Genomic DNA, 144,179 nt, shown 5'->3' on the forward strand with positions numbered 1-144,179 from the left:
CAAGACTGTGCAGAACCAATCTCTTAGTTGAAATAATATAATTCAATCTATTTTAATCTAAGTAGAACTGCCTGCTAACTGTCACCTGTCATTTGTAAAGCTGTCACCTGTCATTTTCTAGTTGCAAGCTGCACTTGTCTTTTTGAACTTTAAAATTTCAAATCTGAAAAACGACCTCCACAAAATCACTCATATCTCCACGACCGTTTGTCTTAGAGACTTGCAGTAACTTTCATCTGGAAGCTGAGATCCTAGGCTTTCCTATGACCCCAAAACGATAGTGATAGTCCTTGTAGTTCCTCTGTAATCGCGCCCGGCGCACTCGCGAATTTTACCGCGATTTGCAAATTTCTCCACATGTAAAAATCTGCTGCTGCTTGCCTTCCGTTGCAAAAATTCGTTTGCAACCTGACAACCATTATAGAGCATTGCTAAAGTGATCCTGAACTTATTCAAAGCATATACCACTCACCCTAAACCTCTAGAGGGAATTAAAAGCATTTTAGCATATTTTTCACTTCATTGCCAGCACATATAAAAGCATTTTGGGCCTGTGTCTCCAACTTCTGTAGTCTAAGCTTGCTGGGGTGAACGGGATTACATTTGATTGCATTTCTGAGAACTGTGTGCCTCCTTCCATTTCCTTGCATTGCATAAAGGGGGGAGGGGATTGCCAGAGAAAAGTGATTACATTGTTTTGTTGAAATCATATTGAGTATTTTCTGTATTGCATTTTCATTCAACCTTACATCCATCTGAACTTATATAAAGCATTCTCCACCACCTTCTTCTTCTGTTCCTATTCACAAGTGTGCTAGTGCCAGATTCTCCGTTGTTAATCTTTATCATATCAGATTAAGTGTGATATCCAATTATTAATTTATTATCAAAGTGTGATATATCTATACATTGTTTAATTTTTTCAAATAAATCTTTTAAATTTGCAAAACAAACCTACTTCTTGGCTCAGTGGGGTCAGGGGGATTCTAAGAGAGGGGTGTTATATAGGGGTAGTCATCCAGAACGCATGAACTGGACATAAAGATATATCAATAAGGGTTTCCATTCAGTATCCCAGACTAGGCATTGACTTAGCTGTAGTGTTGAATTGAATCCTCTTACAGTGCAGTGCTCAGAAGCCAAGGGTGACGTGTTTGCATCTTTAGAGTCTCAGTGGGATTCTGGCTGCTTCATTTTATAATCTCTGTTATCAAGTTAGAGGTTGTTGGTATAGTCAAGTATAGAGAGTGAGAGTACAAGTGTAATCACTGCAATGGTGCTGTGCAGGGAGATCCAGAATGGCATTATGCAGTGTAGGTATATATAGTTGATTTTACCCGTGGTTTGAGTGTGTGAATACTGTCCATTACGTTGGGGGAATTTGATTTTAGAGTTGGTTGTGGGCAGGTTTCATCCTTTCAGTTTTGGTAGGATGATGCTTGCGTCTGTTTGTCACCTTGCCGGTGTCGTCATGTGTGAAGCAAGTGGCAATGTCCAATTTCTTGATGTGTATAGAGTGTGTTTGCACATAATATGTGTATCATCTGTATAGTGGGAAGAATGACCTGCCTGAGTTGTTGATGAGGTCCAGGAGCATAATCATTGTTAATGCTGAAGAGCAGTGGTTCAAGCCTGGATCCATTTGCTATTCTACAGATCACAAAGTAATGGCATGACTTCAACTGGGCCATGTGAGTGGTTTCAGTACTATCTGTAAGGAATTAATTAATCCAGCATAGGGCGGATGCCTCTAATGCAATGACCCTGAGTTTTTGGGGTTTTTTTGCAGGATTTTGTGGTGCTGTTATATCCAGGAGGGTGAGTGCAAAGGTGCATTTGCATCAACATTGCTTTTTTTTTTTTTTTAAATCTTACTCCAGACCAAGGACAGTGTTGATTGCTTTACTGTCATGGACAGAATCAATGCTAGGATTTTTGTAAAAGATTATTTGTTTCAGTTGAGTTCCTGTTGTATGAATATTTTCAGCATGTTTGCTGTAAGTGGCATGTTGGGGATGTGCTGGTATCTTTCTGGATATTTGGGCTCAGCTGTCAGATTTTAGAGTATATCCGTAACAAAGGCTGTCTGGAACGCTTGTGTGATGATGCAAAGCCATTGGAATGTAGGGCGTAATCTAGATTGTTGAATTACAGCTTGTAGACATGGAGGAGACATTGATCTTCAGGAGGGCCTTCTGGTTTGTTGGTGTTGACAGTGGACATGAATTCTTTCTTTGAGAAATTACAATGCTGTTTTTGTTGTCTGTTTGGTGCAACATCCAACATTGGGTTTAATGTTGCTTGGCCTGTCTTGTTCAAGTGCTCTTGGGTCTGTTGAACGTTCTTGCTGTAGTGAAATGGGATGTAGTTGCAGAGATGTTGGGAATGGTTTGTAGATGTTTTGCAGTCTCAAGGCTTTTTGAATTCCTTGATATTCTTGAGCAGTTCCATCTGGAAATGTTGTGTAGACAAAATGTGGCGAGATTTAATTGCATTTATCATTTCTGCTCTGTAGAGTAGAAGTATGGAATTTGTTCCTTGCTGAGTGGATTTCTTACCAGGTTTGCATAAGCCTCAAATAAAGTGTAAAAAGCTGATCAGGAAGGGCCTAAGAAAGGATGCAATCATTATCACTCCATTCGGTACACTGCTTTGATTGGCATCCGATGGTCCACTATTTCTTTAGGTGCCTTGGAATATTCCCACCTCCTTGGGATCTTGGAATTCTGGGCATGCTGGAAAAAATAACTATGCTGTGTTGGGAAGTCTCAGTACTTCCAGTGGCTTTAAAATGTAATAGAATTTCCTACCAACTGTTTACAGGAAAGTATTGGCCTCATTATGACTTGATGGTAACGGTAGAATGCAGTATTCGAAAAATCACTTGATTATGTGTTTGGATCATAAGGGGTTCAACAAAGGATTTCCATGTGGGCATTGCTGCCAGAAATGGACATGTACGGTCGGAATCGTTTCATACTTGAAGGACCTTGGTTTGGCAATGTATCACTCAAAGATTCATTCACAGGGTGAGTATTACATGTATTTAATTATCACACTTAGATGGCATGTCAGACTAAGCACTGCCCTTTGCACATCAATTCAATCCAGGGGATAGACATGGTTGTTTGTACCGCTAAGCCATTGTTGCCTTCTCGGACAGCGCACCTTTGTAATTTAGCAGAAGGCACATCCCCACTCCCACTCACATACAACACAAACACTATTGCACAACACAACTGCCATATGAATGAAGCTACGGTTCACGACAGCATATTAAACTGTAGCTACTCACAAAATTCTTCATCCACTTAAACACATCCCCTCAGGCTTAGTTCATAGTATACCTTCTTTCCACCCACTCACATGCCATTCAGACATGGGTGACTAGCAGGGTCTTGGCCAACCGTTATAACTTTAATGGACGAAATGCACACACACATAATAGCACCTCAAAGTTGTTCCCATATTTCTGGACTTTGGTCCCTCTGAGGGCATTCAACGAACAGTGCGTTGGGACTATAATTATGGTGAAAGGTGGTATAAAAATGAAAAAATGAATGGATTAATGAATGGCGTAAATAGACTCTATTTAACCTATGCAATATTTTCTATGGCCACCAAGTCACCAAGGGGTATGAATCACAATGTAGACTACATGTGTTACCTGTGAGGGAAGGGGATGTGAAGGGGGACAATGTTATGGTAGACTTTGAGCAGGCAAATCTGCAGGACATTGGTTTATTTACATTTCCAAATATGTATTTTTGTGCACCTCGGATTCCCAATGATATGGGGTATTATGGTAATGTTTTGATGCTCTGGATGATCTAATTATGGTGACATTCACTCCTAAGGATTGGGATTGACTAGGATTTCTGTTTTTGCTGTATTGAGGTTATGTGAGTTATGAAATGGGTTCTTGTGTTTCTTCAGTGTTCTATCAATTATTATTTTAATGCTGTGAACACTTACAAGTATGCACTCTCAATACTTTAGTCACTCCAAAATGACTGCTCTGTTAGCCATTCCAAAATGGCCACCTCACGTGAACCCGAAGTGCCTCATGGCACTCTCTCTGCTTTTAAATATGGCTGCAGGGCACCAGACCAGTGTGCCGGTCTGATGCTCTGCTGTCCGAGTGAAATGTTTCTGACAGGACTACATGGATAATTCTGGGTGAAATTTGTGTGTTTTACACTTTGGGGAGTTCTTACAGAAATCTTCATTTACAGATTCATGTATATAACTGAAGTCTGGGGAAGATAAGTTTCTTTGCAAACGGGCTACACTTGCTAGATTACTTCTGAGTGGGTGTTTCTTACCATTGTGATAGAATCCACCAGTTCAAAGGTTGGTGTTGTAAGCATTATTATTTTTAACATAATATTTACTTATAAGAACTGATGAATGTTGAGACTTTACACCATACTTTGAATATTGGCCTGTGTCGCATCCAAAGAGGATTGTGAATATTACCTTGAGCCACACCTAGAGAGGACTGTGATTATTAGCCTATGCCACATTAAGACAGAACTGCGAAAATTAGCCTATGCCACACTAAGACAGAACTGTGAATTTTGGCCTGTGCCACACTAAGATAGCACTGTGAATATTAGCCTATGCCGCACTAAGACAGAGCTGTGAATTTTAAACCTGTGCCACACTAATATAGAACTATGAATATTAGCCTGTGCCACACTAAGATAGAACTGTGAATATTAACCTGTGCCACACTAAGAACTGTGAATATTAGCATGTGCCACACTAAGACAGAACTTTGCGTTTTTAGCCTGTGCCACACTAAGATAGAAATGTGAATATTAGCCTATGCCACATTAAGACAGAACTGTGAATATTAGCCTGTGCTACACTAAGATAGAAATGTGACTATTAGCCTGTGCCACACTAAGGTAGAACTGTGAATATTAGCCTGTGCCACACTAAGATAGAACTGTGAATATTAGCCTCTGTCACACCCAGAGAGGATTGCGAATATTACCCCGACTCACACCTAGAGAGGACTGTGATTACTAGTCTGTGCCACGCTAAAATAGAGCTGTGAATATTAGCCTGTGTTGCATCCACAGAGTATTGTGAATATTACCTTGCATCACATCTGTGATTATTAGCCTGTGCCACACTAAGCTAGAACTGTGTTTATTAGCCTGTGCCACATTAAGATAGAACTGTGAATATTAGCCTCTGTCACACCCAGAGAGGATTGCGAATATAACCAAGAGTCACACCTAGAGAGGACTGTGATTACTAGCTTGTGCCACACTAAGATAGAGCTGTGAATATTAGCCTGCGTTGCTTCAAAAATGAATTGTGACTATTAGTTTGAGTCACATCTAGAGAGGACTGTGAATATTACCTTGAGTCACACCGAGAGAGGACACACAAAATTAGTGTGCGTCTCTTCAGACAGTAATGCTAACAACCAACCCTACTAAAACCTCACCCCTCTGTATACACCTCTCAAACTCAACTAAACACAACCACACCTCTAAAACCACAGTGAGCCACATGCACTTCACTACACTGCAACAATAAACAAACCGCACATAGTCTTACACAACAACACATGACGGACACCGACTGGATACCACATCAAAAAGCTCAGCGAACAGTGTTATTCAAACTGAAGCTGCTAACAGCACATCACAGTTCCCTTGCTCTTTCTCCAAACTTTATCCTATTAATGTATCCCAACCGACCCCCATTTTTACAGATCTGCCAGAATGCCAGGGGACCACTCCAGTGGTGATAGTGCGCGGTATAAATATCCTTTAACATTAACATACTCACACAATTACATTTTTGACTTGGAGATGTTAATCAATGTTAAGAAGTAGCAGATTGACAGCCTTGAAAAAGGAATCTGTGATTCCGAAACACTTCGGCATATTGGAATGTTTTACTAGTGATACTTATCAAAATGGACATTCCATGTTAACACTGTGAGATAAATATCTAGATGAATGTTTGATTTTTTCATCTGACCATGTGTTCATTTTTACACATGTAATGTGATTTAGACCCTGTGGATCAAGAGAGAAATTTAGGATTGTATTTAATAGCACTTGTGAACAAATTCATGTGCTTGATTGTAATAAACACACTTGTTGTAAGATATACTTACAGTATATATTTTAAAATGTTGGTATATAATTTCAATTTAACTACATAGGGTTGTCGGACCCAGAGGAGTGCATTCAGGGTCACCAGTCAGCAACGACTGGGATTTGTTTTGTTTAGTTGATGCCGGAGCCCCAACATTACCCCCGACATTACGTTGAAGAGGCGCCTGATGTTAAGAGCCATTGAGCGTGCAGGGACAAACCCACTCTGGTCTTCATGGATCAGATGGGGCATGATAGGAAGAAACCTAATTGCTATGACCTTGGCAAATATCTTAGTATCAATATTCAGAAGCGACAGGGGTATGTAGTAAACACATTCATCGCTGGGTTTACCGGGCTTAAGAAGGACAGTTATCGTAGCCTCATGTAGAGATGGAGGGAGAATGGTTTCCTGCAATGATTCAGCCCAGACTTCCAGCAGCCTAGGCGCTAGGAGTGCAACATGTTCCTGGTAGAACTCTGATGTGAGTCCATCCAGTCCAGGGGCCTTACCTTTCGGGAGATCGGTGATGGCCCTAACAATCTCATCAAGCTCGAACAGGGTTTCGAGCTATTCCCTCATGGATCGGGAGATGAGAAAAGGGGAGGCATTTAAAATATCACATATTTTAACTATTATCACTGTATTCACAATTAGGTCCTGAGTTTCCTTGTACAGGCCAAATACTATGCACATTTTACAAAATCTTTGATTTTCAGCTTGCAGAATGATATTCCTTAAAAAAATGAAAATGTACGCAGAAATACAACAAGGGCTGCGTGCCAAGAAGGACACTGCGCGAGCCTGTATGCAGGATAAAAAATGCACGCACGCGTATCCATGGAATATACTGAGCAAAGTACCGTATTTGCAAGTCGCTCCCGGAACTCCCCGACACGCCCACATGTGAAGCATAAACAGCCAGAACAGCTACATTTGCGCGCTCCTGCAGGCGTGAATGAACGCACCCTTCAAATAGTGCATGGGGTCCCCCTCAAGCAGGCCTTCATCTTGCGGACCCAGCGCAGGGTCCCCCGTAACTGTTGCCGGCACCTCGACAACATGCGTATGAAAAATCGTAATTCGGTCTTAACGCAGAAAATATGCGTGCAAACCTCCGTAAACTGTTCCCAAATCCTCACTACACTGCTTATGCCACCCCTAAGTTAGATTGGAACTCCGGTTGCATACACGCACCCCTAAATCTGACATGTAAACCCCCCTCCATGCTGCAAAACCTTTGCGCAAGTGTACTTACGCCTGCCTTCCGTTGGCGTACTGATCGAGGGATTTGCATGGCCATTCCTATGCCAAGAGGCTGCACCGGTGTTTCCATGAATACATGTCATTTGATGCAAATTTGGGCGTCTGAGGGACTGCCTGTGGGCCGTCCCTCGTAACTCCCAGTTGTTTGCATGTTCTTCCCCATTTTCTGAGTTCCGCCCCCTTCCCAGCCCTCACTGCAAGCCATGCCCACACTCTTCACAGTGTCTCCTGCAAGGTGCTCGATGGCTCGCACCGATGTCCCAAAGAGCGTCCTTATCAGTCGGTTCCATTAATTGATGAATGCAGATTTGCATGCGGTTTGGCGCCCAAGCCCCCTATTTCCCATGCAAATAATTCCATGAATTGGGCCCTCAGCGTGGCATTTACAGTTTCTTTCCCAGCTACCCTACTAAATAGGAGTCAAGGGAATTCAGAAGGATACTTCACTACTTTATGTTTGTTAGGCATGTCACTAACTTTGTTAATGCCTTGTACAGGGACATGACATAATCATTACTTATCATGAACTATATCATGAACTATATTGTAAATCATAACTTCAAACTCAATAGTGCTCATGCACACACCATCGGAAGAATGCAGAGCTGCCTTCCGAAGGATAAAATGCGACAACTCACACCACTAATGTGTGCATGATCTTCCCTTTCCCTATCGGCCTTTCCATGGTATTTCAAAATGAATAAATAGAAAAAGCTGTACTAGAAGGTCATATATTTCCTTACCAATGAAGATGTTGTACCTAATATGTACCTGAAAAAATACGTTTGGTAATTATGGGGGCATGTGTCATAAAGAGCCAGAACTCCTACTCGATAAAAATCAATAGACAAAACTTACAGATATCACTGGAGGAATAACGTTTCCCTCTTAGTGAGTTTACCTTGCATGTTTCATCATCTGTTAACAAAACATAAAACCTAAGCACAATGCACAAGTCTATTGACTATCAATGTATTGTTTTCACTAAATAAATATGCATTGTTTCAAATAGTTACATAATAATTTGATATTTGTATAGAGTTTTGATCCAAAGCGGACTTCATAGCCCACATTTACATACATTATTATTACCCAATCGAAACTGATACTCACTTTATCGACTTCAGAAGGATAAAAGGCTGAGTTGACTTTGCCAGGATTTGAATCTGCAAACTGCAGATCGAACAGAGATCACATCAAGGAGTGCTTAACCCGCAGAGCCATTTTACCGGTATTGTCCAATAGAATATACATATGTATACAAAAGCCATAGCTTGTAAATGACAGGAACCCCATAAAATGATAGATACAAAATATGAAATCAAATTTAAATATACTTCATTGGTGAAATAATTAAATAGTTTTAAACAGCAATACACTCAGGTTTTTCCAAATTGTCGTCAACAGTATCCACACTAAACTCTGCATATTTCGGATTGTAGAGGACACAATTACAACTATTTTCTTCTATATAAATAAAACATACCAATTTGTTGATTTATAAATGTATGTGTATGTGCAATCAAAGGTTTGAATAATGTGAACTAATAACCGCAAGCATTTGGGAAGTGTCTTGTCAAGTGCTGTTGGCTGCTGTACCTGCTGTGGGCCCTGCCGCCTTGGACTAATGCTAATCCACAACGAAGATATTGCTGGTTCCTCAGCCTTGCCTACATCTGTAGCACGAAGCCCTGCCGTCTTATACACTGAACTATTATTTTAGTGGTTGAGCGCACGCATTTGGAAAGTGCGTTGCAAGTGCTGTTGGCTGCTTTACCTGCTGTGGACCCTACCGGCTTGGACTAATCCTTATGCACAACGAAGATATGACTTGTTCCTTTTGCTTGCCTACACCTGTAACACGAAGCTCCGCCCCCTTATATTCAGAACAACTAATTTTAGTGGCCGTGCACGTGCACTTGCACGTGCGCATTTGGGAAGTGCCTTGGCAAGTGCTGTTGGCTGCTGTGGACCTTACCGCCTTGACACATCCTTATCCACAATGAATGCCGGTTTAAGGCAGCAAAAGACTTGTTCACCAATTCCTGCCTTTCTTATTTGTGTAGAACATACATTTATTTAGCTGTTTCTTTATAATTGCAGATATTGCTGGTTCCTTGGGTTTGCCTACACCTGAAGCACAAAGCCCCGCCCCCTTATACCTAGAACTACTATTTTAGTGGCTGTGCGCGCGCATTTGCGTGCGTGCAGTTGGGATGTGCCCTGGCAAGTGCTGTTGGTTGGTCGCTGCTAGCGGCAGCTTACAGCCTACAGCATACCTCAGCACCGTTTTTGTCATTTCTTGAGCCACTCTTGCCTAGTGTGCTCGGGCTGAGACGTTTGTGCTTCTGCCGTCATTTTAGGTAAGACGGGCTGTAGGCTATTTCCTCGCTGCTCCTATACTGTCTTGTGTGGGAGTGTGTATGAACTGTTTGAAGTAGCAGAGTACTTTGTGACCTATAAAAAATCTTTAGGTTACTTTGAATTTCTCCCATGCGCCCCTTTTGTCCAAGAAGGAGAAAACAAATTACCCTCCTTCTCTTTGTTTTTGTAAAAGATTGGTAGCTTTTATTTGAACATTTTGTTGTGCTCTTTAAGGTGCCCTTGAATTTGCCTCAGTGGTTTTCCTAAAGGTTTTGGTTTTGAGATGGTTTTGTGCGACATAAATGTTTAGATCAAAAAGTTGATCTGATCTTTGCTTGACGTTCCTGTGAACTCAATTCCCATTGTGTTCTGATTTGCTGTTAGTCTAAACTCTTCTAGTCCTTTTTCTTCCCCTTTCCAAATGATCAGAATGTCATCTATATATCACACCCATAGTACCACATTTGATTCATAAGTTTCATGTGTGTAGATGTACTTGTCTCCAAACATTACCATCGTCAAGTTTGCAAGTGCTGGGGCATATTTAATCCCCATCGCTACTCCTCTGGTTTGCTTGAAGAACTGACCATTAAATATAAAGACATTGTTTTGTACAGTCAGTAATAGCATTTCTTTAAGCATGCTAACTGATTGGTACTTGGGTGCTGTTTCCTTCCAAAATGTGTAGTCCATTGTTTCTATGGCGGTGTCATGCCTAATTGATGTATACAGCGATCGTACATCCCAAGTGGCCAATAGATACCCCTCCCTTAATGGCCAACCCAATGAATCCTTAATGAAATGAATATATGAATTTCATATGAAATTATTTACACAATCAATAACAAAATTGGGTTCATCTTTGAAAATGTAATTTATTATTTTGAAAATGTTGAATGATTAGCCCTGATTTGAAAAAGACGATGTATTTGTCGAAACACATGTTATCACAAAGGGCACTGTAAAGAGCACAACAAAATGTTCAAATAAAAGATACCAATCTTTTTGTTTTCTCCTTCTTGGACAAAAGGGGCGCATTAGAGAAATTCAAAGTAACCAAAAGATTTTTTGTGTTGAAGTCAAAACGGAGTAGAGGAGCCAGAACTCCGTTGTTACAATCCCATGCAACCATGAAAGGTTAACTAACAGCTATATAAAAGGGCGCTGAGGTCCATCTGTAGGGAAACCCAAACAAGAAAGGCTCCTCAGTAAGATTTTACTCTGTGACCTAGTACGCTCCCTCTACTTCCATTGTGTAAGATATCTCACTTGTATAGAAATCTCCAGATTCAATCATTTTTCTGCTCTTATTAGCACCCTTTGTCTTCCGTGACACGTATTGTAGCACCCGACTCTATGTCTTTGCAGGAAGAGCCAGATGATGGCTGTTAGGCTGTGCTGTGTGACCTGGATGTTCTGGGTGCTATTATGCATGCTTCGGAGGTGACAAAACCATTGCAGCGTTGTTGGCGTATCTCCCCTCCGAAAATGATAACTAGAGCAAAAACGCTCCTCAGGGCTAGAAAAATGACTTCATATTTCCCAAAGGTAAATGCATTGGATAGGATTTATGAAGAAAATGCTGCTCATGAGATTTTTGCAGACCTTAATCGCTTTTTAGGCTGTTTGGGCTCAAGTTAATAGAACATGTCTTTTCTGGTTCTGTCCAATCCCTACCTGATGTAGAGGAGGTGTCAGTTTTTCTTCGAAATGGCTGTTTCGATTCTTGCAACACCTAACTAGGCTAGTATTGTTGATACCCAGCCTGCCTATGTTAGTTCTACCGTCATTGAAGCAGCTATTACGAAAAATGTATTGGAAATAGGGCACACGTTGGTGCCACTAGCCAACGTGATCATCTCCACTATGATCCAAAATACTGCCCAGGATGAGCATGTGTGCCCCCTCGATACTAATACCGAATTAGACATCCCTACCGAAGTCCCTGAGGTACAATATTTGGGTGACCTCATGGATATAACATCGACTCCTTGTCCCTCCAGCATCGACCCTCAAATCTTCTTTGATACTAGCACTACCCATAATAATTCTGCAGATATGTTACTTGTTGGTCACCTGAGTCCCGATGACTTGTCAAAAATATGTATTGATTTTCCGTGTGTCGAATGAGCAAACCCTACCCATGTATTGACCGACCACGACTTGAACGATGTTAGTGTAACAAGCATGTCCTCAAATGACATGTTCATGGCCTTTGAATGTTTACTGACGACTCTTATAAAAAAATATGAGAAAATGGAGAATAAACTCGACATCCAATCCTTACTTCTCCGTAAGAGCATTAACGTGCTCGGAAAAGCATAAGAGACCACAGCTGTAATACTGTGATATCTGGATATTTTTCTAGTACAAAAACACAAACTAATGAGCAGAATGTCGATAATAGCACTTGCATTACGGCTACCAAGTTCTGGGGCAGCCATATCAACAAAACATGAAATGGCCAAACGGAAAGCCGAGACTGTATCACAGGCTTTCATGTATGCTAAAAGAGCTAAAACACGTAAGAACGCATGTATCACAGCTGCAAATAATATGCCTGGAATTACTTCCCACTCTGTCGACCCTATGAGCTTTAAAAACCTCAGATCCTCTGAAGAGGTGATCCTAGTTTCATCTGTCTCAAACGACAGCCCCAAGTTGTTACCACTCCTGTGCGAGTAGTCCTCCTGCCATCCACCATTGATAATACCCTTCCACAAGGCTCCTCTGTAACCTGTATAAAAGATACCCTTTCTATGGTCCATGCTGTACAGGCCCCACTGTTTATCCCTTCTTCTGGGCAACCTGGACAATGTAATCTAACTGATCTCTGGGAAATTTACTCCCAGCAGTTGTCATCGGCCATAACTGTTTCTAATTCTACATTATACACACATATGAAAGCCTTACAACTTTAGGCTGTGCCTATAGAGGAATATCTTACCCCACTCAACAGATCAGCAGTTCTTAGTGTTTTCCTTGCTGTTGCTGCACTCCGAGTGATCCAGTCAGATGACATTAAAATAGTTGATCAGATTGAAGACATTGCCACTAGCATCTCTAATATATGGTTCAAATATATGGTTCAAATATATATTCTTAAGTATGAGGCTGAGCTTTATAGACTTGGATACATCTGCAACATAGTGTATATACCGCCAGCCAACTTAGGCCATGTAAATTTGATTCCACCTCTCTGAATAGTAAAAAAGGTACTTCACGCTTTAACACCTGTAATGAGTGTGGGGAATCCGGCGGTGCCTCCATCTGGGAGTTCTATTTCCAGCTCGGTCAGTGTAGCTGTGAGCAAACTATTGACCACACCGGGAAATTGCCTTGACCCGTCTGACGGTATTACGAACACCAGGCAGCTGGACTGTAGTGAAAGCTATTGGCAATGGCTGCCTGTCGTTTTAAAAATCCCATTTTGCATAAACTCTCGTTGACAGTAACATCCTGTGTTCTTGGAACATGCGTGGTTTCTCTCACCTTTTTGGAGTAGACGGCTAACGGACCGCTATGGACCTGTTTTCTCTAATTGTCCTGCAGGAAGCGTGGCTTATTGATATCACTCATGGATGGCTGTACTACCTTGCAGAAATTAGCCACAAAAGATCCACTTGGCCGCCCGAAGGGTGGCCTGTTGATTTTGGTTAGACACCCATGGCATATATCTGAGATGACTGTCTTCACATCCACGGTTCAAGTCATAAACATCTCTTATGCCCAGAAGACTTTCATTCTGATTAACATCTACAATCCACCCAATAGTATTGCCACAAATAGTAACGCACTGTGAAACTTATTCTAGATGCAAGTTCGTATAATCTCCCTGTATGGATAATGGGAGATTTGAATGCAGGCATTAACCTTAGTGATACTGATTTAAACGTGAGACTTGAATCCTCACCTGTGAGGCAGACTGCACTTATGTAAGGGCATGGTCCACTCTTTTGAAATCCTATGGGTTTGTCTGCCTAAGCAGATTTTGTGCAGGTGACGCCCAGAGAGCATATACTCGAGTTAGTGGAAAGAGTGCCTCCACCATTGAAAATGTCTTTGTAAACCACAGTGGTTTGTCACTGGTGGGGGACAAGACAATTTTAGCCTGTGAAGAGAGTGATCACCTTCCTTTGTGTATCCTCGTTAGGCCTCTTCAGATGATTGTTTCACCTAGTAAATATGATCTAAAAGGTGATATATTTGTCAATAACGGTGGCAATTGTATCCATTGGAACCGTCACAATTTGGAAAAAGGAAAAGAGGTATCTGATAGCCTCTGACCTAACTTTGTTAAGCAATGTTTGGTGCCATCTACTATCTCATCGATAACCATTAAAGAATAATTCTCGTCACTGATTATCTGTGTAAAAGATTTAATTAAGAAACAAAGACAGTATAAAAGTATGTACGAGCATTAACATTACCCATCATAAACAAAAGACAAATTAAAATCATATCGTATCATACATAACAAAACCAACTGAATACATTGAACCAAGGGGTTATCTGTAAGGGTCCAAATGTTACACTATTTTGGTATTACTGTGCAATTATTGTATAACCGTTACTTTTGTTATTACGAAGTCTATTTCTTAGCAATACATGTATACAGTGGGCCTCATTTCGAGTGTGGCGGTAAGGGATAGCAGGCACCAGTAGGAGACCGGTGCCAGTAATCCCTTACAGCTCTACTACGTGGTCCCTTAGCGGGTCCCTTCCTTAACGCCTGGTCTGACCAGGTGTTATGGACGGGACCCGTTAAGGGACTTCAGAGCTAATAACGGTACCGCAAATTGCGGTACCGTTATTAGCTACTTCCCCATTCCCATTGAGCCCTATGGGGGCTCAAATGGGAATGGGGAATGGTTTTTTTCAATGGGGACTTACCGGTCCCGGAAAGGTCGGACTACACCGGTAAGTCCCCATTGAACGAGACCGGTGCCGGTACCGTTATTGGAGGCAGTCATGGCGCAAATAGCCCCATGACTACCTCCAATCTCAGAATGAGGCCCAGTGTCTTCGTCGACTCGAGTTTCGGCTTTAACCAAGGGTCCTCATAATGATTTGCCGAGGAGCATCATCAGGGCGAAGTGGATGGAAAGTGGAGGGAATGGCTAATTTATGCTGTGGTAAAAAATCACAAAGTTAAAATTGTTAGTCGACAGACAGCTGCACAACGGGCTGATGTGCAGCCATGGATTGCAGAAGGGATTTGGAAAGGGGAAGCAAGGAGCAAAAAGTCACCTCGAGACCAAGATTGCTATATGGGCAATTGAAGTGATCCTGCTTGTCTGCCCTTGCAGCACCCTGATTTAAGAGATCCAACCCGGAGAGAGAGAAACTGGAGGGTAGCACCACAAACCAATGGGATATGAGCTGTGAAGGAAGCAATGGCCCTGAAGGATTTGGGGTGAGTAGCTGTCTAATTACTCACTCTAAATGTTAGTGCAGATCACCCAAGGAGGGGGGTGAAAGATTAAGGGAAAGAGACAACCATGCGCAAGTGATTACAACTGGAGAGCCTGTAAGGCAATTCATTCACCTGAAACAGCTGCTGTAGAGAACAAGATCACTGCTGACAATCCTACACAGTTAGCACTGTATTTAAAGAAAGGGCACAATAGTGTGTATAGTTAAACACTGAAAAATCACGAACAGCGAGGCACTTGTATTCAATATATACCTTTTTGTGGGCTGTTTGTTGGGCAGATTGTGTAAGCCACTGTGTGGTCCAAAATGCATAATTAGTTTAAACCCGTGGGGCAAAACATAAGGAAAAAGGGGTGGCTTGCACGTAGTTAATCCCTTACCTGTTGTCATTGCTGCAGCGTGTCTGTACAACATTGCTGTGCATGGCGGGATCTCCCGTGGGGCTGTACATAGGTTGCTCTCTGCAGCTTTAAATGAATGAAAGTCTGCAGCGTTGCTGTAAGAGAAAGCACACAACTTCTTAGACTGATTGAACTCCACCCGAGAGAGTTCATAGATCATTAGAAGCCATGAGGGAAAACATCAGGAAAAAGATTGGAGCGCAGGTGGCTGGTCCCTTACCTGTTGTCATTACTGCTGCTCCTCTATTTATAATGTTGCTCTGTTTGTCAATATTTCCCATTGGGCTGTTCAGAGGTTGCTCTCCACAGCATCGTACTCGCAGTCAATGGTACATGAATAGTATTATAATGTATGTATCATGGGCACAAAAAGAGGGCTTTTTTGTGAATGATGCTTAATAAATGTGTCATGGATATTGTTAAGCGACTTCAATTCAGCAATCCCACTAAGTCAGTGCCTCGTCTGGGACGCCCAAGGCAAGCCCTTTTTTATATATTTTTATGACAAGTTATACTTTGGATGATAAACCCTTATATAACGCCCCTCTCTTAGAATCCCCCTGCCCCACTGAGCCAAGAAGTAGGTTTGTTTTGCAAATTAAAAAGGGTTATTTGAAAAATTAAACAATAGATATATATCACACTTTTATAATAAATTAATATTTGATATCACACTTAGACATATGACAGGGAGTGATCAACAATGGATGATGTTATACTAGCACACTGGTTTAATTACTTAGGAGTAGTGTAGAGGATAAGGTAGCTGAGAATGCTTTATATGGTACATGGAAATGCAAGGTGGAAAAGAAGCAACACAGGAATAAACTTGATATGAATTCAGCAAAACATAATATAATCACTTTTCCCCTTTTGGCCATTCACCCGCCCTCTATGCAATGTAAGGAGGTGGAAGTAACACACACAGTCTTCAGGAATACAATCACAGTACAATACGAATTCAGTTCCCCCCTAGCAAGCTTAGAGAAACAGGGATGATTTTTAAACACAGGCAAAGTACTTTAAAGGTGGTATGCAAAGAAGGGAAAAATACGCTAAAAATGATTTTAATTCCCTCTAGAGGTTCAGGGTGAGGGAGAGATACTTTAAATCAGTTCAGGCCAGCCCTATCAATGATTCAGGGATGGTTACCAGGTTGAAAACGGAATTCCGTAATGGAAGCAAAAGACAAATATTTTTACACGTGGCTGAAATTAAACAAAATGGCAAATTGCGGCAATTTAGACGCGTGCGTCGAGAGCAATTACAAAGGAACTATAAGTAGTAGCAAGTCGGTTTAGAGCTTGTTGGAAAGCTTAGAATCTCAGCTTTAAAATAAAACTGTTCAAGAGATACGGACAATTTTGTGAAGGTAGATTCTCAAAATAAAAGTAAAGCTCAGAATGGCAGATGACAATTTTGCAGCTATGAATCAACAGGAGGGACACGATTTCTATGATGCAGTTCTCAATAGGTTAAAATAGTTTGAATTAGATTATTATCAACTAAGAGATTGGTTTTGCACAGTTCTGGCTGAGTATTCACACTATATTTTGGACAGGAATGCGACTTCGTCACGGATCGGGTCAGGATTGGCTGCAGTTCTCTCACCACTGGGTACTGGTTCTCTGGTTCTGCTCACAGCGATCTGGGTCAGCTCTCAGCACTGAACAATGATCTGGTCTCTCTGGATCTCTGGTCTCTCTGGATCTCTGGTCTCTGAAGATTGATGGATTTGAAGTCTGGAGTCTCCCGGCAAAGCGTCCCACAAGAAAGTGGAAAGTGAATGTCCCTACCTGGGTTCCAGTGCCTCTTTTTATGTCTTTTGAAAATGGGTGTGGATGCTAACTTTCTGTGCCCAACCCACTCACGATTTGATAGGTCAAGGATTTCTCTTTGACCTGATTTGAGAAGGGAGCAGTGAGTCATCCTATGTCATCAGGTGTCATCTTTATGGCATACAGAAAGAACACTCCCCTTTGCTTTTACCTTAGAATATCATTTTCATAACTAAACACATTTCCCAGATACACAAGTGGTTGACATTACATGTGCAGATTGCAGATGACTTGAGGTATATTCTTGTTCAACTCTGATCTTCCTAAGAGCTTGCATTCAAAAATGACAACTTATTTTCATTTTTAGTTGGTTTACCAATATCGGACGTTTACCAAAAATGGCACAAATGTACACCACCTTTCTACACATATTCCAGTAAATTTCCATGTGTCTAGTTTAAACCCAGTGTCTGCAACACGAATAAATTGTGGGGTTCGGTCCCAGAGCATCGTACGGAATTGAGTTTAGACTCAAATTGTAGGTACATTCTCCATTTTAAGGATCTCCAAATTCTGGTTACAATTAGTTATCAGTGTTTTTATAAAACATATATTTGTCTTCAATTCAATTCACAAAAAGTGTCTGGCCCGCCCCTAGGAACTGGGTGAGTCAGGGATCACATGTCTCTTCTTCCAGGCAGAGCTCTGTTTACAGTCCACACCCAAATCAGCATACTCCATTCAATTGAAAGAGTCTATTGTGTTGACTGAGGTCAGCAGACCAGGGGGCCACTCTGCATTTGGTTAGCATGACCATGTGATCTCCTGGGCTGTTGCTGGTAAGTGCTGGTGTGAATGCTTCCCATGGACAGAGGCCCGTTGAACTGTTTTAATTGAATCAGACTGCCTCCTGGGAACAAACCTTTGAAGTCCCAGCTAGCTCAGGATGCTGTTTAGCTTCTGCAACACAGGTCCCCAGTCAGAGTTTAGACCACTAGCGCCGGTTTGTGGAAAATGCCAGTACTGCACCTATTTTTGGGATCTGCCTTGAATTAATACATTTCCAAAAGAAATGATTTTACTTGATAGTATATGATCCTTGCTTGACATGTCATTGATGTGGATCTGTAGTAGAGTAAAGTAAAACACTCAACCATAGTTGGATTTTTGTTTGGTGGTTCCGGGCCCATGATCTTAGCAATTTTTGACATTAATAAAAACGGGTTTTGAACAGAACAATCTTTCTTTGCACTGGTGGGTGGCAGGTCAGGGGACCATTTTGCTGTGCGCAAAACTGCACAGTTCTCCAGGATTCTGGCGCAAATGTGGGCTTTTCCGCCCTCTTGGATTTCCTAAGCCCACAGCACCAATTGTTGCAGCATAATAGTCCAAACGTGGGTCAGGACACCCAACAAGCCCCCCCGCCCGACTGCGCTTTGATTTCGAGTCGAGGGGGAGTCGGGTGCAAAGAATGTTTTGATCCACGCGCTGGTATGTCCGCATCATCTTCTTCCAATCCCGCAGATGGCACAGTTCAGCATCTTTTCCTCCATCCGGTTATATCGATCGGTTCTCCTCGCCTTTCCTGATGGGAATATTGGGAGGTGCCCCGGGCCCCTCGGATCTTTGCTCCCGGTCCCCGGGTCGTTCTCCTTGGTCAGTCTCCATGGTTTCATCTCTCCTAGGATGATAAAGCAAAGCGGCAATACACATTCCTAGACATTTTTCCACGTTTTATACATCCGGATACATTTTGCAGTCTTATTTTAAAAAACAAGATATAACAGGAAACATTTTCATACCAGAATCATGATATTTTAGAGACTATATGCGGGATATTTAGGGTTGGAACTGAATTACTCTGGAGCGCCCCCCTCTGGGATTCCAGAGGATTCCTCCAGTTGCTGCAGAGTGTGCATGGGATGGCAACACTTTAGCTGATTTATATGTACCCACTTGTCTTCCCCTTCCGCCAGACTACCTTTGGGGATGCAGATCTTATAAGCTACTAGGGAGATCTTGTCTATAATTTGAAATGGTCCCATCTATGTAGGCAAAAATGTTCGCTGTTTGGCAAGGTTTTTTTGGAAATTGTATAGATAGACCCGGTCTCCCACATTATATTCCTTCCTGGTGGTTTTCAAATCGTAATGGGTCTTCATGCTATCAGGTGATCTTTCTAGATTCCGCTGAGCATAAGCAAAAGCATGTTGGAGGTGTTTCCTCAAATTCTCCACATACTCATGAGTTGTGGAGGCATTGATCAACGTCTGCTCTTGGGTCCTGTAGAGCAAATGCTAGGGAAGCACCATCTTGCGTCCAGTCATCAACTCAAATGGTGACATTTTGGTTGCAGATGAAGGGGTAGATCTGATGGCCATTAGGACCAGAGGTAATCGGATATCCCAACTTGGCCCAGAATCTGCCACAAACTTTTTTAATATGCTCACAATGGTCCGGTTGTAGCATTCTACTGCCCCAGAAGAAGCTGGCCGATAAGCAATATGTAACTTCCTTTTGGCCCCCAGTATCTCCTACATCTTTGTCATGACCTCGCTGGTGAAATGGCTACCTCTGCTTGACTCAATCCTTTGAGGTAGACCAAAACGGGAAAAGATGTGGTTAATCATCAGGGCAGCTGCTGTTTCTGCCTTGCAGTTTGGGGCCGGGAGACATTCCACCCACTTGGTAAACAAGCATGTGACCGTCAACATGTACTTCTTTCCTCTAGACGAGCGAATCACAGGGCCTACGAAGTCGATTTGCAAATCTGACCATGGCAGTGTCATCCCCCTCTTTTGGAGAGGTGCACGGTGTGTGAGGGATGATGGCTGAAATTGTGCACACACAAGACACCCCTTCAAGTATTGGTCGAGGTCCTGCCCCATGTGTGGCCAGTATGCAACCTCTCTTAAGATCTCCAGTGTTGTGTGAAACCCCCTATGACCGGCTGTGGCCGCATCATGGGTGTGACTTAACATCAGGCTTCGGAATGAGGTAGGAACCACCCACTGATTATGGCCAGCTTGGGATTTCCTTACCAACAAACCGTCTTGGATTCAGAACATCTTTGGACATTTCCTCAACACTCTAAGGTCCTCCTTCCCAATGTAATCGGTATCCGTCAGGGGAAAGTTCTCAGGGTCCTCAATGTGTTGGTAAAACTTACTAATTATCGGATCGCCCTTCTGAGCCGTAATTAAATCAGCATCAGCAGTCTCCTTACTCCATTGTGCAGTTGAAAGATCATTGTGAGCATTTGTCTGGGGCCTAGTGATAGCAGTGACCTGGATTTCCCCCAACAGGGACTCTATTTCTATTAGATCCCCTTGGATGGCCCCGGTTTTGGCCAGCTGATCAGCTAAGTAATTTCCAGTTTTGTCTGGTCCCTCTACTTTGGAATGACCCTTGATCTTTTTCCAGTAGATGGTCATCCCATTCGATGTGACCAGATCATCAATGTTTTGGATCAACTTCCCATGTTTCAAGGGTTTGTTGTTAGCACATAGCATGCCTCTGGTTTTCCAATTGACCAGGTGCTCCACAAACCTGTTCCGTACATAATCCGAATCTGTGATTATGACCAGTTCGTGAAGTCGATGTTGGACAGCAGTGAGGATGGCTTGATGCACAGCCATCAACTCTGCTACTTGACTACTTCGGGGACCAATTTTGTACCCAACGGAGGGTTCTGGGGACTCATTCACCCATGCATTCCCTACGCCGGCCACCAGTTCTTTTTCCCTGTTGTTGTGAACATGGTAAGAGCATCCATCCACTTAGACAGTGGGCATTCCCTCACACTTGTCCTCTTCAAAGACTTTGTGTGGGGAATTAAGGTATGCCTCCATGTTGTCCTTGATTTTTATACTTTCGTCCTCGAGACAGTTTTCTCTGGCACAATCAAGCAAGTCAGCCAGACCTCGTGCGAGGGGACACTTCTTGTTTTGGCCATATCTGACCTCCACAGGAAAGCGTTGCATAGACAGAATCCAGGAAGTAATTCGGGAATTACTCACATTTCCGGCCCGGATTCTGTCACTTTGGAGATTTTGCAGAGGCTGGTGTGGAGTCTCCACTATGATGTGTTCCCCCTGGATGAACAGGCGGTAATTCCTCAATGCCCACACCGTTGCCAGGAGTGCCTTTTCACAATCGTTGAATTTTTCCTCCACAGAGAATAAAGTTTTGCTCGCATAGGAGATTATTTTATTGACATTGTCATGCTTTTGGTATAATACTGCCGTCAAGCACGTATTAGCGAACCCTGTCTCCAGGAAGAACTCCTTGTTTCTGACAGGGTAAGCTAGGCAAGGTGCTTGTGAGAGGCTTCTTTTGAGTTGTCTTACTGCCTCGGATTGTTCTGGACCCCATTCCCACTTGACCCCCCCCTTCAAAAGATGAATCAGGGGTTTCTGATCTTTGCGTAGCCCTCAATGAACTTTCTGCTGTAATTATTCAGTCCAAGGAGGCTCCTTAGTTCCCGCAGAGTTGTGGGATCCTTTAGTTTCTGGAGTGCTTCCACTTTCTTTTCCTGGGGACAGAGACCCTGAGGAGTAATCTCATGCCCCAAGAAATTAACACGTGTTCTATACCACTGTGCTTTTTGGAAAGAAGGTTTTGCTCCGGCGGCCCTCAACTGGGTCAGGACATAACGGATCTCCGCTATGTGTTCCTCAACAGTTGAGCTTTTAATGAGGACATCATCTACATAAGCCAGGTTACCCCTCGCACCCAGGACGGGCATGGCCTTGTGTAAGAAAATGTTGAATTAATTGCCGGAGTTGAGGTATCTGAAGGGAGTCCGGGTCCATGTGTACTGCTGGCCCCTAAAGGTAAAAGCCAGTTTGTATTGGTCCTCCCTACTGACAGGCACAGTCCAGTATCCATTGGTCGGTTCTATTGCAACGAATACCTGTGACCCCTGAATCTGGGCCAGCCCTTGGTCAATGTAGGGCAGAGGCCATCGGGAAGTATGGACCCGTTTGTTGAGCTCCCTAACGTCGGCGCAGAGTCTCTACTGGCCGTTTGGCTTCAATATTCCCAGCACCGGATTATTGAAGGTGCTGTGTACTGGATGGATTATTCCCCGGGACTCAAGGTTCTTAATTATTTCAGTAAGGGACTCCATTGATGCGAGAGGCAAGCGATATTGCTTCATAAACACTGGAGTCATGCCAGGGTCCGTGGGAATTGTTGTGTGGATGACGGTGCGACCACAGTCATATGAGTCTACCGCAAAGAGATCTTGGAAATCCAAGAAAACTTGTTTCAACTTTTGCTTCTGTTCCAAAGTCACACAGGCATCAGCTAAATTGACTCTCTCTTCCACCATCTGCCTGAAGCCTGGAAAGACTTCTGGTTTTTCTATCTTAGCGGCCTCCTCCAGCTGGGTGGAGAAGTCCCTGGTCAGAGTGCTGATTTGGACCGGAGGATTCAGGTGGGAAAGGCAGCCCTCATGGACATGGAAAATCACCTCATCCCCTTTGAAGTCACAAGTCACATCTTCCGTACCATAAGGGCAAGAAGTGTACATCAGGAAGTTCCCCCCATGACGTGTAAAGATCCTTTCTGGTGTTGTATTGTCATCACTGTCACTGTCAAAACAGTCCTTGGGGATTGGTCCTAACAGTTCATTTCCTAAATCAATGGAGAAATGTCGGTCATCAACCGCCATTCCAATAATGGTGCCTGCGGTTACAGTAATACTCTTTAAGTCGCTGTTATCCGCCTCTATTGGAATGGTGTAATGCTCTATGTTGACTAATGGTGTTGGGTTTACCCCAAACCCTTGCTGTTGGAGAGAAGGATTTAGATGTATGTAAGCATCAGGGTTTTTCAATTTTTGTCCTCTTTTAACTTTCACTTCCAGGGAGAATTGTCAGGTCCTTTATGGGATGGTGACTTCCTCTTTAATCTGAATTTCAACTGCATAAGGTAGCAATTGAGCTGACCTAAATGCTTTTTCTGGATCATCAAAGCCCATGGGATTGTCCACTAATTGGGACCAAGCTTTGAAGTTTATTAGGTCCAAACTAATGGCAAAGCGTTTGAGAATTTCACTGCCTAAGTAAAAGGCAGCAGTGACGTCTCGCAGGACCCAACAATTATGGACTATGCTCTTGTTGCCAATGGAGATTTTGAGCATACACCTGCTTGGCAGGAGATGTTTGGAATTAGCTGCTTCCAGGTCCATTTCCCATTTGTCTATCAGTTTGAATGCGGGAATGGCTGGATCTTTTGCGAGTTGGCGGAACATGGCTTCGCTGATGAAGCTCTTACCATTGTTCACACACACTCGAGCGAGAACAGAGTCCTTCCCATCATTTAACTGAACAGGGATGAACAACTGCTCTCCAATTTGCTGAATATCAGCCAGGCTCTGAGCTGATTTCACATCTTTCTGGACTATCGGAGTGGGAATGTGTGATTGTGGATTGCTAAAGAATTTCAGAGTATTTCCTTCCAGTGTGGAATACCACCTTAAACTGGAAGGAAGGTTGATTTTCACACATAGAGAGGACCCTCCATCACCAGTCTGTTGTCCTACTGCTATTACTGTCACGTCTGGAATTTGGTTGTTCTGGAAGTGAAATTCTACTTGGTCAGATTTTTGTTCAACTATGTGGCAGGTGCCGTTTAAACTAATATGGTTGACACTCTGTTTTTATTTGATTGGCCGGCTAGTCTGGGTCCAGAGGACCTTGTTTACGCAATCTATTAGGGGTGACAACCTTCTCAGGAGGTCATTCCCTAGTAAACAAGGGGTGCCCTCTGGAGTCACTGCTATGACCGGGTGTTTCACCTTGTGTCGCCCAATTTTGATGTCCAAATCTGCAGTCCCCTCGACGGGAATTTACTTCCCGTCAAAGTTCTGGAGTTGTCCAGGAAGAGAGGTGAGAGGAATACGGTAATTCTCCCCCCTTCCTGCATTTAGTTCATCGAAGGCCCTTTTGGTCAGAAGGGTAGCTTGGGATCCAGTGTCCACCAGTGCCAACATTGTACCCTGCCCCTGTACTTGTACCGGGGCATAATATCTTCCCTCCTACTCCTCAAGGGGGCACAGATAATGCACATTTTTGGACAACTGGTGGACTAACTTTCTGGTTTTGTACATTGAGAGAGAAGAGATTTGGGCAGAATTCTGTGAAGAGTCATAGGAATCTGCAAGAAAAAGTTGGCAACTTGAAATGGTTTTGGGTTCCCCTGGTTCCGGTTCTGGGCCACCCCCCCTTTTTGGAGGCAGTCATCAGGATGGGTTTGATCCATGGGATTTTGGTATTGTTGATTCTGGGATAGAATGATGGGCGGCGACAGCTCAATCCCCACATCTACCGAGTCTATGGATGCGGTTTTAGGTCCCCCTGTTTCCGGTTCTGGGCCGCCCCCCCTTTTTGGAGGCAGTCACCAGGATGGGATTGAACCAGGGGTTTCGGTATTGTTGGTTCTAGGATAGAATGATGGGTGGCGACAGCTCAATCCCCACATCTACCCAGTCTGGGTTGGAATTCCTTGGGACCCATTTTTCCGCGGGAGGAGTTCCCCCATCTCTGAAGGAGAAGATCCTTTTCCCAGGATCCTCTGAGGATCACTCTCCCTCAAATTGGAAGACCTGTACCTCCTCCACAAAATGGGTCTGTTTGGGTCCTTTGTTTCTCCTACCTCCTTTTTGCTCCTTGGGTAGCAGACTTTCAGGGGTAGGAGATTTTGTTTCCGGTTCCTGGTTTTCCAGGAGCTGTTTACAAGTTGGGAAGGAAGCTTCCTGCAAGGCTTTACACCCCCCTTCACCTTTTGCCTCCTCCCTGGGAACCGGTGGGTTATCGGGGTGCTGCCCCCGTCATTGTTCTGGAGCACCAGGCCCAGACTTTGGGGCATTCTGCTGTGGCATACTCATCTGAGGGTTCTGTTGAGCCCTCAGTATGTGACCCAGATCCTGTGCCATATTTTGGACCTGGAGCTCAAGTTGGGAAACCCGCTCAGGCTGGTACGGGGTTCTGTTTTCTCCCCTGGGCTGATCCCGGGAAGGGTAGCTATCCCTTCTCTGGTAGTGCCCCGGGTTGGGAAGATTTGGGTACCCCTCCACCCTTGGCCTCCCATCTCCCTGATTAGGTTGTATGGACTCAGGGAAGTGGGGAAAGAAGGATGGATGATTTTGGGGCTGGAAGTTGGGTGGATACCTGGGGAACAAGTTCTGGCCAGGATTTGGTGAATTTCTGCCCTCCTGGGGGAAGTGTGGAGGGAAGTTCCCTGGGTTGGGCACTTGGTTGGATGCCCCCCCTTGGGCCGGAGGAGTCCACACATAACCCAGGATTGGACTGTTTCCCTTGTAGCGGGGACTTACATAGTCAGGGGAGAGGGGGACCCCATTTGTGGGACTACCTCCTTGACTCCCTGTCTGTGACTGGCCCGAGGGCCTTCTGGGCTGTGAATTACTTGGTGCAGGCAGGTTTTTAGGTCCCCCATCACCAAATCTAACACGGGGCAACCTGTACCTCTGCCACCTTGGCAGCAGCAGGGGTGCTGTTGGTTTTGGGGTTTTTGGGCTGATTCTTATTTTCCACCGGTTTTTGCACCTCATAGATGCGGGTGGCTTGCTCAATGACCCAGTATAAAGATCTTTTCTCGTGAAAATCTCTCACGAGCTGGGTCATTATGTATTTGGGGAGAGCATGGAAAGATATGTTGATGAATTCTCTGCTGTCCGTGCTCACCCTTCTGGTGGTCTGCGCAAAGGCACGCTTCAATTCTTGCACGAATTCTTGTGGGGCCTGATCCTCCCTACATTGCAAATTGTAGGCTGCCTTGCGTGCCTCTTGGGGATTCCGGTGAACAGAAAAATATTTCAAGATGGCTGCCCTATATGTGGACCATCTTGAATGGTTTTGGAAAGTCTCCATCATTTGCTTGAAGAGCTCCAAGTGTCCCCAAACAGAATACTTGGAGTTCTTGTGATAAGGGGTGATGACACTCCTTATTACCTTGATCTGCTTTAAGGGGTCCTTAAGCAAGGCCCTTTTTGCATTATTGGGCTTTTTGGTTCGGGTAACCCTGGTCCATTCCTCCTCTGACTCAGAAGCACTGCTCCCAGAGGTGCCCGTCTGATCTTCCAGGCTCTCCTGGATTCTGCGAGCCTGGGAATGGCTGGCAGAATGTGGGGACCTGGTCTCCTGTGTCCTGGGCCGCTCAGAGGAGTCTTCAGATCCCTCCTTGCTGCCAGGATTTAATGGGTACCCCCCACTGACCTAACTGGGCAGAGGTTTTTAGGATGCCCTTAGTGGGCCTACTCTCCTGGGGTTCCCCACTAAATTGCACTGTGCTTAGGTGCCCATACCCTGATGCCCGCCCATCCGTTCCTGGGAGGTACTGGCCTATGAACCCCATACTTTTTGCCGGATAGTAATATGCCCTCCCTGTGGCCCTGTGCTCATGTGCGCCAGGGGACATGAGGGTGGCAGAGTCCAAGTACTGGGAGAGATGAAGGACTCTGGTACTAGGGCTCCTGAGGTTATGCTCAGGTGTTTCCCTTTCCCAGCGAACTTCATCTCTATCAGCCCCTGCTCCCTGTTGCAACGCAAGAGCCTGCGCTTTCAGTTCCTCAGTTAAGGCCTTACTAGTCTCTATAAGTCTCTCCTGCATGGCTACCTGTTGCTGGAGCCTATCAATGTGCTGACAGAGAGCCTCATTCTCTTTCTGTGCCTCCTGATTGGTTCTGGAATACTGGGCCAGTCTTTGCTGCAGGAGGGTTACCTCCTGAGTCCCATCCCTACTGCCCTGCTCCTTTTTTGCCAGAGCATCTTCCACCCTCCTGGTGTGCTCTAACAAGTTCTGATGCTCTTTTTGGAGGTCACCCAGCCCCTGGAGGGCAAGGTGATTTCCTTCAATTTTTTCTTTTAATTGGCAGACTTCCTGGCCTAAGGTGTCCCTTTCCTGACTAAGAGCCTGCATCTGTTCCGCCAGGTCGTCCCTCTGCCTTTGAAAGTCACCGGCTTTCTGGCGTTCTTGGTCAAACTCTGCCTAAGTATCCAGGTCTTTCAAAATCAATGTATTGCTTTCCTCTTTCTCTCCATCTAGGTGGCTTTGCAGGGTGACTACCTGCTCTGCGCATGCCCTATTGAAGTCCAGTTGTTGCTCCAGCTTTTTCTGGCTCTGCAGTAGGGCGTCCAAACCTTCTTGGCACTCCTTCTGCAAGGCCAGAAATCTGTTATCCTGGTCAGACTTTTCCTGTTGCAGGATATCAATTTCCTCCTTTATTTTAATAATATACTGCCTACTATCATTTTCTGACTCCTGGCTCCTCTGCAGCCTCTGCTCAGAAGAGGCCAGGTCAGATTGGGCCTTCTCTAATGCCATCAGTTGCCTATTTGCCAGATCTTGGCCTTCAGCACATTTGTCCTGTATGGCGCCCATATGCAAATATAAATATGCCGCTACCCTGGCAATCTTGTGCTCATCCTTGGCCTTAGGGGACATATATAGTTCACTCAGGGCCACATGTAAGGGACCCTGATCTCTCTATATATCTGACCCTGTTTCAGTGATCTGGGGTGCGATTGCCTGCACCCAGACCGCCTGGTCCTGATGAGCCCACTCACCTCTCACAAATAGCTTATGTAAGAGGTGTTCTCTGGCTATTTTGATATCTACCAAGGTCGTCATTCTGGAACTTGATTTCCTTCCTGACTTACAGAAGTTTGTATTTTATTTTGCAAAACAGACCGCTACCTTAGAGCGTTCCTTTGAGCTGTGTTTTTACAGTGTAACACGGCGTGGTGATCCGGCAGAATTTATATATTCTGTCAGTTAGCACACTGTATTAATCTGCACATGTGATAGATCTAATCCAGAATCCCGGACGAGCCCCCACTCTGTTAAGCGACTTCAATTCAGCAATCCCACTAAGTCAGTGCCTTGTCTGGGACGCCCAAGGGAAGCCATTATTTATATATTTTTATGACAAGTTATACTCTGGATGATAAACCCTTATATAACGCCCCTCTCTTAGAATCCCCCTGACCCCACTGAGCCAAGAAGTAGGTTTGTTTTGCAAATTAAAAAGGTTTATTTGAAAAATTAAACAATAGATATATATCACACTTTTATAATAAATAAATGTTTGATATCACACTTAGACATATGACAGTGAGTGATCAACAATGGATGATGTTATACTAGCACACTGGTTTAATTACTTAGGAGTAGTATAGAGGATAAGGTAGCTGAGAATGCTTTATATGGTACAAGGAAATGCAAGGTGGAAAAGAAGCAACACAGGAATAAACTTGATATGATTTCAGCAAAACATAAAATAATCACTTTTCCCCTTTTGGCAATTCACCCGCCCACTATGCAATGTAAGGAGGTGCAAGTAACACACACAGTCTCCTGGAATACAATCGTAGTACAATACGAATTCAGTTCCCCCTAGCAAGCTTAGAGAAACAGGGATGATTTTAAACACAGGCAAAGTACTTTAAAGGTGGTATGCAAAGAAGGGAAAAATATGCTAAAAAATATTTTAATTCCCTCTAGAGGTTCAGGGTGAGGGAGAGATACTTTAAATCCGTTCAGGCCAGCCCTATCAATGATTCAGGGATGGTTACCAGGTTGAAAACGGATTTCCGTAATGGAAGCAAAAGACAAATATTTTTACACGTGGCTGAAATGAAACAAAATGTCAAATCGCAGCAATTTAGTCACGTGCGTCGATCACAATTACAAAGGAACTATAAGGAGTAGCAAGTCGGTTAGCAGGTTAGAGCTTGTTGGAAAGCTTAGAATCTCAGCTTTAAAATATAAGTTGAATCTCGCTTCTATCACAAACGGTTCAAGAGATACCGACGACTTTGTGAAGGTAGATTCTCAAAATAAAAGTAAAGCTCAGAATGACAGATGACAATTTTGCAGCTTTGAATCAACAGGAGGGACACGATTTCTATGATGCAGTTCTCAATAGGGTAAAATAGTTTGAATTAGATTATTATAAACTAAGAGATTGGTTTTGCACAGTTCTGGCTGAGTACTCACACTATATTTTGGACAGGAATGCGACTTCGTCACGGATCGGGTCAGGATTGGCTGCGGTTCTCTCGCCACTGGGTACTGGTTCTCTGGTTCTGCTCACAGCGATCTGGGTCAGCTCTCAGCACTGCACAGCAATCTGGTCTCTCTGGATCTCTGGTCTCTCTGGATCTCTGGTCTCTGGAGATTTATGGATTTGAATTCTGGAGTCTCCCGCCAAAGCGTCCCGCAAGAAAGTGGAAAGTGAATGTCCCTGCCTGGGTTCCTGTGGCTCTTTTTATGTCTTTTGAAAATGGGTGTGGATGCTAACTTTCTGTGCCCAACCCACTCACGATTTGATAGGTCAAGGATTTCTCTTTGACCTAATTTGAGAAGGGAGCAGTGAGTCATCCTATGTCATCAGGTGTCATCTTTATGGCATACTGAAAGAACACTCCCCTTTGCTTTTACCTTAGAAAATAATTTTCATAACTAAACACATTTCCCAAATACACAAGTGGTTGACATTAAATGTACAGATTGCAGATGACTTGAGGTACATTCTTGTTCAACTCTGATCTTCCTAAGAGCTTGCATTAAAAAATGACAACTTATTTTTGTTTTTAGTTGGTTTACCAAAAATGACACAAATGTACACCGCCTTTCTACACATATTCTAATAAATTTCCATGTGTCTAGCTTAAACCCAGTGTCTGCAACATGAATAAATTGAAATTGTGGGGATCGGTCCCAGAGCATCGTACGGAATTGAGTTTAGACTCAAATTGTAGGTACATTTTCCATTTTAAGGATCTCCAAATTGTACATTCCTGTCATCTGGTTACAATTAGTTATCCGTGTTTTCATAAAACATATATTTGCCTTCAATTCAATTCACAAAAAGTGTCTGGCCCGCCCCTAGGAACTGGGTGAGTCAGGGATCACATGTCTCTTCTTCCAGGCAGAGCTCTGTTTACAGTCCACACCCAAATCAGCATACTCCATTCAATTGAAAGAGTCTATTGTGTTGACTGAGGTCAGCAGACCAGGGGGCCACTCTGCATTTGGTTAGCATGACCATGTGATCTCCTGGACTGTTGCTTGTAAGTGCTGGTGTGAATGCTTCCCATGGACAGAGGCCCTTTGAACTGTTTTAATTGAATCAGACTGCCTCCTGGGAACAACCTTTGAAGTCCCAGCTAGCTCAGGATGCTGTTTAGCTTCTGCAACACAGGTCCCCAGTCAGAGTTTAGACCGCTAGTGCCGGTTTGTGGAAAATGCCAGTACTGCACCTATTTTTGGGATCTGCCTTGAATTAATACATTTCCAAAAGAAAGGATTTTACTTGATAGTATATGATCCTTGCTTGACATGGCATTGATGTGGATCTGTAGTAGAGTAAAGTAAAACACTCAACCATAGTTGGATTTTTGTTTGGTGGTTCCGGGCCCATGATCTTAGCAATTTTTGACATTAATAAAAACGGTTTTGAACAGAACCATCTTTCTTTGCACTGGTGGGTGGCAGGTCAGGGGACCATTTTGCTGTGCGCAAAACTGCACGGTTCTCCAGGATTCTGGAGCAAATGTCAGCTTTTCCGCCCTCTTGGATTTCCTAAGACCACAGCACCATAATAGTCCAAACGTGGGTCAGCACACCCAACAATATAGAAAAGGTACTAGGGTGGGCCAGTCTCAAAAAGGACCATGGGGGGTCATTACAAGTACGGCGGTAAGTGGTTAACGGCGCCAGCAAGCTGGTAAACTGCTAAGGGACCAGGGAGCTAATAACGGACCCGTAATTTATTAGCTCCCTCCCTACTCCCATTGAGCCCTATGGGGGCTTGAATGGGGAAGGGTTTTTTGAATGGGGACTTACCATGTCCTCCAAGGTTGGAATGACCCGGTAAACCCCCATTCAGAGAACCCAGACATGACTTTGGAGGCAACCGTTGTGCTAATAGCACCATGGCTGCCTTGAAACTTGTAATGACCCCCCTATGTCTACCAAGATTGTGATGGTACAATCCTGTCGCCATCTCGGTGGACCCCGAAAAAAGGGAATTACAAGGATGTGAAAGGTTTCTGATACCTAATTCAGACATTTAATTCAGAAGTAGAGGCCACTGTAATTCTTTATTGAGATCATTGGTGTGGGTCTGTAAATGATATATCCATTTCTGTTCTAGTTTTAATAGTCTGTTTGTGGTGGAAACATTGCTGTTGTCCTGTTGGATTTGATCTATATGATCCAACTCATATCATCAGCTGAATTGTGGGCTGCCAAGAAGTGTGCAACAAGGGATGCAGATTCAGTTTACAAGCAAATCCGAGATCGATGTTCATTGATTCGCGTGACAACTTTCCTAGTTGTCATAACTACATATAGTAGGTTGCATGGGCATTTAATACCATGCACATTTTTACTTTGGCAGTTGGTAAATGTATGTAGTTCCCATACAAAGTTGCAATGTGTAAAGATCCTGGCTTGTGAAGTGAATTGACAAACACTGCAGTTTCCACATGGGTAATGACCCACTAATGGATTTGATCTATGGTTCTGAGATGCCTCACGGGTATTTTTTTGGAGGCGTACAGTGGGAGACATAAATCTAGAATGGAGTAGATTGTCATGGACATTCTGGTTACACTTTAAGGAAAACAGTGGTGGCCCCATTGTACATCCAGTACTGGTCACCAAATTCCAATATATTTTTATAAGACTTTTGATCTTATTAGTCTGGCTGGAAAAAATGGTGGCACAGACAATGGCCCTTATTACAACTCTGGCGGTAGGCGTGCTGCTAAAAACGGCATGGCTGCCACCGGAGTTGCATTTTTTATGGCACCCATAAATGGGCAAGAACCGGGTCATGCCGAGTTAGGTGGACCCGGTAATTGCCCATTTTCGGGTGCCGGAATCAAGGGCCTCCCCATCCCCATTCTGCCCCATAGGGAATTTCTGTTGGCAAAGTGTGCTCTTTTGGCAGCTTGCTTAATGGCTTTACTGGGATAACCTCGTTCTAATAGCCTTCCCGACAATATTTGTGCCCGTTGTGTATAGTGAAGGTGCAGTTCTGCCGAATTCTTAAAAAACTTACCCATAAGATAAATTATCCCTTAAAGCCAAAGGATGTTCACTAAAATACATCAGTAGAGTGTTTCTTTCAGTTTCCTTCCGGTAAAGGCCAGTATATATTTTGCCTTGAGAATGACTGATATTCAAGTCCAAAAATGGAAGTGAGTTTCTGTCTGATTGACTAGAGAAGGTTAAATTAAAATCTTGAGTAATACCATTCAATGAAAGTAATGAGACTGTTGTTTTCCTCTTGCCAAATAAAGACGTCATCGATATAGCGACGCCATATTCTAATTTGCTGGTAGAAGAGATTTTTCTGCCAAATAAATTGTGCCTCGAAATCAGCCATGTAGATGTTGGCCACTGAGGGAGCAAAGGAAGCACCCATGGCAACTCCATGTTATTGTACACATAGTTATTTGTTGAATTCAAAGAAATTGTTACAAAGTGCCATATGTAAAAATTCATGAATAAAGCCAGTTGGTACCAAATGTGGTGCTGGACGAGTCTCTAACCGAGTTTGGATTATTCTCATGGCTTTGTCCTGTAGGATATTCATGTATATGGCTGCAATATCTAATGAAACCTAAATGTCCCTGGTGATATCAATGTCTTGACATTCAAAGGCATTAATTCAGACACAGTATCCTTAAGAAAAGATGGGGCCTCTTCTTCTAAGTCATGTAGAAACAATTCTATATATTGCCCCATGTGTTCCCAGATCGATCCACATAAGGAAACTGTGGGTCTTACTGGGGGGATTGTCCACACTTTTTTAGTGCGTATATAGCTGGAATCCGGCAACTGTCTGGTGTCAAGAAAGCAACCTCATCAATGGTGAGGAAAGTACATTCTATGCCCCTACTGCAGAAACTAGTGGTTGGTGTTTTCTATTAGACATAGGGCCTCATTACACGGACGGCGGTGGACCAAGGTGCTATTAGCTATTAGCACCTTGGTCCATGCCGGTAAAATACCGGCACCGCCTTGGAGGAAAGGGGAATTACTGCCCTATTCCAAGGTTGGTGGGACGGTAATTCCCCCTTCCCCCATTGCCCTTCCCGATTCCCATTTTTGCCCCGTAGGGTACCGTAATTAGCTCCCTGGTCCCTTTGCGGGTTGGTTTTTAACGCCTGCAAAAAGCAGGCGTTAAAGTCTCCAACCCGCAAAGGGACCTCGTAGTAAGGCGGTAAGGGTTAACGGTCAACGGTACCGTTAACGGTGACCGTTAACCCTTACCGCCATCCGTGTAATGAGGCCCTCAGTACCATGTTGGTATAAAGTTCTTTGGCCATGATGACTATGCCTCCACCCTTATCGGCTGGTTTGATTACAATGTTTTTGTTAGTGGGCAAACTTGTCAGGGCCTTTCTTTCCTTCTGAGTCAAATTTTGATGTAATCTGAAATTGGGTCCTTCTTTCACTGTTGTGGGCAGGTCCCGAAGTACCATCCATTCAAATGTCAAAATTTCCAGTGGAATCTCGTTGTCCCTAGGTGTAAAAAGAGATCTAGGTTTAAAGTTGGTGATCGAGGTATTGGGTCGGTCTTCTTTGTCCATAAAGAAGGCCTTTAGGTGAATCTATCGAAAGAAATCGAAAGGTCCCCTCCCCAACAGTTGCACACCTGCACTGCCCCCCTGGCAGCCCTAGCACGCTGGGGCTGTTTCTGTATCCCTTCAGCCCCCCTACTAGCACTTGACACCTGATGTCTGCACTTACCCTTGTACCTGCCACCAGCTGCCCGCACTTCTTATTTACTGTTCTTATGTATTGTATTCATTTATTTACTGTTTATCCTATGTACTGCACTTCCCCTCCCCCTTTCCCCTCACACTCCTCCCCCACTGCACTTGAACGATTTCAGTGTCACCTGGCCTAGTAAGATCATTGTTTCTGTCTTCCCTCTGTTCCACTTCCTTGCCTCATCGCACCTTGAAACACAAAGTGCGCAAGGTCACTTTTCAGTGTGCAGATAATTCTGTAAATCAGGTCCTAAGAGGGTAATTTTGAGTATGGCAGAATAGATAAACACAAGTGATATTTCGAATGTTCCCTTTTTTATAAACTGTACTCATTATGCATACTGAGATATTGACCTTGTGATGCTGAAAAAACACTAGGTGGTAAATAACAAATGCAGTGAATAGATCTTCAGTTGTGTGATAAAAAAGGTGGGTAGAAAATGTTTCTGCCACACCTTTCATTTTGTCCTACAAGTGAAGTGATTTACTAGCATGTTGCCTTCCCTTTTGGGGCAAAAAGAGCTGGGAACGTGCAAATGTGCAAATCAGTAGAGAAATTGAGCATGTTTGATGCTCAGATTCAAACTCCCTGTCTGTATGGAGATGTGCAACACACAGAAAGGTGATTTCGGAACCTTCTCTGCATGTTTGCACTATGATCCAACAGTGCTGTCTTATCCTGTTTGGATTACCGTTCCTCAAACAGGGATTGCAATGCATGTTTCAACTTCTTATAACAAATAAAATAAAAAACAAGAAAAAAATAAAATGAAATAGATTATTTAGAAGTGGTATTTCTTTGCCTCTTCACAGAAAATGTTTCATTCCAAATATTTTGTGAAGAAGCTCACTTGCCCGATATGCTTTGCAGAAACATATCTTGCAACTTAACTTTGGCAGTCGGTCGGTACCATTGCAGTGTGTCTTTGTCACATAAAAGTAATCCCAGCCTCGGCTAGTAACCAACTCCACCGTCACAGGTTTCCAAGTTACAATGCCTGCTGACTACTCGGAGTACCCCATGAGACAAAACTAAAGAATGCAATACTGTACATTGCAGAGTACCACAATACTACCAATACTACCAATGACTGCGTAAGCCTGCAAACCTCTGAACAGGTATACTGACCATTGAGTGTTCACATCTGTGTTAATGAACTGTGAGGATTCTCAACGACTTACACTTTACAGACACTGGGCCTCATTACGAAGCTGGCGGCGGTATTCAATTTTTTCCGGCGCCCAGAAATGGCCAATTACCAGCTCATTACAGCCTCCCCATAGGGCTCAATGGGAATGGGGAGGTCGGATGCACCGGCACCATTTGTAGCATCCGACATGCTGCGCTTGCACGTGAAAGGCACCCGCGAGCACAACTCAGAGTTTGCCAGTCTGGATACAACGGTACCGGCATGCTTACCGGTACTGTTGTATCGGGACCGACAAGCTCGTAATGACTGTGCTGAGAAGCCTTCACACGGAGAAAATACTCTAGTTCCTGAACAGTCAACTAAGTTAATGTTCTGTGGTTTTTCTGGTGTTATTTGCTAGTCAAACTTTTGCAAAGTAACTTTGATTTTTTTTTTTTTTAAATGCTGTTTTTGCTTATATTGACCTCGATCGAAAGAAAAATGCTAAAAAGTGGTACAAAATAATGCCGATGAAACGCCACCCATACGCCTTGTTGAATTACGATGTGGTCAATTGCCTTTGAAGTGAGGCTGGCTTCAGCCGCCAGCGTCCAGGAATACATGGAACGCATTCTGGTTTCCTTTACGTTGCTGCATAGATGCACTTTCCTACTTTTCTCCCAGATGACAAAATGTTTGACGCGAGTAAATAACTGGTGTCAGCGTGGCCAAGACATGACTCGAGAATGGGCTGTTTTGATGGGCTGGTTTGCATCAGAAAGCATGCTTGATCTTCGGTTTATGGGAAACAGACCATGCACTGCTTGTTCCAGACAGATAGTCAGGAGACACTTTGCCATAGAAATTGGCAGTGATGGGCCGGGACTCTGGAAAACACATGTGCCTGTGCGTGTGTGGCTTGGTGGCTTCAGATCTGTACGCCCCCCTAAAGAGAATACTAGGTTTCCGGTGTGAGACCCCAGGCAAAAAATCTTAGATTGGCCCCTGAATGCAGTGCTTCCTTCCATCTGCAAGTGCGAGGTGAAAATGCACGGCTAACATGTTCTGTTGTGCTATGCATGGGATTAAGTACCCTCATGTCTTTACAACATGTTACACTTATGCGGGCAGTCCTTTGACCACAGGAAGGCACAAGGCAACGGACAGTGTGAGTGCGTTTCTAAGTTCAACATCCTTTTTATCATATATCACGCCAACGTCCCTTTATTACATGCTCGCCGGCTCCCTCTGACGCAAGTCATCTTTCAAGTGTGGATATGTACCACTCAGCAAACTGTATTGGAAGAGCAAATGACCCAATATAGCAGCGCTTGCAATGAGTTTCAAATTATTGCTTCTTTAGCAATTCATTGTACAACACTTTAGACGCCAAGATTGTGGATTGCAGTAAATGCCAACATGCAGACAGTCCGTGCAGCAAATGAACACGCTACCAGCTCATGAATATGGGTTGCCAGAGAAAGTTAGTTCAGTGTAAAATGAATCTGAAAAGCTAGTCTTTAGTACTATTCAGCGATCTGACTCACCCCCCTCCCCCCACCAACCCCCCCATGTGCTGGCTCTATGTGCTGGCTCTGGAAACAGGCACTGCCCTTCCACAACAGCATTAGCTTAAAACAATTGAGTAATGGTGACATCTAGTATTTACAGATGAGTACTTAAGCACTTAACTCAACAAATGAGAGTGTGTTTAATAGTATTGCAAAGCATTGCATACAACTATTACAGGGTTTCCATGTTCTAGAGCAAGTGATCGAAGTGAGTGGGAACGGCCGGGAGCGGTGTTCCACTACTTTTATTTTTTTCTGTTTACCATTCCTGTACTTTTACGACCTCATTCACCATTCTATACCGAGGATGTGTGCATTCATGTCCTTGTGCAAGTGTAAAGTTGGAATAGGAGCCTTAGCTACTAGACTATTGTAATGCCCCGGCCGCAACACCTTGCTACCTTGTCACATGTTGCACAATGCATCCTACCTTCTCCCCTGCCGAGACCACAGTTCAACTCCTTTTTTTGGTACACTTCTGCCACTGATTATAGCCTTTAAAATCATGACCCACAAAGCAATCCAGGAGCAGAGGCATGAATTGCTCAAGCAGTTCATCAAGTCCTACCATCCAGCAAGACTCCTCAAATCATCAGAATCTGGCCTTCTGAAAGTTGAAAGATTGATCAAACAACGACCTGGAGCCCGACAGTTTTCTGTGCATGCTTTCACCCTCTGGAATTCCTTGCCAACCCCCCAGCCTGAACAGGAAAAACATTACTGTTATGCCCGATGATCGCTGAAGACTCTACTCTTCCCGATTGCATTTTAATGTCAGCTTGTTGCTCGCCTCATCTTCTCTCTCCTCCAATCTCCCTGCTCGCCTTCCCTCGTCTGCTCTGAAACGATCATCCGGTTGGATGGGCATGTTACAAGAAAGGTACATACAAAATAAACACATGCTCATAGGGTAATCCACCAAGACTCTTTCAAGAACAATGCGAAAAGGGGAGGCAAGGAGGCTCTGTACTTGTCCTGACTAAGAGTGCCCTGCCATCTAGTAAAGCAGCTCCTCGAGCCCTATTCCTGTTCTGTATTCCACTAGAGCGCCGCAGAGTGTGCATGCATGCAGTGAGAGGATTTCCATATCGCACAAACAGCTTGCTAACAACAGAGCCCTGTAGCACAATAAGGGGAGGTGTGACCAGGGCAGACACACAGGAAGAGGGTTACAGGTAAAATGTGAGGGGAGCGGTCTCTGGTTTGGCAACTAGTGTCCAGCGAGGGGTTCTTTGAATATTAGGGGCGTGCATGTTTTCCTGTGGTGCAGTATAAGGGGGGGGGCAGCCTGATTAATATTGAAGACTTACCAGGGCCCTCGTGTTTAGCAAGAGGATGTATTAGCTCTTTTGTCTCTTGCTTGTAATTCTTTCAATGCATGTTGGCAATATTCTTGCTTCTGGTTGTTCTGTGCACTCCTGAGAGGATCAGTGAAATAGCCGGTATCAGCCTAGTTATCCTAAAACAATTGATCTAATGCCCAACTTTATCGAATTTTGCATGGGTGATTTAGTCTTTGGGGCAATTTGGTCGCATATAGTACCCAACCTGGAGAGCAGGGTTTGCAGGGGTGTCCCCTGCTCCCCATGTTTGTTATTTTGCAGTTTTGGGAAGTGCTTGGTGACCTACACCTCCTTAAAATTGGAGGTGGGGGACAAAAAATAAAAAAATTAAAAAATTAAAAATTACATTTTTAAATTGGGCCCAGAGCAGATACATCGTGGTCAGTCTGCCGCGATCAAACACAATTCGGTCAAACACACCCAATAGCGAGGTCCCACGGCCCCATAAACCTGGTGATGCTGTCTCATTTTAAAAAGAAAACATTAGGCAGGCCTGGAGCGGTAGCCAACACAGCTCCTTGAATGTGGAAGCGATGCTGCCATGTTTTCCTGACCTATACATTGCAGAACAAGGCGAACCGTTTTGTGGACAAGTTGCTGCAAGAAATTTGTGGTCAGGGTCCAAAACTTGTTTTTAACTACTGCTGGTAAAGTTTGAGGGTCACCCCTGGGTCAAAATATAGGACCCAGCAAGGAAGGGTGGGCTTCTGCCATCCTCCACGCAGTCCAAGAACATGCCCCACTTCTCTACTTGGGACAAGGGGCTCCACAGGCAGGTGGAGCATATCAAAACCGATGTTCTATTTGTTGGGGTGCCACGGGGGGCATGGACTGCTGTTTTGGGTCAAAGAGGGCATACCTGTGTTTTGGTAAGGGTGGGTGTGTTTAGTTATACTCCCCCTCCCTCAAATGTGACCTGTACATGTTCAAGACTCACCAACCTTTGAAGCAGTGACCCACGAATATTCACTGGTTACATTTGTGGGATGTGCCTGTCACTACCGACTATGGCTTGCTGCATTGTTCCACGGGTGCTAGTGTACAGGATGCAGCACACCTAAAGTAGGCATTCCTACCTGTCAGGTGGTAGAACAAAAAAAAACGGATAACAGATGTGAAATCAGTCCTTAAATGAACGGCATCATTATGCGAAAGAGTGATTACTGACACCAGGCGTGTTTCTTTTCATTTTTGCTGATTTACAGAATTGCATCTTATAAAAGAGGTCATAGTAGATGGGAAATCCCAGAGAAATGTGATGCAGAGTGTCTATTGATGAGAGAATCCGTCAGTTTGCATTTTAGTCAGCTCGTTCTGGAATTGAGCTTGCTGCTGGCATGTCAGCTTTCACCTCGAGAATGCCAGACCCATGCAGATGCAAATCAGCATTGACTGAGTGATAGCAGGTGTATCATGTCCTACCGGGTAGGGTCATTATCCAAGAGATTATTTCCAAATGTATTCACTGCTGAACAGACATCATAAGCCCACATGGACAACAGTCACTAATATGAAACGTGTGTCTGGTATTGTCTGTCAGGATTCCAAGATGGGTTTACATTTGAGTGCTGATTGTAAGATTTAATTGAGACATTCATTTCTCCGCTGTCAGCACCCATTCACCGTAGGTGTGAGGAGATTTAATATGTTGTATGCGCAGGAACACAAGTATGTGATTATGACCATATACTTTTATGTTTTGTTTCTTTTTTATACTAATACTGAGAGATGTCCAGCATATCTCTTTTTTTGTAACTTATGTTTTTTTTTTTTTTTTAAACAAACTTTTCCCTAGATGAATGTCCGAAAATGCACTGGCCTATTTTCAATCTCTTTCCTAGTTGTTCAGAATTCAGTTTTTGCACATAAACTATGTCTGAGCACAATTTTGTTTATGGAATGAATTGACTTTGAAAGACTGTTTCAGGACTACAGTGCTTTTTCAACCACTTTGTGAGCACGCAACACCAAGGAGGTGGTCCTTGGGTTTCCTTCTAGGTAATTCCATCACCACCGACATTACCAGTAGTTACAGGATTCCTGTCACTTTTACCCCAGCACCGATTTATGAATCAGCTCTTTTATTCTTGTTGCATTATCAATAACAGTACATCTTCAAAATGTCCCTTAAAGTCCCAATTCACTCCTAAAATGGGGAATTACACAGGCACTCCCCCACCCATGACCCCATGCTTATTTCTATTGAAATACCACAACATTACCCTCAAACCCACATTGAGTCCATTGGATCTCATTTAAATGGCACCAGTGTGGTAAAAAAGTGGAGGTAATTCTATTGCCACCACTTTTTTGGCAGTAAGATAATTCCCATCACTTTTACTACACCACAACATTATGGGTTTGGCATTGCAGTGGATGATTCTACTCCAGCAAGACACATGTTCTGCTCAGTTCATACTTTCTCCCCATTCGTGTAGCCTCCATCACAGGTCCTTTGCCGACCCTCATCTCCTATGCAAACAAACTTGGGGTCTTCTTTGATGGACTGCTCGCCTCATCACCTCCGATCCAAGAACTCACAGAAAAAAGCTGCATTTCCACTTATATAGGCTCAGTAGTACTCCTCGCTTCCTCAAAATATGTCACAGGAAGTGGAAGTGATGAGAGCTATGGTGCTCCTTAGGCTAACATGTTTTGATAGCCTCTACCTGGGCCCCATGTAGGATTTATTTAACAATGAATACCAAATAAGGGACTCGGTTGATCCCAGGGCTGATACCTAGGGATCACGTCACTCTGATCTTGAACTCCCTTCTATGGCTCCCAATAGATGCCTTCTGGTGCATCATTTTATTTATTTATTTATGTATGTATTTATTGGTTATATGTATGGCGCTAATACGACAAGACATTGTTTTGATGCAACACAAGGCAAAAGGGAATGGAACAGGGGAGCAAATAAACCATGGAAATGACAATGAAGAGATAAAAACAACAGTCCTACTAGGCCTTGTGACATTCAGAACGTGCAAGTGAAAAAAGGAGGGGGAGATGAGAGAGTAAGTGCTAAAAGGACCCTGAGGAGGGGAGTGGAAGGGAGCATGTTGAGTAGGCAACAGGTAAGTGCATGGGTGGAGACCTCATCAGCAATGAGGGAGGTCTGGCACCCATCAGGTAAGAGCAAGGCTGAGACAAACAATCCAACTAGCAGGAGTAGGCTGAGGTGGTAGTGCAGGGGGGGAGCTGGTCGTGATTGGGCAGGTGGCCAGGACCCTGTTGGACTATTGAGGGGCTTGCCACCAATCGCAGTGGCTGAGGCGATGGTTAGCATGGGAGGGAGAGAGAGAAGGAGGCAGGGAAGAGAAAGGTCTTGAGTTTTTTGTAGAACTTGAGGTGATCTGGTTCCAGATGGAGAAGTAGGGCGAGGCTGTTTCAGAGGAGGGAGCCAGTCGAAGAGAGAGATATGCCCCCAGCTCTCTGCTTGCTGATGCATTTGATCAGCAAATAATTAGAGCAAGAAGATCAAAGAGATCTTGAGGGAGAGTATTAAGTGAGAGAGAGTTGCAGGTAGCATGGTCCCAGGCCACAGACAGTCTTATGCATGATGCAAAGCGTCTTGAATCTGATCATTGCGGCACCCAGGAGACAGTGGAGAGATTTTAGGGCTGGAGAGATGCGGTCTCTGGGCTTGAGGCCAAGGATAAGTCTTGCAGCCCTATTTGTGATTAGTTAAAAAGGGAGGAGGGAAGAAAGAGGTAGGTTGAGAAAGAGGCTGTTGCAATAGTCCAGCTCGGAAAGGACCAGGGCTATAGTGACATTGAGCTTCTGGGGGAATGTGAGGAATGCAAAAGTGCCTCTAAGGAGGTGCATTTGAAAGTGGCCCTTCTTGGCAAAGTCCAAGATGTGGGGAATGAAGGAATGAGAGGAGTCAAAGATGACCCCAAGGTTTCTGGCTGCAGTGAAGGGAGAGCAAATAGAGGGCAGCCAAAATGCAGGAGGGAAACGCGGAGTCAGAGTCCCGAATGGATGAACCTCAGTTTTACTGACATTAAGACAAAGATCATTGGAGGTGCAGCAGGATTGGATAGCAGACAGGCACACAAGGATGCTAGAGGCAGAGGAAATGGAGGAGGAGGGGAGCTTAAAAAAGAGCTGTATGTCATCTGCGTTACAATGGAAATGGGGAGAGAAGGCGGACATCAGGTGAGCAAGAGGTGCAAGGTAGATATTGAAGGGCCATGGCGAGAGGATAGAGCCCTGGGAAACACCACATGTACAGAGTGTGGTGGTGGAGGAGAAGGAGCAGAGTTGAACCCGGTAAGGGCGGTCAGTGAGGAAGGAGGTCAACCAGTCCAGTGCTCAGTCTGAGATACCAAGAGTGTCTTGGAGCAGCTTTATAAGGATAAAATGGTTGACTGTGTCAAAGGCAAAAGAGAGGCCAAGGAGAATGAGAACAGCAGGAGAGTTAGAGTGAATAGTTCATGTGTTTAGGGGATCAGGTCCATGTTTCCTTAAGAAAAATAATGAAAGGTTTGATGGCAAAACTCTGAACACTGCAGGAGCAGGGACAGAAGAAAATTCTTTCAGGGAAAGAGTTGAGAAAAGAGTTGCAAATTATCTTTTCAAAAAACCTTTTGAATCTTAAACCATGTTCTTTCTTACATGATTTTCACATGTCCCCTTGATGCGTGACTTGATTCCAAGTTGACTGGTTGTGTTTTGCATAATGGATGAAGCCCTTATCGGTTTCATGTACTCATATCTGACCTTTTTCTGCACTTATTCATTCTTCTCTGTATTAGCCATGTGGTGCAATGTTTGAATGTCTCCTTATACTGCACTGAAGCAATGTAGAATGTTCCTAGACTGTGTTCTGTTAGACACATGTTCCCTCGCTCAACCCTGCTTTCCCACCCTCCTTCCTTTCCCTATGAGATATGACGAAGCAAGTTTGTTCACAGCTGTTGCCTTACAAATCACCAAGGAATAAACAATAAATATTATCACTCCGAAGAGGCTTTAGATGCAAAGTCTTTCCATTTATCATGGTTTTAGTGTGGGCTGGCAGTAGTGTCGGAAGACCTCAGGGCAGCATGAGTCCGGGAGCATTAGATATTTCAGGAATTCACAGTTTCATTCAACACTATGCTCCGAGGATGATGCAGAGCTAATAGGTTCTGGACAGGTCCATCACTATAGATTTGTACTTTTTGATAGTCTTATGTAATATCAAGTGACAGACGTTTTTCAAAATGTACACTGGTTCGACAGCTGGCACTCATTTTTCAGAGTGACCACAGAGGATTTAACTAAATTCTTTTTGTTTTATTGACCATGATTCAGGAGCATTTTGCAATAAATAAGTACATGAATAAATAAGAGGCTTTGCAACTTGGTACTCCTATACAGCAGCTTCAATAAGGTTTTCTTTTTTTTTCAAGGAGCAATACTGGTTTGTGCTGCTAACAGTATCCTCGGTCTCATTCTTCAATACTATCATTGATAATCGTTTCATGAGTCAAAAGTACAGGAAGCTGAGATGTTGACAACAAAGAAAAAAACATGCAGCAAGAGGTACAATTTAGATGATTTTGGAGGGGTTTTTGGGGATTTCATTTTAGTCAATGTGTATGAGCATTGACTTGCAGGTGGGAGAAGGTTGACTGGAATACTCCAGTCAAAAATGAGGGTGCCTTGAAAAGTAGGTTCAGTGATGGATAAGTAAAAAACGAAATCAACGCATCAAAGAATGCAACCCCATATCAAACACTATCGCCCATATTACATATATCACTTGTTTGCAAGGGGGAAGAGTGTAGAGCCACAAGAAAATAAAAACAATAACGAGAGGGCCTGAATTACAGGAAACTCAAGTTTATTGCAAATGCAAGATAACTGGCAGGAGAGTCAGTCAGTATTTTGAGACTGGAAAGCTGAGATTTCACCCACCCTCATCAGATAGTAGTATATAAAGACAAACAAAAAAAATTGAATAAATTCATATACAATCTAAACTTTATTTGTAACTACATTTTAAGCATCCTATTTGCTCCTGCCTATATAAATACAGTCTCCATAAATGTCCCTGGTCGGATTGCTTAGTACATTTCCCTACTCTGGATGGTTAGTACCATTCCCCATTTTTATTGATTAGTACATCAACAGGTTACATTTGGATGTGCATCCCACTGCATGTCACCTAATCATGCACAATCAGCAAGGAGAACCAAATCTGGCATCCTCACCTACAAACAAAATACAAATCCATTCTCTGTTAGACCAGATAACTTGGCATCCCATGCAACTCCCTGAACCTGCAGCTCTCCCATGTGAAAACCCCTCCTCATTGCTATTCCATAATTGTCTGGCTATGGAAAGGATGAACATAATAGCTACTATGTGTGCTACCAGGTTATCCAGTTACAAACTCTTGTATGCAGCATAAACAGAACCTAATTCAAAATGACAGAATCATTAAAACAACATGGTTGAACAGTGAGAGGCCTACCTCTTGATTCACTGCTTAATGTGTGCGCTGCTAGTTCACTCACCCACATACTTGGCAGTTCATGGACTCTCTAGTGTGCTGCAGAAATAAGGTCTATTTCAATAACAGTATAAAAAACATGTACAACATGTGCGCTAATAACAGTCTGTGAGTTTAGTGTCTTGCACCTTCATATTGACATTCCCCCCTCCAGTTGATTTATCAACTATACTATCTTTATCTTTCATCTTATCAAATGGAGTATTCAATACTTACACCTTTAGACCCTTTTCAAATCCCCTTTGCATTCTTTTTGGCTGCAGGCCAAAACAAAATACCCCCTGTCCCCATTAGGGTCAACATGTGTTTTTTCCGAATAATTCTCAAGGTCATCAGTCGAATTGTGTTCCTGGTGGACCAATTGGGTGGCATATTTCTACCATACAAGGCTTATGCTTGCGAGAGCATGTATCAGTTTGGGTGTGAGCATCTTTCAGGAGAGGAGTGTCATCAATAGGTTTTAACGTGAGAAACATCATGGCCATTGATTTAGCCACAATTGTCTCGCAGCATCCCAAAACTAATTGACAGGTGCAAAAAACGACCATCAATAATATAATAAAAGGAAGTACTACTTTGAGAAGGTTGCTCATCCATGGGGGCCCTAATGAAAACAATGTGGTAAACCAATCGTCGTCCTGCGCCCTGCCTTCTTTCTCCATGGCGGCGCGCAGAATGTGCACTGCATTTATTGCTTGTGTAATGCTTCTATTTTCTGCATCGTTGGAGGGTATGTGAGTGCCTTTTTTGCACAGACCCCCCACCCTGCATGGCAGTCATAAGATCTAAGATGTAGCGATTCTGCAACATACTTATCCTTATAGCTTTATGTTCTTCATTATTCACATTCAGACCATTTTCTGTATCATTGGCCAAATGAATCAGTTCCCATCTGGTGATTTGCAGCCATTTGACATGGACCCCTGCTTGCATCCCTGGAGCGAGGAACGAGCGGAAGAAATGTCAGATTGTGTAAATAATCTATTTTCTTATGGTATCACATTCAGCTTGTCACTCTACTCTTGAGACAGATAACTTCTTCAATGTTAACGATGCAGGCCCAGAGATTGGTGGACCCTCTGGTGAAGGAGATACATAGGCTTGCTCATGGGGTGCTTGCGGATGGCAGTAAGGTTGACATTAGGTAACACCAATAAGGGAGATTGCAATGTATCCTTAGAACATATCCCTCCCCAGGACAGCAGCAGTTGTGTATAGGCTAGTCCTCCACACAACCAGTAAATGTCCATGAGCACTGCAGTGCTGCATTGAATGTCGGGGAGGTGGACAGTTGCATTGCAATTGATGCTTGCTCCCACACATATACTGTCATTGCTTGTGAAACATAAGGAAAACCATGTACGTGTCATGATTCTTATCGGAGGCTCATTTTGATTTATCCAAGTTAAACTGTTGACATATTGTAGTGCACATTTCATTTATTTTTAAGACCACACTGTTAGGTAATCCAAATATTCCTCCGTTCCTACACCCAATCAGATCCTCGGCACATTTGTCTTTATAATAAAACGCACCTTTAATCTGCAAACTAGGTTTACCATTGAGACGTGATGCAGAGGATGATGTGAAAATCAATGCACCTCTTTTAACTTGCTTCTCCTGAAAGTCAGTCATTTGCGCTGGTGCTCTCTTTTGATAAGTATGTAAGAATACCCAACCGTGTGTCCCTTATTGTCAGTTTTACAAAATGCTGTCATACATTGTTACATTAATTTCCACCCACTGTCCTTGCATTGTCCTTCACACCCTACATAAAGCCAAATTAACTTAACAACTTGCTATCTCTGGTGACATCTCTTGAGGCAAAACTAAAGTTGGTGTGGCTGATGCATAAGGAATTAATGAACAAACCAGGGTCACTTGATTTCTCTCTCCCGACCACCGGCATGTGGCGCAACCAGATATTTTCTTCTGCCTGGTGATGCACACTGTTAGATTTATCTGGTATAATGCTTGGGTTTGAGATATCCCTCTTAATTCTTGTCATAGAAACATTTATTTTTACTGTTGCAGTTTCACTGTTTGTACCATTATAAGAACCACCCTTTCAAATGACAAAGCACATAAAATATAGCATAAGGAAAGAAAAGATGCAGAAAATCAGAACAAAATAAGGCATATATTGCTAAGTTTGTGTTTCGGTCCCAGATCCATTTGTGAAATGTCTAGCCATCCAATTGGACACATTGCATTTAAAAAGGTACTGCCCTCATCATTCCTGCTTCTGTTGTAGAGGGATGATTGTACGCGTGTCCTTCCGGATGTCACTTAGGTGGATCCATTGCTTGTGTCCGGATACTTTGACTGAGGGTGTACCAAAGATGACTGTGAGGGGTGCAAGGAAATCGGATACTTCCACTTGCAAACAAAGTTGTGAATAACAATGTATTGCCTGGAAAGAGCTGTATTAGAAGACACTGTGATGGCTCTTGTAGTGTTTGTGATGAATCTTCAACCATTGAATCATTACCTGAGTGATGGGGCCCAAACTGGAGAGATAAATACCTGACATTTTTGGTTAATTCCCTAAGGGACCCGTGGAATACTTCTCTAAGAATTTTAGCAGTGGTGTGGGCATTGGAGACTGTGCATGCATGTGTAAGCGGAGTATGCAGCCTCCTGGCAGTGATTATTTCATGCAGTGTGAGATGATGATCAGAACCTGGCTGATTATGGAGCACAAACAAGGCAAGCAGCAAACAGTGAAGCCAATTATATTTTAGCGTTGCACACATTTTTGCAAGACTTTGTTTTAACAACCCATTGAGGCGCCCCATTATCCTGTTGGCTTGAGGGTCCATGCAGTCGATATACAGGTGTCAAAATGGTCCGAGGGGTGGGGCCATGTCATTTTCTCGGTCCTAAGAGTGCAACTGGTAGTGTTCATGTAGCAGGTAATGCAATTTACTATGAAATCACTAATGAGCTCCTGGAGATTCAGAATGAACTACTCCTGCTGTAAATCAGCGGCAATTTATTCCTTGGATGTGTGTGAGTGAAACTGCTACTGTTTGAGGGCAACAGTGAGCAGCTCTTGGGGGTTTAACTGGTTTTTGAGAAATGTTTTGCCTCCATATGATGTATGTGGGAGACGGAGAACATCCATCTTTTGTCCATAGTTCATTTTCTTGCTGGGGAGCCTGTGCTTTTAGTTCAATAATCTAGGTCAAGGGAAGTGAATTTGAAGGGTCCGTGATTTCTACTTGTTGCAAGGATAATTTAGAGGACACTGGGGCATTGTTGTTTTCTAAATAAGCTGCTTTTTTGCTGCCAAGACTGCTTAATCTTACCGTAAACAATTGGGTCTGTGTTGTTCATTTCAGCTGCACGTTTCAATACTGTGACTGCTGTATGCATGTATTAGCCTGGAGAGTAATGCAACATGCTGCACAGGTGTACAGTCTGATTTCTGAAACCCTCTCCTGTGCCATCTGGACAGGTCTGAATGCATGGTTGATGTGATTTAGGCAGAATCTGTGTAAATAGTAGTGGGACACCACATGACAATGCAGTTATGAGGGCCACAAGTTCTGCTGTTTGTGTCAAATAGTGCAAGGGAAGTGACACCTTTGTTAATGCATGGTATTCACTTAATTTGAAGCCCACCTCTGCTGCTGTATTCCCTATTCCCATGGTCTGATATTGATGAACCATCAACGAAACTCACCTTCCGCTCTTTGAGTGCATCTTCTTTGATGTGACTAGTATCATCCGTGGATTCCTCATATGTAGTACAATCATGTACTGTGTCATTTGGCTGTACCAGCTCTGCAATGAATGTGGCTGGATTAACAGTGTGGCACTCGATAATGTGAACGGAGGTATAAGACAAAATTACTTCATACCCTGATGCTTGTTGGGTGGTGAGAGTGGATTTTGATTTTTCTAATATCACAAAAAGTTCATGATCCACATAAAGGGTGACAGGGCACCAATGGTGATGGTAGAGGATGTTTGGATGGTGAACGCAGCGGCATCTGAATTGTCCCTGCATGACCGGATCTAAAAGCCCAATGTAATAAGCCAGAGGCTTACGTCCCATTGAGGTCTTTTGCATGAGGCCAGCCATCATCACCTGACCATTTGAATGGGAGAAAAACAAGAACTGTTGTTTTAAAGTCTGGTGTTTCAGGAACTGGGGCACTGAAGATTGTTTTCTTAAGCTCCTGAAATGTTTCGATCATTTGGTCTGTCCAAATTTTGGGCCCTTTTTTTTCTGTGCTTCCTTCAGTCCTTGCAATAGAGGCGTGGTATATGTGGAATAGTCAAATATCCATGCTTGATAAAAGTTTCATAACCCTAAAAACTGCTGCATCTTTTTGACTGTGGTAGATTGTGCTGTGCTCTATACTTCTGTGGCCCTTTCTGATGTTATTTGCCTGCTTGCTGATGATATTATCTGCCCTAGGTACACAACATCTTGCTGACAATACTGCAGTTTACTCTTGCTGACCTTGTAATCTTTATCTGCCAATAAAGTCAAGAGTTTTACTGAGTCATTCCTGCATAGCTCTTCAGTGGTGCTTCCCACCAGGAGGTAATCTACATATTGGATCACTGTAGTATGTGTTGTTAAGTTCCCTAGATCCATTTGCAACTCACTGTTAAAAATGCTAGGGGACTTGTAGTACCTTTGAGGTAAACAAGTGTGTTGGAACACTTGGCCCCTAGAGGTAAACACGGTAAGGAACTGTGACTCAGGGTGTAATGGGATGGAGAAAAATACATTTTTGAGATCTATCACAGTAAAGTAGATCACTTTGCAGGGATATTGCACAGGTTGGTGGCAGGGTTAGGGACTACTGGGAATTCTGCTTCTACAATATTGTTCAATCCTGAACCATTCTCCAAGTTTACCCTTTTGTTTTTTTCACGGCATAAATAGTGGTGTTACGTAGGTATTCTGATTGCTCTGTTAGGCCTTGCTGCATAAGGCCTCTGAGGTGGAGTAAATGCCTTCCTCTGCTTCCCTCGGCATAGGGTATTGTTTTACTCAGGACAGAACTGCTGCTGGTTTCAGTTTAATGCAAGCCACTGATATACTTTTTAGCAGACCTACATCGTGTGGACCATTGGTCAACAACTCACTGGCCCTCATCACGAGTTGGGCGGTAGCCCTTAAATGCAGCTGTAACACTATTACCGCCACATTTAAGGGTCCACCCAATCACAAGTCGGGCAGCATTTACCCCCAGGTATAAGCTGGGGGTCAATGAACCAATGTAACCCCCATTTGCAGGTGCAATTATCGCAGCACTATTAGCGTACGTTAATTGCACTGAAAATGCCCATTGGGTTTGAGATTATTCGGCAACAATGACATATATTCTTTCCTGCAGAAAAATACACTTTATTCATGTTCATTTTAGATGGCACAGAGAAAAGTCCAGTGTCTTCGGAGGTAGGGTGAAGAGCTGTGCATGGATTAGTTAGGATAAAAGGGCATAGCAAGTTCTCAGGCATTGAGCAAGGAACATCAGTACAAGTAAATGTTGCAACACAGAGCTAAAGTTTAAGCAGGTGAAGGACACAAGTGGGTGAAAAAAAACAGTAATGTTGAGGGGGAGCCAGAAAGAACAGATCAGGTAGTGAACATACTCTGCCCCTGGCAGAAAATGTTCACTTAGGATGGAACCACATACAGGTAGTTTGGAACGTGGGAACGTGGCTGACAAGTGAACAGTGGAATTAGGAAACTTGACGGAAGAAGGGGACTAAATAATGGCTAATGAAGAGTTGGGGAGAGAAACACTCCTGGTCCACCCCCTCTCCCAGTAAATGCTGTCCAGAAAATCCAAGTAGATTAAATCACACACATACCAGGCTGAAGAACCCATTCCCCAAACAAGCAGCATCGGGTAGTGTTCATTAAGAGATCATTGATTCCAATGCGAAGAAGGAAGATGGTGCAACATATGTCCAAAGAGAAGTCACAAATTAAACGTTTAGTTGTACAGTTACAATGCTGGGAATTATCAGGTGATGCCAACATTCTGGTTGCATGGGAAAAGGATGAGGTATTCATTTGTTAAATGTCACACTGTTTCCATCTCACAGAGATGTTAGCAAACAGGAATGATGAACATAATGTCATAATTAGAGGGATGCACTGGTCTGGTCACGAGGGAAAGGTTTGACCCAATAGGGCACATAAATGTGTAGGCTTATGTAGGGGACTTAAATTGTCAGCCAATCAATGCGTACAGACTTACAAGTGGTTGAAACAATGTTAATTTTATGGCATGTCTTCTTTCCTATGTATACCGCTATTTAATGATGATGCGTTAAATGAAGTTTGCCTTTTATTCCCGGCCGAAACTACATGTAATAAACATTTGTTATTCTTGCAACCTCTGGCACCCATTTTTTGCTCCTTGGTTTGATTTGTACTCGTTGCAGATTTTTGGGCCTACCTCACATGTGTAATTCATTTTTTCAGAAGTCATAGTTGAACCCCCTGCTTTGTTGCTGGTTGGTCCACCCTGTAATCAGTGGTGGGTTTAGTGTGTAGAGTAACTCAAAACATTCTCAACTAGGTAATGGGAAATTGGTAGAAACACCATACTATATCACGAAAGACTGATATTGATGGACTTTTGTCAATGATCAATGGCCAAGACAATGGCCTTAGTTTTGTATATTCACGTTTCTTGCAGCTAAGCAAACATTCATTGAATTTCAGGATACACATATTCCAAAATTGACAAACATCTATGTTGCGTAGACATTGTTCCACGTGCCCACTAGAAATATCTTTAATGTGCTGTATTTGTGGAGTGTTTGAGAGGTTTTTCTTAGTCGATGATGCTTTGTGGGTAAAGTCATATTAATTCTTTATAGCTAATGCTCGTGAGCATCCTCGTATTGATGCCGCCTTTTCAGCAAGACGTTCTCTAATGTCCTTCTTATGAAAACATGAAATTGAAAGACTAACAAGGCACTATTCGAATTTGCACAACCTCATATGGCAGATTACCATGAATGCTGACGGGTCATTGGGCGCAGCGAACTGCAACAGCTGTCCGACATACATTTTCCCCTGTCCAATACCCTGGGTATTAGGTCACGCCATCCCCACACCCAAGCAAATGGTCCACTTCAGCAATCACTCCATTTTAATTAGTTGGGTTGTTAATGGTCGTAAGACAGACATGCACTGTGGGAACCAGGGAAAAAAAGGCCCTCCCAGATCTCACATGGGGGAAAAAAAACACTTGCCAAGCTCCTTTTCCTTTCACCTCAAGATCCAGCTTACACGCAAGCCGGCGAGTTGCGCAGAAAGCTCCACTGCTTTAATAAAACCATTAACTATTTCACAAGCCAAGGTCATTTTATGAACATTTTGCTAGCCTCCGAGGAGTACTTGTACTGTACACATAAAATGGTTGTTTTCCTCTCTTCACATTAATTACGTTTTCCCAATTTCCATATTGACTTTTGGATATGTTTTGAGCAGAGGGCATGTGTGTCAGCTTTTTCCAAGAGCTCCAAGCTCTCGATTTAATAGACTATTGATAACTCAGACTGAAAGTACTTTTCATTTCGTTGCTCCCAATTTGGTAATTTTTTCACCGGAGATGGGAAAGGTTGCGTTCATCTTCCAGGGACAGGGATTGCTGAAGTGTTTCTGAATTTATTTATGACGGGTGGTTGCGCGCCGAACAGATTTATTAGGCCTGGCTTGGCTTGGCGTGCGTCTGTTGCGTCATTATTATGCGACCCAGCTCAGCATCAACAACAAATCCACAAACATTGATTAGGGCCTTGCCACAAAAAAAAAAAAAAAAATGTCAGTTTCTTTTCTTTGGAGAACAGTAGCACCGTCTGCAAGACTGTGTCCTCGCTCCCAGTTCAAGGCGGGATGAAGATGATTCCAATCAATCAGGCGCAGCCTCGGAAAAACTGACGTTTATGTTATGAACATTTATAAAAAGATATACATTCATAGTACAAAACTTTTTCAATGTCTTTATTGCCGATGAAGCATTAAACTGTTTTGGATGTTATAGCGTGTCTATAATTGTGTGGGTATTTTTCGGAAGATGAAAACATAACCGATTAAATTAGCACGGATACCTGCCCTTCTAAGGAACATGCATTAAGTATTTGTTTCTCCTCTGCGACTTGCCTAGAATAATTCGTGTATGCACGCTTTGATATTCATTGGATAACCCTATGTGAACAGTATATTGCATTTCACTAAGGAGATATGCGACCATACCGTGCCAAGAGGCAATGCACTGAGTAGCTCTTTCAGCCAGGAACACAAAGATTAATTACAATATCTTAGTCATATATGTTAAGAGCAGGTTTATTCCTAATAATGCAAGGAAGTAACACTACATCACTCAACGCTGTCATTTTCCATATCTGTTTAATGTTCTGCTTTGTTATTTCTCCATTTATGTATGTATTTCCTTATCAGCAAATCTTTTGAGCATGTTATACATAATGGGCCTCATTACGAGGTTGCCGGTGACCCTCCAATGATACTGGCAGGTTACCAGCAAGCTTGCATTACCGTTTCCACCGCCTGACATCCCAGTGTTGCCGGGATTTGACAGGCGGTGCCGATGCAAGAGTGTTCCCATTCCCATGGAGTCTCCTAAGACAATGGATGGGAACACTGAAGCTCCGGCACTGTTGTTAGCAGTGCCAGTGCTTCAATTAAATAACTGCCGGTAGGGGCACTGAACTACTGTTCAGTGCCCCTACCAGCAGACTCAGAGTGACCCGGTTTCATAATGAGGCCCATTGTCTTTTCTTACAACTTTTTGAACTGCATTGTTCATAGCCTGCTTCATTTCAATCCCTTCAAACTTTTCTCCAAGAAATTGGTCTTTTTTTCTTTTTCATTTTTGGATTTTGTGTGTGTTCCTTATGAATGTTTGGGCCTCTTTTCATCTGCTTGCCCCTCCTCTTATCTCCTTCAATTGAATTTCCTGTTACACAAATCCTTTCTCTTTTATTCCATTTTATAACTCTGTTACCTCTTTGTTTGGTTCTAATTTTCTTCCAAAGTTCTCATCCGGTTTCTTGTATGCCTTCCCTATTGAATTAGCCCCTACAGGCCCCCTAAAAAGAGCTCCCATGGGCAAACAGAGAGCACTCAGAAGCCACCACCATCTCTAAAAATCAATCAATGCCCGAGGACATTCTGACTGCTGGCTCTGCACTTCTCTATCAGCTAATGTTGTGCTCACACAACTCAACTGTCGTTATGACAGTTGCATAGTGTTATGTGATTCTTAGTACAAGTGAGCAGAGGCTGTTTACCCCTTAAGGATGCTATAGATTACTACGCATGTACACGTTTATAAATCACTGTATACATTGATTACATAGTGTCTGTGGACTTCCAGAAAGCAACCTGTGATTCTGTGCACTTCATTTGTCGTTATCTAGCTGCACTCTTCCATTTGATCTTTCTTTTCATTTCTTTCCACTTCTGAAATGCCAATTTCACTTTACTTTTTTCATACAATCTTTTGGGCTTACTGCACAAAATTACCCAGGCTCACTTTAAGTGGATTAGGATGCTTTAATGTGACAGACCACATCTCAAATAAACAAGCTAACCTGGCTCCCTGGCCTAACAGACTAACAGATCCAGTTAACAATTGCCAAAATAAATGAATAAATACACAATCTAAATTCATCCCTTCCTGACCCTTGCTCCCCCCCTCCCCTTCAATTGCTCTCAACTTTACATTCCCGCTTTCTCCAATCTTCTCCCTGAAGCCAATCCCCTCCATCTTCAATACCTCCTCCCCCTCTTTGTACCCCCTGGGTAGCCTGTTCGTGCAAACAGCACCACCCCCCTCCTTTACCGTGCTAGTACCACATTCAGCTTCCCCCAACCCTCCTCCAAAGGCCCATGTCCCCGGCACCAGAAAAACCCTCTCCTGAGGTGTTCTTTGTAGCACACCCCTTCCCTACCCTTCTTCTCATCTACCTCCAACTCTTTATGATATCCTTAACAGCCAACCTAACATTGCCCAAGTAGTACATGTTTCACATGATTGACAAATTCACTGCATCCTCCCAAAATAATGCAAAATACCCATAAATGATCTCCTGGTGCACCAGCATTTGCACCGCCCAGGACCTGCGAAACTTCACCATATCCTTGTTGATCTATTTCCACATCCTTTCTACTGCACCTTCATTCACATCCCCCCTCTATACTTGGCGACAACTTGTTCCAAACCAACCCCACCCAGGGCCATATCTTATTTAACCAACTCAGATCCCTCTTCATCTTTTTTTAACAGTCTCACCCCCTTATCCCTCAGCACATCGTTCTCGCCTACATGTAAAATTATTGCCACTGGAACCCAATGAAGCTCCCTCAAACCCGCTAGCATAGGCAGCAGAAGTTCCCACCTGAGCCCACCCCAGACCATTGCAATAAAGCAATGTTATAGCTACATCTCAACTGAGTCCCAAAAACTCTCTCTGCTGCATCTTTCCCTGCCCATCTCACTATGGAGTGTCCACATATCCAGATCTGCGGCAACTCACCACTCCTCCGTGCCACATCTGAAAAAAGAAAAGATTTCAGGAGCCTTCTCTCCACCAACTGCATCACCCGACACCCGTCCCCTAATTTCTTTCCTTTACTACCCAACCCATAAACCAGTTCTTTAATGTATCCCTTTTATTTTGCTGATTTCCATTACCCCAAACTCTTAACATTCTCTTCAGATAGACTCATCCTACTACCTTCCGATGCCGCCCCATCCTAAAAGAATGAGTACCGAAATCTTCTGCTCTCTCCCCCGAAGCCAACAGTACTCTCCTCAAAGCCCCCAAAACCTGAGCTGCAGTCAACTAAGACTCATTTTCATGCTGGGAAATCAAACCCTCTACATTTTTTCAGCACAATGGGACCTCCCTCACTGCACACAAATCTTTACTACCTCTATCCAGAGGCACTCAAAAGCCCTTTCCTTTATGATCAGTTTTTGATCTACAAATCATTATATCTATGCTGTTTTCTGACAAGTGTACATCCCTCGACAGTAGACCTCCTTCACCTCTTCTCCCTGCTACCTGCTCAGACACCCAAAATGTCCCAAAAAGTCCCAAAAAACAACCAAATAAAACAGGTCGAAAACATGTCACTCTCCCATGCTGACCAGCACACTCCCTCCAAAACCTTGGACAACTTCAATAACAGGGCCACTGAAACTGGTCTCCTGCTATCCTTACCCTTCCTTTTTTCCCTTGTCCAGCCTTCCAACATCCTACATGCCATTTCACTGCCACTGGGCTGAAAGCCCCAAAACCATTTCCCATAGAAAGCAATGCTTGCCAATTTCCCTGCTATCATTGCCCTAGACCAATCCTTGTCCACACACCCCAATATAAATTCAACCACATCATCCCTTCTTCTCTCCTCCACATCCCCCATGCCCTTCCAACTGACTGCCTGTTACGCTCACCTGGTATCCACAGGGACGCCACCCAGCCGGGTTACTCGCTGGTATGCTTCTCAGCTTTGCCCAGATGTGGTCTGCGGGGAAGGTTCTGCCTGAAAATACAGGAGGATTGTGTTCAAGGCTGACCGACTGGGATAAGTATCATCCCTCAACCGCCGTATGATTTCAGCCCCTCTGGGACCCTCTCCTCACCTTGTGGTAGAGTTAGGCATGCTCTCTGTCCTGCCTTCTTTGAAGGGGCCCCTTTGATATTGTTCAGGTAGGTCTTTTTGCTGTTCTTTAGTTTTGTTGCTATCCTGCATGCCTTTCTTTGTTTAAAAATGTCCCTTTCTCCCTTAGGTATGGGGAGTTTCAGCGCGGTGAACTGGCTTGGTTGAGCCCTGCTGGTAAAGGATGGCGTATTAAGAGCTCTATGATGCGGTAAGTAAGCGCTATGCGCAGCGCTGAGAAGTCTTGCCTTTGCTAACCTGTGTTTTCCTTCCTTGTAGGTCACAGTGTTCTTCAGCGTGAGTGGAATGTCCGGAGTGGTGCCAGCCTCGAGGCAGGCGACCAGCCAGGTAAGCCTTTTGAGCAGTTCGTAACTTGCAAATGTCTCTACTGCTTTCTTTAATGTTGCCTCTGTCTTTCTCTTTCAGGTCGTTCTGTCCGGGAGGCGTGCAGATTCGAGGAAGCTGTTCTCAGTAGCTGCGATTGGCTAAAGATGAAGACTGCAGGTAAGATGCTGCTGCTAATAATGTTCCTTTTGTCTCCTTGCAGGTTCTGATTCATCGAGGTTCGAGGGAATAGCTGGACACGGAGAGTGTCACATTGCAAGCTGCAAAGTAACGCGAAGCATGTTGTCTTGCTCAGGTGTGGTTTAAATAGCCCCAACAAAATAGTCCGGGTAAAGTAGTCCCTAGGCTGCCACACCCAAAACACTAGACCGCATAGCTTGGTTCTTTGGAACCAAGCTATGTGGAAGCCTCCATGTTGGCTGATAACACATTAAGTAGTTTCCAAGCACATGTTTTTAATGGTGTATGAGCCAGGTGCCATAGGTGCCAGGAGTGGCCCCAAGAGGGTTTTGGAAAAGGATGCCAGGTTCTAGAGGTCCGATTCCTGACACCACCTGGCCAATGGGTTTACCAGAGGGGGTTTTGGGCAAGGGTCATGACAGTACTCCCCCCTAAGGCCCCTCCCATGGTGTTCCTTCTGTCTGGCCCAGGTTTGGTTTGGAAGTTCCGATGGAATTTTCTAATTAGACGCGGTGCGTGGATATTCTCATTGGGCTCCCAGGATCTATATTGTGGTCCAAATCCTTTCCAATCAACGAGATAATATAGCTTGGTCCTAGAGTATTTAGAGTCCAAGATATCTTTGACTTCGAATTCTGGTTCTCCGTCAACAAGTATGGGCTTAGGTGGTGTCCCAATCTGTGTGCCGGGTTGCATTGGTTTCAGGAGGGACACATGAAATACCCGGTGGATTTTGTAGATTAGGTGGTAAATCCAGTTTCACGGCTACTGTGTTGAAAATTGCCTTAATGGTATAGGGTCCTAAGAATCTGGGATGAAAGGTCCGGGTTCCCTTGATGGGTACAAATTTAGCGGCTAACCAAACTTTGTCTCCTACTTGATAATCAGGGGCCTTTTTCCGTTGTTGGTCGGCGAATCTCTTTTGTTTTTCTTTTGCATGAATAAGGTGTTCCTTTGCCCTTTTGAAAGCCTGAGTAATGGTTGTGTGTCGAGTCTTTACCGCTGGCTTTTCCAAGCTGGCTGGAAGGTAAATTTCAGAGCTACCTGGATATCTGCCATAAAGGGTATAGAAGGGCGTTTGTCCTGTGCTTGAATGCAAAGAATTGTTATATGCATATTTGGCTATCCATAGTAGGTCTTTCCAATTCCTTTGTTAGTGGTGCAGCATGCACCTTAAATATTGCTTGAGTGTCTGATTGGTTCTCTCGGTTTGGCCGTCCGTTTGGGGATGGTGACTGGTAGATAGCCGAACGTCGATCTGTGCCATTGCACAACATTTTTTCCAGAAGTTTGAAACAAACTGGCTGCCTCGATCAGAGACCAGAACCCAAGGGAAGCCATGTATCTTAACTACGCCCTCCAGGAACACTTTTGCTAAAGTGGCTGCATCTGGGAGGCCTTTGAGAGGAATAAAAGGGGCCATCTTCGAGAATAAGTCCACAACTACAAGGATGGTGTTGAACCCTTAGCTTGGAGGTAGATCAGTGATGAAGTCAAGGGAAAGAGTGTGCCATGGAACTGGAGGAATGTCCAATGGTTGTAGGAGACCAGATGGTTTTTGTTTCTGAGAGTTATTTTGTGTGCAGACACCGCAGGACTGAATATACTGAATGATGTCCTTATGCCAGGTAGGCCACCAAAAGTTCTCCTTCACCTTAGCTAGGGTTTTGGCGATCCCAGGATGCCCTTCAATCAGTGAATTGTGATAGTTTGAAATAATATGCTGTTGTAATTCCTTCTTGGATACATATAGGTGAGCCCTAAAAAAGGGTATATGGTCCTTGATGGTATATTATTCTCCTTGAGTTTGCCATGCGAGGAAAGCATCAGAACTCATTGTCCGTTGGATTTCATTCCGTAGTTCTGCTTGTGTTAAGGCTGTTGTGATACCCAAGAGTTTGTCTTCAGGTATAATAGGTACTGGGTCTGGGGTTGTATACAATATTTCATCTATGCCCATGCGAGATAAGGCATCCGCCGTTCCTTTTCTGACTCCTGGTCGAAATGTGATTACATAATCATATTCGGCGAAGAAAAGCGCCCACCGTGATTGTTCACGAGGACTGGGCCTTGGCTGTTTTGAGATATTGCAGGTTTCGGTGGTCTGTGATGACTGTAATGGTATGTCTGGCCCCCAGAAGGTAGTGCCTCCAGGCTTTAAAGGCAGATTTGATAGCCAGGAGTTCCTTGTCCGTGATGGCATAATTCATCTCTGGAGGTGAGAACTTTTTCGACCAGAAGGCCACAGGATGTAGCTGGCTGGTTTACGGGTCTCTCTGTGAAAGGACAACCCCCATTGCGAGACTGAACGCATCAGTTTCAATGACATAAAGAAGGTCTGGACGAGGATGTCACAGGATTGGAGCGAGGGTAATCTTCGTTTAAGTTCCTGAAAGGCTTCTTCTGCTTCTTCGGTCCAAGTAAACTTTTTATTGTTTTTTCGTAATACTACTGTGATTGGGTGCACAACCTGAGAGAAGTCTGGGATGAACCAGCAGTAGAAGTTCGCAAAGCCCAGCATGCTTTGTACCCCTTCCAGAGACGTCGGTGAAGGCCATTTCAGAATGGCATCCACCTTGTGCACGTCCATTCTGCTGCCTCCTAGAGTAAGGATAAAACCAAGAAACTCTACTTTGGTGACGTGAAAAAAACATTTTTCAAGCTTTGCAAACAAGCAATGTTGACGGAGCTTGGTGAGGACTGAACGAACGTGCCTGACATGATCTTGTTTCGAGGCTGAGTATACTAAGATGTCGTCTATGTACACTAAGGCACACACATCAATTAACTCCCTTAAGACGTAATTCATGAAATATTGAATGCCGCAGTAGCATTGCATAACCCGAAGGGCATGACTTGATATTCAAACAAGCCGTAATTAGTACGGAAGGTGGTTTTCCATTCATCTCCTTTTCTGACTCGGACCAGGGGGTACACTCCTCGAAGGTCCAATTTGGTATAAATCTGGGCATCTTTAACTTGGTCTAGCATCTCAGGGATAAGTGGCAAGGGGTAGTGCTTCTTCTCAGTGATCTGGTTCAATGCACGGTAGTCAATACAGGTTCTCAAGTCTCCCTCCTTTTTCGGTACGAAGAACAAAGGACTGGCTGCGGGGGACTTCGAAGGATGGATAAATCTGTTTGCAAGGTACTGGTCTAAATAGGATTTCAAAGGAAGGTTTTCTGGTTCTGTGAGAGCGTAGATCCTGCCACCAGGGATTTGTGCACAAGGAACGTGGTTGATCTGCAGGCAGAGGGCCTGTGTGGTGGCAATGTATTGGCTTGGTCCTTTCATTAAACATCCTGGAAATCATGGTATTCACTGGGCAAGGTATTAGTTGCTCCCCAGGTTGATACTGTCGCTCCGGGAGTCATGGGGATACAGATGTCGGGTTTCTCCTCTTGGTAATAGCAGGCAGGGGAGCAGTCACCAGGGAAGGTTAATTTTCGTGCCCGCCAGTCTATCAAAGGGTTGTGAGCAACCAACCATGGCATCCCTAGTATTAGCCTAAACTGAGGTGCCTTGATGAGATCAAATGAAATAGACTCCTGATGTCCGTCCTGGCACAGCAAGGTTACCCTGGCTGTGCACTGGGTTACTGGTCCAGAAGCGATTCCTGTCCCATCGACGGTGGTTACCTTGTCCATAGTTGGCTTAGAAGACCAAGGAAGCCCCATCTCTGCTGCCAGTTCTTGATCAATATAATTTCCAACTGCTCCGCTATCGATGTATGCTTCAACGGCATGCATTCTTGACAACTGTTGGTGGTTAATTAAAATCATTGGTATTGCAAAGTGCGAGGTCAGCAACTTTTCTTCTCACTCGACAAACTGACCTCTATGTTTGTCGAGCTTGGTAGTTTTCCTATTCCTTAGCCTTATCCTTCTCTGTTGCCCCGACTGTTCTTCTTGAGTGTTTTACTGGACAGTCCTTCCGGAAATGTCCTGGTTTCCCACAATACAAGCAAAGCTGTTGTTGTCTTCTTTTGTCCCGCTCTTGTTTTGTTAATGGAGGCCGTATCCCTCCAATCTGCATGGGTTCTACAGCATTTTCAGGTACATGGGGTGTGTTTTCCCTTGGTCGAACATACGCGGTTCAAGGGTTCGTCTTAGACCGGTCTGCCTTTCAGTCCTGCAACTGGTGGTCTAGCTGCACGACCAGATTTATGAATTCTGCACAGTCTCTGGGTGGATCAACCACCTGGACTAAGACATCCTTTAATTCGCCTCGTAAGCCTCGATGGAATAACGTGGTTCTTTTGTTTTCTGGCCACCTAGCTTCGGCATCCAGTCTGTTGAAGGTAGCAATCTACGTTAACAAGTCCTGATTTCCCTGTCCGAGGGACACTAGTTCATTGTCTACTGCTTGTTCCTGGGTATGGCGAGCAAAACGTTTTTCCATTTCTCTCTGGAACCCCCCAAAGTCATGTAATATAGGATCATCATGGGTTACCAACAGCAACGACCAATCTGCTGCACTGCTGCACTACCACTCAGGTATGATAAGACAAAAGCTACCCGAGCTTGGTCGTTTGGAAATGCTCCAGGCCTACAAAGAAAATGAAGGTGACACTGATTGATGAATGCCGCATACTTTTGTGGGTCGCCTGAGAACCTTTCTGGTGGTGCCAGGGGAACTGTTCCAGGTAACGTGATCTGTACCGGAGTGGGTAGTATGGCAGGGTTTTGCATCGTTGGATTTCTTCAGGTTAGAGGCGTCTGTCCTGCCTGTGATTGCAAGTATTGCCTGTTAATCTCTTCAGTGCGTTCTTTGGTCACTATTAGTTCTCTCCGGAGGGCATTAGTCTATTGTCGGGCAGAATGAACCTCAGCACGAAGCTCTCCAAGTAATTGGGCCAATTGGTCCATTTCTGATGTCTCCATGGTGCCCAGGTGGATGTGTTACGGTAGGCTTCACGTTCTGTTACGCTCACCTGGTATCCACAGGGACGCCACCCAGCCGGGTTACTCGCTGGTATGCTTCTCAGCTTTGCCCAGATGTGGTCTGCAGGGAAGGTTCTGCCTGAAAATACAGGAGGACTGTGTTTAAGGCTGACCAACCGGGGTAAGTATCCTCCCTCCACCCCTGTATGATTTCAGCCGCTCTGGGACCCTCTCCTCCCCTTGTGGTAGCGTTAGGCGTGCTCTCCGTCCTGCCTTCTTTGCAGGGGCGCATTGTCTTTCATGGGCGTGTGCAGTCCAGTTACTTCACTGACGCCGGCCCGTTTGATATTGTTCAGGTTTAGTTTTGTTGATATCCTGCATGCATTTCTTTGTTTAAAAATATCTCTTTTTTTCTCCCTTAGGTATGCAGAGCTTCAGCGCGGCGAACAGGCTGGGTTGAGCCCCGCTGGTAAATGATGGCATATTAAGAGCTCTATGATGCGGTAAATAAGCGCTATGTGCAGCGCTGCAAAGTCTTGCCTTTGCTAACCTGTGTTTTCCTTCCTTGTAGGTCACAGTGTTCTTCAGTGCGAGTGGAATGTCCGGAGTGGTGTCAGCCGAGAGGCGACCAGCCAGGTAAGCCTTTTGAGCAGTTTGTAACTTGCAAATGGCTCTATTGCTTTTTTTAATGTTGCCTCTATCTTCCTCTTTCAGGTCGTTCTGTCCGGGAGGCGTGCAGATTCGAGAAAGCTGTTCTCAGTAGCTGCGAGTGGCTAAAGATGAAGACTGCAGGTAAGATGCTTGTTTCCTTGCAGGTTCTGCTTCTCCGAGGTTCGAGGGAATAGTTGGACACGGCGAGTGTCACGTTGCAAGCTGAAAAGTAACGCGAAGCGTGTTGTCTTGCTCGGGTGTGGTTTAAATAGCCCCAACAAAATAGCCCCAACAAAATAGTCCAGGTAAAGTAGTCCCTAGGCTGCCACACCCAAATCACTAGACTGCATAGCTTGGTTCTTTGGAATGTTCTGCCCACCGATCAATCCTCGGACCCTGACAACACAACTTTAAACCTTCACGAAAACCTTCCTCCAAAATCCTGGCCCCTTCAATACCTGGGTAAAAACTGAGCCATTCCTCCAAGACCTCAAACTTAACTGATGTATAGGTCTATAATTCACAACTTCTCTCACCACCCCACACCCCCTCCATCTGTCACATGTTGAAGAACATTGTGTAACCGGATGCCGGCCCGCACATCTGCTACACTTGTGCCTAAATGTGTACACTGTTCTAGTGCAGCTCTCATTAAATGTCTGGTAGGGCACAGGTAAACCACTTGCTGTATGCAGTGTCGCGTCTGGACACGTAGGCACCATCCAATGTAACCATAAGTCCATATTGATCTCTCCCCATAGTGCTTGGTTGAATTCACCCACCCTTGCCCTACATTCTTCCTCATATCTCACCCATGAAAACCCCCCAAAACTTGTAAAGGCTTTCCTGATTATGTCCATGTATTTTTGCAAGGCTACACACCTCTCAGGGAACTTTTTGCGATAGACAATAGCATTTATTATAAATGCCGATGTCCACTTTTCAATAGTCACTGGTACCCTTACTCTTGCCGCCAACTCCTGCTCATCTTCATTGGACCCTTCCTTTGCTCTCACCTCCCTGTGTAAGAGTTTAAAAACATCCACAAACTCCCCATCCCATATGTTTCCATTGTCGCCACCATAAGATGCGCGTCCAGTGACTTTGCAAAGCCCATATAAGGCATCTTCTTGGTCTTCTCTGTATTCTCACATGTCATTTCCGTAAGAACCTCTACCACCCCTTGGGCCACTGACGCTGCAACCTTGTCTGTCTGTACTTCAACTGAGGAGATACTTCTCCCGCTCGCCCTCACCAATGCCCTTCCGGACACCCTCTCCATCCCCCCAACCCCCTGTGCCACCCCCACTGTGTGTCCCCCACCTAGTACACAGCCTGACCCATGCCACCAACCACTCCCTTTCTTACTCACCTCTTTCTGTCCTGCCATCACATAAACATGCCATACTGGCCTCTACACCAACCCCCCTCCTCTATCGCTTCAATGGGCTCCTAATGCGGTGACAAAAAACATCAGCAGAGTCTCCAGGCCAATTTCCCCGACAACCTTCTTGAACTCCTGCTACCCCAGATCCACCTTTCCCTTCAAACCTTAAATCACTCTGCACCTTTTCCCTCCCCCACAACTCTCCTTGATCCTTATCACCCCGATGCCCACAATTCTCCACCTCCAGTTCATCCTCCCCTGCTAAATACCATTCATGTTCAGAGTGCACACTTGGGCTGGGCAGATCCTCCCCAATGCTCCTGTGATGTCTTCTCAGCACGGTCGCAACGACCCCTTCCTGCTCTTCTCTTCTTGGTCAAGGGTTGTCCTCCTCCTCCCTGTGCTCATTCATGCTGAGGGCTGTATTGCACCCTCTAGACTGTCCTCTTCCATCTACTGGAGGGGAAGCTCTCAAACCCTCTCCTACCCCCTCTGCGACCACAGGGGCCATGCAATTCCCTCTGCGTACCACTCTACTTAGTGGGGAGCTCGATCCCTACCTTCCCCTTTCTTCTCTATCTACCATAGATAGTGTCACCATACTCCCACCTGCACTCTTCTGCACTCATTTTCCTTCTTGGCCCCTCTGTACCACTGCACTTCTTGGGTCCAAACCAACCCTAACATCATCACTAACTTGTCCTGTGCCCACCTCTGCTCCTACTCCTCCTTCACTAGCACCCTCACCTGGCCCTTCAGCTCCTGACCCACTACCTATCCCCCACCTTCTGCTACCCTACTCCTGGTTACCCTCCTGGGTATATACCTCCTACTCTTTCTGGCCCTTTTGTCCCATTCCTCCGCCCTCCCTGCTGCACGGCAGCAAGTCACCACCAATGCGATGGCCCTGTCCAAAGCTACTCTGAGCTGTGGCCTCCCCTCCCTGGCCCCCCCTTTCCTCATAACTTCCAGTACTGCCCCTTCCAGTTGGGATGTTGATGCCCTGCTAATAATGTTTGTCACCTCTTGCAAACTATCACTTAGTGACGACAACCCCCCCTCAGAAAAACTAAAATTGGTCTTCTCAAGCACCCGTTAGGATAAGACTCCTTTCTCCTAATTTCTTTCTTATATATATATTACATGGCCTGCGGTAGTGGCCATGCAGTTATGGTTAAGTTGCTAAACCCGTAGGAAGAGCACTTTTTGAGCAGCTTATAACTGTGTTCCCCCTGGACGAATCTTCACCAAACTTTGCAAAAAAAAGTATATTTTCCCACTTTGATTTTTTTTTGCAAAGTTTGGTGAGGTGTGGTACGGGGGGGGGAAGTTATTATAGTGGGGGTCCAAAAATGTATTTTTTCCCATAGACTGAATGGAGAAAAAACGTTGTTCATGCCTACAGCTCAAACTGCTGTATGGATTTCCACCAAATTTGCGGTAGGAGCAGCGCCTTAGTCGCGAAAGTGTGCTTTTGTAAATTTGGTGGAAATCCGTCCAGTAGTTCTTTGTAAAAACAACCAAAAAGTAGGTCTCAAAAAGTTAGTGATATCTATGTCTGCTCCACGGACACACTTCCCTGTTAGCTCCGCGGACAGGACCCCGATTGGTTAATCGGCTTGCGTCATAACCGTGGACAAGTAACCTGTTCTCTGACTGGCTGGGATGAGGCGTGAGGTGTGTCACATTGTTTGGATGCGCCCGCCATGTTGGATCCGCGGACAGCGCAGAGTCCAACTGAGCAAAAATGCAATTTTGGGGAGTGTGTTGGTGTGTAGGAGTGCTTGGGGAGGTTGGGGGAGTAAGAGATGGGTCAAATGCTGTATTTGCTTAGGTGGCAGGAGGCATTGATGTGGTTGCGGTGTCCGCAGTCACTGCGGTTGTCCGCGGACATCTTAAATAGTGGGCGCCCTACTGGCTATTTTACTTTAGTTTGATGTTGATTTTGGGTTGTTAGTAGAGCATTGATTGTAATTATTTTAATAATGTCAATTGAAGTGGATGTGTTATGTTTTTGGGTTGTGGATATTTGGTAGGTGTTTGATTCAATGTGTATGTTATGCTGCGGTGGTTGTGGCCAGGGCCTAGAGTCCTGGGTGCATTGATATGCACCCAAGACTCTAGGCCCTGGCCACAACCACCGCAGCATAACATACCCATGCTACCAAACATTTTGACTGCGGTATGTGGGTGCTTATAGGGGATATATGTTTTCAAAAGTTTGTGTACTGTTTCATTTGTAGAGTCTGTATGTAAAGTTTTGGCTAGGCCATGCAGTTAAGTTTGTAGGGTTTGGTAAAAAGCACTGCAGCATGAGATACCCATGGAAGTAAACATTTTGATTTTGGTCTATGGTTAGATGTTTGCTTGAATGGGTGTGTTATTTAGCAGTGTTTGAGAGTCCATTCATTATATGCTTACTGTTTGACTTTTTGTGGTTGTATGCAGTTTTTTCATGATATGGGTAATTGGAGCAGACATTCTTTTCCAATCTCTGTGATAAAAAATGATCATATGTTAGTGTAGGTAGTTCATAATGAGTTATTGCATTGCATAATATACATTTCTGTATTTTTTCGACCCTCATAGTTAGTACTTTAGAAGTACTATAGTTCAAACCAGTGTACTGTGCAATTTGCTCAGTTTCTGTGTTTGCTTATTAAATCATTGGCTCTTTGGGACAAAAATCCAATCTGGATTAAAAAAAAATAACTTTCAATGTTTTTCTTTCATTATTTTCAGTGGTTATTTCTTGTTTCTTGCTATTCTTCTGTCTGTTGGCTTGTTGCAGATTTTTGGGGAAGTTAGATACCTGTTGGTGTATTCTAATTGTTCATTTCTAGTTTCATGCTATTCATCTGTCTGTTGGGTTGTTGCAGATGTTTGGGGCAGTTAGATACCTGTTGGCGTATTCTAACTGTATATTTATTGTTTGATTTCAGTGGTATTTATTTATCGGTTTGCTTGTTGTGGAATTTTGGTGCATTTAGATACCTGTTGGTGTATTCTAACTGTTTATTTCTTGTACATTTTAGTGGTATTCATTTATCTGTTTGCTCGTTGCAGAATCTTGTGGCAGTTAGATACCTGTTGGCGTATTCTAACTGTTTATAGTTTTGAAATAGAAGTTTTGTTAATGTTTATGCACAGATCAGCTATTAAATTTTGGTTTTAAGAATATTAAATAAGCGTTAACAAGATTTGCTGGTAATCTTTGTTTTACAACTATCCACATTTATACTTGACCATGTGTGAATCCAGTCAGCTTGCAGTTGTTTTTCGTACCATCTGCATTGTGACGTAAAAGCATTACTATTGCGTATTTACTATGTGTCTGTATTTGTAAGGTGGAGCAATTATCTGAATTGCAGTTAGTACATAATCTGCCATGGTTTGCATCTTGTACAAGTTGCTGAAATGGAATGGATTCACAGTTAGGTATGGATATATACACAAAGCGTTCATTAGTGACTTGTTCCTGTGCCACATGGTTGCAGAGAGTGCATGGATGTTTCCACATGTATGAAATCTGGAAGTTTTCATTTATAGGTATGTTTTTGTTTTAAGTACTTGTAGTAAGTACATTTGAAATGCTTGTGGATCTCTTGTGGGTTTATAGTGAATTTGACCATTCCAGCACAGTAGTCCAATTCTTGCCTTATTCCAGAAACACTTTAAGTGTTGTCAGGATTGTTGGTTGCATTTTTATGAAGGACTAACCTTTGCAAACACAATTGTACAATTCTACGTGAAGACGCTCGGAGTCTACCTGGATTCCAACCTATGCATGGACAGACAGGTGAATGCTATCACCGCCTCCTCAGCGCACTACTCCAAAGTCCTCAATGCCGCCAGGCCCTTCCTGTCCCCCCATAACTGCCTTACCATTGCTAGGGCAATTATCGGGTCAAGGCTAGACTATTGTAATGCCCTCTTCGTTGGGACCTCCAACAAAAACATTGCCAAATTGCAGCTAGTCCAGAACAACGCTCTGAGGGCAGCCACAGGTACCACCAGAAGAGACCATATCTCTGAAATCAGGAGGCAGGCTCACTGGCTCCCAGTCAAACAGAGAATTGTCTTTACGACCCTCGCTATCACCCACAAATGCCTGCATGAACTTGCCCCTCTTACCTAACACACAGAATCACCAAGCACACGGCCACAAGACCCTTAAGGTCACACTATGTTAACACAATTGTCACGCCCACCATGCATAAAGTGCGCGCTGGTGGCTCTAGCTTCCCCACCCAAGCTGCCATGCATTGGAACGCACTGCCACCTCATCTCAGACTGATTGAGTCACACCTAGCCTTTCGTAAGGCCATCAAAACCAGGCTCTTTGTCTAAAAGGCCTCCCAATGTGATTCTCCTTTTGCACTATTCCTGCTTCTGCATACCAATGTATATCTCTGTGTATATCACTGGATACCACTGTACTTCAATGTTTACATCACTGTATATCTATGTGTAACTATGAAACCTATGGTCATCCACTCTGCTAATCACAAGTTCCTCTCACATTCTGTAATAGTGCCTCGATGCCTCTTGGCTGCAAGAGCGCTTCACAAATGCAAATAAATACATAAATAAATAAATTGGTCTGTACTGTGTAAGTAAATGTTGTAAATAATTGGTGGCAATTGGAATAGAATATGTATTGCTACACTTGGGCAGCAGTTTACACCAGTTGTATTTGAAAATTTGAATGGACCTGACAGTTCTGTGTCGAAGTCATTTGTTTCGGAGTGTGTGTTGCTTCTTTTAAGAAGTATTTGAGTTACTTTAAGTAGTAGATTCTTCTTCGGTTGTGGTACTTGATGAAGTATTAGCTTCTTTTACTTTCGTTGGAGGGATTGCAGTGAGATCCTGTATCGTTTCAGTTTGAAGTAGTTTTGCTTTTTGTGGAACAGGATGGGTTTTTAGATGGGGTGTAGAGTGAACACAGTCTATTGTATTCTAGAAAGCAAGGAATATCAGCATTTACTTTACTTGCAATACAGTTGATTAGAAATAATTTGTCAAGTGTACGTAAGCGTGATAGTGCTACAAAGCTCATGCCTTCTTTAAAGACTGTGCTACCAATATCTATCAATGCTTTATCTAGGGTAAGACCTTGTGATTAGTGAATGGTGACTGCGTATGCTAGAGTTAGTGAAAATTGTTCTCTGCGTACATACATGTCTTTGAAAAGAAGGAAGCGGGCTGTTGAGTGTCCTATCTTTTTAACTTCTGATAGTTTGTCAAAGCGAATATTGACAAACTGAATGTTGTTGTCATGTGGGTATGTTTGAAAGCCAACAACTGTACCAAGTGCTCCATTATCTAGTCCTTGCTCCATGTCAAGGTTATGTTTAAGCATTACTCTACACTTTAAAGATAATTTTGATATTTTCTCGAAACCAGCTGTGTTGGAGATAGAGTTTTCTAAGGTATTTAGTCTTGTTGTGGCTTGTTGACACTTGGGTAGTGTTATACCATGTATGTCCAGTTTGTCTGTGGAGCAAATTTCAATTATTGGTTGCATTTCTTTTTTCAACATTGTTTCAATGAATTTTGAACAGCTCGCAAGAGTTGGCATCAAGGACATACAATTACTATTTCTGTGTGCTAATTGTTCCATGATATCAGAAGCACATGAGTGATGGCCATAGAATGCATGGATGTGTGTGTTTTTAATATCAATTGTGCTTCTTGAGATAGTACACCAACTCTAATACTTTTTAAAATGTTGGCGTATGTGAGGTCTGCAGACTGGCACATGTTTTCAGTTAATTCTCTGATTTGGAAATGTTGCCAAAGGTTGACATTTCCTATGCGGCCAAGAGTTTTACGGCACAGTTTGTGACCTAAGATTTCAAAAATAGGTTCACCTTGCACTGGTGTTAATTGAAGAAGATCTCCGAAAACAAAAATGTGTTTTCCTCCAAAGAGCTCTTCGTATTCTGTTTTAAGGACCTCTTGTAATCTGAGGTGAATCAAAGCCAACATTAGGTTGGAGACCATGCTCACCTCATCTATTAGTAGCATGTTCATTTGTTTGAAAACTCTGCATAGTTCCATTGCAGCTTCTGGAGAAAGTTTGTAATAGTCTAATTTGTTTTGGTGTTCTACTGGAAGGAGTAGTAATCGGTGTAAAGTGACACTGCCTATGTTGTAGGCAGCTAAACATGTGGGGGCAGTTACAACAGCTGACAGTTTGTTGTTTGTCAGTTGTTGGAGGAACTTGCTGATGATTTTGATTAAGAATCTTTTGCCTGAACCAGCTTGACCACTGACGTATAGCAGTATAGGTTTGGCAGGTGCAGTTCCTATTTTCATGTGGCACACCATGTTCAATCTGATTTGTTACTTCTTGGAAAATGCTACACTGATCATTGTTCAGTTGTGATTTCAGTACAGCAAAGTCTTCTGTAGATTGTTCATACTGACACATGGTGTTTTCTACTTCTGTCATGGCAAATTCTGCCTAATTTGCTATTAGTGGCTGTCCAAGCGGTTCTTGGCTTCCTGTTACAGAAGCTTGACTATTGTCGGGAGTGTCCACGTCTAGTTGGGCTGGAGTTCTTCTTCATGTTGTTCATTGTGCAACATTGTTTTGTACTGTGTACATTTACATCTGTTATAGAACTTTCATTTGCTTTGAAAGCGTCTTCATAGGAGTCATAGGTATCTAGTAAATCTTCTTCTTTTCTCCATGGTTTAAAAAGTTGTAGCAGGGACATGCAATACAGTTCTTTATGTTGAGGAGTTATTAATCACAATTTGATATGATTTATTAAGCTTTGTTTGGTAAGTTTCACTAAGCTGCCTTCACAATTTGCCACTCTGTATCTACCTTTCTTTTCATCTGGTTTAATATTATATTTGTATGTGAAGTTTTGGGCTACGTGGAATCGAAACATGGTTTCCAAAGTGGTAATCCTGTTTGGTTTGTATGTGTCTAGTAAATTGTTTTTCAATATGTCTTCACTGTTGCGATCATTTTTGGCTATTGTTTCTATGTCCTCATATGATTTGCGAACTCTTTTTCTACATTTAGCAGGACCAAGACTTAGCCATACTAGATTGTCAGATTTTCCATACAAGGCAGTGCCGTTTAAATGGTCTGCAGCTTCAAAGCAGCCACATTCTCTATGTGAGAGCATTTTTATGCCTAAACTGTACAATTTCTGTGACAGTGTTTTGTCAGGTGATATGTCATACCAGAGGTATTGAAGCTCTGTTTTTTTCTGCTTTGCTTAAGTATGCTGTGACATATCATGCAACTGCAGTGGAATTGTCTGCAATGTACTGCACATCTATGTTTGCATTCCATAGGAGGGCAATGATTGCATTGTAATCATTGAGATATTTTGATTCTTCTGATCTTTTTATGTAATATTTGTTCTTAGGTTATTTACCTTTTACACTATGTCCAACTGAAGACATGAATTTGTTTACTTGACTGGTTGTGTAGTATTTTCCTTTGTTTTTATATTTGCAACAACAATATTTCCCACATTTGTGTCTTTGAAATTGATGAATTTGAGCATGAAGGTTGCTACATTTTGTTTGTGAAGGAATTTCACAAGTGACATAATTTTGGATAAACTGCAAAACAGTGGCATCACTGTCCTGACCAAATTTAGGAGCATCTTTAATTCATAAAAGCATGTGGATGTGTGGTGCTCCTCTGGCTTGGTATTCTTTTCTCCAAAAGAAGTGTTGCACTTTTCCGAGGGGAGGAACAGTTTTGTTACAAATAAAGTGTAGCATAGCAATGAAGCGATGATGGAAATATCTTGATACATTTACAGGATCTAGAGAGCAGAGTTCTCCTGGTGTTTTTATATCTATGTTTGTTTTGTTTTTGTTTGCTATGCGTAGGAAATCGTGTAAATCTTTCCATGCATATTCTGCATAACTTACTGTAACAATCCAAGTGTGTGGGCCAAGGTTTCTTATCATACAGAGTACATCTCTGTGACATTGGAACTAGTATTCTTTTGTACCACGCATGTTTGCTAAAAGGTTTGTAATACTTTACTGTAAAACCTCATCTTTTTCTTGCCCTTTTTGTAGTCATTGCGTACCTGACATATTTTGAAAGTGGGTACCTGATTTTAATGTGTGTGCAACTCCATAGCATAGAGTTGCTAGTTCACTTTCATTGAGAAGGTTCCACATTTTGTCTGAATCTGGTGTCGTCAGAATACATTCGTAAAGAGCGATATTCTGATGCTGTTATTTGTGTGGGTCTATCATTGTACCTTCCTCCTTTTCCAGTAGGAAAGTGTAGAGGAAAGGCACGTGCTTCCAAACTTTATTCCTGTATGCTGATTGGAGATCCTTTTGCTTGTCGCATTTGATACGTTTCCAGTGCATCATCTATGGTGTCTTTAGAGTGTAATGGATAATTGTATAATGGTCTAAAATATTGGATACTGTAGCACGATCTAGAAGTTGAAATTGTCCAGTTCCTGGTGACTCTTGAATTATTTTATGGACCACATATCTTATAGTTGAATGATGTGTTGATATTATTTTGATATGATGGAAGGTGCTTTTGCAAATAGGTCCTGAAATGCAGGCTAATTAATGTCCTTGTAGTCCTGTGTATTTGCGCACTGGACAGGCATCCATATTTTGTAGTAGTTTCATTTTGAATTTGTCTTTGCCTTTCATATTCGTATTGAGGAACTGGCGTAAAGACTTGAAAGATTTTTTGGCTATGTTACACATTAATGTAGACGGCCATTTGTAGACTGGACGTATTGGTTCAGTGGAATGGAGAGTTGATTCTAAGTGTTCTGGGGATATTTTTGTGAGCAGCGTTTCTTGTTCCATAATTGTATTATTACATTTTTCATACCCTCATCCACTTCTATGTATAGCAATTGGGTTTATTTGCGTTTGTTTCTATGCTTCTTCATTGTAATATGGTTCTGTGCTTGTGGTGTGACTCCAGTTACCTCCACAGATGTTTGCAAAGCTATCTTTGTTGATATTCCTTTTTTCAGAAGTCTTTTTTGTAGTTTAGCACTTAGTTTTGTTAGTGGTTTCATTCTGTTTAAAACTAAAATAAAGAACTTCCTTTTTAGAAGGATTGCACTGTCTATGAGAGCTTCTAGGATTAATTTTCTAGGGCAGGTTTTAAGGGCTGTGCATGATTTCTCTTCGGTTTTTATAAGGTTCTGAAGGACTCTGTGGCGGAACATTTTTTGTAAAATAATTTTTTTGGTATCGTTACTTGCCACTACATCAAGAATTATAGGCGCAGTGTTACCAGTAGTGGTAGCTGAAGTCTTGTTAATCACTTTCTGTTTTGTTTTACATTTTGAAAGAGGAGGCAAAGTTTCTGTACTGGAAGCTTGTTTTGTTTCACTTAATGACTGTAGTAGCTGTTTTGTTTGAACTTTTTGTACAAATTCTGCTAGACGTGGATGCTTATTTTGGACACTTTTATTTTGATTTGCTCTACCTCTGCATTCTACAGAGTTGCTTTTTGGTAGGCATTCTTTGGGGTCTGTTGGAGAAAAAAAGAAAGTGTGGGTTGGGTTATTGTGCAGTGTATGTGTGCTTTGTGCATGAGTGTCTGATTATGATGATAAGGATGTATGTGGAGGTGTGTGATTGTGCAATGGGCAGCTACATCAAGTTGGGAAGGCTATTCTTGTACTTGTGTGTTACTATACTAGGGTTCAGATGACAATTTAAAGTATGCAGCTGGTGAGGGGAAACACTAATACTAAATCTAATGGTACAGGGTTAATGCCATTGTTTGTTCTACAATACTAGAATTCTAGTGTGTTTGAGTAACAGTTAGAACATTATGGGAGTATTGCACTTTTTTGTTTGGAAAGAGTAGGTTTCTTATAAATTCTTGTTCGTGCTTCAGACGCTGCTGCTTTTCTGGAGAGTGGTCTTCATTGCAATTGTAAAAGAAATCAGTTAGTAAATATGTGTTTGTATAGCACTGTTGTTAATCTAGACATTGTTTTTTTTTGTTTTAACAGTAGTAGTGTTTTCTGATAACTGATCATAGTATGTACATGCACTTTCCGTTGTGTATCTGCATCCTATATATTTGACTTAGACTCTGTTAGTTGAACATGCTTTACAAATGAGTACAATAGTAGGCACACAGAGCACACTTGGCTACTTAAGGCTGTGTTATTGGATGCTAGGAGATCATATGCTTTTTTTGCTATTTTTACAGGGTAAATGGCAGGAACTTTACAGAAAAGCATGCAATGTATGCATTTGCAAAAGTGTGGGAAATAAATCAGAAGGGATTTATGTAGAGGCAGTGGTGTTGTTTCAGCTGGTAGCCTTTCTAATGATATTGTCTATCTGTGTGCATGAATAAAGATGCATATAATCATCCTGGCTGTGTGTCATTTTTTAATACACTACAAAGCCTTTTTCCACAATTATACTGTTATTTCTCTCATCTTTTAATATGAAATTACACTTTTTTAGATAGCTGTGTGTGTAAACAAAAATTTGGAGAGCAGACAGGTTTGCAAGTGACACTTGATCATAGCAGATGGGGGAAATGCATTCATACAAGAGCTGTACATGTACTGTGCAGAAAATATTCATACCTGTAGTTTGTGTTCATACATGTGGAAGTGCATGAATCTGCAAGTAGAAATCTTGGGGAGTTTTATTGTAGTTATTGCTGTAGGTCCTTTTCAGTCGCAGCCCAATTGTGCTGAGACTGATCAATAGTACATCTAAAGTGCTGATCTGTCATGATGCAGTTAGATGTAGAGTTCTTGCATGTGACAGGTGGATGGATGTGTGACTGCTTAACAGTAGCCAATGAGGGAATGGTGCAGAGAGTGAAGTAGAAAGGGTAGAAGGGTTGCCTCATTGTTAAGTGCTCCGCGTACACCATGGCTGTTCGCGGACAGGGCGTGCCACATAGAGGACTTCTCAACATATCTGCCATGGAAATCGGACTGTAGGGATCAGCCAATCAGGTGCTGAGGTTGTGGTTTGTATTAAAAGAGGCTGTGTGGTGAAGATGGCAGAGGTGGAGAAAGTCAGGGTGTTGGTGCTTGGAGATATGTTTGTTGATCGTTTGGTGCAGTATGCTAAATGTAGGAATGTGGCAAAGAATTTTGATGTAAAAGGAGTGGAGGTGGTGTGGAGTACTGTGCCTAGATTTAATTTGCAGGCAATTGTACACGTTTGCGAAGATATGGGCAAGGTGAACAGTCCAGATGTGGTTGTTCTGCGCTGTGGTGCTTTGTATTTGGGCTATGTCAGTGCCCCTACTTTGTTGAAAGATGTAGAAATTTGGTTCAGGCAGTAATGAATCTAGTTCCAAATGCCAAGGTAATTTTTTCTGGTTTGGTACCTAGGGCAATATGGGACAATAGTTCTGTTTTTTGTCCTCAGCAAAATATTGCTTGGTGTTTAATCAACCAAGGCATGTTTGCTTTTAGGCTTAGAGCTGGCATGTTCTTTTGCAACAATGACACCATTGACTTTGGTAATGGTGATTATTTTAAAGAAGATGGCATGTCTTTATCTTTTATGGGAAATGCCATGCTGTTTTGAAACATAAGGATTGCTTTAGAGAAGCTAACGTGAAGGATTTTTGGAGGAAAATAAGGGAAATAAAAACAAAAAATACAAAATAAAAGGTTTTTCTGATGCATCTTATAAAAAAAAAAAAACAAAGGTTCTTTTCAGAGCCAACCAGAAAGGGGAAATGGGGCACACTATTTAAATTTTCATTCCTCACTCTCAGATATTTTGATTGGTTCGTGGACATCACGGCTGTCCGCACACAGCGCGTATTACATAAAGGGATTTTTAGGTTGAGAGGTATGCAAATGAGACATAGCAGAGCAAGGGATTGGTCAATTAAGTTTACTGGGTGTGATGTGTAAGGAGAGAGTTTGTCAGAAAGTCTTTTTCCTGAGAGGAGAGCAGATAGCTATGGCTGTGTGATTCAGAAAGAAGATTGTTTGGATTTTGTGAGATTAGTGGATAAATTGGATGGAGGTGCATGCAGATCGCTGTGGAGTGGCTGCACATCTTGGATTTCCTCATGTGGAAGTGCACTGGCATGGAGTGCATGGAATGAAGTGGCTAGATTTGATACCTCTTTGTGCTACTTTGATGACATTCATTGTGGAGAAAACAGTTTAGGACATGTGTCTGGAATCTATTTGCAATGAAAGAAGGACTTGGGAGAGGACTTGGGAGAGTCATGGACATGTTTCCAAACTCCCGAGTAATTTTTTCTCATATTGCTCAGAGACAAATGTGGCTGCATTCTTTTTCATTTGGTCCACAAATGGAGAAAGTGAGGTGCAATGTCAACAAAGCTGTTTGTGGCATTTTGAGAGATGTTGGCATGTCTTCTTTTCACAATGAAAATATTATGTTCGGTAGCACACACATTTTCTGCAGAGATGGAGTACATCTTACTTATGCTGGCAATCAGATTTTTCTGCGAAATATACAAAAAGCATTTGAACCCTTTTTGGAATCATAGCAAACCATTTTGCAATAGGTGTTGACCATTTGAAGTTTTCTAAACACAAAATGAAACAAAAAGGCTATTTTAAGAGCCAACACTTCCTCCTGGAGAAAAGTGCAATGGTTCAGATAGGACAGCACCCCACAAATTTTAAAAGTCTGTGGACTGTCCACAGACTTCTAAAAATGCACAGGGCGCTGAAGCATTTCATTGACACTTCTATTTTTAAACTGTGAAAGGCGGCTCTGAAAAGAGTCTTTTTTTGGGGAGGTTTTGTTGTTTAATTTTTTTTTTTGCTTTTTAAACACGACACGCAAGGAAAAGCGGGGAAAGGAGGGTAAGAAAGGGACACCAACCACAGGGATAAGAAAGGGCAGGTGGAGAGAGGACGATGTAGTGTGGCCCTTAATCAGGTAGATAGCAATCCTTCTCATGCTCCTTGACCGCAGCCTCGAAAGCACTTTGAAGGGTCTCGCTCCTGCAGAGTACTGCATCGCAGTACATGCACAATACTGTGACCCTCGAACAGTAAGGGTCAACAGCATCACATATAGTCTGTGAGGCGGCTGGAGGGATGTGCTGTCCCACAGGAGTGTCTCTTGTGGTGGCAGGAAGGGAAACAGAGGATGATGCATGGGAACTCAACCTACTACATTTATCGTAAGGTACAACCTTACGAATAGCCCTTCCGTGGAATGACCTTAGGTGTTGCTTCATTGATGTAGTACTATAGCTATAGGAACCAGGCTTGCCATGACTCAGCACCATCTGGCACTGAGTGCAGTGCACCTTGTTTGCACATGCTTTTGGTACTCCATCAAGAGTGGCAACTAACCTCCACACCCAAGATTCACGATTTATTTTATTTTTATTTTTTATTTTTTACATTTGTATAGCGCGCAGGCAGCCCAAGAGCATTGTGGTGCTGTTACTTGCAGACATCTTAGTTACATTATGCATAAGGTACAGATTGGGTACATAGGCGTAAAACATAATATGCATAGAGGCGTACACAGGTCAGGTATACATATGGCGGGTGTACATGAGAGACGGTAGAGAATCAAGCAAACAGGGTGGTTTTCAAGGTTTTGCGGAAGGTGGTCAGAGAAGGTTCAGCTCGCAGGGCAGTGGGTTGGGCATTCCAGTGTAGGGCCGCAAGGTAGGGGAAGCTGGCACCCCCTGCTCTTGCTTTTTTTACCGTGGGTACAGTGAGTAGGTTGGTGTAGGGGGTCCTGGTTGGTCTTGAGGACATGGCCGGGTGGATCCTTTATGCCAGGTAGGCTGGTGCTGCAGAGTGGATGCATTTGTGGGTGATGGTCAAGGTTTTGAAGATGATACTCTCTTTTATAGGTAGCCAGTGGGAGGCTCTTCTGGCAGTAGATATATGCTCTCTTTTTCGAGATGCCTTGTGCTGCATGGAGGGCGTTGTTTTGAGTGACTTGCAGTTTCTCAAGGTTTTTTGTGGAGGTCCCTAAGAAGAGAACATTGCAGTAGTCCAGCCGTGATCCTGTGATAGCCCTAGCTATGTTTGTGCAGGTGTCGCTGGAGAGGTAGGGTCTAACTGCATTGAGGAGTTTGGCCTGGTAGGCAGTTGAGGAGGCAATGGCGTTCACCTGTCTGGTCATGGACAGATTGGAGTCCAGGTAGACGCCTAGGGTTTTCACTGAATCAGATACTGGAATTATGATAGAGTCAATGGTGAAGTGGGAGAACTGCGCGTCAAGTTTTTTTAGGGTGTCGGGGGAGCCTACAAGTAGGAGTTCAGTTTTGTCAGAGTTGAGATAGAGGCTGTTGGCAGCCATCCAGGTTTGGATTGCGTTATAGATGGTGTTGAGGGTCTTGGAGTCAGTCTCATAGTCGCCTGTCAGGGTCACGAGGATCTGCGTGTCATCCGCATAATTAGTGTATGAGATCCCCATGGCGTCAAGGATGAGGAAGCGGGGGCGAGTGAATATATTGTAGAAGGTGGGAGAGAGGCAGGAGCCGTGTGGGACCCCACACAGCATAATGGTTGGGGATGCACTAGCTAGATCAGAGAAGACCTGCATGGTCCTTCCATGTAGGAAGTAAGTGATCCAAGCACTAGCATGGGCTGAAAAATTTGCAGTGGAGGTTAGGTGGTGGCATAAAACGTCATGATCCATGAGGTCAAACGCAGCAGAGAGCTCGAGGAGGAGGAGCAGGACAGGTTTGCCCAGGTCTCTGGCATCATCCATCTGGTTTTTTAAATCCAGTAAGACGGTCTCGGTTCCGTGCTTTGGGCGGAACCCAGATTGACTCAGGCCTAGGAGTTGGTTCTCTTCGATTAAGTGTTGGACTTGCAGATAGGCTGCCTTGTCCAGAATTTTAAGGAGGAAGGGGACGGTGGTGATGGGTCTGTAGTTGTTAGGTGAGGTAGGGTCAAGTGTGGGTTTCTTTATGAGAGGCCTGACCCATGCTTCTTTGTGGGAGGAGGGTACTATACCTGTAGTGAAGGATGCGTTTACAAAGGCTGTGAGAAATGGGGTGAGGGACTCAGCACAGTCTTTGATAATGGTGGCGGGGCTGGGGTCTCCTTTGCAGTTGGAGGGTTTGATGCCTTTCATTAGAGTAATGATGTCTTTCTCCTGGATGGTTTTGAAGGAGAAGGTGGGGGAGGCATCTAGAGAGAGGGGGGGCGGGAGCAGGGAGGGTGGGCAGAGAGAGTCTGGAGTTCCAGATTTTGGCTTGAAGGAGGTCTAGTTTGTTGCGCATGGCAGTTTGGATGTCGTCGCACTGGGCTTTGTCTTTAGTGAAGTTCTGGGGTGTAGGGGTAGGGGTTTCAAGTTCCCTGAATATGGTAAACATTTCTTTGGTGTTGGAATTGGCTTCAGTGATTCTGGCTTCGAATGATTTGTATTTTGCTTCAATGATGGCTTTTTTGTATTCCTTTGAGCGGGTTTTGAAGTCAAGTTTGTCTTTGTCATCTTGGGAGGTTTGCCAGCGCGCAAGGGCTAAGTGTTTGTCTGTTTGGAGTTTGAGTAGGTCTGGGGTGAACCAGGTGTTGGTGTGGCTTGTGGGTTTGGACTTCCGAGGTTTGAGAGGAGCAATGGAGTTGATTGCTGCCGATATAGCCTTGTTGTAGTTTTGCGCCAGGGTTTCTGGGTCATTGGAGAAGGGAGGTCTGAAGGCAGGACCTTGGAGGAATGGTAGAAGTCTTTCTTTGGTGAGGAGGCAGGTGCTTCTGGTGAGGGCGGGAGGGAGAGGGTGGGGGGGTGGGGTTGGGGGGAGGAGGTGGGGATGTTGAAGGTAATGATGTGGTGGTCAGACCATGGGTTGGGGGAGTTGCCAGTGATTGTTAGAGGGCAGTTGTGCTGAGCAATCCAGTCAAGTGTCCTGCCCAATGAGTGGGTAGGGTCTGTGACAGTGTTGGAGAAACCCAGAGTTTCAAGGGCTGAGTTGAGTGCTTTGGAAGCAGGGTCCTTGGGGTCATTAAGACCAAGGTTGACATCACCGAGGAGGATTGCTTTGGTAGATTTCTTTAGGTTGTCTGCCAAAAGGTGAGTGATAGTGGATTGGAAGTCTCCTATGGGGCCGGGTGGCCGGTAGACTAGATGAAGTGTAATGGTGCAGTGGTGGGAGATGGAGAGTTTATGTTGGAGGTAGTCACTGATGTCGTTCGTAGTTTTGTCATTTTTTCTGATGTTAATTGAGTCTTTGGCTATGATTGCAACTCCACCACCTTTGGTGGGGCGGTCTTGACTAATGACAGTGTAGCCAGGTGGGAGTGCAAGGGAGAGTGCAGGGCCTGAGGCTTCATGCAGCCACGTTTCGGTGACCATGAGGATGTCTAGGTTGCTTGTGGTGATGAGGTCATGGATATCCAGGGCATGGGCATTGACGGAAGGGGCGTTAATCAGGGCACATTTGAGATGGGGGGGCGAGAGGGGGGTGGTATCTGGTGGGGGGGCAGTAGTGTCCGGGCTCACAGGCATGGGAACAGAGGCAGGTACATCAATACATTCAACTGTTGAGGTAGAAGAATAGGTAATAGTGGGGGTCCCATTTTCAGGGGTCATAGGCATGGTAACAGTGGGAGGTACATCAATACATTCAACTGGTGAGGTAGAAGAATTGGCAATAGTGGGGGTCCCATTTTCAGGGGTCATAGGCATGGTAACAGTGGCAGGTACATCAATACATTCAACTGGTGAGGTAGAAGAATTGGCAATAGCGGGGGTCCCATTTTCAGGGGTCATAGGCATGGAAACAGTGGCAGGTACATCAATACATTCGACTGGTGAGGTAGAAGAATTGGCAATCGTGGGGGTCCCATTATCAGGAGTCACAGGCATTAAGGTCGCTGTTTTGTAGACCTCAGATTTCACCTTAGGGGGTGCAAGAGGTTTAGTTCTAGTTTTTTTGTCTGGTGCCCTCGATACAGATCTGATGGCTGTGCTGCGTGAGGGGTGGGGACCTTGGGGTTGTTTGTCTGGAGAGAGGTACAAAGGGATCTGGTGCGTGGGAGTGTACCTGTGGCAGACGATCTGGAGGTGGCATTGGGTCTCGAGGGTAAGCGAGTATTCCGAATGCTTGTGGGTTGTGGCACAGTTCTGTGTCGGGCGTAGAAAGTGCGTGTGCGTAGCCGATCGCGTCTAGAATCAGCTGTGAGGAGCAGGGTGGGAGGGGATGCATGTATCCTCTTACCTCTAGACAGTGATTGCCGGTCGGTCTTGGCAGATGGCGACGAGCAGTGAAGAGCTGCAAAGAGGGGTGCTGGCCTTGTCTCCAGGCCTTCGCTCCACGGCTTTGCCTCCCGGTGCACCTCCCCTCCATTTAAAGCAGGAGGGGAGGGACGTGGAGCGGAGCAGAGCCAATCCAGCTTCCTTGTTGTGTTGGTTGCTGCGGTGACCGTGGGGGCCATCTTGGAGGCTCCCTTAGCCTCGTGGGATCGATCAGCTGTTGGATTGTTCGGCGGGCACTCCGGTGCACCGAAGCTGATCATGAAGTCAGCTGGGAGGGCGGCGGGTGTGCGGGGGTCGTGCTGGCAGTCCCTCTCAGCAGAGCTGCAAAGAGGGGTGCTGGCCTTGTCTCCAGGCCTTCACTCCACGGCTTCGCTTCCCGGTGCACCTCCCCTCCATTTAAAGCAGGAGGTGAGGGACGGGGAGCGGCGCAGAGCCAATCCGGCTTCCTTGTTGTGTTGGTTGCTGCGGTGACCGTGGGGGCCATCTTGGAGGCTCCTGTAGCCTCGTGGGATCGATCAGCTGTTGGATTGTTCGGCGGGCACTCCGGTGCACCGAAGCTGATCATGAAGTCAGCTGGGAGGGCGGCGGGTGTGCAGGGAGTGCTTGTAGTAGGGACTTCCACTACCTCATCTGCTTCATCCTCTTCATCACTCTCCTCTGCATCCTCACACCTGTTCCCCTCTGCAGGCCCTTGGGGAGATGGTTGTGGTGGAGGGGGTGGGGGTGGTGATGAACCCGAAGCAGCCATGGTTGCCATCTGGAGGACAGCAGGCAGAAGTCACCAGCAATGCAGTCAATGCAGGTCAGGAGCAATGCTCTGTCAGCTAGCCAGAAGCACAATGAGGAGCAATTCTAGGTTGTGGCCTTTTATAGAGGTGCTGGGGCATGCTTCGCAGACAACCGCGCTGTTCTCGAACACTTCGAACACCCAAAAAGGGCTCAAAAAGTTCTAAGAAGTATGTAGATCGACAGGGACATTGTCTGGGACATGTGCGATGGTGAACTTTTACTGGAAAATACCTTGGATTCCTTAAAAAAGATTTTTTTTTAATGTTCGGGGGCCCTGATAGTGTCCGCCAACAAGGACCCGCGCTCAGCGTGGGTGCGGTCACATGATGACGTTGAGGACACGTTCGCGAATGGGACGGCTGTCCGTAGAACACCAAAAGGCGCGGGGTTATTTGTGCGCATGCGCGCGGATCTTCTACAGACAGTGTTCCAGTAACCAAACTAATTAAAAGTGCGACATACGCTGTTCGTAGGGCCCAAGAGTGTGGTACGCATGCGCGCAGGTGTTCTACGGACAGTGTCCAAGACCCCAAATAAAATAAACGTGCATCACAACTTTGCGGACAGGCAGACGGGATGTGTTCTACAGACATAGTCATTCTTGTTGCGGACATTGCGAACAGCGGAATGTTCTTGGGACACCTTCATTTGAATAGTTACGGACATGCAGACGGATTTAGTGTCCTGCGGACACCCCCATTTTGACTACGAACGGTGCGAACAGGTGTAGTGTCCTTAGAACACCCGCTTTTCAGTTAGTTGTGGACAGACAGACATCTTTTGCGTCCTAAGGACACCTCCATTTTAATTACGTAAGGTACGAATAGGTATAGTGTCCTTTGGACACTCCCATTTTGATTAATTACAGACATGCAGACATCTTGTGTGTCCTATGGACACCTCCATTTTGAATGCGAACAGTACTAACTGGTATAGTGTCCTTAGGACACCCACATTTTGGTTAATTGTGGACATCCTGGACAGCCGCGCTGTCCGCGGACACCCTAACTGCCTTTTTAAAATAATAGGATACAGGAATATACTAACAACACACTTAAAATTGTTTTATTGTATAACAGTATAAAAATTACGAAAGAGAGGGGGCAGCACAAACTGAAAGAAATACAGGGGAATGAGGCATTTGGACATGATGGATGGGAGGGGAGGAAGGGATGGAAGTCTCATCGTAATGTTTTTCTTGCTGGGGAGGGTTTGGGGATAGTTGACTGGGACATGGAGAGGGGGAACAGGTACATGTGGGACAGTGATATTTAATGTTTTCTTTTATGTGGTCCTCTACAAAGTGTTTTAAAAGAATTACATTTTTCATTAAATAATTTCCCTGGCGCGGTAAGTAAGCGGAGCCCCCCAGTGCTGCAGAGCAGCTGCGCAAACTTGATTGGATGCTTTTAAAAGCATGTGAAGCGCACTCGGCACCTTCATCCCCTAGCAGCCCCATTCCTTCCTGATTCCCTCTGCCCGCCTCCCTCACCACCCCCGCAAGCTGATTGGCCGCTTACAGAAAACACCAACAGAGGTCCAAAGACCTTGCTAGCTCGCCGCACGGCCGCCATTTCATAATTTCCCTGGCGTGGTAAGTAAGCGGAGCCCCTCAGCGCTGCAGAGCAGCTGAGCAAACTCGATTGGGTGCTTTTAAAAGCATGCGAGGTGCACTCGGCACCTGCATCCCCTAGCAGCCCCATTCCTTCCTGATTCCCTCTGCCCGCCTCCTGCACCACCCCGAAACCTGATTGGGGCTCTGCACCTTCATAAGGGTCACCCCAGGGCACATCTAGTGCACTTGGCGCTTCCCAGCCTGCAGTCCCCATATTTCCTCCTTCCCAAGCCTGCCTCCCGACCCTCCCGTGTGGTAGATTGGCCCTCCTCCCCATATCTAGAAACCTTCGAGGGCAGCCCCCTGCCTGGAAGCCCATGCGGCTAAGGGCCCCAAGGCCAAGGGCTGCTCTGACATTGGCGGCTCCAAGATGTGTCTGCAGGTGTTCGCAGGGGAAGCAAAGGAAGCCAGCAGCCAACAGACACCAACAAAACTGTAAGTGTGGCATGGGTGGGGTGTAGAGCAATTACTCTACTCCAGAAAGCCCTTGCCACTCTACCTTACCTCTCCATAACGTAGACTGCCATAGTATTACAACATGCACACTTAGAGAGATTAGCGACCACCAGCCCAAATCCACTCTTGGCTGGACTGTAAATGTTGCATTGCATCACACAATAACAAACTAGCCAATGGTAACTAGTCCTAAACCTATAGAAAACGGTCAAGATTAGCCTCTGTCACGTTTAGACAGGTGTAATAAAGTTAGCATGTGCCACACTTAGATTGGATTCTTAGCCTTAGCTTGCATCACATCTAGACAGAAATGTGAATGTTAGCATGTGCCACACTTAAATGGAATTCTTATCCTAAGCTTGCGTCACATCTAGACAGAAATGTGAATGTTAGCATGTGCCACAATTAGATTGGATTCTTAGCCTTAGCTTGTATCACATCTAGACAGAAATGTGAATGTTAGCATGTGCCACACTTAGATTGGATTCTTAGCCTCTAAAAGATCACGGATATTTGTATTCATTTGCTGTGAATTTCTAAGCGTGCATTATATTATGACGTGATTAAGGCTACTAAATCGTTATGTGATGACTCTAAAAAGATCACAGATCTCTCTCTCTCTCTCTCTATCTCTCTCTTATTATATAAATCATAATACAATGAAAATGAGGAATGGCAGAGACAGAAGTGACTGACACAGATCGGCTATTCACAGGAACTAACATAGAAACAAAGGAGACATACCTGTTTGAAACCAGAAGAAGCAGAAGCAAGTCACTACCTGAGCGCAGACTGTGTTCAGGGTAATGAATATGCTGTCCTCTAGAAATATGGGGGCGTGGGAAATAGCTAACCCTACTGAAAGAATGTGGTCTACTGCACATATTGATACATTGAATTGTATTATTTTATAGGCCAAAGGTGAAGAGATCGCCAAAGTGGTTCTCGTGACGGTTCTATTCCATTTACACTTTCAAGCATCCCCTATACTTTATGTGGAGGTGAGTGAAGGTGGAATCAACAAAGTCATGGTGTTGTGTTGCACATTTATGATGTTATTAAATAAATGGGATGACAAGAAGTATAGGTAGTTTTTAAAATATAGTATGTGTATGTTTTTATTTAGGTGAAAGAAATCCATACCAGTCTATCTGAGACAAAGAGTCAACAAGTTCTTTGTAAATGTCCAGAAGAAGGTCAAGAATGAGGGGGGCAAATGCATGAGCCCCGTAAAGACCGAAACATATATCGACAAGTAAAAACACCTATAGTGACATTGGGACATTTTGAAAATAATTGTGATATTGGTATATGAGTTATAATACAAAAATAACAAGGAAAGAGCTTTTATTGCCATTATATATAATAGGGAGGAATGAATGACTGAGAGAGAAGCGTGTGGATGAGTTTGTTTTGGATTAGAAGTTGACAAATTGTATTATTGACTATGATGAACTGTATAACTTGATGAATTGTTTTAAATCGGTACAGATTTTTGTATTATAAAAATAAAATAAATGTTTTATTTTTTTTATTTTAGAAGTATATAGTAAATCTCCTTGTCATCCTACCTATTCTGGTTCAAACCTCATTAAACTACATATAGACATTACCTGACGAACCAGAGGTTTACCAGGTAACCCCTTATAATTGTGTACTTGTGAAATCCCTTCACAAATAACACATAGTGACCTTCATGCACAAATTTAACAATTTCAAACACACAAATGTGGGAAATATTGTTGTCGCAAATATAAAAACAAGGGAAATACTACACCAAATGCCCCTTTGGTTTCCCTAGACCAGTTTCAGCAACAGGTCAAGTAAACAACTTCATGTCTTCAGTCAGACATAGTGTCAAAGGTAAATCACCTAAGAACACATATTACATAAAAAGAACAGAAGAATTAAAATACATCAATGATTACAATGCAATCATTGCCCTCCTATGGAATGCAAACATAGATGTGCAGTTCATGGCAGACAATTCCACTGCAGTTGCCCTATATGTCACAGCCTACTTCACCAAAGCAGAAAAAACAGAGCTTCTGGGACTCTGAGATGACATATCATCTGACAAAACACTATCACAGAAATTGTACAGTTTAGGCATAAAAATGATCTCTCATAGAGAATGTGGCTGCTATGAAGCTGCAGACCGTTTAACTGGTAATGCCTTGTATGGATAATCTGACAATGTAGTATGGCTAAGTCTTGGTCCTGCTAAATCTAGAAAAAGAGTTCTCAAATCATATGAGGACATAGTAACAATAGCCAAAAATGATCCCAGCAGCCAAGACATTTTGAAAAACAATTTAGAAGACACATACTACCCAAACAGGAGTACCACTTTGGAAACCATGTGTCTCTGCCACGTAGCTCAAAACCTCACATACAAAAAAAAATGATAAACTAGATGAAAAGAAATGTAGATACAGAGTGGTAAATTGTGAAGGCAGATTAGTGAAACTTACTAAACACAGCTTAATTAATCATATCAAATTGTCATTAAAAACTCCTCAACATAAATAACTATATTACATCTCCCTGCTACAACTTTTTAAACCATGGAGAAAAGAAGAAGAGTTACTGGATACATATGACTCCTATGAAGTCGTTTTCAAAGCAAATGAAAGCACTATAACAGATGTAAACTTTACACAGTACCAAACAATGTTGCACAATGTACAGCAACATGAAGAAGAACCCCAAGCCCAACTACAAGTGGACACTTCCAACAGTAGTCAACCTTCTGTAACAGGAAGCCAAGAACCACTTGGACAGCCACTAATAGCAAATGAGGTAGAATTTGCCATGATAGAAGTAGAAAACACCATGTGTCGGTATGAACAAGTTACAGAAAACTTCACTGTACTGAAATCACAACTAAACAATGAGCAGCACAGCATTTTCTAAGAAATAACAAAACAAATTGAACATGGTATGGAACATGAAAATAAAACTGTACCTGCCAAGACGACAAACCTATACTGCTATATGTGAGAGGTGAAGCTGGTTTAGGCAAAACAAAATCATCAGCAAATTCCTTCAACAATTGACAAACAACAAACTGTCAGCTGTTGTAACTGCCTGCACACGTTTAGCTGCCTACAACACAGGCAATGTCACTTTACACTGATTACTACTCCTTCCAATAAAATTCCAAAACTAATTAAACTATAACAAACTTTCCACAGAAGCTGCAATGGAACAACGCAGAGTTTTCAAACAAATGAAAATGATGCTAATAGATGAGGTGAGCATGGCCTCCAACCTAATGTTGGCTTTGATTCACCACAGATTGTAAGAGGTCCTCAAAACAGACTACGAACAGCCCTTTGGAGAAAAACGCATTATTGTTTTCGGAGAGTTTCTTCAATTGACACCGGTGAAAGCTGAACCTATTTTTAAAACCTTAGGACACATAGGAAATGTCAACCTTTAGCAACATTTCCAAAACAGAGAATTAACAGAAAACATATGTCAGTTGACAGACCTCACATACACCAACATTTTAAAAAGTATTAGAGTTGGTGTATTATCTCAAGAAGCACAAGCAATATTAAAAACCAGGCACATCCATGCACTCTATGGCCATAACTCATGTGCTACTTATGTCATTGAACACTTAGCTCACAAAAATGTGAATTGTATGTCCAAGTTGCCAGCTCTTGCAAGCTGTTCAAAATTCAATGAAACAATGTTGAAAAAAGAAATGCAACCAATAATTGAAATTTGCTCCACGGATAAACTGGACATACATGGTATGACACTACCCATGTGTCAACAAGACAGAATAAGAATAAATACCCTACAAAACTCTATCTCCAACACAGCTGGTTTAGAGAAAATATGAAATTATTTTTAAACTGTAGAGTAATGCTTAACCGTAACCTTGACGTGGAGCAAGGACTAGTTATTGAATGGAGCACTTGGTACAGTTGTTGGCTTTCAAACATACCCATGTGACAACAACATTCAATTTGTCAATATTCTCTTCAACAAACTATCAGATGTTAAAAGGATAGCAAGCTCAACAGCCCGCTTCCTTCTTTTCAAAGACATGTATATACACAGAGAATAATTTTAACTAACTCTAGCATATGCAGTTACCATTCACAAATCACAAGGTCATACCCTAGATAAAGCATTAATAGATATTGGTAGCACAGTCTTTAAAGAAGACATGAGCTATGTAGCTATGTAGCACTATCACGCTTACGTACACTTGACAGGCTATTTCTAATAAACTTTGATTCAAGTAAAGTATATGCAGATATTCCTTGCATTCAAGAATACAATAGGCTGCGTTGACTCCACACCCCTCATCTAAAAACCTATGCTGTTCCACAAAAAGCAAAACGTTGTAAAAGAAAAATACTTCAAACTGAAACGATACAGGATATCATTACAATTCCTCCAAAGAATAAAAAAAGAAACTAATACTTCATCAAGTACCACAACCAAAGAAGAATCTACTGGTCAAAGTAAATCAAATACTTCAAAGAATCAACACACACTCCGAACAAATGACTTCGGCACATAACTGTCAGGTCCATTCAAATTTTCAAATATAACTGCTGTAAATTGCTACGCAAATGTAGCAATAACTATTCTATTCCAATTGCCACCAATTATTGGTAACATTTACTTACACAGTACAGACCAATTGTGTTTGCAAATGTTAGTCCTTCATAGAAATGCAACCAACAATCCTGACAACACTTACAGTGTTCATGGAATAAGACAAGAATTGGACTACTGTGCTGGAATTGTCAAATTCACTATAAACTCAGGAGAAGATTCACACAAATTTTTAATGTACTTACTACAAGTACTGGAAAACAAAAACATACCTATAAATGAAATCTTTCAGATTCAGTACATGTGGAAACATACATGCACTCTCTGCAACCATGTGGCACAAGAACAAGTCCCTATGGACGCTTTGTGTATGTATCCATACCTAATTGTGAATCTATTCCATTTCAGCAACTTGTACAAAATGCAAACCATGGCAGATTGTGTACTACCTGCAATTCAGATAATCGCTCCACCTTACAAATACAGACACATAGTACATATTTAATAGTAATTATTTTATGTTGCAATGCAGATGATACCAAAATCAACTGTAAGCTGACTGGATTCACACATGGTCAAGTATCACTTGGTAAGAAAACCTTCACAACAATATGTATAATCTACCATGCAGGAGCTACAACCAATGCAGGTCACTACACTGTATATATAAAAAGTAATTGTGAATGGTTTGAATGTAATGATAGTAGCATTACTCTAAAGCAGAGATTGCCAGCAAATCTTGTAAACACTTACTTAATATTCATAAAACCAAAATTTAATACGTAATCTGTGTATGAACATAAGAAAAACTTCAACTTCAAAACTGTGCACAGTTAGTGTACGCCAACATGTATCTAACTGCCCCAAGATTCTGCAACAAACAAACAGATAAATAAATACCACTAAAATGTAACAAGAAATACACAGTTAGAATATGCCAACAGGAATCCAACTGCCCCAGGATTCTGGAGGAAGCAAACAGATAAATAAATACCACTGAAATCAAACAAGAAATATACAGTTAGAATACTCCAACAGGTATCTAACTGCCCCAAAAAATCTGTAACAACCCAACAGATAGATGAATATCATAAAAATAGAAATAAACAATTAGAATATGCCAACAGGTATCTAATTGCCCCAGAAATCTGCAACAAGCCAACAGATTAGCAAGAAACATGAAATGAACAGTAAAACAATGAAAGAAATACATTGTACCACAACATAGAAGTTTTTTTTTTTAATCCAGCATGGATTTTTTTTTCCCACAGACCCAATGATTTATAAAACAAACACAGAAACTGAGCAAATTGCGCAATACACTGGTTTGACCTATAGTACTTGTAAAGTACTAAATATGAGGGTAAAAAAAAATACAGAAATGTCTATTATGCAATGCAACAACTCATTATGAACTACCTACTCTAAAATATGATCTTTTCTTTTAACACAGAGATTGAAAAAGTATGTCTGGTCCAGTTACCCATGTCATGAAAAAACTGCATACAACCACAAAAAACGTAAGTATAAAATAAATAGACTCACAAACACTGCAGTCCTTGTTACAAACTCTACAGTCTTAACTGCATAGCCTAGCCAAACCTTTACATACAAACTCTACAAATGAAACAGTACACACACTTTTGGGTTGTGGATATTTGATGGGTGTTTGATTCTGTGGGTGTGTTATACTGCGGTGGTTTTGGCCAAGGCCTAGAATCTTGGGTGCATGGCCTACGGGCCTGTTGCCTATGATCATGCACCCAAAACTCTAGGCCCTGGCCACAACCACCGCAGCATTACACACCTATGCTTCTAAACATTTTAACTGCGGTATGTGGGCTGCTTATAGGGGGTATTAATTACAATTAATCCTCTACTAACAACCCAAAACCAACATCATACTAAAGTAAAATAGCCAGTAGTGCATTTATTATGTCTGCAGACAGCCACGAAGACCGCGGACATGGCGAACACATCAGGGGCACCTGCACCTAAACAAATACAGTATTTGATGCATCTCTTACTCCCCAACCCTCCCCAAGCACTTCTGCACACCAACGCACTCCCCAAAATTGCATTTTGCCTCTGTTTGCCGCTTTGCTGTCGGCAGATCCAGGATGGCGGTCGTTTCGAAACAATGTGACGCACTTCACGCCCACTCCAGCCAATTGGCGGACACGTCACCACAATATATATTGTGTGTATATATATATATATATATATATATATATATATATATATATATACAATGGAATAGTTTCTGCCTTCTCTGCACCCGTGGGGCCATATTATAGTGTACATGATTTTGTTCATTTGAAGCTGCTTTGCCTCCAGGTTTTGCCCAATTATTTCATATAGGAAACTTTTATCATCTTGGAAAACTCCACTTAAACATATTTTATGGATACTTACCTGACATTTGTCACATGTTCTGGATCCCCCAAGGGACACTGGAGTTTCATACAAAAGACTAGACATTTTGATTGTAAGCCTGATTTCATCTGCATTTTTTAAATCTCTGCATTGCCCACATGTCTATGGAAATGTGTGGTTAATGTATCTAATAGTAGGTTATTTTGTTTCCCTGTATCCCTATGATTGTTATGCAACATATGTGTCTGGTACTATACGACTAATCTATTCCTCACTTTTAGAAGGCCTGTGTGCTTGGCTGTTAAAGTCTTGGTGCTGTAAGTACTGTATATGGTTTACATCTGTAATATTCATGTTACTTTTTACTGAAGGTGAGGGAAATACTGGGAATATGTAGGTATGACATTGTGGGTCCTGATTATAAGTCTGTCAATGTGATTTATTGTTGTCTGGGGCTTCCTTTTTCTCATCAACCCTTAGCATTAAATGTATTGTGCCTACCACCAGGCAGTGGCATATATTTAGTGCGTAGGTTCTTCACTGACCATTTCTGTTTGTATGTATACTCTGTGTTTTACAATTCGTTATAGTTAACCTAAAGTACCTATTTGATCTGATAGCTATTCTATGACTGTATTTAAGATAAAGTGTTTATTTTTCAGTATACCAGTGTGATGTGTTCTCTAGGGATATCTATCATGAAAAACTGCACTTCACTATCACCTCCTAGGGGTATGTTTGACTGCCCAGCCAATGCAACCACTTCCGAGAGTTTGGCCTTCCTCATGTGTGGAAACCCTCACTTAACCCTAGGTTAAATGGTTTTACATCCCTCACCAGATGGCCATGAAAATGTTTTCCAAAACCTAATCTTCCAATTAAATATTTTTTAAATGGAAGCTGATATTCAGGTTCAGGCATCTGCCTTTCACATTTTTGACTGTACCATGAGAGATTGTGAGATCACAAACCAATCGTAATAGGTTTTTACAGCGTTAGTGATGTCAATCTCTTATCAATGAAGGGAAAGGGTGCTACAACTAGACTCTCAAAACAACATTCTTTTCACTTGTATCTATTGTTATTGCAGGATGTCACGATTTAGCATACAATTATGTATAGATTATATATAGATATTCAAGGAAAATCTTTAGTTGCAGTGATGTTAAGGTGAGATCTTAATGCAACAAAACCCTGGAATTCAGCTAAAGCCACCTTCGTGCAGACTATGAGCACAATGATGACATCCCAGATCACATCACTGATGACATCACTAACTACATGTTGCATGAGAACAATGATGACATTACAAATCAAATCACTGATGCCATCACTGGTGAAAACACTTATTGCATTGTATATTACTGTTTACATCAATGATGGCAGGAGACATGACCTAATTTATAATTTAGCTCATGAAAACTTCAATTCCATTAATAACTATTTAGGCTGTGGACTTGGCCATGACAAAGACTGGGGTCAGTGGCCAGCACCAAAGGCCATAGCTAGTGGTCCGTTAGTTTTCAAAAATACAAAGGTGCATGATTAAAAGCCATACCTAGTAGCCCATCACTGTTTTAAAATATACAGTGGGCAACATTGAAAGCTGAAGTCAGTGGCAATGGCCAAAGGCTGTAGCTAGTGCCCATTAATATGTCAGAACATACAGTCGGCACAGCCAAAGGATGTGGCCACTGGCTAGTATTGTGTTCAAGACCATGGGTAGTGGCTGGTTAGTGTTTATAATATACCGTGGGCATGGTCGAAAGTGTCACGAAATTCCCCCCGTCTCACCTGAGATCTCTCCTTGTACGATTCCTTGGGGGAAATCCTCTTGCGCACGGATCGAGTTTTGTACAAGCCCGCCGGAGTCTCTTCTGACTCCAGCGTGCGATCAGCGTTCCAGGATACTCGGATGCTCAGGACGTCCAGGAAGCGAAGAAGTGTACACGAAAGAGGTACACAGAATCCGGGAACAAGGTAGAGAGATGAAGGAGGAGGGTATGGAGGAGTAGAGCATCCGGGAATCAGGGACAGAAGAATAGTACAGAGAGCTACGAAGCACACGTCTAGTCACTACCAGCGATAGCGTTGAGACGCGCAGGGCTGCGGGGGCGTGGTCTATTTGTAGAATGAACTACGTCCAAGGTGAAAGCTGGTGCAAGGCGTTTCACGTTAGACGGCCATGTTGGAAGTGTCAATGAGTGCAAGCCCCGATGCGATAAGGACCAGGAGGTCCAAAAGTGGCGCATTCTGTGAGTCATGACAGCATGCCTCCTCTGAAAACTTGTTCCACCAGGTTTGCCCGGGTGTATGAGATGATACCTTCTGAGCAGTCGAGGGATATTCAAATTAGAAAGTGGTTCCCAGGTTCTTTCACTTGGAGGAGATCCTTTCCACTCAACCAAATATTGAAGTTGATCCCGTTTATACCTGGAATCACATATTCTTGATACCTCATATTCCAGCTGATTGTCCACAAGCACGGGGTTGGGTCTGCAGGATTTCCGGGAGGATTGGATGTAAGGTTTTAGTAGGGAAGTGTGAAAAACTGGATGAATCTTCTTCCAGGAGTCTGGTAACCTGAGCCGGAAGGAGACTGGGTTTATGATTTCCTTTATGGAAAAAGGACCATAGTAACGAGGAGCTAGTTTGTTTGGTCGTAAATGTCGAGGCAGTAGTTTTGAGGACAGCCAGACCTGATCACCGACGGCATAAGAAGATCCTGGTCTTCTTTTGGCATCCGCAAAATGTTTAGTGTGCGTCCAGCCCTTTTCTAGATGTTCTTTAGCATCCTTATGAACATTGATGAGAGTTTCAACCCAGGAATCGACTGTAGGTACAGGTGTGGGATGCGGTAGAATGGAAGGTAGAACTGAGGAGTGGAAACCTTGGCTGCAATAAAAGGGGCTGGTCTTGACTGCCGAATGGTCAGAGTTGTAAGGGAATTCAGCCACAGGTATAAGGAGCGAACAGTCATCCTGCACCTTGGTGGCAAAACATCGAAGGTATTGTTCCAGGGTCTGGTTCACGCGTCCCATAGCTCTGTTAGTCTGTGGGTGATAACCCAATGAGAGAGCACGTTGGATTCCTAGAATACGACAGAGATGTTTCCAGAATTGAGAGATGTAGTGAGGCCCTCTATCAGATATAATCTTGGAAGGGAGTCCATGCAGGCGAAATATATGTTCCAGGAAAATGCCAGCGATTCTGAGGAGGATGGCAATTTGTACAATGGTGTAAAATGGGCCACGTGGGTGAACAAATCAATGGTGACCATGATCGTCGTAGAGCTCCTAGATGGTGGTAATTCCACAATAAAGTCTGTGGCAATGAACTCCCATGGTCTAGAAGGTAGCATAGGTTGAAGTAGGAGACCTGCTGGTTCCTTGTTATCGTGTTTGTTTTGATTGCAGACTGCGCAGGCTCGAATGTACCGTTGAATGTCAGTTTTCATTTTGGGCCACCAAAATTGCCTTTGTATGAGACGAAGGGTGTTGGTGACACCATGATGTCCGGAATGAAGAGTATCATGGCAGAGGGTGATAATCCGTAGTTGCAGTCTCTGTGTAGGAATGAACAGGGCATTGGACTTGAACATCTGTCTCTAGTTTTAAGACTCCATCCATTCTTTCCTGTGAATTCATTCCAGAATTCAGAGGACTGGGTTCGCGTTCGGATATCTTCCAGGAGACTGACTGCTTGGGCTACAAAAATTGTGTGGGGGAACATCTTTGGGTCGGCCCGATCTTCAATAGTTTCATAATCAGGATGTCGAGATTATATTCTGTGATCCGGGAACATGATGGATCTAGTACTGGGCAAAGAAGCAGGCCCAACGGGCTTGACGGCTATTCCTACATTCCATAGATTGTAGAACTTGAAGATTTCGATGGTCTGTACGGACCTGGACAGGATGTTTATCTCCCAGAAGTAGATGTCGCCATTCAGTGAAGGCTTGGCGGATGGCTAACAGTTCCTTTTCCAAGACAGAATAATGGGTCTCACTGGAAGTCAGGGTTCATGAGAGGTAAGCAATGGGGTGTTCTAGTTTATCCTTAAATTCCTGCTTTAACACTGCTCCTATGGCATAGTTAGAGGCGTCCGTCTCCATTAGGAATTGTCGATTAATATCGGGTTGAGCAAGGACAGGAGCTTGAGTAAACTCTGTTTTTAATCGTTGGAATGCTTGGTCTTGGGCTGAGGTCCAGAGGAAGGGGGTATCTTTTTTTAATAAAGTAATGATCGGTTGAACTATCTCAGAAAAGGATGGTATGAATTTCCGATAGAAATTGGCATGCCCCAGGTAGGATTGAGTTTGTTTCACAGAAGTGGGGTTAGGCCAAGATAGTATGGCCTTTACCTTTGAATGGTCCATTCCTATTCCTTCTGGACTAAGGACAAATCCTAGATAATGAACAGAAGTGACATGAAAAAGAAATTTCTCGGGTTTATCTAGGAGTTTATGTTCACGTAACCGTTGCAAAACTGCCTTCACATGCTCTTCATGTTTTTGAGAATCCTTGGAGTAAATCAAGATATTGTCCAGGTAAACGATGACGAAGAGGAACAACATGTCAGAAAACACCCTATCCATGAAGCGTTGGAAAACTGCGGGTGCATTAGCAAGCCCGAAGGGCATGACCAAGTACTCAAAGTGACCAAAGGGTGTTCTAAAGGCTGTTTTCCATTTGTCTCCTTCCCTGATACGGATCAGATGGTAGGCACCCCTAAGATCCAACTTCGTGAAGTTTAGAGCTCTTCTCACCGCTATTAGGATATCCGAGATTAAGGGCAAGGGATAGCGGTCCTTGAGGGTGCACTGATTCAATCCACGATAATCAAGACAAGGTCTAAGCTCTTTAGTGTCTTTCTTGGGAACAAAAAACAACAAAGCTCCAGCTGGAGATTTAGATGGTCTTATTGTGCCATTTTCAAGGTTGGTATCCAAGTATTCTCTAAGGGCCTTTTTTTCCGGTTTGGATAGAATGAACATCCTCCCAAAGGGAATTACTGCTGAAGGTTCTGTATCTATAGCACAGTGTTCAGGCCTGTGAGGGGGTAGGGCCTGGACATTAGCGTATTCCTGGTAGGCCTTGGGAACTTGTACGACATTGGAAACCATGAGTGGGCCTTGCTGGTCTGTTGGAGGGTTTCCGGAAGTTGTCAAGGAGGAATCCAGGAATAGGCAGTGTGACATGCAGAACTCCGAACCAAGAAACAAGGATCTTGGTGCCCAATTGCTGTAAGGGTTGTGCTTCTGCAACCAGGGCATATCCAGTACCATGGGGTAATGGGCTGACTTGATGATGTTGAGTTTGATCAACTCCTGGTGATGGTGTATTGAGAGTTGGAGTTCTTTGGTCTGTAAGGATAAAGGTCCTGAAGTGAGAGGTCTTCCATCGATCGCCTCCACAGGTTGCATGATACTTCGTGCTTCATATGGAATGTGGTGTTTGAGGACCCACTCTTGATCAATGAATATTCCCATAGCCCCAAAGTCCATCAAGGCCAAAATGGGGTAGGTCTCATTCTTGGATGACAATAGGAAAGCTTGTAGAACCACTAAGTTGTTCTGCCCAGGAGAGTTCAAGCATGGAATAGATGTGGAGCAAACATCTCTCTCCCGAAGCCGCGCTCCATCTAGGATCGGCAGCTGGTGTTTCCCGAATGTCGTGGAGGGGCTAGAGGACATTCTCTAACTGGATGTTATCTGAGGCACAATACATGCACAAGCCCGTGTGGATCCTCCTCATCCTTTCTTGTGGGGATATGGGTCCACGGAAGGCCCCTATTTGCAAGAGTTCAGGATCGCAAACAGAGACTGGAGTAGGGTCAGGTTTCAATGAAGTCTCAAGGGAACTCTTCTGGAAGGGCATCTTGATCTTTTTTCTCTCTGCCTTCCTTTCCTGGATACGAAAATCTATCTGCATGGCCAGGTCCATAAGAGCCTGGAATGAACTTGGATGAGCCACTCTGGCTAATTCGTCTTTTATCTCTTCATTTAGCCCTCTTCGGAATAGAGTAAAACTTGCTTCAGCAGACCAATCCGCTTCCTTGACCAATTGTTTGAATCGTGTGACATACGTAAGCATGTCCTGGGATCCTTGCCGAAAGTCAAGTAGGCGTTCCTGGGCACTATAGACCTGTTCAAGTCGGTCAAACATGGCCTTGAGGGCCTGTATGAACCCATCATAATCTCCAGAATTGACTAAAGGAGTAGCCCAAGTCAATGCCTTCCCGGAGAGGTGCAAGATTATAAAGCCCACCTTTGCCCTAGGAGTTGAAAAATAATAGGGCTTAAAGGTAAAGTGGACTAAACAAGAGTCAAGGAATCCACGAAGGGTTTTTGCAGACCCATCGTATTTGTCTACATCGTGGGACAAAACAAGTTGTTTCAGTGCGGCGTTTTCCGCCTTTAAATTCTGCACCTCGGTCGTTAGTTCTTGCATGCCACGCATGAGATCCTGAATGGCCTTTTCCATGTTGGTTTCAACTTCGGTCGTTTGACGTCTCAAACTGTCACGAAATTCCCCCCGTCTCACCTGAGATCTCTCCTTGTACGATTCCTTGGGGGAAATCCTCTTGCGCATGGATCAGGTTTTGTACAAGCCCGCGCGAGTCTCTTCTGACACCAGCGTGCGTTCAGCATTCCAGGATACTCGGATGCTCAGGTCGTCCAGGAAGCGAAGAAGCGTACACGAAAGAGGTACACAGAATCCAGGAAGAAGGTAGAGAGATGAAGGAGGAGGGTATGGAGAAGTAGAGGATCTCGGAATCAGGGACAGAAGAATAGTACAGAGAGCTACGAAGCACACATCTAGTCGCTACCAGCAATAGCGTTGAGACGTGCAGGCCGTAGGGGCGTGGTCTATTTGTAGAACGAACTACATCCGACGTGAAAGCTGGTGCAAGGCGTTTCACGTTAGACGGCCATGTCGAAAGTGTCAATGAGTGCAAGCCCCGCTGCCATAAGTACCAGGAAGTCCAAAAGGGGCGCATTCTGTGAGTCATGACATAGCTAGTGGCTGGTTAGTGTTGGGTAATACACAGTGGGCACGACCAATGGTCATCGCTTATAGCATTTTATTATATTGAAATATACAGTGGACATGGCCAAAAGATGTACAAACTGCTCAATGTCAAAGGCCATGGCTAGTGGCCTATTTATATTTGTTTAAAATATATAGTGGACACAGCCAACGATTATGTCCAGTGGCCAGTATTGTGCTAAAGTCCATGGCTAGTGCCTAATCCGGTTGAAAGCTGTTTCCACTAGTAAAGGCCAAAATCTATGGTAGTAGCCTGTTAGTGTTAGTGCAAATGAATGAAGGTTGTGGCCACTGTCCATAGCTGAAGGCCATGACTAGTACCCATTAATGTGTTCAAATATATTTGGCCATACACACTGACAATGACTGAAGGCCATGCTTATGGCCAATTAATATTGTAATGTAATTAGTGATGTCATCAGTGATGGATGTGATCTGTGATGTCATCATTGTGGTCATAGTCTGCTCAACAGGTTAATGAGGCTTTAGCTGAATTTCCAGGGTTTTGTTGCATTCAATTCTCACCTTAACATCCCTGCAACGAAAGTATCTGCCTTGAATTTCAAGGGTTGTGTTATTCCATACATAATTAACATTAATAATACAGACCTACTCCTTATACGATAGTGCGCAAGACATTGGACTTTAAAAAAAAATTGAACACCAGAAAAATAACTCGAGAGAGGAAATGTTCCGAAGAATATGCTGGCAAAGTATAAAAGGTGCTCACCTTTAAAACTCAACAATCTGTCATTAAATATTTCCTGGAAAACGAAATCACAATTCAAAAAAAGTGCTTGTGGTCAAGTGAGTAAGCTTCTGCACCGGGAAAATGACAACCTGAGTACATTCCTGGACCAAATACTTCAGCAAGCTTGACAACCTAAATAACCCCAAGGGGTTGCGTCTGCCCTCCTTAAAAAAGTTACACTCTTCACCCACGTGTCCTCTACTTGTGCCCTGAAAAGCAGCCACAATCAGGGGAAAATAACTGCACCAGTGCCTAGGATTGCAAACGCTCTTGCCAGATCGTGGGCAAATATTCATGACTTCCTTGCCCTCTTATAAATTCCTCTCCTCACTCCCATGTCTGGCTTTCAACAATACAAATACTCTGCTTTATTAAGCTAACTTGAAAAGTACTCATACCATAGCGTCACTCACATATATAAATCCTTATAGAACTATGTTAGGCAAAAACTGTACAATTGTGGCATTATTCTGCCCATCTTGAGTGTGAGACTACAAATGCCAGAATGCAATTCGCAAAAGGCAAAATAATTGTCTCTGAGTGCAAAACTTTCAAGGACTGGCAGTAGCACGGTTTAAAAATAAATACTGCTGATGCTGTGTGCTATGAGATATTTAAAACTTTAAGAGCTCACAATCTTTTTAGGCAATGTGCAGTGAGATTAAACTATTTGCCATGGAGCACACAATTTGGTTAAGCAGCGTTCTCCAAGCAGTACATCCCTTTTCAGCACCATCATTTTGGCGCAGGCCGATTTGGCACAGGCATTTCGCTGCAGCACCAATTTAGGCACTCCCTTTCCAGTGCGAAAGCCATTCCGGCCCTATTATTTTGGTGCAAGGGATGTCTGGACGTGGCTGACATTGCAGCCACATCTAAATGCTCTCATGCCAAATAAGACCACAGGACTGAACTGCAACAAACCTTGTCACCTCTAACTTGTGTAGCTTTTCTTTTAATTAAATGAAGTTAAATAAAAAATAAAAAACATAGAGCCTTGAACGCTGGTCTGCCAGCATTTGAAGCCCAGCATGTAACCATTGGGCCATAATTGTGTGGTGCCTCAGGGGGCATACATTTCATACTTAGCCTATAATTTAATGTGTTCAATGATAAAAGGCTAGGTATGAAACTTGTGAAAATCAAAACAATATAATCATCATAGCATAATGGTTAAGTACTGTGTCTCGAACTCTTTAAGGCCAGGGCTATCTGATAGCAGTTTTCAGCATAAATATGTTTTTTGTTATTTCATTTTTTCTGTTTTTTAAAAATGTGGATGCTGTGTGTTATGAGATATTTAAAACTAAGAAAACACATGGCATTCAGGACCGTGGACTGTTTGCCATCTAAAGAGTAACCATGACCGACCCTGCTTAGTGTCAAAGCGAGGAAAGATCCAGCCTCCTTAGACCATGTTTCTCTAAGCGTACTTCTAAGGGGGTTTCATATATTAGGTGGCATGGTCTTAGTGGGCTGACACTTTCCTAACTTTGAAGCTAATCAGGGGTTGTCCCAGTTACTGCAGCAAAGGGAAACCCACTGTTGTTGTAAATATACCTTTGTTTTATTTTTTATTATTCCCCCCATCTTAACTGTGAGACTACAAATACCAGAATGCAATTCAGCAAATGGCAAGACATTGTTTCTGAGTACAAAACCTTCAAGGACTGACAATAGCAGGGTTTAAAAAAAAAATACTTGAGATGCTCATTCAGTCGCCCATCCATGCAGTAACCGGGACTGACTTTGCTTAGCTTCAAAGCGTGGCTGACCCTGCTTAGCTTCAAAGCAAGAAAAGGGCCAGCTCTAAGTGGTCTTGAAAGTTTGGCTTGTTTATCAGGCAACATGGCCTGAGGAAGCAGGCCCCGTTCTCACTTTGAAGCTAAGTAGTGTCTGTCCTGTTTGAATGAGAGACCTGTATTGCACAGGCCATGGATTTTTTTCTGACCGACGGTGCTATAGTTATAAAAATATCTTTCAAAATGTGTTTTTTTTTTTAATCGATCCATAGGTACTGGACTACATATCTGCAGTCCTTTGTAACCTCATATATAGCAGCGAATATTGGCAAAACACCCAGAAAAAATGCTTCTCTGTCCCCCCAGGCCATGACCAAGAGCCCCCCACATCTGTGCCACCTCCACCACTCCCTAGATGGCCTCCTCACCTCCCCTACCCTCTCCCTTTCACCCCAGAGCACACACTGCTTCTGTGACGCAGTTTGCTTTAAGATGTTGGCTATTCGTGGCTATAGCAGAGGCTACAGAAAGCTTTGTGTTGCAAACTTGGTCCCTGGACCCCCTCCAACTCCAAATTTCACTGAGTGCTTTCTAGTCATCCCTACCACATCTACCATGATGGTATTTGAATGTTTTTGGACCTGCAAATAGTGTTTTAATGTGTTTAATTTTCCCATAAACTCGGCTATAGCCTCGAATATACCTTGCATCGAGAGAAAAACAAGATGGTGGTTGTTTCATTTCTGAAAACCATGATCTTACAATCCACCTTCTACATCAAATTTTAAAATAACTACGGCACGGAAAAACATCAAACCATGCATGGATCACGAGTCAAGCTTCGTGCCCAAGTTGCTTCAGACCTGGTCCAAATCTGTCCAGCGATTTAGGATGTGCACTTCGGCAAAATGTACCTTTTTTTGTCGATGGGAAAATGAATGGGAAGTAGGCTGCACTTTTGCAGAAAAAAAAAGAAATTCACACTTGATAACTTTTTGATTAATTAACAATCTTTATGAAACTTTGCAGTCTGGGGGGTCTGCCGACTTGTAATCACTTTCGAAATTTCGGCCAAGTTCATTACTCAAATCAAAAGTTATTAGCAATAGAATTTTGAGGGGTTCCTGTGTGTCTTCGAATCACCTTAACTATATGGCGGCTATGGCCTATAATTGCATTCTATTTGTATTTGTATTTGTTTATTTATATTGTGCAGCCTGCCCAAGGGCATCAGGGCGCATGTTTGGAAAGGTAGTTACAAGAAAGTGTTACAAAGGCAGTTACAGGTTACAGTTATTACATGGCCATGTAGTTATGGTTAAGTTGCTCTTTCCATAGGAAGAACACTTTTTGGGCGGCTTATAACTTTGCTCTCCCAGGACGAATCCTCACCAAACTTTGCAAAAAAAGTACATGGCTCACTCTGTTTGGTGAGGATTCGTCCAGAGGGGTAAAAGTTATAAGGTGGGTCCCAAAACTTTTTTTTCCCATAGACTGAATGGGGAAAAAACTTTGCTCACGCCTACAGCCCAAACCGCCGGATGGATTTTCACCAAATTTGACCAGTAGTAGCGGCTTGGTCCTGAAAGCGTGCTTTTGGAAATTTGGTGAAAATACGTCCAGTAGTTTTTTTTTTAAATGACCAAAAAGTAGGTCACAAAAAATTAGTGATATCTGTGTTCGGTTCGCGAACACACTTCCCTGTTCGCTCCGTGGACAGTGTCCTGATTGGCCAACCGGCCTGCCTCGGACATGCAACGTGTTCGCTGAGTGGACAGCGCAGAGCGTGGAGCTCATCAGATTTTTGGTAGCACCCACCATCTTGGATTCGCGGACGTCCGCGGACAGCACGGTAAACGTGGTTGAAAAATTGTATTTAGTAGAGTGGGTTGGTGTGTAAGAGTGTTTGGGGAGGGTGGAAGAGTATGAGATGGGTTAAATGTTGTATTTATTTATGTGGTAGACCCTCTTGTGTTTGATTTGTCTGCGGACAACACGGCTGTTCTGAAATGTTCTAAATAAACTAAATGGGGGTGTTCTGAGGACGCAATATGTGTCTGTGTTGTTCGCAAGCAAGCTGAAACTGTTCTAAGAACACTTGCGGTGTCCTGAAATGTCCTTAAATAAACGAGATGGGGGTGTCCTGAGGACGCTGTCCATATTGTTCGCTGGTAAGTTGAAAGTGTTCTAAGAACACTTGCGGTGTCCTGAAATGTTGTTAAATAAATAAAATGGGGGTGTCCTGAGAATGCAGTGTCCTGAAATGTTCATAAATAAATAAAATGGGGGTGTCCTGAGAACGGTATGCCTGTCCGTTTTGTTCGCAGATAAGTTGAAACTGTTCTAAGAATATATCATGTGTTCTGGGATGTTTGTCATTAAACCAAATGGGGGAGCCCTGAGGACGCTGTCCGTATTGTTCGCTGGCAAGTTGAAAGTGTTCTAAGAACACTCGTGGTGTCCTGAAATGTTCGTAAATAAACAAAATGGGGGTGTCCTGAGGACGCTGTCCGTATTGTTCGCTGGCAAGTTGAAAGTGTTCTAAGAACACTCGCAGTGTCCTGAAATGGTCATAAATAAACAAAATGGGGATGTCCTGAGGACGCTGACTGTATTGTTCGCTGGCAAGTTGAAAGTGTTCTAAGAACACTTGCGGTGTCCTGAAATGTTCGCTAATAAACAAAATGGGGGTGTCCTGAGGACGCTGTCCGTATTGTTCGCTGGCAAGTTGAAAGTGTTCTAAGAACACTTGCGGTGTCCTGAAATGTTCATATATAAACAAAATGGGGGTTTCCTGAGGACGCTGTCCGTATTGTTCGCTGGCAAGTTGAAAATGTTCTAAGAACACTTGCGGTGTCCTGAAATGTTCGTAAATAAACAAAATGGGGTGTCCTGAGGACGCTGTCCGTATTGTTCGCTGGCAAGTTGAAAGTGTTCTAAGAACAGTCACATTGTCCTGAAATGTTCGTAAATAAACAAAATGGGGGTGTCCTGAGGATGCTGTCCGTATTGTTTGCTGGCAAGTTGAAAGTGTTCTAAGAATGCTCGCGGTGTCCTGAAATGTTCATAAATAAACAAAATGGGGTGTCCTGAGGACGCTGTCCGTATTGTTCGCTGGCAAGTTGAAAGTGTTCTGAGAACACTCACAGTGTCCTGAAATGTTTGTAAATAAACAAAATGGGGGTGTCCTGAGGATGCTGCCTGTATTGTTTGCTGGCAAGTTAGAAGTGTTCTAAGAATGCTGGCAGTGTCCTGAAATGTTCATAAATAAACAAAATGGGGGTGTCCTGAGGACGCTGTCCGTATTGTTCGCTGGCAAGTTGAAAATGTCCTAAGAACACTTGCGGTGTCCTGGACTGTTCGTAAATAAACAAAATGGGGGTGTCCTGAGGACGCTGTCCATATTGTTCGCTGGCAAGTTGAAAGTATTCTGAGAACACTCACTGTGTCCTGAAATGTTCGTAAATAAACAAAATGGGGGTGTCCTGAAGGATGCTGTCCGTATTGTTCGCTGGCAAGTTGAAAGTGTCCTAAGAACACTCGCGGTATCCTGAAATGTTCGTAAATAAACAAAATGGGGGTGTCCTGAGGACGCTGTTCGTATTGTTCACTAGCAAGGTGAAAGTGTTCTAAGAACACTTGCGGTGTCCTGAAATGTTCGTAAATAAACAAAATGGGGTTGTCCTGAGGACGCTATCCGTATTGTTCGCTGGAAAGTTGAAAGTGTTCTAAGAACACTAATCATGTCCGTGGACATTAAAAGTTCCCATAAGGCATAGTTAAAATGTTTGACTCTATGGGTGTGATATGCTGCGGTGGTTGTGCCCAGGGCATAGAGTCTTGGGTGCATGGCCATATAGCCATGCACCCAAGACTCTATGCCCTGGGCACAACCACCGCAGCATATCACACTCATAGTGGCTTATAAGTTTAGGATCCAAGAACAAATTTATAAGGAACAAAGTTAAAAGCCACTATGGGTGTGATATGTTGCGATGGTTGTACTTATTATAATATACTTACGGTTTGGTTTAGTAACTGGAGTACATGTATTTCTTGTTCATTTCTGTGATAAAAGAAAAGATCATGTTAGTATTGGTATTTTGTAACGACTTATTGAATAATACATTTTTTTTTTACCCTCATATTTAGTAGATTACAAACCAGTGTACTTTGCAATTTGCTCAGTTTCTGTGTTTGTTGCTAAACTCATTGGGTCTGTGGGAGAAAAAAAAATCCATGTTGGATTGAGTTGTTTGCATATTGTAACATTTTGGAGCAGTTAGATACCAGTTGGTGTATTCTAACTGTTTAATTTTTTATGTAATTTAGTGGTATTGATTTATCTGTTTGGATATTGTAAAACTTTTGAGCAGTTAGATATCAGTTGGTGTATTCTAACTGTCTATTTTTTGATGTAATTTAGTGGTATTGATTTATATGTTTGGATATTGTAAAATTTTGGAGTAGTTAGATACCAGTTGGCGTACTCTAACTGTCTATTTTTTTAGATAATATAGTGGTATTGTTTTATCAGTTTTGATATTGTACAATGTTGGGACAGTTAGATACCAGTTGGCGAATTCTAACTGTCTATTTTTTTATATAATTTAGTGGTATTCATTTATCTGATTAGTTGTTGTAGAATCTTTGGGCAGTTAGATACCTGTTGGAATATTCTAACAGTTTAGATTTTTTTACTACAAATTTAGTTAAGGTTTAAGTACAGTTTAGTTAATAAGTTTTGGTTTTAAGAACATTAAATAAGCGTTTGAAAGATTTGCTGGTAATCTCTGCTTTAGAGTAATGGTACTATCATTACATTCAAACCATCCACATTTCTTTTTTATACATGCAGTGTAGTGACCTGAATTGGTTGTGGCTCCTGCGTGGTAGATTATACCTATTGTTGTGAAGGTTTTCTTACCAAGTGATACTTAACCATGTGTGAATCCAGTCAGCTTTCAGTTGTTTTTGGTACCATCTGCATTGTAACGTAGAAGCATTAGTATTACGTTTTTACTATGTGTTTGTATTAGTAAGGTGGAGCGATTATCCGAATTGCAGGTAGAACATAATCCACCCTGGTTTGCATTTTGTACAAGTTGCTGAAATGGAACGGATTCACAATTAGGTATTGACATATATATATAAATATATATGAAGCGTTCATTGGGGATTTGTTCTTGTGTCACATTGTTGCAGCGAGTGCATGTATGTTTCCACATGTATTCAATCTGGAAGATTTCATTTATAGGTATGCTTTTGTTTTCCAGTACTTGTAGTAAGTACATTAGAAATTATTGTGGATCTTCCTGTGAGTTTATTGTGAATTTCACCATTCCAGCACAGTAGTCCAGTTGTTGTCTTATTCCATAAACACTATACGTGTTGCCAGGATTGTTTGCTGCGTTTCTATGAAGTACTAACATTTGCAAACACAATTGGTCTGTACTGTGTAAGTAAATGTTGTCAACAATTGGTGGTAATTGAAATAGAATATTCATTTCTACATTTGCGTAGCAACTTACACCAACTATTTTTGAGAGTTTAAATGGACCAGGTAGTTCTGTATCTGAGTGATTTTTTTTTTAGTTTGTCTTCCTTCTTTGATGAAGCACCTGGTTTACTTTCCCTAATTGATTCTTTTATGCTTGTGGTACTTGATGAGGTTTTAGTTTCTTTTACTCTCTTTGGAGGATTTTCAGTGACATCCTGTTGCATTTCTGTTTGATTTAGTTTTCTTTTACAACGTTTTACCTTTTGTGGAACTGAATATGTGTTTAGATGGGGCTTGTATAGTGAACAAAGTCTATTGTATTCTAAAATGCAAGGAATATCAGCGTTTACTTTACTTGCATCAAAGTTGATTAGAAATAGACCGTAAAGTGTACGTAAGCGTGATAGTGCTACGTAGCTAATGCCTTCTTTAAAGACTGTGTTACCAATGTCTATCATTGCTTTGTCTAGGGTAAGACCTTGTGATTTATGAATGGTGACTGCGTATGCAAGAGTTAGAGAAAATTGTTCTCTGTGTACATACATGTCTTTGAAGAGAAGGAATCGAGCTGTTGAGCGTCCTATCCTTTTTACTTCTGAAAGTTTGTCAAAGAGAATATTGACAAACTGAATTTTGTTGTCACGTGGGTATGTTTGAAAGCCAACAACTGTACCAAGTGCTCCATTAACTAGTCCTTTGTCCACGTCAAGGTTATGTTTAAGCATCACTCTGCATATGAAGGATCATTTTAACATCTTTTCCAACCCAGCTGTGTTGGAGATTGAATTTTCTAAACTGTTTAGTCTTGTTGTGGCTTGCTCACACATGGGTAGTGTCATACCATGTAGATCTAGTTTGTCTGTGGCGCTAATTTCCATTATTGGTTGCATTTCTTTATTTAACATTATTTCATTGAATTTGAAACAACTTGCAAGAGTTGGCATTAAGGCCATACAATTGACATTTTTGTGGGCTAATTATTCCATAACATCTGTAGCACATGCATTATCGCCATAAAGTGGATGAACGTGCCGGGTTTTCAATATTGCTTGTGCTTTTTTAGATAGTATACCAACTCTTATACTTTTTAAGATGTTGGCATAAGTGAGATCTGCAGATTACGGCATGTTTTCAGTTAATTCTCTGTATTGGAAATGTTGCCAAAGGTTGACATTTCCAATGCTGCCAACAGTTTTACGGCAGAGTTTGTGTCCTAATGTTTTAAAAATAGGCTCACATTTTACTGGTGTCAATTGGAGAAGATCTCTGAAAACAATAATGTGTTTTCCTGCAAAGAGCTCTTTGTAGTTTGTTTTGAGTACTTCTTGTAATCTGAGGTGAATCACAGCCAACATTAAGTTGGACACTATGCTCATTTCATCTGTTAGCAGCATTTTCATTTGTTGTAATACTCTGCGTAGTTCCGTTGCAGCTTCTGTAGAAAGTTTGTAATAGTCTAATTTGTTTTGGTGTTCTATTGGCAGGAGTAGTAATCGGTGTAAAGTGACACCGCCTATGTTGTAGGCAGCTAAACCTGTGGGGGCAGTGACAACAGCTGACAGTATGTTGTTTGTCAATGGTTGAAGGAACTTACTGACGATTTTGATTAGGAATGTTTTGCCAGAACCAGCTTCACCACTGACGTACAGTAGTATAGGTTTGTAATTTTGACAGGTGCATTCTTTGTTTTCATGTTGTACACCATGTGCAATTTCTTGTGTTACTTCTTGAAAAATGCTACGTTGCCCATTGTTTAGTTTTGATTGTAGTATAGTTAAGTCTTCTTTATCTTCATACTGACACATGGTGTTTTCTACTTTTGTCATAGCTAATTCTGCCTCATTTGTTATTATTGGTTCTCCCAGTGGTTCTTGGCTTCCTGTGACAGAAGGTTGACTACTGTCAGGAGTGTCCTTATCTAGTTGGGCCTGGAGTTCTTCTTCGTGTTGCTGTTCATTGTGCAACAGTGTTTTGTACTGTGTAAAGTTTACATCAGTTATAGTGCTTTCATTTGCTTTGAAAGCGTCTTCATATGAGTCATAGTTATCTAGTATTTCTTCTTCTTTTATCCATGGTTTGTAGGAGGGACATGTAATATAGTTCTTTATGTTGAGGAGTCTTTAATGACAATTAAATATGATTAATTAAATTTGGTTTAGTGAGGTTTACTAAGCTGCCTTCACAGTTTGTCACTTTTTTTTCATCGGATTTTATATTATTTGTGTATGTGAAGTTTTGGGCTATGTGGTATAGACACATGGTTTCCAAAGTATTACTTCTGTTGGGTAGTATGTTTCCAATAAATTGTTTTTTAAAATGTCTTGGCTGTTGGGATCATGTTTGGCTATTGTTTCTATATCTTCGTATGATTTTAGAAATCTTTTTCTAGATTTAGCAGGACCAAGACTTAGCAATACTATATTTTCAGATTTACCATACAATGCAGTACCAGTTAAACGATCTGCTGCTTCATAGGATCCACATTCTCTATGGGAGAGCATTTTTATGCCCAAGCTGTATAATTTCTGAGACATTGTTTTGTCTCATGACAGGTCATTCCAGAGGTCTTGGAGCTCTGTTATTTCTGCTTTGGTTAAGTATGCTGTAACATATCGTGCAAATGCAGTGGAATTGTCTGCAATGTACTGCACATCTATGTTTGCATTCCATAAGTGGGCAATGATTGCATTGTAATCATTGATATATTTTTCTTCTGCTGTTCTTTTTATGTAATATGTATTTTAGGTGACTTACCTTTAACACTATGTCTAACTGAACACATGAGGTTGTTCACTTGACCTGTATTTGTAACCGGTCTAGGGAAACTGAAGCAGCATTTGGTGAAGTATTTCCCTTTGTTTTTGTATTTGCGACGACAATATTTGCCACATTTGTGTCTTTGAAATTATAAAATTTGTGCAGGAAGATCACTATTTGTGGCTTCTGATGGTATTTCACAAGTGACATATTTTTCAATAAACTGTAAAGCAGTGGCATCACTGTCTTGACCAAATTTAGGAGCATCTTTAAGCCATAAAAGCATGTGGATATGTGGTGCTGCTCTGGCTTGGTATTGTTTTCTCCAAAAGAAGTGTTGCACTTCTCCAAGGGGAGGAACAGTGTTATTACAAATAAAGTGTAGCATAGCAATGAAGCAATGGTGAAAATATCTTGAAACATTAACAGGATCCAGAGAACAAAGTTCTACAGGTGTTAGTATATCTATGTTTGTTTTGTTTGATATGCGTAGGAAATCATGTAAATCTTCCCATGCATATTCTGCACAACTAAATGTAACAAACCAAGTGGGTGGGCCAAGGTTTCTGATCATACAACATACCTCTCTGTGACGTTGAAACCAGTACTCTTTAGTACCACACATATTTGCTAATAGATTTGTAATATTTGATTCTAAATCCTCATCGTTTTGTTGCATTTTTTTGTAATAATTGTGTAGCTGACATATTTTGAAAGTGAGATCCTAATTTTAATGTGTGTGCAACTCCGTAACATAAAGTTGCTAGTTCACTTTCAAAGAGTAGGTGGAATATGTATTCCACATTTTGTCTAAATCTGGGATCTTCAGAATACATCCGTAATGAGAGGTATTCTGATGCTGATATTTGAATAGGTCTATCATCGTACCTTCCTCATTTGCCAGTAGGAGAGAGTTGAGTAAAGGCATGTGCTTCTATCTTTTTCCCATATGCTGATTGGTGATCCTTTTGTTTGACGCATTTGGTACGTTTCTAGTGCATCTTCTATGGTGTCATTAGAGTGCAATGGATGAATTGTATAATGGTCTAAAGTATGTGATATTGTAGCAGGATCTAGGAGCTCGAATTGACCAGCTTCTTGTGTCTCTTGAATTATTTCAGTTGTATCCTTCAGGTTTTCTTCAATATTAATTTCTTTGTAGTATTCATTATTCTCTATTAGATATTGCAAGGCATGTCTAACTTTATTTAAATCTACCAGCTGTTGCCATATTTTTTTGTCTTTTGTAGGTACTCCATTGACTAAGATAATTAAAGATTGCTCCATTGGACGTTGCACTCCTAGAGTGTGCACATTTTCTTTTAGATCTAATGGTAAATACACTACTTTTCCACAAATACATTTCACTAATTCAGAGGGAGGTAATTTTGCTGTTTTTGGTTGAAGGCGTATTATTGCTTGAAATGGGTGCACTGTTTGAATTATGATGCTCTCATATAAATTAAGTTGTTGTAGGGGTTTTGGTAGTGGATACAATTCCAAATTATGTGTGATAGCACGTGAAGGAGTTTGGTTGTTGTCAAGTTTTCAAGTGAAGTAACTGAAAAGTATTAAGGGGTCAGTTATTTCATATTTGTTTTCTGCTATAAGGTAGAGAGCTGATTCAAACCATTTAGAATCTTCATTGTCTTCTATTTTGTATGATAGGTCTACAATTTTTGTGTTACTTTTATAAAAAGATCTGCGGCAACATACACACACATGGTTTGGTACTTCAGCTGATGTACTTTTAAATTTTAGTATTTCTTTTTTGTACGTGTATAGTAAAAGGTTGCCATGCATAGAATTGTTGCTAATTTGCTTTAAAGCTATTTCATTCTGTAAGTGGCTTTCACTCCCAAAATATTTTTTCTGGATATAGTCGATTTTTTCAAGTAGGTCTTTTGCTGTACCATGTAGAAGAATGTTATTTAAATTGGCTAGTGCTAAAGCAGAACTTTTAGCATAGTACAGTTTATAGACTAGATTTCTTATAGTTGAATGATGTGTTGATATCCTTTTGATATCATGGAAGGTGGTTTTGCAAGTAGGTCCTGTAATGCAAGCCAATGAATGTCCTTGTAGTCCTGTGTACTTGCACACTGGACAGGAATCCATATTTTGCAGTAGTTTAATTTTGATTTTGTCTTTGCCTTTTACATATTGATTGAGGAATTGGCGTAAAGACTTGAACATTTGTTTGGGACTGTTACACATTGATGTGCATGGCCATTTGTATAGTAGACGTTCTGTTTCAGTTGAATGGAGAGGTAATTCTAAGTTTTCAGGGCATATTTATGTAAGCAGTATTTCTTGTTCCATTATGGTAATACTAACTTTTTCATAACCTCGACCACTGCTATGTATGGCAATTGTATTTGTTTGCTTTTGAGTGTATGCTTCTTCATGAAAGTACGGTTCTGTGCTTGTAGTGTGACTCCATTCACCTCCGCAGATATTTAAGAAGTTCTTTCTTTTGACATTTCGTTTATTGAGAAGTCTTTTTTGTAATTTAGTCATTAGTTTTGTTAGTGGTTTAATTTTGTTTAACACTAACATGAATAACTTTCTTTTGAGAAGAATTGCACTGTCTATCAATGCTTCTAAGATTCATTTCCTACGATAGGTTTTAAGAGTTGAACCTGGTTTCTCTCCTGTTTTTATAAGATTTTGAAGGACTCTTTGACGGAACATTTTGGCTAAAATACTTTGTTTGGTATGCTTACTTTGCACTATATCAAGATTTATAGAAGCAGTTTTATCTGTAGTGATAGCTGATTTTTTGTTAATTGTTTTCTGGTTCCTTTTTACATTTTGATAGAGGAGGCAAAGTTTCTGTACTTGAAACTTCTTTTGTTTCACTAAATGACTGTATTAGATGTTTTGTTAGAACTTTTTTTACAAATTCTTCTAGAGATGGATCCTTAGGTTGGAGACTTTTATTTTCATTTGCTCTACTTCTGCGTTGCTTTCTTCGGACTTGATTTTTGCTAGGCATTCTTTAGGGTCTGTTGAAAAAAATTAAGAAGGTATGGGTTGGGGTGTTCTGCAATGTATGTATACTGTGTGCTTGAGTGTTTGAGTAAGATGATAAAGATTTATGTAATGGTGTGTGATTGTGCATTGGGCAACTACAACTAGTGGGGATGGGTATTCTTGAATTTATGTGCCACTAAACTGGGGTTCAGATGACAGAAAAAAGTGAGCTAGTGGTGTGGAGAAGTACAAATAGTAAATCTAATGCTATACAATTAAAACAGTTGTTTGGTCTATAATATCAAAATTCTAGCGGCTGAGTTGGGTCATTTGTGTGTCGAAAAATAGGAATTTGTGGGCCATTCTGGATGTAAATCGCTGTTTAAGAATTGTGGATTTTTGGACAGAATGGTGCACAATCTCTATTTTTAGGCACAGAAATAGCATGAATTAACCTTACAGTGTGTTTGAGTAATAATACAAATATTATGGTGGTATTCAACTTCCTTTTTTTCTAAAATGAGCAGTTTCTTCTTAGTTGTTCTTTGTACTTCAAATTCGGCTGCTTCTTTTCAGGAGAATGGTCTTCACTGCAATTGTAAAGGAAACAAATTAGTAATTTTGTTTGTATATAGCACTGTTTTTAATTTAGACATTGATTTTTTTAATTGACATCCTTAGCACTTTCCTCAAAACCATGAAAACTATCTTATTCACATAAGATACGTCGCACCAGTTGAATACATATCATATGTTCTTAATGAATAAACTGTATTGCAATGACAAACTGTAGCAAACATAATATCTTTACTATGCTTTGTGGACTTCATAATGTACCACTGAATACCACTATTCCTGTAACTAAGCTCTTGCAAATAACAGTGCCTCAATGTCATGGGCTGCTTGCGCTATATAAATATAAGTAATTAAATAAATAAATAAATAAATACATGTTTATGTTATTGTACAAATATTGTTGTTTGAGATTTGAACATAGTGTGTGCATGCAATTTTGTTTGACTATATGCACTCTATCAGGGTAATTCATAGAAATTCGCACAAAAGTGGTGCACGCGGCTGGCGCAAAGTGTTCCCGTGCGAATGTCTGCGCCAGCCGCGTGCGTTAAAATCGATTTCCGCGCACAGCGTATTTATGGATTTTAGCCTCCAAAAGCAGCTGTGGCGCAGAGTGGTGCAGCGACCCTGCAGCAGCGGCAGTTACGCCCCCAAGAACACCCTCGCGCAAGGAAAATCCATCAAAATCCCCAATCCAGCGCAAAGGGCTGCGCCAACCCTGGACCAGTGTACCGGACTGCCAAACAGCAAACGGCAAGCGGGGAACGTGTATTACGGGTTTCGCAGTAACTCCCACAAGTGAAAGGGCCTGTGCGAGTGGGGTACGTGTATAACTGTTGTTCGCGTGAATTTTTACACGAGATTGGTCTGGGTACGTGTATTCCAGGGGTACGTGGAAAGTTTCACACGCGATCAGGCCTGTGGGAGCGAGGTACATGTATTTCAGGGGAGCGTGGCAAGTTTCACACGCGATTGGCCTGGGTACGTGTATTCCAGGGGTGCGCGGGAAGTTTCACATGGGATTGGCCTGGGTACGTGTATTTCAGGGGCTCGCGGGTAGTTTCCCACGCGATTGGGCCTGGGGGAGCGGGGTATGTGTATTTCAGGGGTGCGTGGGTAGTTTCACACGCGATTGGCCTGGGTACGTGTATTTCAGGGGTGCGTGGGAAGTTTCACACGCAATTGGCCTGGGTACGTGTATTTCAGGGGTGCGTGTGAAGTCTCACACGGGATTGGCCTGGGTAAGTGTATTTCAGGGGTGCACGTGAAGTTCCACACGTGATTGGCCTGGGTACGTGTATTTCTGGGGTGCGGGGAAGTTTAACACACGATTTCAGCAGGGTACGTGTATTTCTGGGGTGCGGGGAAGTTTAACACGCGATTTCAGCAGGGTACATGTATTTCTGGGGTGCGGGGAAGTTCTACACACGATTTCAGCAGGGTACGTGTATTTCTGGGGTGCGGGGAAGTTTAACAAGTGGTTTCAGCAGGGTACGTGTATTTCTGGGGTGCGGGGAAGTTTAACACGTGATTTCAGCAGGGTACGTGTATTTCTGGGGTGCGGGGAAGTTCTACACGCGATTTCATCAGGGTACGTGTATTTCTGAGGTGGCCTTAGCGCACGCCGTTAGATGACCTGTGCGCCGGCGTGCGCCATGCACTTTTTCAGTGCACATCACAGATTTTACTCGCGCACGGACTTCCATGAATAGATGTTCGCTGGTTTCCCTGCGATATTCGCACTTGCACTGCGATTTTCGCACTTTCACTGCAATTCGCACATTTTCACACGCTTGCGCCGATATTTTCAGCGCACATTAATTCCATGAATCGGCCTGCAAATATTTTATTTAAAATATGTTACTTCAACATGCTTTGAATATGTGTATGTAAAAAGAAATTAAATAGTATAAAGGTTTGTAAGTGACAGTTGATTTTAGGAGATGGAAAAAAAGACAGTAAGTTCATTTTACAGATTATAGAAGCTAAAAGTCACTTCATCTGTTTATATGAAACTAGAAGAATTGTACATGTACTTTACAGAAAATATGCATACCTGTAGTCTGTGTTCATGCATATGAAATGACACTTGTACTCAGAGAGATTAACAGTACTTTTGCAGTGCTGATCTATGATGATGCAGTTCGATGTAGAGGTCTTCTATGTGATTGGTGGATGGTCATGTGACTTCTTAGCTACATCCAATGAGGGAATGGCACAGAGAGTGAAGTGGAAATGGTAGAAGGGCTGTCCATGTTACGATATGTCCGCGGACATGGTGGTAGTCCGCGGACATCGGGTGTTACATCCAGGGATTTTAGGTTGGGGAGCCATGCAAATGAGAATGAGCAGAGAAGGGGATTGGTCAGGAAAGTTTAGTGGGGGTGTTGTGCCAGGAGAGAGTTTCTCAGATACTCTTTTTGCTGAGAGAAGAACAGAAAGCTATGGCTGTGTGTTTCAGAAAACAGATTGTTTGGATTTTGGGAGACTCGTGGATACATTGGTTGAAGGTGCATGCAGAAAGCTGTGGAGTAGCTGTAGATCTTGCATTCCCACATGTGGAACTACACTGGCATGGAGTACGTGGAATGAAGTGGTTGGACTTGCTACCTCTCTGTGCTACTTTGGAGACAGAGCAACATCCAGATATAATTATAATTCATTGTGGAGGGAACAGTTTAGGACATGTGTCTGGAATTTCTTTGCAATTTGCAATGAAAGAAGGACTTGGGAAGGTCATGGGCATGTTTCCAAATTCTCAAGTAATTTTTTAACGGATTGCGCAGAGACAAATGTGGCTTTGTTCTTCTTCATTTGGTCCACAAATGGAGAAAGCAAGGCGCAATGTCAATAAGGCTGTTTGTGCCTTTCTAAGAGATTTTGGCATGTCCTCTTTTCACAATGAAAATATTATGTTTCGTAGTACATAGATTTTTCGCAGAGATGGAGTCCATCTTACGTATGCTGGCATTCCGATTTTTCTGAGAAATGTACAAAATGCATTGTGACCTCTTTTAGAATTACAGCATCCATTTTGTAGTAGGTGTTGAGTATTTCTAATTTTTCAAACACAAACACCACCAAAAGGCTCTTTTTAGAGCCACCACTTACTCCCAGAGAAAATTGCAATGGTATTATAGGGCAGCACCCCAACATTTTAGATGTCCGCGGACTTCTAAAAAATACACAGGTCCCTGATTCATTTATTTTCACTTCTATTTTTTAACTGTGAAAGGCGGCTCTGAAAAGAGCCTTATTTTTTTTTATTTTTGTTGTTTTATATTTTTTTTTGTTTTTTTATAGAAGACATATAGAAGAGGGGAAAGGAGGGTAAGGCGGGACACCAACCACGGGGAAAAGAAAGGGCGAGCTGAGAGAGGAAGATGTAGAGTGGGTTTTATTTGGGTAGTGAGCAGATCTTCTCGTGCTCTGAGACAATAGTCTCAAAAGCACTGCGAAGTCACTCCCCCCTGCAGAGTACTGCGTCGCAGTACATACACACAACTGTGACCCTCGAAAGGTAAGGGTCATCAGCATTGTGTATGGCCTGTGAGGCAGCTTGAGGAATACACTGTCCCACAGGAGTGTTCCTTGTGGTGACAGGATCAGAAATGGAGGATTAAGTAGAGGAAGTCAACCTGCTATGCTCCTCGCAAGGTACAACCTTGCGAATGGCCCCAGTGTGGAATGACTTTAGGTGTCGCTTCATGGTAGTAGTCCCGAAGCTGTACGAACCAAGCCTCCCGCGACTGAGTACCATTTTGCACTTGTTGCAGGTGACTTGGTTCGCACGAGCCTTAGAACCATTCCGACGAATGGTAAATAACCACCACACCCAAGACTCACACCGAGTGCGGGTAGTAGGGAGTTCAACTACCTCATCCTCGTCTTCCTCCTCTGCATCCTCACTCCTGTTCCCCTCTTCAGGCCCTTGGGGAGGTGGTGTGGTGGAGGGGGTGGGGGTGGTGCTGAGGCAGATGCAGCACAAGGTGGCAGCAGTGAAGCCATGGATGCCATCAGGTTCACGATGGAAATCTGCAGTTGGCAGTAAAATTCTCTGTGCTCTTTAGGATAGCCAGAAACACAATGAGAATAAGCTCTAGGGCATGGTCTTTTATAGGGGTGCTTGTACACGGTTCGCGGACATGCGTGCTGTCCGCGGACAAATCGAACACAAAAAAAGGTTCAAAAAGTTTCAAAAAGTATGTAGAAACTCAGGATTAGTATGTGGGACTTGTGCTATGGTGAGTTTTTATTGAAAAATATTGTGGATTACTTGAAAATGTACTTTTAAATTGTTCGGGGACACGAACAGTGTCCGCATTCAGGACACGCGATCAGCGTGGGCGCGGTCACATGATGGCTTCGCGTCATATCCGCAAAGGGAGCGGCTATCCGCAGGACACCAAATGCACCGACAGTGGTTTGCGCATGCACGTTGATGTTCTACGGACACTCTTCAGGTCCTGAAGTAATTAAAAGTGCATCACACGTCAAACGAACAGTTACGGACAGGCGTTTGTTCTTAGAACAGTTTCAACTTGCTTGCGAACAATACGGACAGACATAGCGTCCTAAGGACACCCCCATTTTGTTTATTTACGCACATTTCAGGACACCACATGTGTTCTTAGAACAGTTTCAACTCAGTTGCGAACAATACGGACAGGCATAGCGTCCTCAGGACACCCCTATTTTGTTTATTTACGAACATTACAGGACACCGCGTGTGTTATTAGAACAGTTTCAACTTGCATACAAACATTACGGAGAGGTATAGTGTTCTAAGGACACCCCTATTTCGTTTATTTACGAACATTATAGGACACATGATGTGTTCTTAGAACAGTTTCAACCTGCCTACGAACAAAACGGACAAGCATACCGTTCTCAGGACACCCCTATTTTGTTTATTTACGAACATTTCAGGACACCGCATGTGTTTCTAGAACAGTTTCAACTTGCATACAAACATTACAGAGAGGTATAGTGTTCTAAGGACACCCCTATTTCGTTTATTTACGAATATTTCAGGACACCTCATGTGTTCTTAGAACAGTTTGATCTTGCTTGCGAACAATACGGACAGGCATATCGTCCTCAGGACACTCACATTTTGTTTATTTGCGAACATTCCAGGACACATAATATGTTCTAAGAACACTTTTATTTTGCCAATGAACAATACGGACAGCATCGTCAGGACACCCCCATTTTGTTTATTTACGAACATTTCAGGACACCGCATGTGTTCTTAGAACAGTTTCAACTTGCTAGCGAACAATACGGACAGGTATAGTGTTCTTCAGGACACCTCCATTTTCGTTTCTTTATGGACATTCCAGACACCCGCGCTGTCTGCGGACACCTAAATTGCTTTTAAAAAAAAAAAACATGAAATGAATTAGAACACAATATAAAAATTTTACTTTATTTAACATGTATGATTCATTTATGACAGAGAAGGTGAGGCAGAAACTGAAACAAAAACAGGAGAATTAGGAGTTTCAACATGATTTGTATGAGGTGAAGAAGCGATGGAAGTCTCATCGAAACGTTTTGGTTCATGGAGAGGGTTTGGGGATAATTGACTGGGATATGGTGAGGGGGGACAGGTACATGTGGGACAATGGTACATGGTTTTTTGTTTAAAATGATCTTCCACAAAGTTTTTTAAATTATTAAAATTTGCCAACGGTAGATCAATTTTTTCTTCTATGCTGTGAAGAGTCTTATCCATAACAACTTTTTCTGTAGTACTTTCTATTTTGGTATGCTCTGTACAAAAAGATATATAGGTTAAATGTATATAAAATAATAATAACTAAATGGTTTACATTGTAAATTGTCTACCATTAGATTCACTATCTTCTGACATTTCCTCATGTGGAAAATGCTCCTCTAGCCACTCCAGAGTACTAGACATTTCTGTGAGAAAAAAAAACATAATATCATTTTTTTAATCTAATACAGAAAGTTTACAAATATATGAGTAAAATGCAGTACACTTAATATTTCAGGTAAGGTATGTTCTGAGTGGTCTATAGGTCTGCTGTTGTTCTTGGTTGTGGAGTTTCTCTGAGGTAATCATGTGGAAGCTTATCTTTCTTCTTTTGGTATATTCCATTTTAGAACATATAGTATTTAAATGATTGGTTAGTGTGTTACATATATGGGTTACACTTCTTATGTATTACTACATATAATGTGTATGTGTGCTGGTTTGTGAATTTGTAAAATGTTACAACATATAACAATTAAACATATCCCCCCAGAGTTTTTGGGTAGTGGTGCTGTTGTCCGAACATGTCCGCCGACATTAAAAGAGTTTGCGGACATCAAACTCAGTAGAGGGGGTTCAGTATGTTCCATTTTACATGTACATAAAATCAGAGTTATTATTGTTAAATTGTGCTACTAAAAACCTATAAAATTCAGTGAAAAAATGTTGTTAAAGGGACGTTATGGTTAAGTTGCGCTACTAAAAACCTAAGAAATTCAGTGAAAATAAATTGTTAAAGGGGCGTTATGGTAAAGTTGCGCTACTAAAAACCTATGAAATTCAGTGAAAAAACTTTGTTAAAGGGACGTTGTGGTTCCAAGTAAAACCGAAAAACCCTTGAAATTCGCCAGTTATGGTAAGCTAAGCAACCATAACTCGCGCCACCACCGTGCACTTCTAAGACTAACACCCACAACATCAAAGATGACATCACAAATGTCATTGATGGCATCACTGATGACATCACATGTGTATTTACTTTTCATGAAATGTGTGCACAAGGGATCCTTAGTATAATGTTGATAAAAATGTGTCAAGGATCATTGCACTAAATATCATAAGCTAATTAGTGCATTAAACGATGCATTGATGTAAATAGCATTCTATTATGAGGTTCTATCTGGTATACTAAGCTACTCATGCAGAAACATAGCATTGTGTGCAGCATACATGATGAAGGTATAATATTCATAATGTTGATATGTTGAATAATGAAATGATAATTGTTTTCTTATTAGAGTTTTGTGTACTGTGAAATATGTAATAAGTAGCTAATAAACCCATGTATTACATAATTGCATTACTACAGACAAAAGACAAAGAGACAAAAACACATACAAATATGGGTATATACAGGGAAAGTGAAGTAAGCAAAAAAGCAGAAGTAGTAGTAGAAACAATTCATAACCTAACTGATTATCTTTATGCAAATAAATGATTGCTCTGTTTGAAAGCTGCTATTTACCCTATGTATATGTATCACATGATGTGACTGGACCCTTAGGAAAGTAGTGTGAGTACAATGTATACAAATATGAGCATATACAGGGAAAGTACAGTAATAAAAAAACAACAGAACTATCAGAAAGTGCTGATAACTCTACTGATTATCTTCATGCACAGAAAGGATTGCTGTTTTTGAAGCTTGTGTCTTCCCCTATGTATATGTTTCATATGATATGACTGGACACTAAGGGAATTACTATAAGAACATACTTAAAGGATAAGTCTACACATATAGTACATTTACAATTTTTAGTTCCTGACTGTTACTGAAGAAAACCATGTGGCCTAGATATGTCAGTAAAGGTAAACGAGGGAGAAAGACATGTGATGCATCAGTGATGTCATCTTTGATGTCGTGGGTGTTAGTCTTAGCAGTGCACAGTGGTGGCGTGAGTTATGATTGCTTAGCTTACCATAACTGGCGAATTTCAAGGGTTTTCGGTTTTACTTGGAACCACACGTCCCTTTAACAAAGTTTTTTTACTGAATTTCATAGGTTTTTAGTAGCGGAACTTAACCATAACGTCCCTTTAGCAAAGTTTTTTCACTGACAATATATATATATATATATATATATATATATATATATATATATATATATATATATATATATATATATATTTACAATGAGGGTGTATATCAAATACAGTATATACAGTAAGTAATTAAAAGGGAACAGCAAGCATTACAGATAGGCAGCCAGAGCATCGTCCTGATCGTGAAGCCATCATGTTGTTCTATTTTTGAAGGATTGGAGGAAAGGGACATTCCTGAGATCATTGGGTAGGGAGTTCCAGAGCTTCGCCGCCAGGACTGGGAAGCTCGAGCCTCTGGCTGTCTGAAGCTTGAAGCTGGGGATGATAAGGGTGTGCGCTTGTCCAGATCTCAAAGGTCTGGATGCTGTGTGTTGAGTGGAGCGTGCAGACAAGTAGGCAGGTGCAGCATTGTTCTGTGCTTTATGGCTTATAACATGTGCTTTGAGGGCGATACGCCGTGAAATGGGAAGCCAGTGTATGTTGCGTCTGGTGGAAGAGATGTGGGCGTGCCTGGGTATGTTAAGAGCGGCCCTAATGGCGTTATTCTGGGTGACCTGTCGTTTATCAATGTTTCTTTGGCTAGTTCCAAGGTAAAGGGCGTTGCAATAGTTAATTTTCGACATGATGAGGGTTCTATGTGTAATCAGAATGTTAAAGTTCAATCCATTTCCAATTCATTGTTCCTACATATTTCACAGTCAAGATGAAAAATGTCACCCTCAGATAAATGAACCCCATTTTCTGAATATGTTCTTCCTCTGGTTGTAACCTAGTTTATTTTAATAATAGTTTTAAACCCAGTACATTTGGTCATCAAAAAAGAAAATAAATAATCCTGCATGTTACTTTGCTGCTCACCTTTAACGTTAAAGTAACTACTTAATTGTTTCTCATTAATTATTAGAAGCGTTTAGAGAACTTTCCAGCCAATGTAGCTCTATTCTACTTCCCCTTGCCACTCCACTCTAACCCTCACTTTAGCCCAGTCCCTGCCTTGAAAATTAGGGTTTAACCCCATAACTCCAGTATTTGCACAATCTTTCCTTCCTTCATTGCTCACACGCACCAGAACTACTCTGTAGCCATTAACCCCCTCCCTCAACTTCCCCCACCATCATTGTTGTAAGTGTCACACAAATGTTCACAAAGGCTCAAAAGAGGTTTATGACTGCTCATGCATGGTTCAAACTGCTAATGTTTTTAAGCTGGTCATAAACTACAGCATTCCGGACACCCCCAAAAAGTCCATTCTCTCCCTTTTCCCACCTTTCTGTTTTTAAATCATATGAGTGAGTGGACTCCCAAAATCTTCATCGATCCCTTGTTCCCTACAACCCTTGCCCTTTCCCATCCACCAACATCCTCTGTAGTCGATGTGCCGTTGCAACCTCAAAGCCGCACAAGTCATTGCATGATGAAATACCTTGCTGGTGAAGAATCCAGTTGCTCCATCCTTCTGCTGACATTATCGCCCCACCAAGACAACTCCACCTTCCTTTCATGCACTGGAAGTCAACACCTCACTCCCAAACGCGGATAATGTATTCCATTCAATGCCTTCCATGAAGAATGTTCTTCTCAATGTAAATTTCAGGATAAAGCATAGAATGTGTTCTCTGACACTTTTGATAGACATACTTCAACAGACAGTACAAGGGATAAATAGAAGGAAAAGTAGCAAACACATTCAAAAATGATGAATAAAATTCAATATATTATTGAGTCTATCTCTGATACAAATCCAGCATTAAGTAAAGAATTAAGATAGAGTATCAGATATACAATAGGTGTAATATCAAAGAAATAATTAACCTTCACAATGCTGGTGTAGAAGCCTATACACATGCTGATAAAATGTACTCACATCAAATATAATTCTCAATAACAGTAAAATGGTAAAAAGATACAACAGTTATCATGCATAATTAACAGAGAAAATCAAATACCATATTATGTCTAACTTCATTATGGCAGTATTAAACGAAAACACAATAACACTGAAATAGTCTTAAGCATGTTGTCTCAATCTTAAGCATATGGAGAAGAACTTAATTGTTGTTTAAGATACTGCTTCGTCCAAACTCATGAGTAGGCAGAGAAAGTCTGGCCAAAATTATTAGAAAAATCCCATTTTAAACACCGACAAAAATGTACTCTTTCATGTCTACCCATAATTGGGACAACACAATTGACATAGATTCACTCTACTTTGGCAGTTCTGACATATGCACTCTTACAGGGAATTACACACAACTCTCCTCACACTAATCATTGATCATTGAAGCAAAAAGAGACACAAAAGTCCATTTTTTAAAAGAAGAACATGACCATATATGGAATCAACATCTTTTTTGCAGATGTATCACATTGCTGCAAAGTTACTGAAGGACAAATTCAATATTCTAGGAAAAACTGAGCAAATGAAATTGTGTGTTTTTGAGTTGCTCCGAAGGATCCTTGGCTCTCTGATAATAGCACATTTTTATATAATACTTCATAGCAGAGGTCTCTTAGGTCCGTATTAGCTACTCTCATTACCACATATTAATGATACATAATAGAACGATGAATGTCTGTGGCTGTCCTGCCAGGATTCAAGCTTTAAAAGTACAGACTGGATGCATGCCAGAGGTGACCGCTTACATCATGAGGTAGGCTCTCTGATCTATCTGCTTTACTTATGATGTGCCAAAACATGTCTGGGGGTGCTTGTGGTTTCATTCAGAAGGGATGTAACCTAGCAATTTGGCATGGACTGCCCCTTTTTGGGTCGCCCAATCCTTATTTGCATATGGTCTTTCCCCTTCTGTAATGGCTTGGCAGGTAGAAACATGATGGTCTAGAGGGTTGCCCAGGACTATGCCCATGTTTATGATTTGTTCAAAACCTTCCAGCCATCAACTTTTGGTTGTACCTATGATGTGCCAACACAACTGTGAGGTGAGTTCAGAGCACAGAAGCTTAGGAGGGCCATGATCAGTGTGACAGCCTGTTACCACCATAATTGCGTGTAAGTGACCAGGAGGCTGTTTGAGGCTAACATTGTGGAATACCAGTTTATGGTGCACAACAACAGATTATCATGTCTGCATATGCTTTTGGAGAGTGCTTTCCAGAGGAGTTTAGGGTGGATGGCTAGGACATTTTCTTGGATGCAAACTTTTTGAATGACATTGAATCATCAGACCGAGATGCAGAACTGTAACGGCTACCATCAAGGTGATCGACAATGCCCTTCAAATCCTTGATGATGGCCATCCTTGTCTCCCAGTTCTCCATGACCTTTTAGCAGCATTTGACATAGTAGACCACCAGGCACTCACAGACAATATACATTGCTGCATGGGGATCAGCGGGATCATCCACAGCTAGTTATAATTCTACCTTCCTAACCCCCAACAGTACATACAAATGGATTCTTCCAGATCACCAACTTTACCCATCATCTGTGGAGTCCCTCAACAATCCATCCTGTCGCCCATGATCTTCAATCATTTTATGGAACCACTCAGAACCCTACTCGCTCCACACAACATCCACATCCAACAAAACGCAGATGATACACAGATCTACCTCAATATATCCTGCATCAAAGACATCCACAGGATCAAGACCTGGCTTACATTGGTCCAGTCCTTGATGTCCAGTGCTTAACTAAAGCTCAACTCCTCCAAGACTGGATTCTGACTGCTGAACAACAACACTGAACACCCTGACTTCAAGACCTGGCTCTCTGCTATGAACCTCGAGGACTTCACACCTCAGCTGGCCACCTATGCAACTGCCTTGGATTCAACATCAACAATATGTGTTCAAACAGCACAGAGCAAGGACAACACAAACAGTTATCTCTCCTGCATATAATCAAGCCCTTCATCCCAGAAAACAACTTCTGATTCACTGTCCAAGCCTTGGTCCTCTCCCACCTGGATGGTGGCAATGCCCTTTTGGAAGGTCTTCTGGCTGACTATCCTGGCACCCATGAGATGTGTCCTGCATAATGCAGCAAGACTCATTAAATAACTATACAAATATGACCACATCACCCTGACCATTATAGAACTGCCCTGGCTCCTGCTGCAAGTCTGCATCATCTTGAAATCCTGCTGCATCATCTCCAAGGGTGTCATCCAGAAGTCCCCAAGCTACATCACTGAGAAACGCAGCATCTCCAGAGGCCTGTGATCCATCTGAAGTAGGGAAATGTGTACCATTGGACTCTGACAGTGCAGAAAGGTATGAACCATAAGACAGGCCTTGTCTGTCTATGCTCCAAGACTCTCGAACTCCCCCCTGGTCAACATCAGAATTGCCCCATTGATTCTACAGTTCAGGAAAGAGCTCAAGACTTTTCCCTTCAAGTAATGGCTCCTCCCTAAAACCTAGGCCCACACACCCTGCACAACCAACCCTACCTAAAACTATGTGATCTGCTCCACAAAGTCTCCTCCCCTGGTTGTTTGTAGATCTCTTGCTGCCAATTGCCCATCCTCACCCTCCATGGTTATCTCCCTGCTCCCCTTTTCTCTGCTTCCCTCACAATGTTCTTCCCACTATGGTTGTAAAGCGCTCTGTTGCTTCCCAAAGCTAGGTCCACACTCAATATATATCCTAATAATAACCCTCATAATAAATTTGTGAGAGGAGTAGATAGGTGGAGGTTAGCACTGGTGGTCTGTGCAACGGACGTTAAAGCGAGTTGTAGTCAGATGGTTTGCATTTTTTGTGGATCCCAATAAATAGAATGTAACATTGATAGGATGTGTGTCATTACTACAAACATGCAGGAGGATCTCAGGCACCCCTTATTGTTTGTGAGTATAACTCATGATCTTCATCTTCACCAACACTCATAATAATAGGAAAAAATCCCCTACACCAAACAAAGAAAAAAGCTAGAGAGGGGACAACACAAGCACCAAGAGAATAAGTGACAGAACTGCAAATAACAAGGCAATACGGTTGCTTCGACACATCTACTGGTATGCCTTGAAGTACAAGTAGGAATTTGAAAAGCCCCTTCATTTAGTGCCATTTAGGACCAATGACACATCTAAGGGTAGACTTCTGTGAACCAAAGGACTATCAGGTGCTCTGAACTACATTATAAAACACACACTTTACAAGTAAAACTTGATTCAATGAGCATGCTCCTACACATGCGAGGAGTAAACAGCGACCCCAAGCTCCTCACTGCAGATGTCTGCAAATGCAGTGCCCAGGCAAAACTGAACCGAATGTCATGCATCCAAAAACAGTAAACCATATATAATGCTCTGTGATGATGCCATCGTGGGATATGTGCATTCGAATGACAAGTATTACATAAAAAAGGTGAAAACAATCGGTGCTCCCGCAAAAGCAACTTCTATTCAACAGTGACAACGTTACAAATAAAACTGAAAATATGCAACAAAAACCAAACACACCTTAGCTTTTAGACTAAAAGCTTTATGGGCTGGATAGCACATGGTTCTATGCCCATCCTAGCAAGCTATGTGCCCACAAATATGCCACTGCTCACTGAAGCCATTCAAGTCTCACTGCACATACATTCTCCCCCTAGAAATCAATGGCACACAGATAATTGGCAAGCAGTACCTCTGTCATTGATCTGCAAATACACATCAATCTAAGAATTCCTGGTTTTGTGACAACAGTCAGGTACTGCTAGTCCTTCCATGCAATGTGCACACTGTGTCCAAGTCATCCTTGCACATCCCCTAAAGAGTAGCACACAGGACCACATACACAACCCCCTTCTCCCACACGCACACACTCGCACGCACAAGCATCACTGTTTTCGTCATGTCTCCAATGGTCAAGATGGATCAGACCCACAAGTCAATTGGGGCAGCCTTCCAGGAGCTTCGGAGGGCAATTTAGCATAACACATGCTTTATATGTACCATCCTTGCAAATACATAATTGAAATTCAACCATTGAAACCATTCATTGGCTGTACAAGACACGTACCTGCCAATCAGCAATTTACCCATACACACCCAATCTCAAAATGCATACCAGCTCTTGATGGCACTTGATGCGAGGAGATGTGCACCTGTAAACACTGTCTATACCCAGTGCACCTGTCAAAGAGCACAAGAACTGTTAAGACGGATTTCTGAACTCTGTCCTGGTGGCGCAGAAGTTCAGAAGGCCAACCTAATTACTTGGAACAGGGTAACCTCTGGACAAGCCAGACCAATCAAGGTAGCGATCGCGGCGGTCAAGACTAGGTCTCAAGAGGGGTGAGGGTGACTGAAAGCCCGCAATGAGCACACAAAGCAAGAGCGCTTACAAACTACTCCAAACAGTTGTTATATCAAAAATATAAACACATTTATTTTAAGGCCTTTAAAACAATGACCGTAGCGAGAAAATCACAATATCACAATATTAAACCAACACATACCATATCAACACAATATATATACAAATACACAGTCGCAAGCGTTTAAAGCACGAAATATGTAGTCCACCTGAAAGGAAAGGAAAACAGGCAGTGCGATAACGCTTTAGACTCAGTTCGCCTTCAGAGGCACCTAACTAGATGGAAGTCCGAGCCCTGCGAAGAGTGGAGCCTTGTGCTCAAAGTACCTGCCACGCCGGTGCCAACGGGCAAAAGGGGAAGCTCTTCAGAGGAAGTCAGGCAGTTCGGGTTAGTGCACAGCAGAAGGAGAACAGGTTCCGCAACTCAAGCGCAGCCTCCACAGCGGGCAGAAGCAGAGCGCGAGTACGGCCAAAAGGGTGCTGTTTTTACACAGCAGGGAAAAGCAATGGGATACTGCAGGAGGGCGACCAGATCCTAGCTAAACTACTCACCGGTCCCCGAAGCAAGCATACCCAGGCTTCTCCACGTTAGTTTCAGCAGCTGGCAGGTTCAGAAGAGCAGGGAACGCCTCGTAGTCGTGTAGAGCAAAAAGACGTCCCAATCGACGAAACCAGCACAGTTTGTTGCCGCAGCAGGACAACGGAGCGGCCGTGTGTATTCGAGCCAAATGTACACTCCTCCCTTCAGACTTGGGAACGCCAAGTGTACGAAGCGTGGGAGAGTGACAAGGACTCGGAATACAACACAACCTGGCGGCAGTTACAGAGCAGGACTCCCTTGTAAGCTGGTCAGTCAACTGGATGGCCCAGAGACACTTCCGAAGGCTTACTTGGCAGGAGATGATGAAGTCGCCGGGAATAGCTGTTCCTGCTATTCCAAAGGTCGAAGCACCAGTACAGGCCTTCTGGTTCGATCAAAGGAGGAAAGGGTTTCACAGGACGACAGCAGTGCAAAGGAGGATTCCTTCAGCGGGTCACCAGCGATTCCTCGGTCCAGCCTCTTGGTTGCAGGATACTTGGCTCCTGTATTCCTTCGTTCGTGAGAACTCAGGAGATCGACATGGTAGTGGTGTTTCCAGCCCCCTCTTATCCACGGTTCCCTTCGCGCCAAAACGGAGGGGAGCCAATGGGAGATCCGCTCATCAACACACATACCATACGTGGACCAATCACGGACCACGGTGGTCCCAGGCATTCACTCCACCCTAGACTCTCTGGCACCCAGGATGTGTATTGGGACCAGACATCCCAGCCCACACCCTGGAGGCACACAAACGACATGTAGAAGCCCGCGAAAGCATCCACGTTTCGCGGGAAAGTACATGCCCAAATAAGGAAGGCCCCGGGTCGCTCGACCTGGGGAAGGTGAAGGGAGCAAGACGGTCAGTGGACAGGACAAAGGAGCCTCGTGGTCTGGCCATTTTGGGAGCCAGGCCACCATTTTGGGTTCAGTGCGAAAAACGTGCTCAGAACGCCAAAAGGAGCTCAAAATAAACAAAACGATCGCTGCCACCATTCGAGTCCCTGAATGACTTGCACCGATCAAATACCATCCTAAAAGAGTATCTAGGGCCTGTAGAAGGCTAGAGACCCAAGAGAGCTGTAACTTAGCTTACAGTGCCCTCTTGTGTCATGTTGCACTAAAGCCGCAACATGATAGAAGAAACTACGGGAAACAGCGTTCCCCGGTACTGACTGTCTTAAGGGCATGTCAGTTTCCCCGTAAGAAAGGAGCGAAAGCCCAGAGGAGTGCGGCAGAAGGCTGCACTTCTCTGGCAAAGTCAAGAACAAGGTGAAAACAACAGCAAAAAGTTTAGGGGTTGCCACATGGAAGGAAAATTACCTACAATTACGAAATCTTTCCTAACAAGAACCATCACACTCCACGTCCATAGAAGACAGAAGCCATCAACACCTGCTGATCCTGCCAAATAACTCTAATGCTCTGCAAGTCCATGAGAACTTATAAAAAGAGACAGGACAAAGCATAAATGCAGCAATGGAGAGTCTCAGGGTACCGGTGTCGATAGAGATTTGGACATCAGCATTTATTATATATGCAAGCGCATACTGTCAAAAGTACTCGGAGAGGAGCTTAGCACTCTTGAAATAGATGGATGGAATTAGGAAGGTGTTAGTGTGTTTCTGTGGTTTTGTTTAGGTAAGATATGACAAATAGTTTAGGGCAAGGTTACTATATGACCAGAACACGGTTTGTGGGGAGATAGATATGTATTTACGGCTACAAGTGCACAGATGCTCGACGCATCATTGCACCTCCAAACTATTTCACAACAAAGTTAATCTACACAATTGCTCAGCATACTCTTACATCAGGCAGACTAATACATCTCATCAAAATAGACTGTGCTCCACTTTTCTGTCAGAAGATGGCTACCACATACAGTATGCAGCAATATTCCAATCTGGCAATAAGACTGGAAGATCCAAAGCATGTGCCAAAGAGCAGGCAATAAAGCGCACAGTACTCCTAAACACCCTAATCCTACACACATGTACACCATATCAAAAAGACAAACATTCAACTGAATTGAAAACCTATGACATTTTACATATCAGAAACAGAGTGTAATACAATAAATACATCTGAAGACGACTCCCAACACATTGCAATACCAAATCACTTTCTCAAGTGTGCTACATAAAAACAAAGATGTCATATTCAATCCTTATAAAAAAAATGCACCAGAACAACCCACACACATTACTTAAGATTCAGAAATCATCCTCCCTCAATGCACAATCACAAACAAATCCTACATATATGTCAAAGGACCATACTTCACAAGTAAGCAATCTGAAACATTATACATCAGGTAAATGCACCTTGCATGGACCCCTAAACAAAGTAGTCAGAATATGCTGTCATCCACAGGATCACACAGGATAATGAGCAAGGCATAACACCAAATATTGCATATGTCAATGTTTCATTCGCAAGATGTGCTAATACAGGTGCTTTAAACCTTGCAGAAATATCACAGAGCTGCTCATTCACAAATATATCCACTAACAAGGACACAATTTACACAACCACTGTGTTCAACCCTTTATTTGATGAACACTTACCAGCCTATGAGGTACTCATTTACACACATTGCGTCAACAAAAGCCACACCAAATGCGCAAATTTATAAAGTAAAAAAATAATTGCTAGCATGTTAAAAGAAAATGTAACTGTGTTAGAATCAACACACACATATCACTCATTTAAAGTAACAATTAAAAAAAAATATAATTATGTATATAAGAAAACAATAATGCACAAAACATGAACAAATGAACAGGATCAAAAACATTTATATTACATTTACATGTAAACTACTAACAAAAACATGTAAATATCTCCTTCCAGAATCACATTTATGTACATCTTAGCGTTTTTGCAGCACTAAGCAAGGCCAAGCCCTTGAGGTTGCTAACAGTCTTGTGCCACTGAATTAAACTCTGAAGCACAAATGAAAACCCTAACAACTGACGTAACTTTGGCTAAGAGGACACTTACCAACACACACCCAAACTGCCCATGTACCTTAAAACTAACTTGTTTTGTTTATTCAGAACTGTGGAATCATGTCTGACTAGTTTAGGCATCATTCTCTTCAAAGAAACTGAGAAGTCCATTGAGTGTACAGTAAACATTGCATTAAAAAATGTACCTGCAAAATAATGAAGATTGTCAAAATGGTCACCCCGTTCCTACCTACAAATGGGCATTATTAATAAAAAAAGAAAATCAAAATCAGACAAATAAATGTATTATCCACCAAGGCAATGATACAATGACCCAAAGATATGTCTACTCAATAAGGCTACAACAAATTCACAGATTCAATAGGCACCTAAGACAACATTAAATACTTGCTTTTAACCATTGATCATGCCATTGAACCAACTTGACCATACGTGATGCACATTTAATGGATCTCAAAAATAGTCTACAAAAAACAACTCTACTCACCTACCCATAATCTAATACACATACACATTTTCAAATCAATCCCAAAACATGCTTACAAAACCTAGTAAAACCTGAAAAGTAAAAATAAACACATTACAAATGAACTAAGTACTCCTTTCACAAACACAATTTACAAACACATCTTCATAAATAAGCATGCAATGTTAAAGTCAGTCATTAGACCACGTCAACCTTTGTGAAACTTTAAAAGTAGTAAAAGAAATAACCTGCAGATTTTTAATGTCATCCCTTTACAGGTTGCATCACATAACTTGTAATTTTGCGCAAATATTCTTCCAGAACAATCACACAATTGTACAGTCACATACACACTAGTATTAAAATAATAACTGTAAACCATCTTCATTGGTTGCAATGTTTACAAACATGTCAGAAAATTACTGAAACAAACCTCTTTAACATGATGTATTTTAACAGCATTTACATAGATAGTTCGCTACAGATTACATACACACCAACAAAACAACATATGCAATGTTGATATTCAGATCAATCACAAAAATCAGCACATACCAACACAACAGTACATAAGACCTTGCCACTCCATGCAAATGTGACCCAAAATACATATAATACACTCTTACAAGAATGAATATATTTGTGGGGAAAACATTTATAAGTTAAGGTTACTATCTATAAATGGTTTAATAGTTATAAACTTTGGGAATGACAAACGTATGGTTTCATGTAGTTTTAGACACAAGCAAAAGTACTCCTTTTCAGAACTGATTCTGTAGACAGACATGCTAACACTCTCATCAATTGTTGAACATCAATGATCCTGTAGGTTGCAGTTCTGATTTGTCTATCGCTGAATGTGCTTTGCACCCTGAAAGAAACTGCACTGAGAATGGATGAGTGTGGCTGGCTTACATGCCCCAGAGGAGGTGTTGGGGAAGGCAAGAATTGGTGGCTGCTGCATAATGGGACCTTCTGTGCTCACTCCCCACCTGTCGCCTCACCCTGGCATGATGCAGCTCATTATGGTGCATTGCTTTGCAATATCTTGGAAACTATGCATCCTAGGGCCTGGACTTCAAGGTTTGTTCTTTGACAGGTCCTTCTTTGAGCACATTGATGTTTCACCGATTTCAGGCAAGCATCTAATGTGTGATGGTGTTGTTATCTGCGGAAAGGGGTGGTGTGTCCAAATGTCATGTAGTTAGTAATGTCTGCAGCGTCCTAACAGGTAACTATGCAAAATGTTGTGCAGATTGGTGAAATGGTAGGGAATTGTATATGAAACAATGCTTCACCAAGCCACAAACCCACAAACCCACTAAACAAATTTGACTTGTGTTGAAATCCGGGGAAGAAGGGGGGTGTTGAAATGTCACACAGCCAGTAATGTCCAGAGGGTCCTAACAGGTAGCTATGGAAAAATTGGTGCAGATTGGTGAAACAGCGTGGAATTGTATAAGTAACAATGTTTCACCAAGCCACAAGCCCACACACACATTTTGGCTTGTACTGAAATTCGTGGAACAGGTTGGGGTGTCCAAATGTCATGTAGCCAGTAATGTCGAGAGGGTCCTAATAGGTAACTATGCATAATGTGGTGCATATTGGTGAAACAGAGTGGAAATGTATAAGGAACAAAGCTTTGCCACAAACCAACAAAAAAAAGAAAAAAAATGGATGCTTGCTGAAATCCAGGGAAAGGGGTGTGGTGTCCAAATTTCAAGTAGCCTGTAATATCCGGAGGGTCCTAACAGGAAACTATGCAACATTGGGTGCAGGTTGGTGAAACAGTGTGCAATTGTATAAGGAACAACACTTCGCCACAAATTACGCCACACATTTTGAATTGTATATATATATAGATTACACAAACCAAGATTAACACCATACATACAATTAACTCAAAACATTGGTTGTAACATTAAGTAAACCTCAGAAATGTCAATCAAAGGAGTTACAGCAGCATATTGTTATATTTTTACAATGCACACATACACCATCTACAGTAAACATATCAGACATTCTAAAAATCCACAACTTTACAATTTAAATACATAGAAATAACATGCACCTTACTATATATAACCTACAAACATACACCCACAATCACACCTTATATTAACTAACCTAAACACATCCACCCACAAATACTAACATCACTAGATAACAAACACATATACTCGTGTTCACATATTCATACCTCACTTTAACACAACAACACATTCACACGTTAGTAACAATAAAACAGGTGAGTTAAGATTCTGCCTTGTTTAGCTTATATTGTATTTAGTGTTAACGTTGGTTTCATTTTTTGTTATGATTAGTGTATAGTTATATGTGAAACCTTAACCTTGGTATTGTATATAGAGGGAAACAGCAAAGATAATGACAGAGATCACTGTGATGACCTTCTTGAATAAAAAACTGTATTTTCTGAAATATCCAGTACAGTTTATATTCACCAATTTCAAGTCTTGTCAATCAAAATTATTTAAGAATTAGACATAAAAGAGCAATTACTGGCCAGGGTCTGTGCAAATGTAAGAGTGTAGAGAACAAGTTAGATGTCACAGTAGTCAGGTTTGTAAATCAAATACAATCCAAGTTTTGATACCTTTTACTGAACTATCTGAACATATTGGGCTGAGATGGTAAGATACATAAGCGTTTGTAGACCTGTACACTTCTTCGTCATATGACGGTCACATGGTAAAAAGACAACGAAATAAAAAACAGCAACTGGACATATCTCATATTCTTTCACTTTAAACTCCATTTGCTGCAGGGCATAGTGTGAAAATAATTCAATAGTCAGATGGCCCCTAAAAATATAGGACAAATACATTTGGGATTATAACAGACACATGCATACTGCCATTGAAAAGCATTTTTTCTTTTACTCCAGTGGTGAGAAAATTACATTTAAGAAGTGTGCCATTGTGCAACATATGTTTAACATATTACGTAAAATGTGCCTAAACCCTTAAGCTCGGTATGTCGAATCCACTATGAAAACAAGATGGTATTTTACAAACATTACACGTGTAAGATTAAAAGACACAAATGTTCATACCATCTCCATACTGTCTAAAATTGTTCACATGTGCATTAGACTTACACGTCCAATGCTTAAACGAGCCTTCAATACCATCATATCAAATCTGTAATTGTCTCTTAGTTCTTAGGCTATTTCAAATGTGTTCCTAAATCTAATCGTGCATATAAATAACCCTTACTAAGTATAATTGTAAGCAACTGTGGTAAGATGGGTAAATCACTCAAAATCAATGTGCTCTCCTTATTAACAGAGTGAAGCCGTGAGACATGGGTTCCATATGCCAATCAACTCAACTCAGCCCCTAATCCTCAAGAAACTATTACACGTTGATAACATTGTCAATAGCATTATTACAGTGTTTGGAACTGGAAGAATCCAGCAACGAAGGCTACATCCATAACCATATTTATGTTACTATTATAACAGTTAAACTGTTCCCAAATCATGCATTAGATACAGTAACACACTTGATATACTTTCTTTAACCGCCTAAAATGGCAAATATAAAAATACTTTAATGCCCACCCTTCCCTCAATGAGAGAAGGGGAGACTAGTTTGGCCGGGTTAAGAAACAAGATCTTACTTTATAATAATAATATAAATTTAATTAATTAATGAAAACTTATATTTTGAAATGTCTTTTACCTTGTCAAGCAGTACCACTAGCTAGCTTATCTCAAAAGCCAAGATATTCACAGATAATTTAGGACCTTGTCTGAAACATTTTAGGCTACTTTCCCTATCGTATCCCTGCCAACACAACACCTGAAAGTATATTGCTTAAATTAACTAGGTATTACATTCTATTTCGAATGTATATGTTTTACTGTTCAGCATTCAAGTTTCCTCAGACAAGATCCAAAATGAAAACATTTTTGAAATAACTTGCCTTATGCAATAGGTTACATAAGAGCTTTTATTGTACATCCATTTGCCCCACCAGTGTCTTCCAACTTTCGTTCATCCAGATTGTGGAATATGGTACTGAGAGGTTCCACGTTCCTATGATGAAAAGCAAAGAGAATGCTGAAAATCTCCTTTTCTCATAAAATACATAAATAATGCCAACACACAAACGAACCTTGCAGGTCATGATTACAGAAGAATTGTACAAATGAAATAAAAATACTCAGCATTCAAAAGCACAACACAAAGGAATGGGTAACTGCCAACAACAACTCGTTCTACCACACACTCTTACAGGGTAAGACAAAGTACCTCTTGAATTCTATGTTCTCGACTCATTCAACATATTTATCAAGATACACAAGCATTTGTATTTGTATTTATTCATTTATAACGTGCAGACCATCAGGCCCAAGGGCATCAGGGCGCAATTTAAGCACAGGTTACATACAGAGCATAATGATATACATAGAAGAATTTACGAATAAGTACAGGTTACAATCAGAGCATATATACATATATAGGACTAATACATAAGATAATGAGCAAGCCTCTTTTTTTCCATTTTGGCCTATTGGTCTGCACACTTCTTTAAGAACAACCACTCAATTTCCTCTTCTCTTTAGCTCTCACACCAAACTGGTAATGTATGCAACCAATTCCTAGCGCTTCCTCACCATTCCTCTCACTCCCAATTGGTAGGAATCTCTAGTACCTACTCACTCTACTCATATTCTGCACTCTGCTACGTCTTAACAGCTGTATGCATCAATTGTGTTACCCTCATAGGCTTAGACCAAGCTATGTACTGCCTCTGCAAACCAAGATTAACAATAATTTGCACAAACTCACCCTCTGAATCAATGCACGGTTTGGTCGCTTTATGAATATCATGCACTACTTTGTTTTGTTTCTGTCTTTCTCTTATACTTTCCCTGGCATCATCTAATGACACTTTACTCACACTTGACCTGCCTAACCAATCCGGGCACAGCCTTGTGTTAAGTTTCGTGTACCTGAGAACCTCAAATGGAGAATAACCACCATTGTGGAATGTGGTGTAAACCTTTAAGCTACAACCATGTCATTAACTGCCTTTGTCCATTCTTTCTTCTCTACTATGACACCATGGATACTCTACTTTATCATTTGGTTTCACCTTTCAACTAAAGCATTGTCTCAGGATGAAAACTGGAACTTGTGCAATGTTCTATGCCATTTCCTTTCAGAATGTTCTCCATCTCTTGAGATACATATTGTACCCCAGTAACAGTCAAACAGATTGTGAGATGACCTTCTCTCTTAAAGACAGTATCCAAAAAATCAATAATGTCACTGGTGCATATACTATGCACCCACTGTACCTCAACCCACCTTGACAGAAAGTTGATCAGTACCATACATTATTCTTGTCTTCCTTGGTCCCTCACAGGACCAACAATATCGAAGTCAACCTGCTTCCGTGGTTCTGTTGGAATTGTCATGATAGTTATTTGATTGGATATACTCATAAAACCCTTACTCGAATTCTCATATGTGCCACAAGCTCTGGTCACCCTCTCAATTTGCACCGCCTTTCCTGGCCGTTAATAATCTTCTCTAATTACTTGTTTAGTTGTTGGCATTCTTTGGTGACACTCATGTACTATACACAAACTCTTTTTCCTCACACCTTCAGGCAGAATTATCTGATCACCTCTTAATACAAATCCATTCTCAAAATGTAACTCACTCTACATCACCTTAATAGCCTAAGATTTAGATTTCAGACACATTACTTAATTCATATTTCCAGCCTCTCATGTTTTCCTCAGTTCTTTCAACATCTCATCTACACACATTGCATCATCCCACTTTTCTTTCAAAACAGTGTTCTGTTCTGTACTGAGGACTTGTTGGTTATCATCATCCTCCTCCAAATCTTCTACTACTTTTGTTAATCTCAACAAGCTTTTTGCTGCCTTTCTCTGAATACTTGTTCCTGCAGATTGGATATCAATTTCCTTATGCAGAACGATACGTTGTCCAAGTCTTTGGACATTAATATCTCCTTCAAAGGCTTGTGATCCAATCGCAGTATGAACTAGTTCCCCAGAAGAACGGTCTGAATTTGTCCACGGCCCACTTGATGGTCAGCAGCTCTTTCTCTACAGTGGAATAGTTCAGTTCACATCGCAATAAAAACTGAGATGCAAAATCAAAGTTAAATTATTGTTTCCCTTTTCTCAGTGACAGTACCTCACCCAAACCTTTGTTGCTAACATCCGTGGTTACACCCCTTCTCATGGATGGATTGTAATTGCTCACCACCAATGATCGATTAAGTAAATACTTTATGTCCTGAAACTCTGACCCACATTGGGCATACCACTTGCAATGGATACCCTTCTTTACTAATTTCCTCATGTGATGTGTCTTGCTGGCAAATGCTGGAATACACTTTGCATAGCATTCAGACATTTCTAGAAATGAAGCGTTTGGAAAACTACTAATGCTATTAACCAGTTCAGTCTTTGGCCTAGTTCCTTGCTTGGAAATGGCATGCCCCAGGTATTTTATGGATTCCTTATGAAGTATGAACATTTCCATGCTGGATGCACCAAGAATATTCAATGCTCTGAAATGTCTTTCATTATGTTTTCCAAACTTCTCCCGTACACCAAGATATCATCTTGAAAACAGGCGATCTTTTGCTCATGAATAAATATGTGGTACATTATGTTCTGGAAAACAGCTGCCACTGAAACTAAACCAAACAGGACACAAAAACATTGGAACATTCCCCCTGTTGTGATGAAGGCAGTAAACATGTTTGATGAAGACTGTAGCTCAATTTGAGGGTAAGCTGATTTCAAGTCTACAGTGGAAAACCATACTGCTTCCCCAACAGTCCTAAGCATCACTGTGATATTGGGAAGAGGATGTCTGTCAGACACTTTACTTTAAATAAGTGCCTTCAAATCGATGCATAGTTCAGCTTATCACTGGGTTTCGTCACCACCATTAATGGTGAGACCCACTCAGCCAAATCCACTCCTTCTATAACACCTTGCTCCTCTATGATTCATAATTCTTTGTTAACTTCATCTCACAAAGTAATCTGAATGTTCCTAACCCTGTGTGCTCTCTGAACCATGTTCTCCTTCATCTATACCAAGTGTGAAACATTTGTCATATAAGTTTGTTTCTAGTGTGACCAACTCAAAATAGGCAGGATCCTTTCATTGATACATAAACATTTACATTTGGAACCCATTCTTTAAATCCCATTGTAGCCAGAAACCATCCAATTAGCTAAAAGCGTTTGGCACCATATGCCACAGGGGTATGTATATTTCCTTAAGTGACACAGTACCCACACATTCTGTCCAAATCTTTCTTTAGCATGAGCATATATTTTGTGTCATAGTTAATCACCATGTCTACAGCTATCCCTTGCAGTACTATTTGTGACATAGGTTTCTTGACATCAGAATCATCACCCACATGGATCACATTGGCCATCTCCTCAATTCTGTATGTACACTCATCTAGTTCTTCACACAACTTCTCCAGGTAATCAGTAGACTCAGTCTTGCTCCTGGAGCAACTGGTGAAATTACCCTTACGGTTACACTTCTTAAATAATGACTTTAACGCAGGACACTTATCACTGTTAGCTAAATGAAACACGTTGTCACTTCTAAAGCATGTTTTCCTTTCTTCTCCTTCACTCTTCTATTTGCGGAAAGGTTTCTTATGCACAAACTGTCTCTTTTTTCCTGTTTCTTAGTCTGTATTATGGGATATATTGACCCACTCAATGGCATTGCACCACATCACCAAGCTGCATTTGCGCAAGAAACAACAAACTGGCAGCGCTGGCTCCGGTGCACACCAGGACCTCAAAACTGCATTTTGTCAGCAACAAAAAAAGGCTGCACCAGCCTTCCTAGCACACTTCAGGCAAAATGGAACAAGTGGACACACTGAAAAAGTATGCCAGTGTGTTCTGAAACATACATGGAATCAAGTGAACAGGCAGCACTGCATTGCTGCAAAAGCCAAAAATTCCCCTTCAAAATGAAACCGTTTTCACCCTTTAAAAATTCTGTGTTATGCTATGTCCATCTGTACATTCTGAAACCACTGTGATGTCAACCATCCTGCAAGGCCCAGGATAATTAATTGTGTCTCAGAAAAACCAGGCATAATTCCTCAGTGACAGGCCCAGTCAAACAAGCTCTGAAGAAAAAAAATCAAGAAGCAACTCTTTCTTTCACTCGCACGGGAACACGCTTTTATTTCTTGCTAAAATGTATCCAGGTGCATCAGTTCAAAGAGACTTTTAACTCTTTGAGCCAGGTCAAGTGCAAATGTATCTATACTTTGGATAAAACTCCTGCTGCAAAGAAATGACTGCAGCTTCTTTCACAGGTTTGTTTAATTCAACACCCAAAGTAAGAAATTAAACAGTTTAAAACACATGAGATTGATCTGTAAACTCTCAGAAAAAACAGTCATTCCAGTTGCCAGCCATGAATCTTCCCAATGGAGGGGGTGATACACCATAAATCCACGACACGGAGGTTCAAATTGGCAGCTTGAAGAACTTTGTATGGGCCAGGACAATGAAAGTTCACATGCTCGTCAGACATTCATCGGTGCTCCAGGCTGGGACAATAGCAGTCCTGGGACACTCACTTGTCAAGTGTGAAGGGGCAATAAAACCTTAATTAAGACTGGAAACCCCCTTGCTGGGAAGGAAATGACAGCTGTTTGCGGTTGGAGTAAGAAAAAAAAAACAGGATGTAGTAACAATGGGACTGCCTTGTGGTTACAAAGACTATTTTATAAAGACACCTTAAAGACTTTTATTTCTGTAGCAAGAATTAGCAAAAATGTTGTAAATCTAATTTTGTGGACTATCTTTAAAAACTTGGTAGAACTCATTGCCGCATGCGGAACAGAAGTTACGAAATATGACAGATTCCAAGGAAAGAATTTTAGGCCAAATCTTTAATGTGTAAAATTACCAAAATTCATCAGAAAGGTGAAACAAGGTCACACAGACCTGAGGATTCCACTGATCTGGGCTGCACATAATATGTTTCCTGTATGTATAATTTGCCAAGAGATTGCAAGTGAAGAAATGTATGTTTTTGGCAAAATCGGATTTTAAGTAAAGTAAATGTGGGAGTGTTTGGACATTGTAAACCTCACCTCATAAACCTGACATCATCCCCTTAGAAATCTAACCAACTGAGAGCGAGGCGGAGACTAGCTCCCCTGCCCAATACAAGTAGTTTAGGGGCGGGCGTACTTAACCCTGCCCATGCCTCTACCGTGATTATGTCATTTTGCATTATAAATAAGGGTCCCTGATAAGACCCTGGACAGACACTCTTCCTGATTTCCTATGCTGTATTCCTGTTCCTGTTTCTGTTCCTGTTTCATCTTTCAGACTCCAGACTCCAACTACAAGTCCAACCATTGCTGATCCTATTCCAGGGCCCATTGCAAAACCCAAGCATTGCTGATCCTGCTCCTGCAAGGCCTACCCTACAATATTAAAACCCACTCATCTCCCTGTAACCAGGAGAAACTGTGGTACTTTTGTAGTACTTTTGGCATTCTAATACAGCTTGGCTTGCTGTCACTCACTGAATGCTGCTGTCATCCTGCTACCCTGATGACCTATAGTATCCAGTAACCAGAATTGCCAGTCCGGAAGAACTATCCTTTGATATCCAGTCCCTGCCAAGCTGATCCTGTCCCCCTGATTTTGTCTGGATATCCTTTGTTGGCCCAGATCCGTGTGGTGACCAGAACCGCTGATTGTCCAAAATCCAAACTAAAATGTGGACTGTGAGTATCACTAGAACCATAGAGAACCATAGTATACGTTGCCTTGCATTGTCCTTAGTTCCACTCTCCAAGTCATCCTAGCATTATCCTGATAACTTGTAATATTGTCAAAAATCATTCTTGAAACCTTGCCTTTGATTTTTTGTGCTAGCGTCAACTTCTTCAATAATTTTGTCTTGTGAAATCCTAAGCCCTTAGTCCTCTTTCAAGTGATTGGACTAGTTCCGCCAGGGCGGGTGCGGAGGTGCTATGGTTGAACTTGCGAGTCAACCCTAGAACTTACTGTGCCTCAATCTGGTCGCCTAGCCTGAATACTCTGGTGTAGAGTAAAACTGTCTTGTCAAAACTGATTTCTTTTCCTTTTTCGCGCCTTCATTTTCTCATAACGCACCCCCCTAAATCTTGCATAACTCAATCAATTTAACAGCTAGAGATGTAATTTCACTTCCATATTGTACCCGTGATCCATAGCTACACCCCAACACAATACAATATTTCGCCCATTTTTTTTCAAAAAACATTTTGGTAAATTCAGGCCGGAATTGCAAACATTTTCTAAATTTCCAAAATGGCATTTTGATTATAAACTGTTTTAAATCTACCATTCAATTTCGAATTGTATGCTTTTGCTCAATCCATTGCTTGTGATAGCACAAATCTTTCTAGTGTTGCTCCAGTAAAGAATTGTTTTTGTTTCAAGAGTTTTATACACATTCATTGTTTTATTCACCAATTTCTGAGTGTCATTTTTAGCATTCCCACGGTTTAAAATCCATCATTCTCTCTTGTTTGGGGAAGGAAGGTCGGATTTCAATTATGTTTTCCATTTGTCATTCCTGATTACCGGCTGCTTCTGTTTATCCACTTAGAATTGATTATTTGTGGGTTGATGGAATATTGCAAGGGGAAATTCTAACACAAATGCTATCCTACCTAAAATCAGAAAGTGCTCCTATTCCCTGTTGTTTTGTAGTTGTGTCATTAGAAGGTTAAACTAAGTGCATGGCTTCCATTCCTATTGTTCTTATCACCCCATTGGTGATTGCTGCCTCATATTAAAAATTGTATGATAAATAAATATTACATTTTATCAACCAGCCTGGTTCATGGTCCATTGTGACCGTGGGTATTTGAAAAGGGGGACTGATATGAGTGGTGTACCATCTCAATATTGAATCTAACATAAAACATAAGCATTTCAATCACTCGCTGCATACTGGGACGAGACTAAGGTGTGCATCACCTGATTGAACTCCTTAACAGTTTTGCCAGTATCTCCATCAGAGTAAGACCTCTTTTCTAGCTATTTCACACATTTACTGGTGTGTTCTACTTCCTTGGCAGCTCTGAGGACATCATTTAAGTATTAATCACCCATTAACCACAATGCTTCTCCTAATTTCCCATCAATGGATACTAACATGAACTGATCTCAGAGACGCTCCTTCAACGTACCACCAAATTCACATGGCGTAGCAAGTTCTCTGAGTGCAGTAATGCATTGCATGATAGTTTCACTGTATTCCTGGACTCACCTAACAACATGATATCCCTCCAACACAATTCTCACTTTCTTGTCAAGCATTTTCATACATTTTTCATATTCCAATAACCATTCTGATTCTTCTTGGCTTAATTTAACGCTCAAAGGTTCTCAAATTGCTCTTGCCCATAATTCTCACCGCAATGTATTAAAAGTAATTCTTTACACTCACACAAGTAGTTTGGTCAATACACTTGCTTGTACATAATGGTTGAATGTGTCTTCCATCTCTTCCACGGCAGGGGAGGGGTACAACTTGCATCTGTGCAATCTCCTTGTTTTAGATCCAGAGAAATAATCCTACTGTTATCCTTGCAGGTTATACTTTCAAACAATTCCTGTTGAAAGCATATATCTTATTTCCTTTACTTCTTTATACTCTGTAATCTCTAACACATACTTGATAACAATGTGTAGTTGAGAACATAAGTGATTATTTGTGTGCTCTTCATGTTCACTGTACCTGCTACACATTTTGCTGCAATTTGCAGGGAATCTACTGTCTGTCATTTGAATACTGCAGTTGGTGTAGCTTGTGGGTGAAAAGACAGCCCCAGAGTAACAGATATGGAGAAACCATGGTAAGCCATTCTTGTGAGTGCGAAGCTGGCTAATGTGGAATTCCATTGAAATATAAAAGCCAATACAAAGCAGTAATTGTCGACATAAGTCCTAGTAAACTGGAAAGAAATGGACCTAGTCAACTCCATTAAAATGGAGAGGTGCGCAAGTGAAGGGGAATCTACCTGAGAGCCTAAAACTGATGGATATGGCCAATGAATGAGAAGTAACATGGGGTTATAGAGGCTGATTTTGTGTAAACTAGGAAAAAGCGCCTTGACAGATGTGAAACTGCAGCATTGTTCGTGGAAAGAATTGGTACATTTGAAACACTGCGTATTTGGAAGATAAAATGGAGGATGATGCCTGACATTTAAGACATAAAGTCAAGTGACAGATTGTGTTCATCGGGAATAAAGAGACTTAATTTTCATCATATAAAATGACAACATGTAAAGAGAAAGGCCTATTTCTTTTTTGTAAAAGTGAACACTGGTTTCCTATGTTAAGTATGGCTTATCTGTGTGCATAAGATTAATAACGAATCTACCTTTGTTCTAATATAGTCGAAAAGAAAGATTGTATTTTAAACCACATGCCCAGATATAATGCTAAAATGTTACTTGTAAGCACATCTTGTCAATGTAAAGCTGTATTTTCTGAAGTATGGATGCAACTGGTATTTTCCCTACTGAACTGAAAGGTATTTGCCTTTGAACATTTGAACTCAAGACCTTTGGCTGAGGACCACCAGGAGAAGAAGGTCTGGTTTTCAGTTATAAATTCAAATAATATACAGAGAAGTAGATCAATATTGTGGGGTTTGCAGATAACACAGCCAGCAGAAATAACCTGTAAGGTCAGATCCACCATTAACTGCATTAGTGCCCAAAAGAAATTACCTTTTCAGATCTAACTCAACCTCAATAAATGGCTTCAGAACCATTAATGGATGATCAAACATTGTGCATCAAATAGATTGCTGATAAGTAGATGTTCAGGTCAGGTGACGATGGAGAAATGCAACCTAAGAATTGGCGGAGGCTTCTGTGAAACTCAGGGACACATGGGATGCCTTGCCATTGACTAACATTGAATACATTTTCTTGAAGAAAAAGTGCAGTGAGCTATTCCTGGTTTCATATTGAAGGGGAGAAGAAGCTTGCAGGGACCATGTAAAAACACATTTTGTGTGATGGATACAACTGGAGTTATGACAACAATTATGATTCTGGTCTTCTCATAATTCAGAGGGCATAGAAAGGTGTTGTGATGATATGTTATGGAAGTAAGGTTTAAATCAGGAAGGGGCATATTTGTGATTATTTCGGCTCAGGAGTAAATCGATAAAAATGGTAGCTCCTCCCAGGAAGGGTGTGCCAAGTTATGATTAGTATTTTTTCCAACTCACCATAACATATAGAATTCAAAATATATATGTGCCTGCATTTATCTGAAAAATGAGTGTAAATGCCATGTTGTTAGATTTCAGAAGCCAAAAGTGCAAAACTATCTGTCATTATGAAATGATGTATGTTTCTTCCTCCCTCAGCCTCCATCATTCACATCCTGTAACACCCTGTCCTATTAGCAGGCAGTGTGCATATTGGGGGGAGGGAGAGGGAGAGAGCTGGCCAATCCATAGCATGGAAATTTTGATAATAATGGAGTGTCATCAACAATATATCTTGGCAAGTTCCAATCTAAGAGGGGACTTGCAAGAAAACCACTATGGGGAGAGACCAGGAGAGCTGCCTAATCCATCGGGGCACCACCTTGCCAGAGGAACAAAGCTAAACCAATGCCTAGAAGGAGGGAGAAAAGAAGACCCAGAGACTTTTCTTGGAATCTGGCAGCCCTACCTGAGAGACAACTGTGGCTGGAGATACCTGGCTGGTGGATAGAGGCTTGAGGTGTGAGC

Source organism: Ambystoma mexicanum, chromosome 2q (assembly GCF_040938575.1).
Source record: "Ambystoma mexicanum isolate Mex_15411 chromosome 2q, UKY_AmexF1_1, whole genome shotgun sequence".
Classification (NCBI taxonomy): domain Eukaryota; kingdom Metazoa; phylum Chordata; class Amphibia; order Caudata; family Ambystomatidae; genus Ambystoma; species Ambystoma mexicanum.